The 102,270-nt window shown below is 33.8% G+C and overlaps 11 protein-coding genes across 18 annotated transcripts; 9 read left to right on the top strand and 2 right to left on the bottom strand.

The window, feature by feature from the left end:
- The first annotated feature begins 1,231 nt into the window (after positions 1 to 1,231).
- LOC129810381 (adrenodoxin-like protein 2, mitochondrial) lies at positions 1,232 to 4,960 on the top strand. The gene is made up of 2 exons (XM_055860816.1): positions 1,232 to 1,581; positions 1,741 to 4,960. Exons 1-2 carry the CDS (start codon positions 1,439 to 1,441, stop codon positions 2,075 to 2,077), a joined length of 480 nt encoding a protein of 159 aa, XP_055716791.1. The 5' UTR covers positions 1,232 to 1,438; the 3' UTR covers positions 2,078 to 4,960.
- A 9,287-nt stretch (positions 4,961 to 14,247) lies between these two features.
- On the bottom strand, positions 14,248 to 21,215 carry LOC129810379 (DNA-binding protein K10-like). The gene is made up of 2 exons (XM_055860814.1): positions 19,890 to 21,215; positions 14,248 to 15,817 (listed from the first exon to the last, which is right to left on the bottom strand). The coding sequence occupies exon 1, from the start codon at positions 21,091 to 21,093 to the stop codon at positions 19,975 to 19,977; it is 1,119 nt and encodes a 372-aa protein (XP_055716789.1). The 5' UTR covers positions 21,094 to 21,215; the 3' UTR covers positions 14,248 to 15,817; positions 19,890 to 19,974.
- Positions 21,216 to 21,258: 43 nt separating this feature from the next.
- LOC129810380 (uncharacterized) lies at positions 21,259 to 22,413 on the top strand. The gene is made up of 2 exons (XM_055860815.1): positions 21,259 to 21,473; positions 21,543 to 22,413. The coding sequence occupies exons 1-2, from the start codon at positions 21,339 to 21,341 to the stop codon at positions 22,392 to 22,394; spliced, it is 987 nt and encodes a 328-aa protein (XP_055716790.1). The 5' UTR covers positions 21,259 to 21,338; the 3' UTR covers positions 22,395 to 22,413.
- A 2,128-nt stretch (positions 22,414 to 24,541) lies between these two features.
- On the top strand, positions 24,542 to 26,679 carry LOC129810378 (transcriptional adapter 2A). Of its 2 annotated transcripts, XM_055860813.1 has the most exons (4): positions 24,578 to 24,718; positions 24,795 to 25,473; positions 25,539 to 26,199; positions 26,266 to 26,327. In XM_055860813.1, the coding sequence occupies exons 1-3, from the start codon at positions 24,652 to 24,654 to the stop codon at positions 26,179 to 26,181; spliced, it is 1,389 nt and encodes a 462-aa protein (XP_055716788.1). In that variant the 5' UTR covers positions 24,578 to 24,651; the 3' UTR covers positions 26,182 to 26,199; positions 26,266 to 26,327. The 2 variants fall into 2 exon arrangements, with proteins under 2 accessions (XP_055716787.1, XP_055716788.1); XM_055860812.1 differs by having other exon boundaries at positions 24,542 to 24,718; positions 25,539 to 26,679.
- On the top strand, positions 26,307 to 26,621 carry LOC129806903 (DNA-directed RNA polymerase II subunit Rpb4). The gene has a single exon (XM_055855795.1). It carries the CDS (start codon positions 26,307 to 26,309, stop codon positions 26,619 to 26,621), a length of 315 nt encoding a protein of 104 aa, XP_055711770.1.
- Positions 26,680 to 30,490: 3,811 nt separating the features above from the next.
- Positions 30,491 to 50,872, top strand: LOC129810377 (monocarboxylate transporter 12). Of its 5 annotated transcripts, none has more exons than XM_055860806.1 (9): positions 30,491 to 30,764; positions 30,824 to 31,003; positions 37,096 to 37,197; positions 41,818 to 42,087; positions 44,976 to 45,053; positions 45,230 to 45,278; positions 45,336 to 45,515; positions 45,681 to 46,017; positions 49,271 to 50,872. In XM_055860806.1, the coding sequence occupies exons 2-9, from the start codon at positions 30,967 to 30,969 to the stop codon at positions 50,330 to 50,332; spliced, it is 2,115 nt and encodes a 704-aa protein (XP_055716781.1). In that variant the 5' UTR covers positions 30,491 to 30,764; positions 30,824 to 30,966; the 3' UTR covers positions 50,333 to 50,872. The 5 variants fall into 5 exon arrangements, with proteins under 5 accessions (XP_055716781.1, XP_055716782.1, XP_055716783.1 ...); XM_055860807.1 differs by having other exon boundaries at positions 30,807 to 31,003; XM_055860808.1 differs by lacking the exon at positions 37,096 to 37,197.
- Positions 50,873 to 54,107: 3,235 nt separating this feature from the next.
- Positions 54,108 to 55,509, top strand: LOC129810376 (dynein light chain Tctex-type). The gene is made up of 3 exons (XM_055860805.1): positions 54,108 to 54,288; positions 54,416 to 54,581; positions 54,930 to 55,509. Exons 1-3 carry the CDS (start codon positions 54,268 to 54,270, stop codon positions 55,076 to 55,078), a joined length of 336 nt encoding a protein of 111 aa, XP_055716780.1. The 5' UTR covers positions 54,108 to 54,267; the 3' UTR covers positions 55,079 to 55,509.
- A 3,397-nt stretch (positions 55,510 to 58,906) lies between these two features.
- Positions 58,907 to 72,864, bottom strand: LOC129810375 (gamma-tubulin complex component 5). The gene is made up of 3 exons (XM_055860804.1): positions 72,564 to 72,864; positions 71,432 to 72,502; positions 58,907 to 60,627 (listed from the first exon to the last, which is right to left on the bottom strand). Exons 1-3 carry the CDS (start codon positions 72,633 to 72,635, stop codon positions 59,008 to 59,010), a joined length of 2,763 nt encoding a protein of 920 aa, XP_055716779.1. The 5' UTR covers positions 72,636 to 72,864; the 3' UTR covers positions 58,907 to 59,007.
- A 786-nt stretch (positions 72,865 to 73,650) lies between these two features.
- On the top strand, positions 73,651 to 82,866 carry LOC129810374 (heart- and neural crest derivatives-expressed protein 2). 2 transcript variants are annotated; one of them, XM_055860803.1, is made up of 5 exons: positions 73,651 to 73,735; positions 77,974 to 78,165; positions 78,591 to 78,787; positions 81,286 to 81,438; positions 82,609 to 82,866. In XM_055860803.1, exons 1-5 carry the CDS (start codon positions 73,702 to 73,704, stop codon positions 82,720 to 82,722), a joined length of 690 nt encoding a protein of 229 aa, XP_055716778.1. In that variant the 5' UTR covers positions 73,651 to 73,701; the 3' UTR covers positions 82,723 to 82,866. The 2 variants fall into 2 exon arrangements, with proteins under 2 accessions (XP_055716778.1, XP_055716777.1); XM_055860802.1 differs by lacking the exon at positions 73,651 to 73,735 and adding an exon at positions 73,752 to 74,095.
- Positions 82,867 to 87,752: 4,886 nt separating this feature from the next.
- LOC129810373 (hydroxysteroid dehydrogenase-like protein 2) lies at positions 87,753 to 89,891 on the top strand. Of its 2 annotated transcripts, none has more exons than XM_055860800.1 (4): positions 87,753 to 87,970; positions 88,394 to 88,557; positions 88,622 to 88,835; positions 88,908 to 89,891. In XM_055860800.1, exons 1-4 carry the CDS (start codon positions 87,957 to 87,959, stop codon positions 89,770 to 89,772), a joined length of 1,257 nt encoding a protein of 418 aa, XP_055716775.1. In that variant the 5' UTR covers positions 87,753 to 87,956; the 3' UTR covers positions 89,773 to 89,891. The 2 variants fall into 2 exon arrangements, with proteins under 2 accessions (XP_055716775.1, XP_055716774.1); XM_055860799.1 differs by having other exon boundaries at positions 87,770 to 88,312.
- A 4,978-nt stretch (positions 89,892 to 94,869) lies between these two features.
- Positions 94,870 to 99,009, top strand: LOC129810372 (selenoprotein P-like). The gene is made up of 3 exons (XM_055860798.1): positions 94,870 to 95,518; positions 95,588 to 95,894; positions 98,155 to 99,009. Coding segments are annotated over exons 1-3 (1,017 nt in total). The 5' UTR covers positions 94,870 to 95,516; the 3' UTR covers positions 98,863 to 99,009.
- The last annotated feature ends 3,261 nt before the right edge of the window (positions 99,010 to 102,270 follow it).

Raw genomic sequence — 102,270 nt, 5'->3', positions numbered from 1 at the left:
GTCAACAAACTTTTCTTCAAATATAACTGCTGCCCGAATTGAAAACTATCCCGATCTTAAAAGAGCCGAATTAGCGAGAGTCTACTGTACTAACAATCTTTCCTCGCTGTTTTTCAGTGATATTATTAAATATTCATTGAATATTGTGTTGATTCACGTTAATGGTGATTTGTACATTTGACCTGAAGTGAGATTAATTTGCCTTGTGAATTAGATTTTTCGTTTGAAAAATGGACATTCACCAGTGAGGTGATACTCCTTATTTTGGATAGGTGTTTTTCTCTCGAAATTTCGTGCAGTTTTAGCTTTTGTGATGACTAGGTAGTATAAATTCCTGGAGAAAGAAAAGAGCATCATCTCTAAAAAAGAGATGTAGCGAGAAATGCCTTGAAAAGCTCCCGGAAGAGCCAGGTAAAGAGCGAATCCGCACGGACTTGGAATACCGAAGTCAATTCACTTTAATGAATGATATGGAAAGTTTCCGGGCTTCGTGTGACATTCTACGGTTCCCTTACATGAACAGGAAAAGGACTTAGTAAGATTGGTTCTTGAAATGGAGAACAATGAACATCCTTTTGAGGCGAATTAGCTGTCCAAATATACAACCAAGATTGTCCAAAATAAGAGTCAAATTCACCTCTACATACCAATTCATTTTTAAACGTATTAAAACTAATTTTAGTAAGAAAAAAGACGATAAATAGCTTGCCAAGTTTCTAAACCACCCTTTTGAAAAGAGAGTAACAAAAAAATCAATTAGTATTGAAAATATTGCACTTCAAACTTGGAACATTGATGCTTATAAGCAGACTGTCCAAAATTATGAGACTTTACCCTATACGGGTTCATGATGAGCACGGCTGTAAGGAGAAAAAACTTCCAGTAGACTCTCTCTCAATCGGGCATATGGGGCAAAATGTCATCCAAATTATCGAGATTTGGGCATCAAATTCAAAATCATTGTAAATTCCACACAAAGCGCTCAAATATAAGAATCACGATAAAATAAGACGAACTCCAGCGAATTTGAACAAATTTGCTTTAAAATCAAACGCGAAAATTGTCAACAAAATTTTGCACCCGATTGAAAAAGAGCTGATTAAGCGAGAGTCTACTGTAGAAGTATTATCAGTGGTTTTTTAAATCTCTTAAAATAAGAGTCAGCCTAAAATTTGGTCCGCTTGGTAAAGGTTTTCCATCTGCGAGTTCACCTTGACTTCGTGTGCCTATAGTTGGCGCCACTGGCTGTCACTGTCGTCTGCTCCACGAAGAGAGAGTTGGGGGAGAGTTTCCAGAGTCATCAGGCGCGATATTTGCACGGGATTGCCATCAAAATTCAGTATATCTTATCAAGTAGTGCTAGACAGTTCACTCCACCCTAGCATAATCATTCCGTGCAGTGATCCCTTACCTTTAGTGAATTTTCTGTGGCCTCAAAATGAGCCTTCGCCTTCCGCAGACACTCTCAACCATCTCCAGGTACTTCCGGAAAGCACCTGTGCGGTGTTCTACATTCCCAAGGCGGCTTGATGCCACATCAAAGAGCCTGTCGACAGGATTGCCGAAGTTGGACAAGGAAGAGTGAGTACCAAGCCCTTTTTTTGTCTTTCTTTTGACGAATCCATGATTCAGTGTTTACGTAACGTCTCTCTAGAGTTCATAAACTCTCTCCCTGAGTTTATTTGATGGTTTAATGTTTGTTTCTTCTTACTTTATTTTCCACGCTCTGAATTCATCAAGAGTTGATGTGACGTTCGTCAAGGCAAATGGGGAACGAATAAAGGCAAAGGCTAAAGTTGGTGATACTCTCCTGGACACTGTGGTGAACAACAGCATTGATTTGGAGGGTTTTGGGGCGTGCGAAGGCACTCTCACTTGTTCCACGTGCCACCTTATCTTCAAACAGAAGGACTTCGATCAACTACCCGAAAAACCGAGTGACGAAGAACTCGATATGCTGGATTTAGCATATGACCTGACGGACACCTCTCGTCTGGGATGCCAAATCACTCTTACAAAGTCCATGAATGGTCTCGAGGTACAAGTTCCAGCCACAATTAACGATGCCAGGAGCTAGTCCAGCTCCCAATGCCGCTCACTAATTACCTGGGGGAGATGAAAAGAACAAAATTTACTAAGGCTTACCTCTCGGCAAGCACCAAATTGTGCATGAATGCACTTCCTGTCTGCAAAGGATAACCACAGCCAAAATCCCCAAGAAAAAATGGGCCAGGATTATCAAGGGAGAAAGATAACTATTTAATAGAAAAACCTTCAGTTTTTTTTTGTTTGTTAATCAATTTTATTTGAGTTATTCTTTATGTGGAAATAGAAAATTTTTTATTACAAAAAATATTGTATTTTTCACCGTTGCAAAGGATTCTGCTTTGTTGGAAGTTCTCCTGAAAAATATCTTACCTGGTGATTACCAGTGAATACTTTCCTAAAAGTCATTGCATTTGTTGTCTAATTCTGTTATCAATTTTGAGAGGGTCGCTGATAAACTCAGAAATTTTTCATCTCTTTGTTTTCTGCACATTGTTTCCGTGTTACTTGAGTTAAGCATTTATTTTGATATTTAATGAAAAATTCTATGCTATAAAATATTTTAGACCAACGCGTTCTCTGATTGGCTGGAGCTTGAAAGCTTTCAAAGCTCCAGCCAATCAGGAAACGCAAAAAGCACTGAAATATTTAGTGGAATTAAATATTTGATCTCGTGATGAATAATGCTTTGTTTCCATTATTCCTTAAGATTAAATTATAAATAAATAAAAAAATGCAGTTTAGAAACCAGACATCAAAGTGAGTGACTTGTAAAATTAGCTGATTGATCAAGAGGATTTCGTGTTATCAGAACTTGACCTTCCGATTTCATTATCACCTTCTGCAAATCATTCAAATGAGACAACAAAAAAATTTTTAAATTGTCTTAGGATGTTGTGTAAACAGTCGTATAATTTTACTATGAAATGCAGAGGAATTTATCACATATTCAACATAAATTGTGAGCTACAAAGTACGCACTATCTACATCTACCATCCAGTTATTTCTTTAATTCAAACTTGAGCTAATTTTGAAGAATTGAAACGTATAAAATGAACTATAAGTACAAATTATCTCACAACCTGAAATTTACACTATTATTTTTTCCTAAACACTGCAATGAGAAAGCTCATCGCAGCAAAAAGAGTTTAAGTACCGTGTGACGTAAGAAACTATACCTACAAAAAATGTTCAAGTGAATACATACAAACAATAAATTACGCAATATATTTCTCTCTCATTGTGATGAATGAAATTTCTGGTCAATTGGAAAATTGCCATAAAGACAGTAACAAAAAAAAACCTCCAAAAACAATCGCGAAGCACGTGTAACAAAAGTCTCCAAAAATTCGACCAATATTACTCGATATTATACTGGATAAAAGACCTCAATTTTAAAGAATATTAAGGTGATTTCGGAGAAAGTTTTGCAAATCGTGACATGAAGATTTGATATTCTCAACAAGCTAACATGATGGTATATTTCTTTAGAGTATATTTGTTATTTAAGAAAAACACATCATATCAATTATTATTCAATTTACACAACAACTAGCTTGTTCTTTTTTTATTAACATACATTGAGTAAAAGTAAAAATATAAGAGGATGCGGCAAATTCATAAATCAATTTCGGATTGTTTTTTTTTTTTCAAATTGTTGTATTGCAAGGGAAAATAAAAGTATAACTTCTGAGGTATAGTTGGGTGCAGGCCTAATAAAAAAAAAATCACTTATATCATTTATCACTCAATAGAGCCTATAAAGAGAGCAATATAATAGTCCATTGACTTTTTGGTAGGGGACGGTGGAGCAATTTCGTGTATAAATTACTGATCCGTTAACCCTTTAACGACGAGACAGTTTTCGCCGTTTTCGCGGACCGAAAATCAGCAATAAAAATGAAACCAATGAACAAAATCAGTAAAAGGTCTTACATCTAGCCTTAGAAAATCCAACAGAGCCTGATTCGGTGTATTTTACAATACCAATGAATGATAATTTTCACTTTAATGAAAAATATTATGTTTGAGTAGGGTAAAATGAGGTAATTTGGGACCATTTACAATTTGGGACATTTAAGATTTTCTCACTGTTTTAGAGATTTAAAAGGAATAGAAGCTGTTCCTTTTCTTCTTAATCGTCTTTTTCTTCTATTTCGCGGTCTTTGTTTTCTCTTTGTTCATCTGAAACAATGAGAAAATCTCAAATGTCCCAAATTGTAAATGGTTCCAAATTACCTCATTTTACCCTATTGTAGTTTCTTTTCCCAAAACGGTTTTGCATTAAAAAAAAATTGTAAGTATAAAAAATAATTAAAATTAATTTTCATTATGACTATTTAAAAATCGTCATTTTTAAGCATAAACATTTACTATTTAGCAAATAGCTAGAGACTTGCAAAAAATATCGTAGATTCATTCAACCTTCTACTTTGCAATTGCGTACAAACATAAGAAAAAAATAACTCTAGGTAGTTAGGAAAAATTATTTTCTTTATGGGACACCGGTGTTCCAATCGTCCTTAAACGGTTAAAACAGTTTTGTAAAAAATAATAAACGAATCGAAATCTTAATAGGACATATTTGAAGTTTAAACTTTTATGTTTTTTTATGAGTAAGGGATAAGTGGGTTGTCTTTGAATTGGGACACCTTTGAAATAGGTTTTTTTCTCCTTATAAATCCGAGCCATTTTATAGTGTAATTTACTTTCACAATTAGTTTATAGACCTAAATTATGGCAAGGTTAGGTCCAGTCTAAGTTCCTGTTTCATTTCAAAATAGGAGAAAAAAACCCTATTTCAAAGATGCCCTAATCCAGGCCTGTGTTAAAATAAAAGCCGAGGTGAATTTGGTGGTGCCAGTTGGGATTCTTCGAAATGCCGCGAAAATTCACGTAGAGAAAATGAGAGGTTTTTTAATGTAAAAATTATTAAATTCCTTACGAGTTAAGTCATTTTCACAAGAAAATCCTTTTAATAATTTATTTTAATACAGTTATTTGGTTTAATTGTGAATAATTGTCGATATTACAACAAAAACATTGGGATGAAATTTTGAGCTGGAAGACTCATATTCTTTTGAGCTGTCCCAAAATTCAGGATATATTTGAGAAAAACCCTTTTGTACAACATTACTTTGGTTAATAAGGAATGCAAAAGTACATATTACAAGAAGGGACACGGCCTGCTAATAAGGATAAAATAAAGAAGAAAATATTTTCTCGTATTTTAGAGATTTTTTGCAACCGCAGCGCCGCCAGACGTTCGTCAAGTGAGTTATTTGTGTCTCTGTCTCTCTCTCACAGTTGAATTACACGCGATTTAAGAACTTTCTATTTGAAGTGATATTTGCATTTAATTTCTTTGTATTTCTGCAAGATTCAAGTAAAAGGGTATTTAGTGAACAGCTATCCGTCTTCCGACCAAGAAGACAATTTATTTTTATGATAGTTTTTCTTTCTATTTTGTCTTTTTGGCGCAAAAATATTCATCATGGCACCGTGAAAGAGCGGGATTAGTGTTACCAGTATGGCTATCTGTAATTTCCATTAAAATTATCAACACAAAATTTCCGATACTACACGACATTTGATAAGCACAGGTCTGCCCTAATCTCTACGTAGTAGATTTAATTATTTTTGATCTAATTTTAAAAATTTTGCATAACCTCTAAATCAGGGATGTGCAATAACCGTTTGAAACCGAATAAACGTCAAAATAAGTTTGTTCAAGTAGCGTTTTGATTATTGACTTACAAATTTCATTGGACGTTTGTTCGGTTTGAAACGGTTCTTCCACACCTCTGCTCTAAATTGTTTTTTTTTTTTTTGATTCTACGTTGGGCATACGGAATTTAAAACTAACCCTATATCAAATGTATGAGAGCTAATGTAAGATTTTAGAGTTAATAAGAATGGTAAAAAATTAATACAGTGCCCGCTTCGTAATCCGGATGATTGGGAGACAATATGACAGATGTCCGCTTCGTAATCCGGATGAATTTTTTGAATTTGTTCAACGTCTCGAAAATATAATACAAGGTTTTTTTTCTAGAATAAAAGTTTTAAAGAAGTTTAAAAAGACATAATTAGATAATTCTATGCTATTATACTTCATTTATTAAACAAAAACATCACAGGATGATTCATTTTCATTGCTGAATACCCGTGCATACATAACCTCAAAATGATTTTAAATGTAACCGTCGATAACTCGTCAGGATTACGGCAATCCGGATTAGAAAGCGGGCACTGTAAATTTCTTTTGGTCTGCGATGTAATCCAAAATTATAAAAGTACTAAAGTATGGATTTTCCACTTAAAATTATTATGAAAAATTATAATTTAGAATTATATTTCAGATTTGTAACCGCTTTCAAACTCAACACAGAAATCTTGTTTTCTTTAATCTTATCCTTTTTATATATTAGTTTTTTCAGAAAAAAATACATTCTAAATGAGTATTTAGCGAGTTAAATGCTCATTAGGTAATTTTAGAATTTACCCAAAGTTATACGGCCTTCAGACATAAGCTTTAACCCTCTAACAGTGTTCTCTTTAATATGCGGAGAAAAGTTCTAAAACAATGTTTTTCTAGGATAATTATGATCTAATAAAGTCGAAAAAACCATCCATTCTTCATTATCTCTTTTAGTTTAGGCGCTGAGAAAATATAAAAATTTTTTGAATCTCTTTTTGCTTCTAAAACTCACATTTTTACTTTTTTCAAATTGTTTAAATAAAATATACAAAGTAGAATGACATATCTTTCAGTAAAAAATAAATATATTTTAGTCAGATAACTTTAAATCGGTATTTTTATGGAAATTGGAAATGAGTTTTTTTGCACAAATATTTTTTGTTGCTTTTTCTCTGACCTGTCACACAAAAATGGGGATGGCAGGGAAAACCCAGTGAATCTACGAGGAACCCATATAGATAGATAGGTAGATAAATAGATAGATAAATTTTATTCCCACTCTGTAACCTGATTGCGTCTGCCGCCGCCTTAACATTACCGGCCTCCCCAGGTAAACGGCAGAAACCCTGGTTCAATATTTTTCAGGGAACCTAAGAAACTCGGAAAACTTACACAATCATTAAGGTGTCAACGTAAGGTTAACACATAAGCCATACATTTTTTTATGTACGCCGGGGAAGCTAGGTATTTATTTTGCAGGTAACCCGGTAATTCATTTTTATTAAGAAATCGAGGAAACCCATACATTCTTTTAAACGTATCCCGAATCGTCAGGATCCTTATAGAGAATTTATATTTTTTCCAGAAATCCAAAGAACCATTAAAAGCCAACATTTTTCAGGCAATCTGAAAATCCATATACTATTTCGGGGAACTAGGAACTTGAGCTTCGTTTTAAAACTATTTTATAAAATCAATTCCGGAATTTAAACTCTAGGTCTAAGACTACGAAGTTAATGACTTTAATGAACATATGACCTTATGACACTTAAGGGCTTGAGATCTAAAGATTAGTCATATAGCTTAACTTTTCTAATTTGTTTTCTGGGTTTATCACTGGTTTTAGAACTTTTTAGCATCAAAGTTATGCATTTTGGAAAACTCAGACTTTTTCGCTACCCCTTTGCTACAACAGTTTTATTTAATTTAAATAATTATCGCCACTTTCCATTATTATTGGTAACTACTCTTTCATGGACTGATCCATTCTTGCCATAAATCAATTTGTTACTACTGTAATTTGTAATTAGTAAATTTATTATCCCCTTTTGTGTATGGCTTTTATCTTGTGCAGCATTTTTTCTCCTCCTCATGCAGGAAAAGACAAATTAATAATTGCTAATTTATCGGGAACTTTCTCTGCGAAACAATAAATTTGAAAAAATTTCAAAAGAGAAAAATCTTGTTGACAAAATAATTATATATAATTGTGTATAACTAAATCTGTTTGGCAACATCTCATTAGTTCGTCTTCATAGTCTTTTTCCATAATACTTTTAATCTGACTGAACATTTTAGTCCTTTGTCTATGAAAATTCTTTAAAGCAATCTTTGCAAACGATAATAATTTTATTATTTCCTGGCTAAGTAAAATTACATAAATCGGAAACGACAAACATTCAACAAAAAGAAGACTCTTTCCTAAATTTTATTATTTTATTTGCTAAAAAACGAAGTTTCTATCAATTTTTAAAATAATACAAAACTCACAGGATTATTTTTAAGAAAATTTCAATCTTAAGGTCTTAGTGTTCTCATACTTTAAAAATTCTACACAATGGATTTTTTTCTGAGCACTTTCAAATCAACCAACAAAATCGTTTGTAGGAAGAAGTAATTCATTTGAATTATACTTATATCAAAATTTTAAATGTGGAATTTCGTGATTTTTGTTTATTTCACAACACAAAAATCTCAAAATTTTTGTAGTCTTGACCTTTGAAAATTATGGGTTATTGCACTCAAAATGAATAACGAATTTATTAAGAGAAGTAATTTCAATTGCTTTATTCATAATCGATTGTGTAATAGGCTGAATTAATAGAAAGACTCAAAGCAAAAATAGGATTTGCGTTTAATTACTCTTTTTGTAAAAAGCTCTTTCTTTCACTGAACAAGAAGTATTATTCTCAAACTGAAATTTGATGTAAAAAAAAACATCTCAAGTAACTGCAAATATAGTTGCATCACAAACTCATCTTATGGAATACTTTTTTACGTTATTATTCGTTTCATTTATTGTATAATAATCACAAGTATGAAAAGCCTTCTGAAATAACCAATTTTCATTTCAAATTATTGAAATTTCATTGTCAAGGGCGCAAGTAAAAAAGTTCATGAGAAAATACAGCTTCACTAAATTTAAGTGCCATTACCTTAGCCCTTGATACATAAACCCTTTAATGACGAGACACATTTTACGGACTGAAAATCAACAATAAAAAATAAACTGAGAAACATAATCAATGATAAGTCTTACATCTAACCTTGGAAAGTCCAGCAGAGTCAGATTCGGTGTATTTTGTACTTCTATGAACGATAAGGACAAAAATAGCCCAAAAATTTAAGTAATTTTTCTGACAATATCAATGAATAATAATTATCGTTCTAACGAAAAATATTACGTATGAGTATTGTAGTTCTTATTGCCAAAAGGGTTTTGCTTAAAAAAAATTAGAAGTTTAAAAAATAAATAAAATCAATTATGAATTTGAGAATTTAAAAATTCGCCATTTTTGAGCTAAATATTTACTACATAGCAAATAGCTAGAGACTTGCAAAAAATATTCTAGATTCCTTCAACCTTTTACTTTACAATTATGTATACAGACATAAGAAAAAAAAATAACTTTAGGTAGTCAGGAAAAATTATTTTCTTTATGGGACACCGGTGTTCCAATCGTCCTTAAAGGGTTAAAGGTTCATTACGGCGTTATCACACTTGTACATTAAAATTTTAATGTGATTCACATTAATTGTCGCTTGTGAGCGTCCAAATATGTTATTTGTGTCTTTCGAGTCACTTAATATTTGGGGTTTTTCTATTTATTGATAAAGAAGTGGTCTTGGCTTGCAAAAATAAGTTCAAATTTACCTGAAGCATAAATATTTTTCACATTAAAAAATTAAAGAGAAAATCGCATTAATTTTTCGCATTAATGCTATAAATCAATTTATATCAAATTTTGCGGGTCAAGTCTACCTTTTTATCAACAAATAGATCAAATTTTGAATTTAAAATGATTCAAACACACAAATTACACATTTGGACTCTCACCAGCGACAATTAATGTGAATCATATTAAAATTTTAATGTGCAAGTGTGATAACGCAGTTAGGGAAAGATCCTTCGATCAAACAAATTTACTTAAATAGACTTACCGAATTTCAGCAAAAAAATGAACAACATTTGATCCTATACATACCCACCTATAACAGTGTTCTAATTATAAAATCGCAAAACTATTTCAGATGACTTTAAATGAAATTGAAATATTATTATTAAATAGTTGCTTGAACAAAATTTAGGAGAACGTTATTGGTATTTGTCTTTTAGAAAGGCATAACACTATTTTTTATGGTTCCGGCACACCTTTCCGACACTTCGCATATGTCTCTCATTTTTTCTTACTCTTCTTCTTCTTTTAAACATCACTCCAAATTCTATTTAGCTCAATCAAATTTGGAGTGGGAGTGCCGGAGCCATTATGGCTCTGGCACACCTTTTAGCTCGGTATAATTTCATAAAATCAAAATTTGCGTCTCGTTTTCTCTCAAAAGATTTGCATAAGTCTATCTCACTCTTTCGATCTGAAATTCGACTGAACTAAATTTAATTTGGTCTGATGTTCAAAAGAAGAAGAAGAATACGACAGAGTAGGATACACATATGCAAAGCTTTAAGTAAGAAAAGGATGTGAATTTCGACTTCATGAAATTTTCCTGATCTAAAAGGTGTGCCGGAGCCATTAAGAACAGATTTTTATTTTAGTTTAGATTTATTTGTTTCGATTTGTTTATTTAATAATCTCAATATACCTGAAAAAGAGGACAAAAAATCCCCGGAACGTTGTATAGAACTTATGACGCTGGCACACCTTTTCAAATGAATGAAATTCAATCGTTAGACATTTTGCCTCTTACTTTTTGAAACTGAAATCAGATATAGCTGTCTCTTTCTGCCAAATGAAAATTAAAATTGAAAATGATATTAAAATTTCACTTTTCATTTGACAGAAAGAGTCAAACATCTTATTTTTAGTTTGAAAGAGTAAGATGTGAAATTTCAATCGATTGAATTTTACTCAATTGAAAAGGTGTGCCAGTGTCATTACTCTTTCAAACTAAAATCAGATATAGTTGTCTCTTTCTGGCAAATGAAATTTAAAATTGAAATTGAAAATGATATTGGAATTTCAATTTCCATTTACAGAAAGAGACAGCTATATCTGATTTCAGTTTAAAAGAGTAAGAGAGGTAAAATTTCGATCGATTGAATTTTACTAAATGGAAAAGGTATACCAGCGCCATTAGAAAGGAATTTTAAAATTTAATGATATTGAAAATAAAAAAATATATATATCTGAATTCATACAATAATCAGACATTTCTAGACATTTCTTGATAATTACGACTTCGGCCTAGAGACGGCTAAACGTAATTATAATCAAAATAATGATTTGACTAAATTCCCAACAATTTTCCACTAACTAATCCGATAGACGAATTAATCAGAAACTAATGGAAATGTAATCTGATCGATATTTTGATTATAATTAACGTTAAGTTGTCTCTCAGCTTAAGTCGTAAGTGTGTCTAGGGCAAAACTCTAGCTAACTTAGGTGAAAAATAAATTATCTTATTCAAAATTAATTATGATGAACCAGTTTTATTCTATTAATTTAAAATTTATGATGCAAAATATGCATTTACCAACAAAAAAATAGAATATAGAATTTTAAAAAAAATCTATATGTTCTCCAATTTTCCTTAAACGCCTTTATGCCTAAAGTAAGCAAAAACGGAACTTGGTAGCTTTGTGAGAATGTATACTTTAAGAATCTCACTTACCATAAGTTGGTCTAGAAAAGTCACAAGCTTCAATTTTATTTTAAATAATCGAAATAACTCCAAGAATTATTATATTTATAATTTGTTTTGTTGAGGTTTTATTGTTCCACTGCGGGAGATAAAAACCAATTGATATCTACTGTAGACATTTTATGCCCCCTTTTATCTTTGACGATAACGTAATATGAAATTTTTCTGTGACAAAGTACGTTCAATAAAATAAACTCTAAATCTAAACCAAAATCATTATTTGAATGCACATAATAAAAGTTTTCTGACAATCTAAGATATTCTTTTTGTAATTTATAATACTTTTTTTTAATATTAATGTTAATAATACAGCTCAAGAATTCATTGAGATATTGATATATAATTTTTTACTTATACTATGATGAAGTTGTTTGTCCAAAGACAGGTGGAGTCAAGTACAAAGAAGCTCAAAGGTTTGTGAATTGAATATCTTTAATGGCGGAAAGTGTCTAAAGATCTAAATAGAACTCGGTCCTGGGACTATTAATACTCAATTTGGCCTCCGGGGGTGACTTTACTCTTTGCTATTTCTAAACTTTGCTTTAATTCTTGCACTTAAGAATGCTCTTCATAAATTTAATATAGTACATCAGATCGGTGATTGCATTCTTTGTTGAAGCAAGATGAAAAACAATTTTTGAGGAATAATTTTGTTATAATTGTCTTATTACAACATTTGGGCTTATCGTCATATCAGAAGAGGATTCAACAAACCTTGCGCAAAATGTGATATCATTGCTATTCCCCTGCGTATTACCTTTCCAAAGCCAAATCTTGCTTAGTAGTCTCAATCAGATAAATTTCATGTTTTATTTAACATTTCATTTTGGTAATAAATTTATAAAGGAATAAATTCATAAAATGATTTTCAAAACTTTGTCTTATGAAATTTTGAAAAATAGTGATCTAATTTTAAATATTAATTGGACCTCGATAGAGTCAACCCCGGATTCAGTCAATCTCCAATAGAGTCAACAGCTATTTTTTTTTACTTTACAGACTCCGATAGAGTCAACTTTTCCATTATTATTGAACTAATAATATTGTATGAGTTTTTCGAAATTAAAATCAGTGTTTTGGTGTATCAATGTAACGTTTTAAACACAAGAAAAACAATATTATGATAAAATTCTTATATTAACCGTGTAAATCAATTTTCGACAAAATAATTTTCTTTTCGTTATTTTAAAGGTTTTGACTGATTGAAAATTCTCTTGTCTTTTCTCTCTTGGAAATAATTAGTTGACTCTATCGAGGTCCCACTGTATTTTGTTTTACTTATCTCAAGATTTGCCCAAGCTTTCCAAGAATTTCGAGAACTTTCAACAACTTCGGATATGTCTTGGAGGTAGTCCAGTTCGACATTTCGTTCTAACACACCTTACAACGGAAAAATCGCCATTTTGAATTATTCAAGGTTAAAGTTTAACCACCCTGGAAGGTTTAATTTTCAACGGATTTGGTTAAATTCATATTTTTTAAGAGATCTTATAATTCTGAACTCTGTATCGGTCGTATTGGTCAAAACGGTCAGAATGAGTGATGGATCGGTAAAGTAACGATAATAGCTCTATTTTAAAAATACTGTAAGAGATATGGAGTTCCGCTCTTCGATGACCCCTCCTAAATGATGTTATCTCAAGGTGTAGCACTTTCTTTTTTTGTTTTTCCCTCCCATTTATCCCTCTCAAAACTATTTTTTTTAATTAACCCTGAAAATTTCGTTCATTTTTTAATATCTTTTGTAGCTATTTCCAAATGAACATTTTCTTGTAACACAGAGGAGACCAGAACGATCCTCAGTTGAACCGCATCCGATAAATAAATTTCGAAACACATTTTACTGCAATATCACTTACAATTGCAAGAAAAAAGTAATCTAAAGCAAAGTGTACTAAATGGAGTGCAATGTGATAATAGGTACCCGACGCACATTAAAAAAATAATAAAATTGACGTCTAAAGTTGCATAAATAACTAAACATAAATCAATGTATTTTCTAAACTTGCAATTAGTAATCCTTGCCACATTTTTCAATTGTAACAAAAAAATACCTGAATATGTTTTTTTTTAGAAATTAACTGATCCAACAAAGATATTTTATAATAATTACCTGGTACAGGTTCACTGCAAAATAAACAATGATGAAAAACTTGGAGTTTTTCAACGACCCTCGACGATAAAAATAAGAAAAGAAATAATCTTAAAATGAAGCAATCTTGCCGATGAAATGCGCTAAAAAAGAAATTCACTTGATGTCACAGAGACAGAAATTTTCTTTCTCTTTCAATATTAATGTTGATAGTTCTTCGGGAGACTTTTTTATCTCAACCAACTGGGGCTTTATTGGGACTTCAGAGGGAATATATTAAATTGTAGTTGAACAAATAAAATCTTAGGAAAGAAGAATGCCAATTTAGATTAAGATTTCTCTCTCTCTCTCTCTCTCCAAAAAAAAGAGTACTTTTGATTGAACACGAGAGCAAAGTATCTCGGTTGCAAAAGTACCAGAACATATGGGGAAGGTATTAGCAAATTGAAATAAATAATTTTAAAAAAAATATCAAAATACTTTTATATCTAATAAAAGTAATTATGATTAATAAAATGAAAAAGCCAGGAAGTGACTTTAAATTTAATTTTATTTGTCATCTCTGTTGAGTGGAAGGGCCTTTGTAATCGGCACTCATCCATTTCTGTTGCATCTTCTTAATCAAGGGGCTAAGTTAGTGACAATATATTTGAGATTAATTTACTTCTTTTTAATCAATCATTCCTGTCTGATTGTTCTCTATTTTTTTTCTTTAAGTTAATCATATTGTTATTTTATATTTAAAATTTCTCTTTGTTTTCTCAACGTTGATTTCTCCATTACGTTAATTTTATTTTTCACAAGAACAAGTTACTTTTTTTCTCTCTTAACTAATAATGTATGCATTTGTCTTTATATAAGATAATTCTTAATTGTTTTTTTTTTAAATTTAATTTTAAATCAATTTTTGGATTTCAAGTAATGTTTTGTAAATTTAAGAAAAAAACTCGAAATCCTTTTTATTCTACAATTAATTTGTTTATTTAATTATAAATATTCATGCCATCTACGAATGCAATATACTTAAAAAGGAACAAAAAATCAGATTATTTTATTCCATTTTTCAATTTATTTTGAAAATATTCATTTTGAAAAAAAAAAGTTTTCAATATGTCGAAAAAAATTAAGACATAATTTTTTCTTTGCGAGTCAGACACAAAATCTTTAATACCTTTTTTTCAATTCTACTCTATTTTTTCACTATTTTTTTGTTTTTCCAAAATTCACATAAATCTTAATATACAATTTTTTTTTAATATATTCCATTGAATAATGTAAGTTACCTTAAGGGTTAATAATTATATAGTTTTATGTTTTGTTTAGTAAATCTTTACTATATTATTTTTCATTCTATATTTATTTGTTAGAATAAAATAATTTTCATAAAAGCGAATAATTTTAAAGTCCAGAAAAAAATGTATTTGAGGAAATCTCAAATGTTTATCAATTGGAAAAAAAGTACACATCAAGATGTTACTTTATTCAAAAATCAAAGAAACTGGATTGAAAGAAAAAAATAAACATTACACAAATCATTTATTTATATCATTCCATAAATATTTCGAGATTTCTCTCCACACAAATTTTTATTTTATTTTGTTCAGCAAAAAAATTGACTGCAATCATTCAGCAAATAGTTATATTAAGTATTTTTTTAAAAAGGATATTTTTTTATCAACTACGATTTGTAACAATAAGAGACAAGAAAAAATTAATTATTATTTCTAATTGCAGATTAATTGTAATTTTTTTGGATATAAAAATCCAATTTAATAAAAAAAAAATAATAAACGAAAATTAAAATGAATAATCCTGTTTTTTCAGGGTGTCTTAATAATTCTCAGCTTCTTGTTGAATCAAATGAAGCTTTTTTTGATTCTTGTAGAAGGGGCTATCAAATTGTAGAAAAGTGTGTGACTTTTTTGGCAAAAAAAATCCAACACACAAGAGAGATGCAAAGAAAAACTTATTGAGTTTTTCTCTCATGATTTCTGTGTGATTTTCTTTTTTTTTCATTCTACTGGCCATTTGGCTTTGATACAGCATCTGTGCCATTGGCATTGTCCGACTCGACCAATGTTTTCTCAACAATTTTCTCCTGCAAAAACAACAAATATTTTTGTCCAAGTTGTTGAAAATTATTCCAACTGCTTTTTTATTTATTTAAAAATTAGATTAAATTCTAGAGAAAAATCAACTCAAATTGTTCATTTTGGTAAAGATTTTTTCTATTGATAAAATATACTCAAGAGAAAAAGTATATCTGGATTTTTCTTCCACTTTTCTCTTCTGAGATTTTGAATAAATAAAAGAAAGAGAAGATTCATTGCTTCAATTAAGAGCAAATGCAGGAATTATACAAGAGATGGAAAGTAGTTCTATTTCATTTTGAAAGAAAACAGAGAATAACAAAATAAACTTTATTATAATAAATTTTTTTTGATATTTGACTCTTCCCCGTGAATTTCATGTGACAAAGAATAAAAAAAGGAGATAATAGTGATATTAGCGCGATAAATAAGATGATTTTGGGTGGATATTTATCAAAAAAGGGAGTTTGAAAAAGAAAATTTTCTATCAGAGAAATCTCCACAGGATTTACATCCCATGGAAAAGTCCCTCCCGAAAGAGTGTAATCGATTCTCTCTTATTATTATAATATATATATACATTCTCGTGACAAAATTAAATCGCATAAATTGCGAATTTTGCCATGAGACAAACGTATTCAACTTTTAGGATTTTAAAATAAAATATGCAATGCTCTTTTGATTAAATCATGAAATCTCGATGAAACATTGTATACTTCGGAAAATCTTCTAAAATAAGAGGATTTCACATTAAGTTCTCCACACATTATAAGAAACTTCTGTCAAAAATTAGTTTAAAATTTTTGACGAAATGTGGTTTTTTGAAGAAAATTTGTTTAGTGTGTATACATAATTTCTTCAAAAATCTTGTTCAAGAGCTACACTTAAGGCGTCTACACATTGGAAGCAATTTTCGTCAAAAATTGCGTTTTTGACAGAAATTTGACGTTTTCCCCTACAACGCTGCAGGGAATTTCCTTCAAAAAAGCAATTTTTGACAAAAATTGCTCCCAATGTGTAGAGGCCATTAAAAAAAAAATGATAGAATTTTTTGAAAGAAATCAACACAATTCGAGATTACTTTTCATGAAATTTGCTATCTGACTGATGAAAGAAGTAGAAAAAAATCTAGGCGTACCTCGAAAAATTCAACAAAAAAAAGTATTTCTCTAGAAATGTTGTTCCTAGTGGATAATAATGCAGTTTTGAAGAGACTTTTCCTTGAATTTTCTCTTGAAATTACCGAAAGTGGTCCCATCTTTGTATTTTTGAAGAGTTCTGCAGTACACAGAATAACACCGTACTCCTTAGATTAAAACACGGATGGAAATTGACATATTCTCTGGCAATTCAATTAATTTGATCATTATCAATCATCCAGAATCACTAAGGAGATCCCAGTGCAAACGAAAACCATCCTGAACTACCAGAAGCCATCAATTGAATCCATCATCTTTCATATATCTCTTCACTTTCTCAACCGCTACTGTTCTATAGGAGTGCTCCCTCTCGAAAACAAAAGAACTGAATGGCCAGAGGCCTTTTATTCCTTCGTAGGATTCCAGTTTGGGCAGCAGTGGGGAATTATGGAGAATTTAATATACACCGGTAATCAAAAAACAAAAAAAGATTTCGAAACAATCTCTATGGCATCTAGCAGAAAATTACTGAAAGATATTTGAGGATTAGAAATTGATGAAGCTCGTATAAAACATTAAAATTTGCCTCCCTAGTAGATAAAAACGAAGCAAAGGAGGACAGGAAAGGGCCATTGCCCCCCTACATGATATTCAATTAAAAAAAAAAGCATAAAACCGAGTTCAAAAATACTAAGATTTTCCGCAAAACATTTACATTAAAAAAAGAACGCACTTTTCTGACTTTTGAAATATTTTTTCTTGAATTTTATGAGTTTTCTAAAAAGCCCGAACTATTTTAGTTTGGATTAAAGACGGATTTCTGGAGAATTTTTACAAAGAAAATGGTGCACAAAATCTCATATTAAAAACATTAAACTGACCCCTTGTGAGGACATTGAAGAATTTGATCAACTTCTTTTTTAAAAACCTATAATAATTATCTTTTAAGAGTTTAAAGGATTTTTTAAGCTTTTCAGATGTGTCCCAAAATCGGCTTATAACATTGAACTTTTTTGTCAAATTTTTGAATGAAACGGCAGAAAAGTTTTTGATACTTCTGGACCATTTTCTTTAAGGGGAAAAGTTTCCTCGCTGTCTTTAACAAGCTTTTACAGCTTACTAAATCTACTAGGATACTCAAAGTAGTACTGATTTTTTTGTTCAAGTGAAAAGCCTGATTTCGTCTAAAAAATTCTATTTTGATATAATATTTTCCGAGTTTTCAGATTTAAAGTCAATTTTCTATAAGAAAAGCAATTCAAATCCATGAAAACATTTTTGTGTATTTGTCTAAATCCATTAAAATCGGTACAGAAATGAAGCAATGAACAAAATATCCTGAAAGAACAGAACTTCAGGTAAATTTTTCCCAAAAAAGTTCTAGTTAAAGATTTTACTGAAGAAACTTAAAATTCATAAATATTATACCAAAAATTGGATTTTTTGACTTTCTCCGAAAAATTCTTATTCTTTGTTCTTTGCGTTTTTCTTTTACTAAAATCCTGGCAATACCCTTCATAGTAGAGACTATTCTAAATTCACAAATTTCACTTCGGATCTTTAAGATGGCTTTATTACATTTCGACAGCTCCATTCATTACTATTAGAAGTTGACTTAGAATTATATTACTCCGATATGTTCGGGTAATTTGATATTCCATTTCTTCGAAAAAAAAATACACGGGCAACATAGGAAATCGCCAACTTCCAATAGCTGTCTTAAAAAGTTGTGATTCTCAGTTAGAATAGTATAGAATGAAACTGTCGAATTGATAAATTAAATTATAAAGTAAATGAAAAACGGGAAAACGATATTTTTCTTTTCTTATTCCTAAAAAATATTTTTGTTTTTTTGAATCAATTGGAATTCAAAAAATTTGAGAATTTTTATGAAATTGTTTCATGGTCAGATCTTCTTGGATTTTCCATAAAATTTCTGCTTTGTTCGGGACTGGGACAATCAGTAAAATATTCAGCAGAATCATTTTATAACATCAGGGATTGATTTCGACGGTTCCATTCCATACTATTCTATCTCAGAATGAGAACATTTCAGGAGAGCCATTTGAAGTTGGCGATTTCCTATGCTGGCCGTGTAATTTTTTTTCGAAAAACTTGAATATCTAGTTACCCGGACGTCGGATGACCACCAAATTTTCAAGTTGTAGATCTCGGTCCCAGGAACAACATATCTCTCGGAGTTATAGAATTCTAAGTCGACTTAGAAATTTAGAATAGTATGGAATGGAGCCGTCGATTTGTAGAGCTATCAATAGTGGATACCTTCCAGTAAATTTAAGAGAAAATTCGAGCACAAGGTCCTATAAAACTGCTTTGGATTTCATTAGGAACATCTTTACTTTAGAAAATACATTTCCTTCGCATTTTTAGAAAAATTTCCACGAAAATTTACTAAATATTACTGTAAGGAAATTCATCAAACATTTTTCTTATTATATTCAGCAATCAGAGGAGACATTTTCTTGAAAAACAATCCAAGAGAAAGATACTTCCTTCAAAAATTCCCTCAAAACATGAAAATTTTTCTTTCAAAAATATTTGAAATAATTTTTAATGAAATTTGCTTTAATGTGGATAATGGCCTTTACACATTAGTAGAAATTTTTTTAAAAATGCCTTTTTAAAGAAAAATTCCCCTATCCTTGTAGGCAGAAACGTCAGATTTTTTTTAATGGCCATTTTTGACGAAAATTGCCTTTAAAAAAAATTTACGTTTCAAAAAGGCAAAATTTTCTTTAAAGTCATTTTTTAAAGAAATTTCTACTAGTGTGTAGAAGCCATAAAAGTCCTCTAGAGAATCTTCTAAAATAAGAGAATTTCACATTACTAAAAACAAGAAACATGAAACATTGCATGGGAACATCCCAAAAGTTGAATGCACCTGTAAAACATTTTTTTTATTGGCAAATATTGTACTTACGCATCTCATCTTAAGTGTTCAGCGCCTCAAAATCACCCGAAAATCTGCTTAGGCTGAGAGTAAATTATGCTGAGGGTAGGAGGATTTACTGTGCTGCACTCACCTGCTTGCCTTTGTTCGTATATTCGGCCTTGGCAGCATCATAGAGGGCCACGAACTTATCTCGTTCACTCTTGAATTTGGCAAAGAGCTCATCATTGCGATTTCCCTTCAGCTGATTCTGCAGATCCAGCTTCTTCTGGTGCTGATCCTTGATTTCCTGCGTCACCCACGGTTTATCCAGCGAATATTGATTCTGTGGCTGGTTATTGGGCTTCTTTCCTGTCACCCCGGGCTTCATTTTTCCCTTGGCTTTGGTGGGTTTTCTCTGTGTCTTCTGATTGTTATTCTGTTGCTGTCTCCTCATGCGATTTCCAGCCACATTTCCAGCATTTGGCCGATTGCCACCACCACCGCCCATCAGTGGCCTCGGGGGCCCCATGGCGCCGGGCATTGGACGTGGCATTCCGGGCATTGGTGGCCATGGATTACCCATTGGTGGTGGCATTGGTGGTCCTGGACGTGGTCCAAAGCCCATAAAACGCCCATTCATTGGTGGCGGATGGAAGGGCGGCATTGACGGTCCCATGGGATGCGGATGCATCCGTGGCGGCATTGGGCCGCCTCTGAATGGTGGCCCCGGTGGCCCAGGTCGCTGATTCATATTTGGCGGCGTCTGTGGCATACGCGGCTGTTGATTGCCCCAACCGCCTCCTCCGCCACCACCGCCCCCTCCCATATTACCTCCAGCTCCTCCACCGCCCCCCATTCCGCCGCCACCGCCTTGCTGCGGACGCTGCGGCGGCATGTGCTGACGCCGGCGGTTCTGCTGATTTTGCACCATCTGCCGATTGCCCGGCTTCCTCTGCTGCATATTCCCAGCCCCACCGCCCATTTTATTCTGCACCTTAGCCGGTGGCCCACCTTGATTATTACCTCCACCAACTCCCATTGGGGGCCGAATAGCTGGCTCATTGAAATCCATATAGCCGGGGTTGTCCATCATTTGGCTGGCTTGGTTGTAGTTGTTGTTAAACATGGCGCCCATGGCTCCCATATTCGGTCGCATAACGCGCTTCTGTGTGCCCTGTTTAAACTTCTGCATATTGTTGCGTTGCTTCTGAGGCATTCGACGGCGTTGATTCTGAGCCTTTGCAGCTGCCATATCCCACCTGTATCACCTTTTAACGCGAGAAAAACTGCCTTGAAAAAATCACACCACGCGAACTAGCCGAGAAAAAGTGACACAATGAAGAAAAAAAACCTTCGGAAGCGGCGACTTTTCGGATTCCGAGAGCTTCCCCCCTGGGCTACTCCGAAATCCGAAACTGCTATCATGACGACACATAACCTCAATTGCCAAAATGTCTATGTGTTTTGTGTTTTGGCGCCGGGATTTCTCACGAAATTATGGAATATGAGTGTCACTGTGGGAAAAATTACCTATTTGTAGATCCTCTGTGTCAGGGAAGTGTAATTGAGAAGCTGGAAGAAATTATTGGGGGAATAGTTCAAGAGGAACATGACAAAACTGATGAATCTTTGGTTGGTACAAACCGTACAAACAGTACAGTGCTGTAAATGAGAATTCAAACATTTAAATTCCCTTTCCAGGCAATCATAAGCACAGTGATCAGCTCAGTTTCCTCAATTGCGAATTATCTGCCGGATCTTGGAGAGAACTACGTGACATCACTTACCATGGAAATCCCCATTGATGCAGAATCAATTCCCTATTTTATGGACCATCCAATTCTGAGGGAAGCACAGAATTCCCCATCTTCAATCGAGGATGATACCTGCAAAAAGTGCCAGATAATTGACCACAGAGTATCTATAATCCTGAGTTTTGGATTCTTCCTGTTGGGCCTGAAACGCTACACGGAAACAGACCTCATAAGAAAAATCATCTACCTTTTGTGTCCCTTCAGGAGAAAACATCCAGAAATTGTGAATTTCTTCGATCAACTCTGGAAACTCTCGCTGAAAAACAAATTGTGTTCATCACTTGTCGATCACATCGTGATATTTCACTGCCATCCCATAGATGAGACCATTGAGAACCTTCTCAAAGGACTGGAATCTAATGAAATTCTCCTAAACTTGCTGATTTACAACCAAGAGTACCTGGATCTTGCAAAAAGTGCCAGGAAATCGACAAAAGTCTTCAATAGGGTGACTGAGAATATTGTCAAGAAATTCCTGCTGACTCGGAAAATACTTTTGAGGGATTTTTTGACCTATTTCGTGGAGGATTTGAGGAATACCGTTCTTCCCACCTTCTATCTCAGACTGTTCAGTGATGTTTTGTACCCATTTGCCGCCTTTGCCGTGGCTGATTTTCTGGATAAACCCCTTCTTGACCACTATCTCGAGGAGCTTAGAACCCAGAATTACAAGAAGTACATTGAACTTGGATTGTCACACAAAATCTTCCACTATTTAACTGACCATTTAATAAATTAAATTAAATAAAAACAAAAAAACTTTGATGATACAGGGGAGACTGGGGCACATTAAACATTTTCGATAGATTCGATAGATGCGAATTTGAGGTGATTTTCCAAGCACAGAGTGATTTTTTGGAAAATCTTTCTTAGCTTCTTGGTAATTCATCGAGGGTAATGCAGATGCTAGAAAACAATTGAGTTTTCCATAAAAATAAAATTTGTGTCACTGTGTATTTTTCTCTTTTCACAAAATACCTGGGGTAGAAGTAAACACTTCTGGGGAGGATGTAAACACCCTTTTTTCCACCCTTCAAATTAACTTTGCACCACTTTCAATTATTTTAATTACTTAAGAGATATATAAAGACTGTATATTTTTCAAAAAACCACTACATTTCTTACAAAGAATAATTAAAATAGCAAAAAACTAAAAGAATGCAAATCAAAGACATTTTTCAATGGATTTTCCCCATATTTTGACACGATGTGACTTCTTATTGAACACAGCGCAACCAATATTTTCGTAGTCAATGAATTAAAACAGAGGCGTGCAAGAACCGTTGAAACCGAATAAACGTCAAATGAATTATGTACGTCAATGGTCAAAACGCTTACTATAACAAATTTATTTTGACGTTAATTCGGTTTCAACGGTTTTTGCACACATCTGAATTAGAAATTAGACAATTCGCATGAAGGTCAATTTCCCACTCTTTTACCTACGCATTTTGTGAAATTGAAAAGAAAATGTTAGCGTATTTTTTCTACTAACGTAAATACTCTATTTCTTATAGTTTCTCATTTTATCTAGAAATAGGAAAGAAATTAAGAGTATTTACCGCGTTTTCCTCCTAGAAAGTTTGCGCGGGACAACGAAAAATTTCCCACCACGAAATGAAGAAGAAGAATACAAAATATTTTGCTATTCATTCTACACTCGCGACATCTACAATAACGGGGAAATTGCCTGTTTACATCTACCCCAAATGCTGTTTTCTGACAAATTTTTATTTCTTTTAAAATAATGAGAATCTTAATTTCTCTAGCAAATGCATTAATATAATCCTAAAGGATGTAGGAAAGAATTGATATTGCTACATTTCGATTATTTTACACAGTTTTTAATTTCCAGGTGGAGATCCAAATGACCAAAATAATCGAAATATCAACATTTTCGAGAGAAATGATTTTTATTTTTAAGGTAATTACGAATTTATTGACCAATTCATCTGTGGACATACATCCCCATGGTATCTACACAGTAAAAAAATTTACAACCACTATCGTTGGTAATTTTTGCACGAGCGCTATGGTGTGAAGTTTGTGTATTGGAAATGTTGTGTATTGGCAAAGTTGTGTATTGTCAATTTTATAAAATGGCTTCCTGTCTATAATTTTGATTGTAGAGCAATTTTGTTTGGTTTATGTGTATTATCTGTGAAAAGTCTCTGTATTAAACAAAGAAAAAAGCAACAAAAAAAGAAAAATACGAAGAGAGGGGTCTGAGACTTAAACCCATAATCTTTGTGTTGATGGTCTCGCGTTTTCCGGCTGCGCCACGAACTTGCTTACTTCCCTTAAGCAAATGGCCAAGGGTTGCATCGTCAATTTTTCTAATTTACATGATGCTTCCTCTGTTTTCTGTTATTACATAATTATTCCTAACTTTTTACGACTGAGGCATATTTTAAGAATCCGATGAATGATTCTAGAAGACAATTAGACAGTTATAAATGCGAAAAATTACTAAAATCTTAGAAAAATTGCAATAGTGAACAATGAAATTTTGACAGTTCTCACACAAATTTTCCCATACACAAATTTCATTACACAAACTTAAATTTACTACCATTATGTTAGTATCGTACTACAAATATGATAGTAATTTTACAATTTACAACCAAAATGCTTGTGACATTACACAACTTTTCCCATACACAACCTTATTTCTCACACAATTTTTTACTGTGTATGAATGCTTATGGGTTTTATCCTCTGGAGTCTTAAAATTAATGGAAAAAATCACAGTGTTTACAACTGCCCCTGTTTACTACTGCCCCAGTTCCCCCTACACATAAAACATGAAACACTAATGAAACATTTCCCCTTCCGTTGAAATTCGAATACTTCTCCATTAAAATTCGGAAATTCTAGCAGTTCGCCATATTTTTATTTACACCCGGAAAGTCTTAAGGGAAAACGCGTCGTTTTCAGCATAATTTTGCATTCTCTTTTTAAATTAAATTAATTTAAGTGCAAATCAAGTGTTAAACATGACAATGGCACATCCTTCTGTCGATTTAGTGGAAGAAGATGCAGCAGATCTTCAATTTCCCAAAGGTAAGCAGATTATTCAAGATTTTGAGGTTAGAAAAGGGACGATTTGTTTTCTTTTTGGATACTCCGCAATTTTCAGCAATTATTTCAGCAGATTCTTCTAAATTTTCCAATAAACCATCACTAGAACTATCAAGTTACTCAAACAGACCTAAATTGCTATGCAGTTCCTGCTCAGGGAATCTCTGTGAGCCTTTTGTTAAATGTCTCGAGTGTCCGGATATTTTATGTGCTCCTTGTTTTGCTTCCGGGGCTGAAACCCGGCAGCATAGAAACTTCCACTCATATACAATCTATCAGGATAATTTTCCCATCTTTCCCGGATCTACGTGGACTGGGAAGGAAGAGAAACTCCTGGTGAATTTGGTGGGAAAGTATGGATTTGGTAATTGGAATGATATTGCGAAGTTTATGGAAAAATCAAGCCGGGAATGTAAAAATCACTACCATAAGTTCTACCTTCAAGGATTTGTGGGTAGAATGAGTGGGGTGGATGAGGAGCCATATTTCCGGGAATGTCGCCCTTATTGGGCGAAAACTGAAAACGCCAGGCTATTTAGATTCCTTCCGGAGTCTCTGCATGGTAAGGCTCTGGCCGGATATCGTGCAGCACGGGGAGATTTTGACATCCCCTACGACCGCACAGCTGAAAGTATCCTCAATGGGGTGGACACAGATCCTTGGCCAAATGAAGAAGACACAATTGCAGCAGAAACCCTCAATTGTAGCATCTTCCGGGCTTTTAATCATCGTCTAAGGTTGGGATATTATTTTTCCGCGGTAATCAGGGCACAATTCAACGAGATTCTTTGGCCTTTCACAGGGAACGCCACAGAAGGTATCGAGTTATTCGAGAACATGGTCTCCTGGATCACCAATCCTCAGCAACTCGGCTGCGAGGCATAGAAGAAATCCTCTCAGTGGGAAATCCATCCATACCCAAAGCCAACAATTCCTTGAGATTTGGTGCTTTTATGCAGCTTCTTTCCGCTGAGGAGTTTGATCTTCTCGTGATACGCCTGAAGCATTCCCAGGATCTCCGGTGCTACCTTCAGAAACTTCATGAATTGCGCCGTCTGGGAGTGACATCAATTCACGGCGGAAAACTCTACCACAAACTCCTGGCAGCAAGAAATCTCCGGATAAAACAGGAAGCAAATGAGAGAGAATCTCTAGAAGGGCCGGAAAATATTTTTCCGCAAGGCAGGAAAAGTAATCCCATTGATATTGTGGGACTTTCCGGCTACGATAAACTTTCAGACGATGAAAAGCATATCTGCAGCACTTTGAGACTCGAACCCAATGCCTTCTTTGCTCACAGAGATACTCTTGTAGGAGCAAATGCCAAGCATGGTCATTTGCCTCTGGGTGAGGCAAGAAAACTCCTCAAGATCGATGTCAACAAGACGAGAAAGCTCTATGATTTCCTCATAACTCAGGGACTCATCAATAAACCAGAAAACTAAATTACCAATAAAAAAAATGTAGAAAAGACAATTCCTTCCCACAGCATCCCTCTGAAAGTCCTCTTCATCTGCTTTCTTCCACAGAATTCGAGAATGCCGAAACCCTACTGATTAGTGAAGTTCACATGCTCCTGGATCACCGAAAGAAACTCAATGAATCTGCAGATGAAGAACAGGAATTCTCAGAGGTTTTCCTCAAAACCTACAGCTATACAGACATTTTCCGGAAGTTCAAGAACAAGGAGACCATTGCAGCTGTTCGGAGTTTGCTAATGCAGAAGAAATTACACAAATTTGAACTAGCAGCCCTGGGGAATCTCTGTCCAGAGGCACCTGAAGAAGCCAAGGCACTAATCCCATCCCTAGAAGGACGCTTTGAAGATGAAGAATTACGACAGATTCTCGATGATATTGGCACAAAGAGAAGTTTGCAGTATTAAAGACATTTTCCCAGCTCAAACTCGCTTGGCTGCCTCGCGAGGGAGAGCAATAATGTAATCAATTGGTCTTTTAATGTCCCTGATTTTTTTTTCAAATCCCTTATTTAAATGGTCTTCAGGGTAAAAAATTACAGGGATTTCCGCTTTAAAAGAAATGCTCAGGACCGGAAAAATGCCGCCCGGGTATTCATTTCAGTGACACAGAAAAATTGCATAACCACAGGAGGGGTCTTTTTGGTATAAGTTACGAAAACGCCGTGATGTAGGCAAAAGATTGTCAGCGCCAATTTTTCTGCCTATTTCAACGCCAACATGGTTCATAAGAAATCGTCAGTTAAATCAGCATTTGTCGTAACTTCCTTTTGACAACTTTTCAGGAGACGAAATATTCAGTTCAGCATTATTTTTCTTAAAAAAGAGCGCCGAATGCGATACTTTCCAGTCAAAATAATGAAAGTGGCACTAATAAATTGTAAGTTAACTCGAGAAGATAAAATAAGATTTTGCCAGGGGTCAGTTCTCCATTTCGGATATTCCGATGCATCCAGGCCACCAATTGGGTCCCTTATGCTTCCCCACTCCTATTCTATCTTATCCCCCGATACGGGTAGCCGCTCTATATCGCAGCTCTGTGTGGACAATCAGTGCCGTTACTATATCACAGCATCCCTTCTCGGTGTGTGTTTGGGATCAGTGACAGCGAATATTTGTATCGATTGAAGTACCACTTTCACATCGAAACTCGTTTTCGTACCAGCCTCTATTGTTTTTAGGCGGTTCACTTTTTTGCCAATATGCACCATTGACATTACTATTCATTCATTCACTGGACGAATTCGAAGCCGATGTGGCATGAGAAATCTTTTTTCTGCTGCCGCTCAGCTCCGAACCCACGACCTCGCAGTCACAGAGCCACTGCTCTATCCACTGACCCACTCGAGGCGCCAAGAGAAAATCTTTATAAAATTATTTAAAAGCTGAAATATTGAGAAATATGTTAGAAGAAACACAATAATATTTTATCGTAACTTCCATCATTTATAAAGCTGTAACTTCCAATGTATGGAGATTCTGGAAGTTACGACAATTTTCTAAAATGCATTATATCAATTTGAATTATTCTAGTGATAATAAGCGCCATTATTTGACTAAATTAGTCAATAATACTGTTATCCCTGTCCCTAAAAGCTTTTATTTCATAAGTTTTATTGAATAAATTTTGTGCGCCACGTCGGTTGTTTTGTTTTGAATTAATGACAGATGGGTAGGGATTTTTTCTCACTTTTTTCTCGCTAATATTGAATAAAAATGATTTCATGTTACACTATTCGCACTGTCTTTCGATATTTGGAAGAGTTTATAAACGTTTTATTGAGAAATTTTGCAATTTTGCTGCAAATTACAAGCCACGCAAACGAGCAAAAGAAGTTACGACAAATGCTGATTATTGAAAATTTTGTATGGAAATTTGTCGTAACTTCCCCAAAAATGGAAGTTACGACAAATTCTGATAAATTTTTGTTAATTAAGGGCACTTACGATAATTTTTGTTTAAAATAATTTTTATTGGGCTTATAAAAATTTCTTTTTGACAAGTGCGTTTAATAAATAAAATTACGCTGATTCCAAATATGTATATATCTCAAAATCGCAAAAATAAAGTTACGATAAATGCTGATTTAACTGACGAAATTCATTTCAAATTTTCCGCGTGAAAATCTTGCATTACATTTAGGGCTACTTCAAAAATTATTTTATAAATGGGCTCCCAATAGTAGACAATTAACCCTCTAACGGTGTTTTCTTTAATATCCAAAAAAAGTAAATAAATAATTTTATCTAGGGTAATTAATGGTCCACTGAACTCAAAAATACCATCCATTCTTCATTATCTCTTTCCGTTTGAGCGCCAGGTGAGAAAAGGTAAAAACCGCCTCCAGGCGGTCATATCCGTTTAAGGCATAAAAAGACTGAAATATTTTAATTGAAAAATAGTGAACAAATAGTAAAATAAATAAATTTAAACCGTTTCTTATGGATGAATGTTGTATGATTATCTAAGAAATGATAATTTTTAGGAAAAAAACCTTTATAATTTTTATAATTAGACGTTAATGAAGCTCAAGGTGTTTCAATAAGACTGATTTTTACCAAATAGGTCACAGATCAGCTATGAAAACAATCACCTTCTTTTATAATTTGAAGGTCCTTTGAAATACATTGGTCGTCTTCTGGTTTTATTTCACGATCTGGGGCATTAAAGGACGAATTAGGGAACTCATCATCACTGTTGAAGTCTGCTTCTTTATCAATTTCGCTTAATTCGCAGAAATCGACCATTTTACTCATTCTGGACAGTCTTCGTGTAATCTCAATTGTTTTTCATGATTAATATATAGCAAAATAATAATATATTTTACTAGAACAACCAAAACAATTAAATAAAAAATCGGTAATTTTTGAAAATTTTACCCTTGAACGGATAAGCCCGCCCACAGGCGGTCTCCCTTTTTTTCTTCTAAAACTTACTTCTAGTTTTTTCAGACTTATCAATTGAAATATACAAACTAGAAGAACATATCTTTCAGGAAATAAGATTCTTACTACAGTTGAATTACTTTAAAACAATCTCTTTTGCACTTGAAAACGCAAAATGTCGCAAGCGACATTTTGTTGTTTTTTCTCTGACCTGTCACACAAAACTGAAGATTATTTGCAAGAGTTCTGGCGAAAATACAAAATTTCGAAACGCGTTTTCTCCACTTCTCATTTTTACAATTTCTTCAAATTTGTAGGAAAAATTGAAAAAAAAAAAAAAAAAACTCATGAGCCGATCGCAATTAATAACAGATTATTCTCTTCAGCATTCAATTCTCTTTTAGTTGAACTAAAAGAATAATTGTTGAAAACCTATTTTTCAATTTTTGACAACATGTTAAAATCAAAATCTTATAAATTCATATGCAATGAAAAATTCATTAGCTGGCTAATTTTGCCCTTACCTTAATTCTTTTTATTTGATCTAAAAGACAATACTCAACTATTTTGGCAATTAAGATAAAGTTCCCTTGCTCGAGCGATTCCTCGTTTCGACCGATAAATTTATTTATTTAATTTATTTATATTTGCTGTAATATTTTGCGTATGATCTAACATTAATAGCTCAATTATTCCATGAATAATACGAACCAGTGATAAATTCGTAGAAATTGACGAAATTGACCATCAAACATTTAAAAATTGATCCACCGGTCGAATCGAGGAACCCAGTCAAGTGAGGGTACTTTACCTAAATAGAAATTTTCTTAACCATAGCTTATGAATGGGGCGTGTTCGAAGCAACGTATAGGCGGGGTTTACTACAGTAGACTCTCGCTAATTCGGCTCTTTTAAGATCGGACTACTTTTTAATTCGGACAGCGGTTACATTTGAAAAAAGTTTGTTGTAATTTTTCAAGCTTGATTATGATTATCAAATGAATCAAATATGCTCAAATTTGGCATGGTTTGTCTTATTTCTGATGTGATTTTGCATTATTGAGGGATTTTCATGCAATTTACGTTATATATGAGTGTGTAAACTCAATGCACATGAAAAAAATCGTTGCATTTCAAAAAGTTTGTCGCCCGAATTTCTGTCTAATTCGGCTGACATTTCGGTCCCATTTGCCCGAATTTGGGAGGGTCTACTGTATTTCTTTTAGAAAAATAAAATAAATAAAATTAATTGACTATAATTAGAGGTGTACAAAAAAAAACCATCCATACGATTCCGAATAAAATGGATAGGGAGAGAAACTCCAAATTTTTATTTAGTTAAAAATTATTTAAAAAATCGAGCATACGGCAAGTAGCATCAGCCTCTGTCGCAGATGGCGCTGCAAAGCCTGACATTTGTTTTCCTCGCGTCTCCGCGAAAGAAAAACCCATGGCGAGTTTCACTCTCAGTTTTAGCATTCATTTTATTTCATTGGCAAGCAGCTGTCGGACGCTTTTTCTACTCAAAATTCTTGTGATTATGTGCTGATAAAATCCCCAAGAGTATTAAAATGTGGCCAAGTGTGTGCTGAGAATGTGAGAAAAGTAGATTTTCTTGTACAATATTTCCCTTTAATCGAAGACAGTGTAAACAAAAAAATTTCCGTGAGTTTTCATCGCAGTTTTCTAGCCATTATCTCTCCCTAGAATGCAATTTTTTCCAGAAAATTTAATCAGATTGAGTGGAATGTGGTGCAATCAGCGTACAAAACCGAGAGTTTAGAGGAGAGTGCAAATAGTGCTATATATTTTAGTTCATTATTTGGAAAATTCTTAAGAAACCCATCCGGAAGTCTTGGGCAGAAAGATGAGGGAGATCCAGACAAACGGCAAGATGGAGCATGGTATGTAAAAGAAACATTTTGCCACGTCTTCTAACCAAAGAATAATTTTAATCTTAATTTGTTAAATTTGTCTGAAAACACAAATTATCTCTGCAATATTGTACCTTGACCTAGAAATTCAGTAATTTCTGCCCTCTTTGCTTTCAAGGTGAGTCTGGGTATATTATTTTTGTCTCTCTAACCCAGAGAGACTCCACAAGACAAAGAAACAAGCTCAAACTACTTTGTTTTTGTTCCACCCCCAAAAACTGGATATCATTTCAAATTAACATGATGATCAAATGCATGAGCAAAAAACAGCCTGAACAAAAAGATTGATCAGAAAATCCCGCAGTAAAACTCGAGAAACAAAGAACTGGTCAAGGAATGATAAGAATTCCGTAAAAACAAGGTATTTGCGAACTACCTTGGTCTTGAAACATTTTCCACTGGACTGATTTTCTCTATAACTTCCAGCAAAATACCATACAGAGATCAATATATTTTTTTATTTAATTAAAATCTCCATTTTTGTGCTAATTGGGTCTCCTTGCAAATTATCACAGAATTGCAAAGTGATGAGAGAAAGAGAAAAAAAGAACAAGAGAAAGAGTTGGAAAAAGCGCGTCTCAGTGTCTCAAATCAGCTGATTTCTGTGACGAGGTCAATGAAATTCACTTCAATTCCGCATTTGTTCTACCTTCGTGGACTCGTGCACTCGCGAAAGCATTAATGACCATTTGTTGATGATTCATCGCTGAATCTCTCTCTTAAAAAACACATTAAATGCCTATTCTGTTAGCATCTGTTGTAAACGCCTCTAAATTCTTAAAGCTACCAGTTGCAAATCTGGGTTTCTAACACGGGATAATTGATCTTGTAAGCAAACAAAATACTTTCACGAATTATAGGGAGAGGCTATCAGGCTTCGCACATACTGTGACTTCGAATGCTTCAAATTTTTTCCAAATTCCTTTAATAAATCAGTCCTAATTTTTTAAGGAAATCTATACCTTAAGACTATATCCATTAAAATAATTATTTCCGATTTATTAAAGGAATTATAGAAAAAATATGAAGTGTGCAAAGCCTCAAAGCCTTCCCATATTTCCCAAGAAAATATTTTCACCACTATTAGTATAGCTGATGTAATTGTTGTTTGTCCAAATTTCAACGGGAAACTTTCAAACAATTCCAGTTCAATCTGCGCCTTGTTTACTCAAAAACCTATTTGTCGTATTTGATATCAAAGAAGAGCAATGCAATGAGCAATATGAGTCAAATTTCAAATTGATGACTAAACAAAGGAAATTCAAAAGCAGCATAGTGATAGCTGCGATAGCTGTATTCATAAAATAATGAACTGAAATGTCCATGATATAAAAGTTGCATAATCCACTTTTTTTTTTTAATTTTGTGATATTTTTTGAGTGTTCTTAAAAACTGAAAGCATCATAATTGTTTGATCTAGTAAGGCTAACAGATAAGACAATTGCTGATTCAAGCGACGATACAGCGGTAAATGATCAATGATAACTACTGATAAGCTCTGGATAGATGGAATACGCAAAATACAACCTCGGAATGCTTTCTATGCTTAAATAATATTAGGGGAGACTGGGGCAAAAAGTCACAAAACGGATATTTTTTTTACAAGCTACTGGAGTGCTTCAAAAATTTCTAATTAGCGCAGTTTTATAGGAAATTTATCACTCTACAACTTTGTGAAAGTAATATTCCTCTATTTTGTAAGGATATACGTTTATTGAGCCGATTTCTAAAAGGTAATTTTGTGACCATTCTTAAAAATGCTGGGGCAAATAGTACCAGACATTGGGTATTATCTGATTCGCTTCATTACGGGCTTCCGTAAATTTGAAAAAATACCTAGAGGACATATTTTCATAGAAAATTTATTCATCTACAGTAGAGTTCCTCAAATTTGAACAATATTTTCAAAAACGTAACGGAATTCATGTGAAATGCACTTTCCCTAAATTAAGATAAATAACTTTAGAGAATATATCAATGGAATTTGTCGTGAAATATATGGAATTTGATGCGGAAGTTAAGATAATACGATAATAATGAGGAAACACCAGAAAAAATATTTCTAAGTGAGACTTCACGCAAAACTTTCTTCACATAACCTCAAATTTTACCTTTTGAACTCAACTGTCGTTCAAATTTGAGGAACTCGACTGTACAACACCTTTGTAAAACACCGTTTTCTCTGCGAGAAAAGTGGGAAAACTAGGAAAGCGCTTTTCAAGCTATTTTAGAAAAAAAAAACACGAAAGACTGCAAATCGTTTGACCAATGCAAACAACAAGCGGCGAGACATGATAATGACGTTGCTTTTCGCCGTGAGACATCAGAAATTGCTTTACTTTTTGCTCTATACCTTTTGTTACTTTTTACCCCAAGTGACCATTTTTAATAAAAGGATTTCTGGAGAAAAGAACTTTTATGAAATTCTAAAATAGATAGCAGATTCGTTTGCAAAAAATCCAAATTATTTAGAAAATATTCACCAATGCACCAATTTTGGAAAATAAGTAGGTAATAATTGTTATCTTCTGCAAGGAAAATATTTCAAAAATAGGGCTAAAAATTTCGATATATTTTATTTTCTAAATTCCTTGTTCGAATTCTAAGAAACTTACGACATTGAAGAAGGTCTATGGCGGCTATCTATAGAAAAAAATGAGCCGCTATCTTTTTTACTTTGGAATATATTGAATTTTGAATTTTTCGATTTGTGACTTTTTGCCCCAGTCTCCCCTACCCATTGAAGTTATAAAATTAATAACAAACTCGTAACTTTGAATGTAGTTTTATATTGTTTGTTTATTAATTTTTTTTAACAATCTTGCTCACGAGGAAAAGTTCTTGCTCATATTGAGCTTTTCATAATTATGTACTTTAATTCTGGTTCAACCGATTTAAACCGATATATAAAGCATGTATAAAAGGTTGTACAAAATCAATTCTTCATCATTAAATTAAATCAATTATTAAGATATTTAATTAAAAACTAAACTAATAATTAAAACTATAAAAATATTAACTAAAAAAGGTTAAAATTTTTATTGTGAAGAATAATAGGTAAATTGTTCTATTTAATTGAAAATAAAAAAAACGAAAACGGAAGAAAATGAAATTTCTCCTTAACTATAAATGAGACACCCCCATAAGTCTTTTTTAAAAGTGGGTTAATTTACAAAGCAAAAAAATAACCAGATTTGCTCAAAAAGATAACAGGAGAAAAAGAAATTTTCGTGGTGTTTCCTCTAAACCAGATATTATTCATTCTTCATTAATATTGTGGATACATTAGCCACTGGTCTACCTGCTTTAGTTTTGTATCCTTTGTATGTGTCATTATTGTTTCAAACGCAATTCTGCGTACTATTTGGAACAAATTTAAAGAAAATGCAAATAGCACAGTTTCTGATCCAACGTATCAGAATCTGATCCAATGTATCTATCTTATTTGTCCTGCAGGTAATTTATTTTAGAAAACAAGTTTAATAGGAGTGCCGATTAACGGACAGGTGGAACCGATTCTAGATAGTTGAAGATTCAAAGACCTACTAATAAGCTTAACTCTTTAAGGACGAGAAGGTCCAAACATTGGGGGTCAGAAAAAATAATTTTTTTCTGACTTTTTAGAACAAAACACAACTTTAGAAGGCCATACGAAAAATTTCATTTTTGGGTCACCAGTGACCCAATCATCCTTAAAGGGTTAAACTTGTCCAAATCTTTTGAGAAAAAAATTCTTTAATACCTTTTTTAAGTTTTTTCTTGACGAGTCGTGTTAGGGTTATTAGGAATGACTAGGAGGATGTACAATTAAAATTAATTGCAATTATTGGGGTAATTCGTGGCATTTTGATCCGTCTTATTATGGATTTTCTTAAATGAAATAAATGTCAACTAAACACAATTCAATTATAAATATAATTCTCTGCATTTTTGTCGTTCACATTTTTTTTAATTTTAGCAAGAAATATGCTTTCCAAGTCAATTTTCAAAAGTAATTTCTTGGCACGAATAGCCTGTCTTTTGGTTTAAAAAATGCGGAAAAGGCAAAGTGAAAATGAAATAGGCTGAATAAATATTTTAATAAAGATTTCACTTTAATTTTTAATTGATTTATGCCTTTTTTGCTTATAACTTTTAATTATTTTTAAATACAAACGTTACATTCTGCGATAGATGAAAATTCTGGGAAAAGTATTGAATTTTATTACACTTAAATTTTACGACTAAGCTGAAATTGTAATGTGAAACTCCTTTAAGTTTTCTTTAATTTTATTGCTAGTCGCGATTATTTTTTAAATTTTTGTAATTGAAGTGTAAAAAATATAAATATTAAGAGATTTTGTGAAATGCCACTTTCTTAAATCTAAACACGGAATAGCATTAAAGTTATAAAGTAAAAAAACATCTTGAACCAAATTCATATATCCTGAATTAGAGAAAATTAACAATTTGGCATAACAATAGAAAATTTTTGGGTAACTGTACCAAACCTTAATTTTTTTGTTACTTCTTTTTAAGGAGTGTTGCTTGAAACCCTGTAGATAGTTTCTTGTCTTTTTTAAATCATTCTTAATACATTTTAAAATGAATAAAAATATAGACATAGCTTTGGGTAATATTTCGGCCATTTTGATTCTCGGTAAGTCCTTGCCCTTCCAGAACTCTTCTAAGGCCTTTTTACATGGCGTAGTGTGTAGAAGCGATATTTTATTGGATTAGGATTAGAAAATGTAAAAAGAAAAATTCATGGAAATTAGAGGAACAAAAGAAGTGGCTGAAATTGCAAGCTGACCGAAATTTGGCACAGTTTCCCTACCCAAAATACTGAACTATTAAAAAACATGTAAAATTCCAGAATCTGAGACAACTTTCAACGAATAAACTCACAACTACAGCAAGTAATAAACTTATAAAATGCTACAACATAAAAAAAACAGTGCGATGATACTATTGAAGTCGTACTAATTCTATAGTACAGAAAGATTAAATAGTACGAGCAAATAAAACAATAGTATCAAAGCAATAAAAAAGGATGAAGAGCCATAAAGAAGATTGTTGCATGTTATAATTTAACTATTTAAGAAACAAAGTAATTTTACTGATTTTCTTATAAAAAAAATTCTTTAAATAAAAAACACTTGATAAGAGCGTTTTTAATGCTCTAATTTCATAGATACCTTTTATTAAAAAAAAAACATTCAATAGGCGAGTAAAATTAATTGTAATTGGACATGAAATTTGCGAAAAATTGCCATTAGATTTCAATCACTTGTGTTTTGGTTTATGAACCCCAACTAAAATCGACCAAAAGAAATATAAATTGTTTTTTATGGCTTCTGCACACCTTTTAGATCAGGAAAATTTCATGAAGTCGAAATTCGCATCCCTTTCTTTCTCACATGTTTTGCATATAATTATCTCATTCTATTGTACTCTTCTTCTTCTTTTAAACATCACTCCAAATTCAATTTAGCTCAACCGAATTTGCTGTGCGAAAGAATGAGATAGTCATATGGAAAACGTGTGAGAAAGAAAAGGATTCGAATTTCGACTTCATGAAATTTTCATGATCTAAAATGTGTGCCGGAGTCATTAGCGTGAAGAAAATTTAGTTCAAGTTGATCACTTTAACATTTGTCGAGTATATGAGGAATTGCGGCGCATTTGAACACTATCTGCAGCCTCTTCAATTAATCATAATAAGACACATTAAGAATTAAACGCGAAAACTTTTACGTTAGCTCGTGTGCGGAAGTTTGCTAATCGTAAAATTCACTTTTATCTCTGTTTCTTTTATCAACTGTGAAATCGGAAAAATACACGATCCTCGAGTGTTTTCTCATGTTTGCTATATTAACTAGAATTAAATAAATATTTTTTCCCTCATTTAAGCTGAGAAGCTTTTTTGTTTGCTAACTTCTTAAGTCCTACTTTAACATTGTATAGTATTTAATAAAATTCAACAAGTGCGTTCCCCCAAAAAAAAAAGAGTCACAAATTTGTGTGTCATTTTAGTCAATATTTTTCCTATTTATTTTTGTGTATGTCGTTCTTTTTCGTAGGCGGAGACCAAATTAATTCTCCTGCTGATTGCGTTGAAAATGAGCCCGAACTTCCCTCGAGGAACAGTGTCAGTGCCCTTAAGAAGAAGATGCCAAAAATTGGTGAGTAATTTCCCAACAGAATTAATTTATGCCAATTAGGGAATTAATTTTATGCCTGGAAGAGAGAGGTTTTTTGCTGGTGTATAAAATTCAAGAACGAAATAATTGTCTGTGAACTATGGAGGGAACATAAAGAAGCGCTAAAATTGCGGTTCTTGTATATTGTCGCCTTTCAATTGACCGTCAAGTTGAGACTAATAAAAAAAAGCAACAATGTTTGTGATACATTTTCATCATTTTCCATCAACAAATAGTTGCAATAAAATCACCAGAAATTGGATGGAAGGAAAGAGTGAGAAGAAAAATAGAATGACTGACGCACTTTTGCGGGTGACTCGCGCAAGTCTCAATTTGTTAAGTAATCAATATTTGAAGAGAAGAGGAAAAGTCCGAGTAGTCAGTTTGCAACGCGCATCTTGAGACACTTGGTCATAATCCACCAAGGCACTAAAGTTTAAAGTGGAAGTGAAAAATCAATCGTGAAAATTGTGGCTTAAAGGTGGCTTCTTCTGCTATTCTAAATTATTCATTTTTGCGTCGAAATTCCCATAATCTTGTCTTTCATCCAGAATTTTCAGGGATCACTTGAAAATCTTACTCGACAGATGATTAATCTCCTGTTTCTCTCACGATCACGAGTCTCTTGGCTAGTCATAAATCTTGCGCACATCTGTAGCTTCTCTCTGTGTGACAATTTTCACTGAAATTTACTCAATGATTTGCTATTTTTCTAATGATTTTTTTTTATATATTTGAGAGCAATAAGTTAATTTTCCACTTTAATAGTGACAAAATCATAACCATGAAAAGTAAAATAGCCTATAATATAATTTAATCGGTATTCAGCTCATTTAAGTAGCATTTTTATTCCTCTATTTTTATTTACTTTTTTATTAATCCTAAAATCAGGGATTTGAATTAATTTGCCAAAAGTTGTGAAGTGGAAAATATTTTAAAAACATCAAATTTTTTAATAAAATTTAGAATAGATAAATTAATGTAACAAAATTAAGCAAAATCGAACGAAAACAAATAATATAAAAAATCATTCGGTCATAATGCCCAAAGCACAATAACTCTTGTTTAGTAAACATGTTTTTGACATTTCAATGAGAGTGAGGAGATCTCAATCTAGTCATCTCGCTCACTCTCATATGCGATTTTGAAAACATGTTTGCAAACAAAAATTACTGTGCGCTTATTATATGCAAAATAAAAATAAATAAAAAGGAAGTTATTGATGACTTTTCGCATTGGTTTATACTTATCATTCAATATTACGTAAATTAACCATTATCTCTGTTTTATTGCATTTTAAAACGCCCGCTATTTTCTTTGTACCCTTTTCTATAATTCTGTGGATATTTAAGCGGGAGTGCTCTTTTGATTCCGATAAGGAATGTAATAAATTATTCATTAATAATGGTATTTTCTGGACATTTTGAATTAGGAAAAATAACTTAACTTTTTTTAAAATATCGACAGTTATCCAAAAATCACTCTTATCTAATTTATTAAAAGGCGATTTCAATTTGTATATGCTAGAAAATCTTAAATTTTATTTAAAAAAAGAAAGATGGAAAAGAGATAGAGCTCACCTAGAATTATCTTTTCGCATGGTTTTTGGATATATTCCGGTTTTACTACCAATTTTATAAGGGAACTATACAAAATTTTGGCCAGCTTGCAGTATCGGCCACTTCTTTTTTCTCAAAATTCCATAAATTTTTAGTTTTGTTTTCATTTTCTAAAGGTTGTACAAAGCAGAAAAAAAACAAAAAAAAAAGTGTCACCCCTACGAACTACGTGATGTCTTTGGGTCTTAAAAGAGTTCCGGAAGGCCAAGGAACTTACGAGAATCAGAGTGTCCGAAATATTACTCAAAGCAATGTCTATATTTAAGAAATATCAAAGACGATAAACTATTTAACTATTTTCTAAGGAGTAACAAAAAATTTCGATTTATATTAAAATATTACATTTTCAACTTAAAATTTTAGTGCTTATTTGCAACTATGCCGAAATGTGGTATAGTTTTCCTGAATTATCAGAAAACCATTCCGAAAGTGAAAGTTGGTTTAAAAAGTGCGTACAGATGAGTACTTTTGAAAAGCTTTACCTATTACGTTTAGGCATTGTCTTTTTACATCCAATGACAATGGTTTGGGTTTAGGCAACCTTAATATTATATATTCATCTGTGCAATAATTTTAGAGTGCTTTAATATTTGACATAGAAAAATCGATAGAAGGAATGAATTGAGGACATTAGCATTTTATGTTCAGCTTAATAATCTTAAAATAAATCATATCCAAATATTAACGAAAACGTTAGATTCGTTTTATTAGAAATAAATTTAAAAAAAAAAGTTTTAAATGAGGGCCAGGAGGGGGTGTGGGTAAGAAAACATCAAGATTATATCGATTTATGGTGTGGGGGTCAGTGAATTACTTTGTACAAACAAATGTACTATTTTCAATTACTTTGTACAAACAAATAAGAATCTAGAGCAACTTTTAATTTCTCTGATAATTTTATAAAGGGAATTTTAAAAACTTATGTTATACTGTCACATCCATTAGATGTGTTTTTGGTGGGTCCCGGTCAAAATCCCGGAAACTAAAATCCCGAATGGGACAAAATTCCGAAAGCCAAAATCCCGAATTCTTAAAAGTGTCATAGCTACTCCCACGATTGTACCCGTACTTGCTGGAGGCAAAGGGAAATTTTCTGTCTTGGAAAATTATTCTAAACATTTTCCCCCATATAATTTCATCCCTTTAAGGATTTTGAACATTCGGGATTTTGGCTTTCGGGATTTTGGCCTTTTCGGAATTTTGGCGTTCGGGATTTTGGCTTTCGGGATTTTGGCTGCCACCGATTTTTGGCATATACAACGTATACAACCTGTGAAGGAGTTTTCCACTGTTTTTACTCTGGAAGTTGGGCACCAACGCATAGACCGCGGTGGCCGCAACTTTACAAATCTCCCATTGCAACTGAACTGTATTGCATTCACAAAGCGTTGTGATGTACAAAATTATCTATCTAACATTTCACCCATATATCACTTTTCGGTCAGTCCATCTAAATCTTTGATATTTTGGTTTAAATACAAAATTTCTATAATTTCACGAATTTGATTGAATATAACTGAATTACGTCCGTCAACTTCAGCTCTAAATCGAATTTGCATGCATTCCGAGTTTTTTTTTATTTTGTTTATGATCCAACAAACCCAACGTTCGCAACAGAGCTAACAGATTTAAAGTGCTCGGACGGCAAATTTGCAGCATGAATAAAGATTTTATCGTGTTTTGATTAATGGTTTTAATCGAAAATTTTATGAAAAATTCAGGAAATTTTTGAAAGAGATTTCTCAGGCTTAATAATTTGCTTTAATAAAAAAAAACAATTGTCGTGATTAAAAAAGAGATTATTTAAATTATTTCATATTTTGAGACAATATAAAGTACTTTTTTGTTTTCTTTTCTTAATTATTTTTCTAATGAAGTATATATTTTTTTTATTTCAAGTTCAAAAAATATCTTCTAGTACTTACAAGAGGTATCTCAACATTTAAACGTTTTTTCGTCTTAAAAAAAAAACTTGAATTTAAAAAAAATACTATATATATTAATGACTTATAAGTTATTATTTTTATAATTTATATGAAGATGTAGGTTTATTTTAGTACAATATTAACAAAGCTGTTATTGAGATTTTATGAATATTTTCACGATTTTCAAATACGACAGTTACTTGGTGCTGACCATGAAGAGAAAATTGCATTCAATCACGAGTAATGTTCCTGTTTAAAACTTCTTGCATAAAGTAAAATTTTAGAATTTTTTGCAACATTAAAAACTTCAAGAACAAACTTAAAAAAAATAGAAAAATTTGCTACCAAATTAACTCTTAATCGATGTGATGACACAATTATCTGTGGAAATATTTGCTATCTTCTCTGCCATATAACACATCTTTGGCCTAGAGAACGTAACGAATATCTATATTACGCCACCCAATTCGAGCAATTCGACAATCAATTGAATTGCGTGTCGAGATAAAAATTGACTCTGCAATTTAGTCCAATTTTCATGACATTGTACGAGAAATTTGGAGGAAATGGTTAAAAAGAATCAGGTGATTTTTTCTGAAAGGTTGTCTTTAGAAAAAAAAATCTCTTACTCTTTCCATTAAAAAAAAAATAAGAAAAAGAGACGCGCGTGTTTGCATCAAAGTCATGAGTTTGCATTTTTGATCATTTTAACTCTATGCGAGACTCGTGCGAATTTTGTGTAGGAGAAGAAAATTAATTTGAAAATAGATGTTTTATTTAGATGAATATTTGGAATAATTGGCAGTGAGAAATTATAATATATTTCGTTTTTCAATAAAAAAATCTTTAAGAACTTTTTATAGAAAATATTTTGTATACCCAGTTGGTAATTTATCAAAAGTTTAATAAAAAAATGCAAATAAAACCACGTTTTTGCAGAGTTAAATTATTTTTGTAAATTTGACAGCTCATCAAAAGTTGATTGAACATTTCAAGATCACACTAAGCTGAATTTTATGGCTTTACTGAAACAAGAATGATCTATTTTTTGCCAACAGTTACAATTTTGCCTGAGGAGGACGAAGAGAAGCATGAGAGGGAGAAAATGACAGAGTCCGCGATGGAAAATGCTGAATATGAATTGGTTCCACCGGATGGTGGATGGGGATGGCTAGTTTTGGCCGGATCAATGCTAGTGAATATCCTTATTCCCGGCACAATAAAAAGCTTTGGAGTTCTCTTTGTGGAATTTCTCGAAACATTCAATGCATCCCCAGCAACAGCCGCGTGGATTCCTGCTCTCTGCTATTTCCTCTACAGTTCCCTGGGTAAGTTTACTAATTTATGAATAATCTTGCAAGAATTTCTACCGTATTTGTTTATAGTGATCGGTCGTTCTGAAATTTCTCTCATTTATCATACGTGTTTATTGTTGGAACTCAAATTTATTAATTTTTGATACTTTCTCATAAATTATAAAATCTTAGAAAATATCATAAAATTATGAGTAATCAAATAACTATTTTAGAATATAGTGGATTAAATTTATTCAAAATTACTAAAAAAAAAAGTCTAGACCGCCGAACAAATTCTCACTTTGACCTGTAAGAATTTTGGAAAATAATGCGCCACTAATTAAATAAATTTGATCGTAATTTTTGTATTCATCCAGAAAACTAGGATAATTATATTTACCATCGTCCATACAAAATTTTAATGATCGCATAGTAAAAAGTCACCCAACAAACGCGATATTAGATCGGACAGATAAAAATTGTAGATACTCGTCTTTAGAATTTACTATTCTGTGGATAGTAAATATAGTGAATATAATAGTTTCAGGGCTTAGGGCCCTTCCTAGATCATGATATCTCTATATTTAAAGCCCCATGCTTTACAAAATGATCGAATTCGTGACTTGGATGCTGCATGAAAAGTACTTTGCATTGTTTACCGATTTAAAAAGATTAGTAAATAAAAATTAAAAAAAAACTATAAGAATTACTTCGCGATTTCATGACCAGTTTATGACCGATTTAAACCGATTTATAAATAATTCAAAAGATTTCCCGAAATATCTTACCTAGAAGTTATACAATTGATTTTCAGATAAAAATTAGTTATCATTTCATAAGCGGTTCATAACCGATATGAACCGATTCAGAATTGTCTGAAATTCCAACACCTTTTTAACGATTTCAAAACGGCATGGTGAACAGGACAGACAGACAAAACGCGTGACGTCAAAAAAACTCTACACTTCAGATTTCCAAAATTCTACAAAAATATAATTCCATAGGGAGTAAGATATCGAAATGTATTTATAACTCAAAATCGAAAGATTACACAAAACTTCTTTCTCTGTGCAGTTCGAGCAGTAAAATAAGTAAAATGAATGTGAATAGCCATTGGAATGTGCAGTATTTTGGCAACAATGTTATCCTCCTTTATTCATTTTCTATGCCCCTAATTAGGTCAAAAATAAGTTTTTTTTTAAATTTTTATTGGTCATTTTTACCAAAATACTGAACACAGATATTTATTAAAACTAAAATTATTAGGGTAAGTGTGCCAAATTTCGGCCAGCTTTATATTTCGGCCACTTTGAGGGTAATTTCGGCCAAGCAATTAAATTATTACAATATGGATTAAATTTTCGAATGGTCAATGAATTCATTTTGCTTGTATTAACTCAAAAATCATTAAATTTCAGATACCTATAATTTGAATTTAAATAATTGTATTGTAGAAAATCAAGTGTGAAAATAGTCTTACAAGAAATGTGACAGATCGCTTGTGTTTCTAGCAGTCTTGTGATTTGTGGTGAAGTACAGAGGGTTTTCCTTCGATGTTTTTCATGCAAAATGATTAGTTTTCATAAAAGATTCTTTGTGTTTAAGTTGATGGTGAATCATTCTTTAAATTTCGGGTAAAATTTCCCAGCTGGATCTTGTATTTCGCGTATAAAAGTATATACTTTGTGAGCATCTCTCGGGTGAGGTAATGTTGCCTATTCTGGCAACATCTTTTGCTTTCCTAAATTCCTTATTCATTTTATTTTATTTATTTTTTCAATTTATGAGTTCTACAATGCCCATAGAAAAAAAGCATCGCCTCTATGAAAAAGATAATGTGGAATAGGCCTTGGAAGGGTTCAGGAAGGGCAAATTGCTACGGGAATCTGCGCGTAAATTTGGGATGCCAAGGTAAACTCTTCAGGTCTTCTGGGATAAATTACACGGAAGATCTCGCGGCTTGTGGGTCATATAGACGTGTTAAAGTAAATATTTTTAAACTCGTTCCGTATGACGTTTTGAAATTTTCTATCCGTTACTTCACAAAAGTTGATCACAAACGAGGTGGCCGGTATTACACGCAAAGTGGCCGAAATACTACCCAAAGCAATGTCTAATTTTTATTAATTTTTTAATATTTTAGGAACTGATTTACAGAAAACAAAGACGATAAACGAGTTTTCAAGATTCCACACAACCCTCCCGAAAAGGAAGTAACAAGAAATTTCAATATGTATTAAAAATATTGCATTTCAAACTTAGGACTTCGGTGCTTATTTGCAACTATGCCAAAATTTGGCACACTTACCCTACCTTTATATTTCTGCGATGGAAAAATAGCAATAATCGAGAAGGACATGATATTAGAAATAGATAAGTTTAAATTCAATAATTATTTATAAAATCTAATTTCATAAAAAATATCGATTGCAAAGAACAGATTTTATCAGTGTAACTAATAAGATAAAAAATTATTATATTATATATGATTTTTGTTTGCATAAATATTTCCACGTTTCTAGAAATGACTAAGGTTTAAAGGGATCTGTACCTTATTTCCTTAGCAATATTAAAGTTTTATTCAATTTTTACAAAAATCCGCCAATCTTCCCCTTCTTCTAATCTCGGAGATAGGAGTAATCATTACCGACTCAAGGCTTTTTAATCTTTTATGCTATTTACTTTGCGAAAACGTGACCCATTCGGTTTTTTTGCCAATTATCACTTCCATTAACTGACATTTTTTTCTGTTAAAACGGAAATTATCAGTTGGTCAATTTGACGATTATTAGCACCAATTGCTTTTCTATCAGATAAGCGCCTTTGTTGTGGAATTTTGCGTAGAAATTCTTTCAGTAAAATCACTCAAAATCATTGAATCTACTACTTGGTAAATCAAATATTTTCTTCTTTTTTTACAGGACCCGTTTCAAGCATTTTATCTGTGAAATACTCATTCCGTACTGTAACACTAATGGGCGGAACATTTGCAGCAGTAGGTAAAGAGACAAAATAAGACATAATATAAATTGTTCTCTCAAACGTGAAGAAATTGGTGCAACAATGTGCACAAAAGTATCACAATGAGATATATATATATATATATAAATGAATTTTTAGAAAGCAAGCACGTGTGGAGAGAAATATGAAGATAAAATGGTTCAATTTGTTGTAGGAATGATACTCACATTCTGGGCTTCATCTGTCACATATTTATACATTAGGTACGACCGCAGTCAGGCAAGAGATTTTAGTCAAAAATGAATCATTTTCAATTATAGTTATGGGATATTGGTGGGAACGGGTGCCGGATTGGCTTTCCCACCAACTGTCTACATTGTCACATCGTACTTTGTTCGATTGCGAGGACTCGCCAATGGGCTATGTATCTCTGGGAGTGCTCTCGGATCAATCATCTTGCCACCTGTGCTTAGATACTTACTGGAAACTTATGGATACAGGTTTTCATGATATTTGAAGTGGCAAACAGAGATGGTTTTTTTTTGACCGAAAGTTTACAAACTATGACTTAAACCTGTGGTCCAAAAAAATCATCTTTGCGCCTCTCTTTGCATTTATACGTTTACAAAGGCAATATCCCTTCCCTAATGATCCTCCCTTTCCAGGGGAGCGTGCCTTATTATGGGCGGAGTGACCCTAAATGTGTGGGTCGCAGCGATTTTCTATCAGCCCGTGGAACAGCACATGAAACGTGTCCCCAAAGCACTACCAGCTCGAGAAGACACGCAAAATCTCGATGAGGATGTGGGAATTGTGCTAGATCTCACGGCAACGACATCACCAGACTCAACGGACGGACGTGCCAAGTTTGCCATTGAGGATTCAGGGACAAAGTCACCAGAATGCCAAACTCCAACACTTCCGCACGAGAATGGATTTGTCCGAAGTGCCAGTGCGGTTGTTGTGAGGAATTTCTCAAAAGGAAGCGGAATGGATGGAATGGTAAGTCAATTCGGCAGAAATTTAAGTAATTTTAATTTTTCAATAGGAATTTCTTAGGTTTTTTAAATCCGTAAAAGGGCACTGAATGGGGCAAATCAAGGGTCAAATGATAGAGCAGTTACTCTATGCAAGTGTCTCGGGTTCAAATTCTCTTTAGGTCACCAGGATTTTTTCTGATGTTAAAGGTGTTTGCATTGAGTCCAGAGCGTTTCATTGCATTTGATTACACAAGGCATGGGACTGACCACCCCATTCCTGTGTAAGAAAAAATAATAATGGATGTCCCTGTCCGAAGACCCCCTTTGCGGGAAGGTCTGAGATCCTCTAAGGAATGTCGTGCCACTATTTATTACTAAAAAATCAGAAAATAATTTAGATCGTTTTCAAACTTTTGATGCGTATACTCGAAAGTTATAGAGAATTGTTCAGCAAATTTTTAAATTTTGCGTACGGCTAGGGTAGGACCAGGGGAGCAAATTATCGTTGTTAAGGCCTCGACTTCTAACAACGCACTAAAATTTTATCAAAATCGATAATGAAGATTTTTAACTATTGGACATTGAAAGAAAAAGTTATCGTTGCCTATGTAGGAGGATCTTTTGGCAATATCTACTCCCCGGCTGGAAAAATATAAGTCGAAGATTTTAAAATTTAAAATTATTATAAAAATTATATTAACCTCCTTATAAGTGCGGAATGCCCAAATTCACGATATAGAGCACTCAAGGAGTTTTTTTTTTATGTTTGCATGCATTTCAGTTAATCAAGAGATTTTAAGGCTCGTTTCTGAAGTATTCAGAAAACTCAAAAATTAAAATAGATTAATTTAATATTTTAGAATGCATTTGTCCTCTTTAAAAGCAAATCGTCTGAGAAATATGCCCTGCAATAAATTTAACCTTAATTAATTCGATTTCGAATATATTTCGGACATAAAGGATTAAGGTCTTAGGTCTTTCAAAACATATTCGAAAAAAAACGATGGAGACATTTTCAAAAAAATTTAGAGGATTTAAAGGATTTAAAGTTTTTTATTGTTTTTTTTTTGTGACTTTGCTAATCAATCGCCCAATATGAAATTTTCAGGGGTTATTATATATATCTTGAGAAATACTATTTAAGAGGAATGAGGAATGTTCTATTTAAGTGAAAGAATTATTAAAAGATCGAGAAAAAAACACAGAAATATTCACAATTTTGGGTGCACTTTTTCAAATATAAAAAAATATACTGTATTTTCATCGTAGATTCTTGATATGATCACAAGAGTTATAGAAAATGAAATTACGCATCATTTTAGCTTTATGTGACTACCACCGGATAATTAGAACCGGAGATATAAATTTTTGAATTTTAGAAAACAGCAAAAAACTAAAAATGCATATTTAAAAAATCTAGACGTGACCCGGACAAACGGATTTCAGATTTGAGATTTCATTTCATTTATTTCAAATACTGCTTTTGAGCTAGAGCTCTTGAAAGCAAAAATTTAGACAGAGATATAGATGTACAAAGACTTCAATGTTTGTGTGATAGCGGCCACCGCCGTCCTTAAAAGATCCTTAAAAGACCCTCAAACATGTTGGCACTCTCGTCGAAGACAACGCACAAAAGTTATTGTGCGTTGGGCATAATTCGTTGAAAAATATGTCGTAGAAATTTTCTTATAAATACTTTACGTTGAATAAGTGTTGTTTACACATAAATAGGTACGTCAGTGAAGTTCTGTCGATGTTTTTTTTAAATAAAAAAAGTGGCTAAGCGTCCCAGCTTTGCGGAGTATTCGAACCGTTCGAACACACGAGATAAGACTCTCTGCGAATTATCTTTTAAAATGGATTTATTTTTTTCGGTTATAGATATGTATGGATGACATATTTGAATGGACTAATCTCCAAAATATGTCCGAAAATTAAAAAAAATCGCTGGAATCGTTTTTGACAAAACCCCAAAAAAAACATAGTTTGAAAGAGGATGGAGAGTTTAAAAGAAAAAATGAGATAGGACCCCTCTAGACAATATAGACTTCTGAGGGTGTCATCGAAGATCGGAAGTCGGTATCTCTTACCGTTTAGCCTCCAGAATGAAAAAAAATATATACGAACAATAAATAAAAATGATCAAACAAAATAAGTATTATGGGGTACTTTACGGATTTATTGCCAAATGAGACCACTGCGGTCGTATTCGAAATTTTAAGATTTTTCCAAAAAATCCAAATTTAGGCTAATGGGTTGAGAAATATCCCCTCCAGAGTGGATTAACTTTGACCTTCAAAAATTCGATTTTGAAAATTTTTTCGATCATAGGTGTCTATCAACAAAATGTACACATGTGCTACCCGTTTTCAAGAAAAACCAAAAAATCATGCTTTTTGGAGGGATTGGAGGGGGGAGAGGAAAATAGAAGAAAAAGCATGTCTAACAAAATGTTTTTAGGCTTATCACCGAAAACCGAATCTTGATATTTCATACTGTATGTTCCTGTACGGTAACATTATTATTATTATTATTTATTAATGCAGCGGCAAATTGCCATATGCCATATAGAAATCAGGTACATTAGAAGACTACAATTCAATAACAATTCTAGCTTATACCTGTGTAGGAAAAAAATAAATTAGATGTCTAAATAGATATAACAATTTGTACGTGATAATTATATAAAAAAAAGAGAAAATAAAGAGAAAAAGAACAAAATTTTAATTTAATGAAACACTGCACTGCAAAAAGGCTAACGTTGCTTACCAATGAGATTTTAAATTAAATCTTTAAATTTGTAGCTCTTACGAAAAGAGCTACTTTAGCGAGATTGACTATATTGTTTCCGAGCAACTGTTTCAAATCCATGTCGGTGATACCTATGCTATTTCTGAGTTGGGAGTATTCGGTGTACGGTAAAGTTTACAAAAAAACTCATTATAAAACTGATCTCTCTTTCAGTTTGAGGAGTTTGACCTAACAATTCTGGGATTTTTTACAAAACCAACTTTTAGGAAATGCCTCGAAAAGTACATTTTCCTTCGAAGTGGAGGATATTTATCCTCGAAAAGATCGTAGGGTGGTCATGGTGAACTACCTATAAGAATGTGATGATAGGGCTGATAGAAATCTCAAGGATCTTCTGGGAGTTCGTGATAAAATAATATTACCCATTTTGAGACATTTTCCCCAGGTTTCCTATCTAGAAATTTCGCTTAAAACTAAGGGATACTAATAGGTATTTCCGGCATTTCTTATCTCCTAAATTATAGGCTGACAGAAGCCGAAAAGTTAGCGTTCCGGTTCGCGATAGCATTCGCAATCAGACGTATGCCAACAATCTCACAGATTTGAGCTCTACACCGTCCCTTTGTGCTGTTCCTGAGAGCAGGATGTCCGGCACAAGGCTCAGTCAGCGTTTTATGAACAATCGTGTGACGTCTAGTGGTCGTTTGGCCAAGAGATCACCATCCACGAGTTCTTTTCAGTATATCAGTACTCCCTATCATGGTAGTACTCTGTCCTTCCATCCCACGGAATTTGCCTCTCATCTGTCAATCAAGTCCATCACCAATTCCCTGAATCCCGTGTCATCGTGCTCGAGGATCAAGAAGGACGTGAGTGGGCAGGATGAGCAGGACAAAGAGGACGAAGATGAGGAAGTGAAGAAGAAAGAAAAGAAGAAATTCTTCGATTTGAGCCTTCTCAGTGATCCAACATATCTTGTAATTCTCATTTCTAATTCCACTAATGCAATTGGATATACGAATTTCATCATTTTGTTGCCCGCCTATGCCATAAGTATGGGATTTGACAAGGGTCTAGCTGCATATTTGCTATCAATTGTCTCACTGTTGGATCTTGTGGGACGAATTGGGGGATCTGCCCTTTCGGACACAGAATTAATTCCCAAGACGTGGTATTTTATTGGTGGACTTGCCATCTCAGGGATATCTCTGGCCATTCTCCCACTTGCTACAACCTACTCCTTTATCAGCATCTGCTGTGCATGCTTTGGGCTAGCTTCTGGGGTTTATGTGGGCATCACAGCTGTGATTATGGCAGATATGCTGGGTCAAGAACGTCTAACATCAACCTACGGTATCAGCTTATTCGTCAATGGAATCCTACAGCTCATTGGACCACCCATTTGTGGACTTTGGATTGAGCATGTAAACGCTTATGAATCCCTCTTTACAACCTTGGGATTCATTCTGCTCAGTGGAGCTGCTCTCTGGGGCCTAATGCCCATGATTAGACGCAATAAGGCACGTGCCGAAAGGAAAGCTGAAGAAGCGAGATGTGCTGAGACAAAAAAGAGTCTCTTGGCTTAAAAGTATTCCCGGAAACAATCCCACGAGAAAGAAAAAGTAATTCCGGTTAAACGTTACTTAAGATGTACGCAGAAATGAGTTAGAAAAATTTAACAAAATTTCTATAAAGAGAATTTACCAAAAAAAAATGTTGATAAGAAAAAAATTTGTAAATTTTTCAAGAAAAAATAATTGTAGAAATATGTAGGACATTTTGGTTTTTTTTAATTTAACAAAATACTAATCTCTGTAGGAAAGGAAATCTGTATTATTTAGTTTAGTTTCAATTTATAATTAATGTTCACTTAATTTCCCTCTCATGCACTTGCAAAATATTTTAGCCACCGATTAAGTGAAAAAAGAATAAGTATCCAATATCAGAAAATATTGACGAAAATAATGATGAAAAAAAGTTTTTCCTCTGTGTCTGGAAAACAAAAAAGATATTTTTCTATTATTCCATTTTAATCAACTTACTGAGAACATGTAATTTTATTTTATTTTTTGTGGTATATTTATGTAAATGAGAGTCAATTGAATGATTTTAGAAAATGAAGAAAATGTGTTTTAATTTATTTGAAGTGATACTTTTGGAAATATTTTAATTAAGGTAAAGTGCTCTCGAGTTGACCGGTTCCTCGACTCGACCGGTGGTCAATATTTGAATGTTTTAATGGTGAATTTCTATAAAATTGTCACTGATTCGTATTTATTTATGGAATAATTGACCTTTTAGTGTTAGATCATACGCCAAATATTAGTTCAAATATAAATAAATTGAATAAATAACTCTACCGGTCGATTTGAGGGCACTTTACCTTATTCTTTGGCAGGATTAACAATTTCGATTTGTAAAAAATACGTTTCGATTTATTAAAATAGTTTAAAGCAATTTGAAACGTCTGGCGAAATAGGTAAGTCCATCTTGATTAGTTATTTTTTTATCATTTTGGTCAGCAAATCGGCCACATTGATTTGTTTTGCTTAGTACAGGTTATTTCAAGCCTAACCTTTAAAAAATTCAATAATTTTTTTTGTGTGACAGTATCTTGTAATCTACTCCCTGGAGAAATTTTTGATAAATAAATTAGTCATGTCACAAAACACTGATAGTGTATTTTTTCCTTTAAATTATAAATAAAATTTCTAACCTCCAAAATATCGCATAATTTTCATGATATGGACATTGAAATTATTTCTGAAGAGGATTTGTTTAATATTGATAAATCGATTACCGATTTAATATACAATATATTGGGTTTTGAAATATTTTATGAAATAATCTCCTTTTTTAGGTTAGGTTACGCATAACCTCATATTCTTAGATGAATTTGTTTCTAAAATTAAAGAATTAAGATCGATAAACTTGAAAAAAGGCAAATTTTATATCTAGCTATGTATTCTTTTTATTTAATTTAAAGTTAGTTTGCCATTTTTGGTTATATTGAATATAACCTTAAAAAAAACTATTTAAAAGTGAAGTGGAAGAATCTTTAAAAATTCTCCAAAGAGAAACAATTATTTTCAGAAACTTATCCATCAAATTGCTAGTCAAGATTTTTAGTCAAGATCTCAAAAACCAAAATCCCAGCCACCAAAATCCCGAAAAACTAAATCCCAAATTCTTAATTCTTCCCGAATTTTTCTTCATATATTGGCGGAAAAAATAGTTAGAGGCAAAGAAAAATTTTCTGTGTCTTGAGAAATTATTCTACACATTATCCTCCATATAATTTCATCCCTTTCAGGATTTTGGCTTTCGGGATCTTGGCTGCTTCCGGTTTTTGGCATTACAATACAATCATTATTCCGAAATATTTAAGTTTAGGCCCAATATACCCAAAATTTCGGTATTGCCTTTGGCACACCTTTTAGATCAGGCAAATTTCATAAAGTCAAAATTCACATCCCTTTATTTCTTAAAAGCTTTTCATATGTCTACCCTACTCTTTTACACTTTTCTTCTTCTTTTGAACATCACACCAAATTAAATTTAGTTCACACGAATTTTAAGACCGAAAGAGTGAGGCAGATTTATGCAAATCTCTTAAAAAAGAAAGAGAAATGAATTTTGATTTCATGAAATTATACCGCGCTAAAAGGTGTGCCAGAGCCATAATAACCTAGTTTCCCAAAGAGTCAGGCCTTTTATTACAGAGTTACAAGAAGGTTTTATAATTTTTAATTGAATATTTAACAATTTAACTATAATTTATATCCTTTATGGCTCCGGCACACCTTTTAGATCGGTACAATTTAATGAAATCAAAATTCGCGTCCCTTTCTTTCTCAACAGATTTGCATAAGTCTATCCCACTCTTTAGGTCTCAAAATTGGACTGACCTACATTTCATTTGGTGTGATGTTAAAAAAAGGGGAAGAGTATGAAAGTGTAAGATAGACATATGCGAAATTTTTAAAGAAGAAAGGGATGTGAATTTCGACTTGTTTTTTCCTGATTTTTTTTTTGATCTATATGAAATTTTCCTGGTCTAAAAGGTGTGCAGAAGCCATTATGACCCCGGCACACCTTTTAGATCAGGAAAATTTCATTAAAACGAAATTCGAATCCCTTGCTTTCTCACATGCTTTGCATACTCACTTTTTCACACTCTTCTTCTTCCTTTGAATATCAAACAAATTTAAATTTAGTACAATCTAATTTTGAGCGCGAAAGAATGAGATAGACATATGCCAAACGTTTGAGAAAGAATAGGTTATGAATTTTGATTTCTTGAAATTTTCTTGATATAAAAGGTGTGCAAGAGCCGTTAAAAATTTATTACATTTCTCTAATTACTAATATCAAATTTGATTTTTTATGGCTCCGGCACACCTTTTAGATCAGGAAAATTTCATGAAATCGAAATTCGAATTCCTTTCTTTCTCACATGCTTTGCATAAGTCTATCTCATTCTCTCGCACTCTTCTTCTTCTTTTAAACATCACGCTAAATTCAATTTAGCTCAATCGAATTTGGTATGCGAAAGAATAAGATAGTCATATGCAAAATATGTGAAAAAGAAAGGTATGCGAATTTCGACTTCATGAAATTTTCCTGATCTAAAAGGTGTGCTGGAGCCATTATGACTCTGGCTCAACTTTTAGATCGAGAAAATTTCATTAAATCGAAATTCACAATTTCTCTTTCGAACTTTTTGTATATTTCCATCACTCTTTCTGCCTTTTCTCCTTCTTTTGGACATCACAGCAAATTCAATTTAGTTCAGTGAAATTTTGATTATGAAAAAATGAGATAAAATGAAAAAACCGGAAAACGTTTCAGAAAGAAGAATATGTGAATGTTGATTAAGGGAAAATACTCTCCCTTCAAACGTTCATGCCTTCGAATAATGAGAATTTTCTTTAAGTTTTTCTAAGAGACTTAAACATATTAGCTCGCTTATTATCAATTATTCATAATTATGTGACAATCATGTGAACTTTCCCTTACATAGAATTTTCCTGACCTGTCGGAGGCTTTGCGTGCTGACCAATTCCAAATTAAATTCATGTTTCATGTTTAATCATTGTTTCACCAAGTTATTGAAATATGTTTCATGTTTCACTGTTTCTTCATTATTAGAGTTTCATTTTGAGCTTTCTATCACATTTATATTTTCTTGGATTATTTAAAAGCAAATAATATATAAAAAAAACGCATATTTGATAAATTAATTTCATACTGGATGCTACACATTTACTTGTGCGAATAATCGAATGAAACAAACGGAAAATTGCCATGAATTCAAAGAACCAAATCGAAATTCGAAATGTTTCACCATAATCGCACTTTACTGCAAACTTCACTACGTTATAGGTTAATGTCAAGAACAGTTGGTGTGTTGTGTTTGCAGAAGTGCTGAAAATTGTGATTTTCCAGCCAATTTTCCATCAATTAGGACCAAATTTCCCTGTAGTTGTCAGGAGAAAGATCTAAGAAAGTGCCCTATATAATGGATGATTCACGGGATGAGGTAAAATAGTGGAAAAAACCTTTCCAAATCTTGAGACGTTTTTTTTCTCTTTATTGGAGAGACAAACATTGACGTCATCGGAAGCTAAATAAAAAATGCGATTATGAGAATCTCATTGAAATTCCAGAATCAATTTGTGGTGGACGATGTGAGTAAAATCATCAAAGAGGCCATCGAGAGCACAATCGGAGGGAATGCCTACCAGCATGACAAAGTCAATAATTGGACGGGATCTGTGGTGGAGACATGTTTGGGTGTTTTGACCAAATTGCAGAAGCCTTACAAATATATCGGTAACTAGGTTTTTTTTGCTTTAATATTTCTTCATAACTCTCCCACGAGCTCATAATTTGCCCCTCATAAACTTCTAGGTAATGATTAACGAGGCGACCAATGCTGTGATTTACAGCATGTTAAAGAAATGTTTATATCAGTCAAGTGGAAGAGAAAGTGCAAAGATGCGATTTCTCAATTATTATATCTTCTCTTCCGGAAGTTATGAGAATTCTCAATGAAAATCTTCCCCCCCCCCCTCACGGAAAATTTTAGAGCTCTTGTGTTTTATTTTCTCTCTAATTCATCTGTCCACTGAACATGAATCATTCAATTAAAAAATTTCACCAATCTTAAAATAATTGCAGTTACATGTATGATAATGCAGAAGAACGGCGCTGGACTTCACACAGCCAGCTCATGCTTCTGGAACAATGAGACTGACGGATCGTGCACTGTGCGCTGGGAAAATAAAACAATGTACTGCATCGTCTCAGTTTTTGGACTAGCAATTTAAGTCAAAAAACAATCAACCCTGGCCCCCATCCCAATTCCCTTCAAATACAGGATGCTTAAATATTTTGCTAAATCATCCCTAAAAAAAACAAGAACTCCATAAATGAAGAGTAACTAGAGAGAGCTTATTGGATCATTGGTGAGTGGAGATATAATTAGCACAAAAGTCAATAGGAACTTTAATATTGAGGAGATTCTACTTAATCATTATAGAAAATAATTGAAGTAACATCTCAATCTTAACTTATTTTTATTTTTTTTTGTAATTAAATCTAAGTGAAAATTCAGTAATTATTTTTCTAAACAAAATTTCAAGTTTTTATTTTCCTCTCGTTTTGTGCGAGTTGATTCTAGGTAAATTGTAACATTTGTTGAATGAAAAAATTATACTAAAGAATAATGCATTGAATAAACCATGTGATAAAAGAGAAATATGATTTGTCATTTCTTTTGGCCACTCCATAAAATTGTTATTTTTATTATAAAAAGGGATTTAAAGAGTAAATATCAATTTGGGCATTTTTCTGTGAAGCTTTTGGAAATTTTGTTTGGGCATAAATTCAATAGATTTTCAAAATTGAGATTTACAAGATGATAAATATATTGTACGAGTATCAATCAAATGAAAGTCATAATGATATTTTGCTCATAGTTGATGAGATTCTTACAGGAATCTATAAATAGGAAAGACTAATTGCAGTTAAAGTTGGAGGACTGTAAGGATTTAATGAGTAAATTCTTTTATTAGGCTACGATGGAATACTTTCAGACATGACTTATTTTTAAAGCGAAAATAATTAATAAAATAAAAATACAAATACAGACTTAGCTAAAAAAAGGGGTGGCAAAGCGTCCCAGGCTTTGCGAAATGCTCGAACTCCTCGTGACTTAGATGCTATCTCGCAAAAGTACTTTCGCATTATTTACCGTTTACCGGTCTCCAACCGATTTGAACCGATTCATAAATCTCTCAAAAGATCCCCCAAATTATTTTTAAAAGTAATAGGGTTGATTTTCAGATAAAAATTTTTTATCGGTTATGAACCGGTTCATTACCGATTCAAAACCGATTGGAACCGGTTCAGTTTTCTAGGAAATTCCAAGACCTTTCCAACGACCCCAAACATGACCCCATTTGCTTGATAAATACGCTGTCTAGTGTAACTTTTGACCTTGAAAAACCGTTATTAGAAATGATTCATCGATATTTTCGTATATGGACGAAATGTTCGCCTAGGTAATATCTAAAACATATTCTAAAATGAAAAAATCGCACGACGCGTTTTCGAGCAATCCCAAAAAAAACATAGTTTTGGAGGGGAAGGGGAGGGGTGGGGGAAAAATGAGGGGCATGTTAACGATCGTTGGGTCGACTTATGGGGAGGTTCCCCGAAGGTCCCAAGTCTCTATCTCTAACCGTTTGTCCTCTAGAGATGATGACAGCCGGACGGACAGACGGACAAACAGCGTGACGACATTTCTCAGAAATCGTCTGAAACGTGAAGATTTGTTGACAAAAGTGGTCTCCGGGGGGTGGAAGGTAAAAATTGGGGGGGGGGGGGGGGTGAAAAAATCGAGGGATTATATATACTGCTCTCTCCGTGGAGTTCCAGCAGTAAAAGCAGCGTTTTCAGCATATTTTTGTTGATTCAATCAGCAAAAATATGCTGACCGGTTAGCAGTTATCGAACAAAAGGTGCTAACCAAGTATATGGAAAAGATATTGCCTCTCAAGCATTGTTTTAAGGTTAGCATAATTCAGCTGAAAATACATATCATTTTAGCTGAAATGAAATCCCTTCGGGTGTAAAACGATTCACGTAGGGAAAAGGCCCGTAATTTTGGACAGGGTCAATATAAGCATCAATGTTTCAAGCATTCCAAGTCTGAAGTGCGATATTTTCAATACGAATTGCGTTTTTTTACTCTCTTTTTATGAGGGTTTTTTAGAAACTTAGCAAGCTGTTTATCGTCTTTGTTTTTATTAAAATTTGTCTTAATACCTTTAAAAAATGACTTGAATGTAGAGGTGACGTTGGCTCAAATTTTGGACACCTTGGTTGTAAATTTGGACACTGCTTGTAATTTTGGAGATCTAATCCGCCTGAATAGGATGTCCATTATTATTTTTGAAATACTCGAAATGGATTTCAGTTTATGACTATAAAAGAAATTGATTCTATTTTTTTGTCCCAGCAGAACATCACTATTATAGTAAGATGGGGTAACTGGATCGTTTCCCGAAGAGTGCTACTTAAACGATTGTTTTTGGACTGATGAAATTCTTTTTTACTTCTTCAAAATCCATAGAATTATTCACTGTTTCATTCAAAAACATAATATAAAAAAAATATCTAAAATATTAAAGAAAATTTATAAAATAATGATATTACTCAAATAAGTCAGCATGCGCTAACTGGGTCGTCTTTTCGCTAATTCAGAGGGCAAATTATTGAAAAACTTTATTAAACATACTTGAAAAAAAGTTAACAAAAGTTAAAAAACTCAAGTTTACACAAGTGATTCTATTTTATTGGCCGCCACTGTATCTTCGGTATCTTCTCTCGATATCTCTTACCCTTTGAATTTTATATGGCTCAAAAGACTAAAAAATGCGAAAAACAGTAATCGAAAGTGCCCATGCTTTGCACAGTTCCAAGCTTCATAATGACTAAATTTTTCCTTTTTTTCCCGAATAAATGTGATTCCGCAATATATTTTAAAATCAGGGCACTGTCCCCTAGTTTTTAAAATATGGCTGCGATGAGTCAAATTTATTGAAAAACGGGAACAATTTAGTTAGATCCATCACCGATTGTGACCGATGGAGTCGGGTTCAGAATTAAAAGACCTTTAAAAAAAACCAAATTTTGGCGATATCCTTTGAAAAAAAAGGTCCTCCAGGTAGTCGACTCTTGACCTTGAATAATCTAAGATGGCGAATTAACCGATGTAAGGTGTCTAAGGACGAAATGTTCAGCTAGAATAACTGCAAAACATATCCGAAAATCATTGAAATCGCTAGGGCCAATTTTGAGATAAGTCAAAAAACATATTTTGTGAGGGGATGAAAGGGGTGGGGTGATTTGGGTAAGAGTAGTTCGAGGTTCGAGAGCTTAGTTCGCTAGAGAATGTTGACTTGTGGAGGGGTCATTGAAAACCGGAAGTCAATATCTCTTACCGTTTAGCTGCCAGAGCTGCCAGGATGGTGAGAATTTAAAAAAAATGGATTGTGGAAGTTGCTCCCTCTTGAAGTTCGAGCAGTGAAAATTATTATTTCAGTTATCTAAAATCTCGCAAGTAATTTTTAATTGAATGTTCCTTAAAAAAGATAACGAAATGTTTAAATTCTTCTCTGTAATTCCACACTGAACTTCCACTTTTTTCTGAGCAGTGTAATTTTACTTTGTATTAGTTTACGGCTTTTAGTTGCATCGAAAAAACGAGTACAAAATATAAAATTTTTGGTGTTCTAATTACAATCTCAATAAAAGTCGCTTAATGAGATGATTAAAAAAGAATAAGCGATGTATAATGAAATATTTAGATAAAATGTATTGATTAATAAAAATGATTAAAGCAAGAATTCTTACAAGAAATAAATTAAAACTTTAATATGACTTGCGCAAGTAAACATTTTCCGCTCTATTGGAGTGAAACTTAATAATTATAACTTGAATAAAAATTTCGTATTAAGAGTTTAATTGTGTTAGAGATCTCTTCCACTTTATAAAAAATTGTACAAATATTTGCGACAGTCATCATATTTTTTGCTACACAGAAAAATACCCAAAAAAACTTGGTAAAAAAATTAAAGAAAAATTGTAAATGCAATATGTAAGATTTTTTTTTTTGAGAAAAATGTTTCGAAATTTAAGGAAATGCTACAAAAAATTTAATGAAAAAAATCACCTGATCGATGCCATGAGCTCAATAGGGCAGTCTCCGATCGAAAGCTGACACGAGTCCACTGAGGTAGGTTTTCCCATTGATGGCAACTTCCTGATTGAGCGTTTCAGACAGGAACCGATGACATTCCATGTAGGTCTTTTCAATTTGATCAATCTGCGAGTCCATTTGGAAAGAATCCTCATCATCTGTGTCAAAATCCTTGTCAATAGCTATCCATTCACTGCGAACAACTTGCACGAGATGGAAAAGCTGATTGATGCCCGTGAGGATTTTTTCACCATCTCGCTGGAGGAAGCAATGCTCAAGGAGTGTATCCAAGTAGACATTGTGCGCACTGATTATATCCTGTAGACTCTGCGCTGCCTCAATTCCCTGCTCAACTTCATGACCAAGACGCTCAAGGGCCTCACTCATGAGATGACAGTGGATATTGTTGAGGGCGTAGAGAATCCAGAAGCGTATAATGGCCAGACGTCGACCATTGCGCAGCTTTTCCGTGAGCGGAGCATACGGCGATGCCCCTGAGAAACTCTTGGTGAACTTGAGACCTTCAAGGGTCCACAGACTCCATTTGATACTCAGCAGAAAAACAAAGAGACGATTGTAGTTCCTCATGGAACTCTCATCGAACACTCTGGCAATATTTGGAGTCACTTTGTACATCAAACTAATTTGCCTGATAACCTGGAGAACATTGCCCGTCTTGCAGTTGTGCAATGAGGCCACTTCCAGGCGAAAGAGACTGTGACTATCAGGATACTTTGTGGACAGGACATTCTGAAGATTTATCGTGAGTGAAAGTGGATGAATACCATCCTGTCGTGTCTCAATCTCCTCAAAAAAGCGCGAATAAAAGGTATACATCGTTGAACTGTCCTCCAAAAGAAAAACTCTCCGGATGAGACGAAAATGCTTCAATAAATTCAATTCTTTCGAATAAATTTCCACCATTACCCTGTCCGATGCCTGAATCTCCGTATTTAGCGTCTCACTGAGAATTTTAGTGGTTATCCTCTCCAGAGGTAACATTCCTTTGCTCCTTTCCATCAAATTCCTCAGCACCATATTCACCGTCGAGTGGCTCTGACTGGATTTACTCATAGACTTCTCAAAGAGCTGCAGCAAAATCTTTCCACCATTCTCCAAGGTTTGCTTCTGGAACTCACCAAATTCCCTACCAACAGATGAAGACCGAGAATTTTCTGTACTTTCAGGCGATAGAAAATCCTCCAATGCATTCATAAATTTGCCCAAAAAGTCTTGGCACAGAGAATTTGTCGTCTTCATCCGATAACTTCCAGCACGATTGAGAGCATGAATGGCATCGAGTCTCTCCTCAATTTTCTCACAGGAATTCTTGAGGAGAGCCAAAATTGGACATTTGTCCAGCAATTCATTCATCTCACGTTCCTGCGGGGTGGTCTTAAATCCACCAAGTTGGAAGGAACGGAATATAACACCACTGTCAACATTTCTATCCTTTACAATAAACTCCTTTTGCTCATCACTGATCTTCCCAAAGGACCACCAAGAATGGATTATCTGAAGATAGAATTGATTGACACAGACGAACAAGGAAGCAGCCACATTAACTTCCACTCGATTGAGACCACTCTGGACGATATGGAAGAGTTTTGCCTGAAAGGGATGATGGACATATTTTGTCTCTGAAAAATTATGGCTCCGGCACACCTTTTAGATCCTAGGAAAATTTCATAAAGTCGAAATTTGGATCCCCTTCTATCTCACATGTTTTGCATGTCTATCTCATTCTCTCGCACTCTTCTTCGTATCTTAAATATCACTCCAAATTCAATTTAGTTCAATAGAATTTGGTATGCGAAAGAATGAGATATTCATATGCAAAGCATGTGAGAAAGAAGGGGATCCGAATTTCGATTTCATGAAATTTTCCTGATCGAAAAGGTGTGCCGGAGCCTCCAATTGATATGTGAATAAAAATTGGTTTGAACCAATCCACTTTTGTCTGGGACTTAAAGACCTTTCTAAAAAATCCAATTTTGATGAAATGAATTCTGAAAGCAACCTTTCAGAGCTGTTTTATTTATTGTCATTGAAAGAGGCAGAAACAAATGATAATGGCGCTGGCACACCTTTTCAATTGAGTAAAATTAAATCATTTAAAATTTCACCTCTCACTCTTTCAAACAAAAATGAGATATGTTTATCTCTTTTTCACAAATAAAATTTGAAATTGAAATTGAAATAGCAATTTTCATTTAACAGAAAGTGATAAACATATCTTATTTTAGTTTAAAATAGTAAGAAGTGAAATTTCAATCGATTGAATTTTATTCAATTGAAAAGGTATGCCAGAGCCATAAATTATGAAATTTGGTCAGCCTCCATCAGATCTTTCAATCAGGAAAATTTTCTTGAAATCAAAAATCTCAGAGAAGAAAATGACCGAGGTTTTGGTTTAAATAAAATTTCTTGGCTTAAATTTGTTGTAATGGTTAAAAGAAAAAAAGTGCGAAAGTGTGAGATAGGTAGGCATATGCCCAAATATTTGAGAAAGATAGGGATGTGAATTTTGATTTCAGGAAATTTTCATGAAATCAAAATTCACATCCCTTTCTTTCTCACGTACTTTGCATATGTCTATCTCATTCTGTCGCACTTGAAATTCAATTGGGCTTATTTTAATTTGTTGTGATATTTAAAAGAAGAAGAAGTGAAAGAAAGGGAGTCGAATTTGGTCTCATGAAATTTTCCTGATCTAAAAGGTGCCGGAGTCATAAAATAATTAAATTCGGCCAGTATTGCCTCCGGCACAGCTTTTAGATCAGGAAAATCTCATAAACTCAAAATTCACATCTCTTTCTTTCTCAAAGCTTCTGTAATGTCTATTCTTCTCTTTCACACACTCTTCTTGTTCTTTTGAACATCACACTAAATTGAATTTAGTTCAGTTCAAATTTGAGTCCGAAAGAGTGGGTAAGACTTATGTAGATCTTTTGAAAAAGAAAGGGACGCGAATTTTGATTTCATAAAATTTTACCAAACTAAAAGGTGTGCCGAAAGCATAAAAAATTAAATTTGGTCAGTATAAAATTTAAATTAATTACTAATAGTTCTGGTATAAGCCATAATCATATAGTAACAGATCAGGAATCTTACGGCTTCGGCACACCTTTTACATCCGGAAAACTTGGTGAAGTCGAAATTCAAATTTCTTTCTGTCTCACACGCTTTGCATATGACTATCTCATTCCTTCGCACTCTCCTTCTACTTTTAGTTATCACAACAAATTTAATTGAAACAGACATATGAAAAACGCGTGAAAAAGAAGGGGGTTGTGAATTTTGATTTCACAAAATTTTCCTTCTTTCTAAAATGTTCTTAATGTATCTCTCTTTCGCACTAAAAATTCAATTGAGTAATATTAAATTTGTATTGAATAAAAAGACAGTCGGGGTAGGATAGATATATGCAAAACAGATGGGCAAGAAAGATATGTGAATTTTGATTTAATAAAATTTCTTTATTTGGGAGATTTGGCTGAGGCATAAAAAAATTTGTCAGTTATGGCTCCAGTTAACTTCTAGATAAAAGGACATTTTATGAAATCAAAATTCACATCCCTTTCATTCTCAAATATTTTGAGCATAACTAATCAGACTTTTTCGCATTTTGCTTCTTTTGAACATCATAAAAATTCAATTTAGATCAATCAAATTGTAAGTACAAAAGAATGGGAAAAACATTAACAGTAAAGGTTTGAGGAAGTCAAGGATATGAATTTTGATTACAAGACATTTGATTGCAAATGAGTAGAACGTTTGAGAAAGAAAAAGTTGTGAATTTTGATTTCATGAAATTTTTGTGATCTAATAGGTAAAATCCTAAAAAGTCGCATTACTCAATTCTTGCAAAAATGGAATTAATTTGTACAATTATGCTTCCAGCATACCTTTTAGATCTGGGAAATTGGTTTTTATATGCCGTAATTAAATTAAATTTAATTGTATTTTGAGTGCGAAAGAATTAAATTTGAAAAAAAACATTTGAGAAGGAAAGTGATGTGAATTTTGATTTCATAAATTTTTCTTAATCAAAAAGGTGTACCGGAGGCTTAAAAATTGAAACATGTCCGTAATGCTTCTAAAAAACCATTTAGATAGGGAAAAATTTATAAAATTAAAATTTGCATATATCTTTCCCAAACGCATTGCATATGTCTATAACTTATTAGTTCTCTTGGTTCTCTTTTTCTTCTTCTTCTTCTTGTGAGCATCAGAATAATATTCAATTTAGATTTGAGTTTGAAACGTTTAAAAGATTGGCATGAAAGACATTTAGATATCAAGAATTTTGTCTGATATAAGGGGTGCTCTGGACACAAAAACAATCATTTGGTTATTCCGGTTGTTGCCAACTGACAATGTTTAAATTCAAACGTTCTATTATTGTAAAGCCCTTCTGGCCAAACTTTAGTTTACTATATGGCGTGCTCTGTTAAAAACGTGCTTCATTTGCTCCTATTTGATTTTGATCTAAGAAGTGATTTAAAGGTAGCTTAGAGACTTTATTAAAGTAGATTTGAAGCTCATAGAAAGTTTATTTTGTTAGATTTCAGATTTGAAGAAAAAAAGGACCTTAGGAAGTAGAAGTGGACAAGAAGATTTCTTGAAAAGTAAGGTTATATAATTTGCTCACGACCACGCCATTGATTTATAATTATTTTCTTTTAGATCCCAATACTATTGTTCTACGTTCGTTCTATCGTTCTATTGTTGTAACGTTCCGAGAAATAAATGATGACTGATTTGGAACAAAGTGGTCCTTCGCATCGGGATGATTCCCAACCTATGGAGATGCAGAATGGTGTCCGGAAGAGTTCACGTGCCAATAAAGGCATTCCTCCGGCACGTCTTGGGTTTGAAAGCACGGCTCAGACTTTGGAAGAGACGCTAATACAAACTCAGATTGAGCGTACTCAGATGCAGATTACCCTGTTGGAACTCAAGGAAAAACAAACCAAGTTGTTGCTTGAGAAGTCCCAAGGCTCTTCAGGTTCTCAGCAGCAGTTTGGGGGGCAAGATGGTGCCTCACATAATCATCCCAATAATGCTCAAAAAGAGGTTATGGACAAGTTTGACCAAGAGCCCAACGAGATTCCAGATGCTGAATCAATAGCAACAGAGTACACGAGGTTTGTGGAGCAAGTCGGGGGCGTGAAGATTGTGAAGAAAACCCAAAAGATCCGTCGAGATAATCGTCAGGATAGTGACTCCGGCAGCTCGTCCGGAAAGAGCACATGCAGCCGACTATCGGTGCATGACGTCATTAGAGAGCAAGTAAGCACGATGGATAAGTTTCTTTCTCGTCAAACGCTTGGAAATGATCTATACCACTTTGACGGAAAGTTCGAGGAGTGGCCCATGTTTATTGCCTGGTACAAGAACACCACAAAAACATGTCACTTCTCAGATGAAGAGAACTTGCAGCGCCTGCGAAAATGCCTGAAGGGAGCAGCCAGAGAGTGTGTTCAAATTCTCCTGTTCTCTCCCGAAAATGTCGAGAAGATTATCAACACTCTGGAAAGACGCTTTGGTCGTCCTGACTTCTTGGTGAAGTCTTTGATCGCCAAGGCAAAGGAGATTCCTGCTGTGAAAGAAGAGAAACCGGAGACGATAATCAACATGGCTAATTCAGTGATGAATCTTGTGGCCTCACTCAAAATGTTCCAGAGATGGAATTATATTGATAATCCCCAACTCCTGGAGGAATTCCTGATGAAGTTGCCACTCTCTATGCGTGTGCAGTGGTCTGAGTACAGCTTGTCAAAGGTTCACTGCACCTTGGAAACTTTCTCAGATTGGATGGAGATTCGCGCATTAGCAGCTGGCGAGAGAGTGCATTTTCCTGGTTACAGGGGGAGCGATGACAGGGGAAATGAGAGAGACAAGAAGGCCGACAAGAAGCCCGAGAAAAAAGCTAGGTTAGTGGCAGCCACAAAAGAGACTGACACCGAAGAGGCGCCAAAAACTGAGCACACTGAGCCAAAATGCACTTTCTGTGGCGAGGGCCGCCATTTTATAGCAGATTGTGCAAACTTCAAGGCGCTCTCTACTGATGACAGATGGGGTGCGGTTTCAGAGAGGAGGTTATGTTTTATTTGTCTCAAATCAAAACATATGGCCCCAAATTGCCACAAAAAGACGAGATGTACGATGAACAATTGTGGGAGTAGGCATCACAACCTTCTCCACAAGGACAGGTCCCCAGAAAATCCTACAGTTCCACAGAAACCAGATGAAAGTCCCGCGAACAGTGACGTTCGAAATGAGAATATGACGGGTACTGTAGCTCATGCTACGACTTCCAGTGGACGAATTCTGATGAAGATTCTGCCCGTGATCGTGTCTGGCCCTGCAGGGATGGTAAAAACATCTGCTTTTCTTGATGAAGGATCCACGATCACTATGATCCGAGTGAGTCTGGCTGATAAATTGGGACTTGAGGGACCTGTGAAGCCTCTTAGCTGGAGAGGCACTACACCAGATATAAAAACTGACGATGATTCTCGCATGGTTGATCTGAAGATCAAGGGAAGCTTCCCACGAGCCAAGGAGTACACCATGCACCATGTGAGAACAGTGAAAGACCTGACATTTCCTCGCCAATCTGTAGATGTCCAGAAATTGAGTGTTGATTGGAAATACCTCGCCGATGTTGATATTGAGTCCCAATGTGAAGCTGATCCTGAGATATTGATTGGGCTCGATAATACCCCTTTGATAGTTTCACGCGAGGTAATCCATGGACCTTGGAGAGCACCCTACCTTGTACGGACTTGGCTTGGATGGGTTATTCTGGGCACAGTGTCAGCTCAAGACAACAGAGAAATCGAGATGAATTGTGCCATGGTAGAAACGATTGATGAGTTGCACAATTTGGTGAGAGATTCCTTTTCCACGGAATCTTTTGGAACTATCCCACACCAAGAGCCCGTGCATTCTCGAGATGACAAAAAGGCGCTTCAGATTATGGAAAATACTACCCACCAGACACCCGATGGGCGCTATGAAGTTGGGTTGCTCTGGAAAGGTGGAATTTGTCCCAAAGTTCCGGAATCACGAGAAGCAGCTCTGAAAAGGCTCCGTTCTACAGAACGACGACTTGATCGCGATCCCGAGTTAGCTGCCTCGTATTGTGAGAAGATGATGGATCACATCCGGAAGGGATATCTAGTGAAATTGAGTGATAGTGATCGTGAAGTGCCGCCGGAGAAGACGTGGTATTTGCCACACTTTGCTGTGACTCATCCCGCCAAGAAGAAAATTCGCGTAGTGTTCGATTGTGCCGCGGTATCAAGGGGAGTGTCGATGAACTCTTTGCTGTACAAGGGGCCAGACCTCTTGCAATCTCTCCCAGCAGTCCTGGCGAATTTTCGCAGAGGAAAATTTGGTTTTACCGGCGACATAAGAGAAATGTTTCATAGAGTGAAAGTGCGAGAAGAGGATCAAAATTATCAAAGAGTGCTTTGGCGTGGGATGAATCGTACAGATCCTCCGGAAGAATATAAACTATCAGTGATGACTTTCGGTGCTACGTGTTCGCCTACTTTGGCTGGGCATGTCAAAGATAAAAACGCCCAAAGGTTCGCCAACACGTATCCCGATACAGTGAAAGAAATTGAAAAGTACATGTACTGTGATGATTACATCAGTTGTGCAAATTCAATTGATGAAGCTAGTGCAAGAATAAGTGAAGTAATTGAGATACACAAGGATGCGGGATTTGATGTTGTAAACTGGTCCGCAAGTGATTCCAGAATTTTGTGTAATCTCAATGAAAGTGAAAAAGTCAAGAACTTTAGTGATTCGAGTGACCTTGATCGAGTTCTAGGATTGTGGTGGGATTCAGAGCAAGATGTTTTCACATTTCGTCTGAATTTCCACAAAGTGTCTGCTGAAGTGTTGAGTGGACAGAAGATTCCCACCAAAAGGGAGGTTCTCCGCCTTGTGATGTCCATTTTTGATCCTCTTGGATTTGTGGGCATGCTCACCGTCAAGGGGAAAATAATACTCCAAATGATCTGGCGCCAAGAAATTGGATGGGATGATGAAATCAAGGATGAGGCGTTGGAATATTGGCAAAAGTTCCTGAAAGAATTGAGGCTCATCAGTTCTGTGAGTATTCCACGAACTTATTCCGATAACTTGTGCTGTGCTGTTTCTGTCCAACTCCACGTGTTTGGGGATGCAAGTTCCTCTGCATTCGCTGCTGTTGCGTATCTTCGGATCGAAGATGCAGGGGGAGTGGTGATCTCTTTTGTGAGCTCACGCACACGAGTTGCTCCTTTAAAAGCTGTCACGATCCCACGGCTTGAGCTCCAGGCAGCCGTTTTGAATAGCAGACTGAGCCACACACTGATTTCTGCTCTAGATGTTAAGATTGACCGAATTGTTCACTGGACAGACTCCATGACGGTATTGTGTTGGCTCCGAAACGGATCCAGGAGATTCAAACAGTTCGTTTCTCATCGGGTGGGTGAGATTGAGCAGCTGACTGACATTAGTTCTTGGAAATGGGTCTCTACCAAGGACAATGTAGCCGATCTTGCGACAAGGATGACACCCGGAGATTACACTCCAGAATCCAAATGGTTCCGTGGCCCAGAGTTTTTGAGATTCTCTGAGGAGAATTGGCCACGTGAGAAAGAGACTTCCGATCCCATCGACATGACTGAGAGTGTGGTTGAGCTCGTGAATGTCAATTACGAGCATGATGTCGATCCCCTGGTTCCAGATGCGAGACGATTTTCTTCCTGGACACGCCTCTTGCGTGCCACAGCTCGTGTGAGGAAAATCTTCAAGATTTGGTATGAGTTCACCTCGAAAGCTCGATCAAAGGGTGACCTAACCAAATCCGAACTGACCGTGACAGATCTGAAAGAAGCTGAGAAATGTCTTTGGCGGGAAATGCAAGCGAAGTACTTGCCAGAAATTTCTCGTTTGCAGAAGGGTCAAGCAATCGATAAAACGAGTTACCTCTACAAGCTTTCTCCTTTTGTGGATAACGAGGGAATTCTGAGGATGAGGAGCCGACTGGAAAACTGTCCCGAAGCTATCGAGAAGTTCCCAGTCATTCTTGACCCAAAGCACCCCGCTACCAAGCTGATGATTTTAGATGCCCATGAGAGGAATATGCACTACGGACGAGAGCAAATTGTTAACAATTTGCGAGAAAGATTCTGGATTCCGGGTATCCGTATGGCAGTCAAGGCATCTTGGAAAGATTGTCAACGATGCAACAATTCGATGGTTCAACCTGCTCCACCAGAGATGGCTCCCCTGCCTCTTGCTCGTGTTGAAGGAAACTTGTTTCCATTTACACGCACTGGGGTCGATTTCTTTGGCCCAATCATGGTAACCAAAGGAAGAAGGCAGGAGAAACGTTGGGGTGTACTGTTTACGTGTATGGCCACACGAGCTGTTCATTTGGAAATTGCGCATAGCTTGAACACAGATAGCGCAATTATGGCCATACGCAGATTCATTGCCCGAAGGGGTCCTGTACGAGAATTGTTTTCGGACAATGGTACCAATTTTCATGGGGCTGATAATGAAATGAGGGACGCAGTACTGAAGATGGACCATCAGAAGATCAGTGACACGTTGGCTCCGAAATTCATTGAGTGGAATTTCAACCCACCTGCTGCTCCTCATATGGGAGGAAGCTGGGAAAGGCTTGTGAGATCCGTAAAGACTGCAATGAAAGCTACACTCGCCTTTCACGCACCGAACGATGAAGTTTTGCTAACGATATTTGCCGAAGTTGAGTTTATTATCAATAACAGACCGTTGACACATGTATCACTCGACCCCAGTGACCTGACTGCCCTGACACCGAACCACTTCCTGATTGGAAGAACTTCTGAGCAAAGACCTGGAGAATTTGATGATGATGATCTCGATCTGCGCAAAGCCTGGCGAAAGTCACAACGCCTTGCAGACTGTTTTTGGCGTCGATGGATCAAAGAGTACCTGCCAGAGCTTGCGCGACGCTCAAAGTGGTTCGATCAAGTGCCTCCGCTACAGAAGAATTCTGTTGTGCTCATAGCGGATGGAAATCTTCCCCGCAACGATTGGCCTTTGGGAATCGTCGAAGAAGTTTTCCCAGGACCCGATGGGAAGATACGAATGGCAACTGTGAAGACAGCCAAGGGAATTTATAAGCGACCAGTTGGCAAGATATGCGTTTTGGACGTCGGAGCGACCGCACCGAGGGGGAGGATGTTGCCAACTGACAATGTTTAAATTCAAACGTTCTATTATTGTAAAGCCCTTCTGGCCAAACTTTAGTTTACTATATGGCGTGCTCTGTTAAAAACGTGCTTCATTTGCTCCTATTTGATTTTGATCTAAGAAGTGATTTAAAGGTAGCTTACAAGGGAAGTACTCGAGTCATCAAATTCAGAAAAATCTGAGGCTTTGCTCAACTACGCATAAAGGCATCAAATTAAACGTGGTATATTCAAAAAGTGCGAAATCGGGTTAATTTTTTTTAAAAAATTAACCATATAATTTGCTCACGACCACGCCATTGATTTATAATTATTTTCTTTTAGATCCCAATACTATTGTTCTACGTTCGTTCTATCGTTCTATTGTTGTAACGTTCCGAGAAATAAATGATGACTGATTTGGAACACCGGTTACTCATAGAACAATTTCAGTGATTATGGCTCCGGCACACCTTTTAGATCAGGAAAATTTCATGAAGTCGAAATTCGAAACCCTTTCTTTCTCATATGTTTTACATATGACTATCTCATTCTTTCGCATACTAAATTCGATTGAACTAAATTGAATTTGGAGTGATGTTTAAGAGAATGAGATAGACATGCAAAACATGTGATAAAGAAAGGATGCGAATTTCGACTTCATGAAATTTTCCTGATCTGAAAGGTATACCGGAGCCATTAAAAAAATAATATAAAATTAAATTGAATATTTATACCTTCGCCACACTTTTTAGCACGGTATAATTTCATGAAATCAAAATTCACATTTTTTTGTTCTCAAATGTTTAGTACAGTAGACTCTCTCTCAAATGGACATTTGGGGCGAAATGTCATCCGGTTTATCGATAGATTTGGGCGTCAAAGCCTTTGTAAATTCCACAAAAAGCGCTCAATTATAAAGAATCATGATAAAATAGGAAGAACTGCAGCGAATTTGAGCAAATTAGCTTTATATTTAAACGTGAAAATTGTCAACAAAATATTTCGCCCGATTGAAAAAGAGCCGATTGAGCGAGTCTACTGTAAAGTAGACTCTCACTCAATCGGGCGACAAATTTTGTTGACAATTTTCACGTTTAATTATGAAGCTAATTCGCTCAAATTCGCTCTAGTTGTTCCTATTTTATCGTGATTCTTTATAATTGAGCGCTTTTTGTGGAATTTACAAAGGCTTTGACGCCTAAATCTATCGATAAACCGGATGACATTTCGCCCCAAATGCCCAATTGAGAGAGAGTCTACTGTATGTCCATCCCACTCTTCTTCTTTATTTAAGCGTCACAACAAATTTAATTTTTTTTTAGCCCAATTTTTAAACCGAAAGAGTGAGATAGACTTATGCAAATATTTTGAGAAAGAGATGCGAATTTTGATTCCATGAAATTATACTGAGCCAAAAAGTGTTCCGAGGGATCTAATGACCCCTTTTATTTTTATTGAACTATTTCTAATTTTTACACTGACCAAATTTCGGTTTTACTGCTGACCGAAATTAACTTTTCTATAGATCATTCCTAATTTCTACTGACCAAAATATATTTTTACTTATCTATTTTTTCTATTACGTACAAAAAAATTAAATTTTCTTATAAAATTCCAAAAAAAATTAATCTTTATGACTCCGGCACACCCTTTAGATCAGGAAAATTTCATAAAGTCCAAATTCGAATCCCTGTCTTTCTCTCATGTTTTGCATGTATCTATCTATACATTCTTTTGCACTCTTCTCCTTTTTTTAAACGTTACAACAAATTTAGCTCAATCTAATTTCAGGATCTGAATTTTGTTTCATGATTTTTTTTCTGAGTTGGAGCCATAAAAAAATGATTTGTTCAATTATAAATGTTATTTACAATTTTTTTTACAGTAGACTCTCTCTCAATTGGGCATTTGGGGCAAAATATCATCCGGTTTATCGATAGATTTGGGCGTCAAAGTCATTGTAAATTCCACATAAAGTGCTCAATTATAAAGAATCACGATAAAATAGGAATAACTACAGTGAATTTGATCGAATTAGCTTCATAATTAAACATGAAAATTGTCAACAAAATTTTTCGCCCGATTATATGAGAGTCTACTGTATCTTGAAAAAGAAGGAATGGTTAAATTTTGGGTGTGATGGAACCTTTAAGAATTCAACAAGTGATTGATAAATGTCTTACCTGAAGAAAAGCGCTGCAGATGTGACGGGGAAAGTATTTCCACTCGACAACAACCCTCTCGTGAATCTTTATCAGATGCTTCAACACCTTAAAATGTGGATCCAGAGCGTGACTGAAGTCCAAGAGAGTGGCTGGTTCATTCATTGTTTCAGGCGTGATTTTCTTCTCCATCTCCAGAAGGTACTCCTCCAGGGGACGCAGAATGTCCTTTAGGGCTTCCGCGTAAATAAAATAGACCTGCGGCGGGGAATCTTCAGCGTTCAGGACACGGCGGCAGAAAGTCCTCAGACGCAAGACAGTGGTCATGGGTTGTGTGAAATCAGCCATAAACTTCCTGAAAACGATTATATTGGACAGATCGACGTCGTCACGAAGTTTGACCGTGTTATCTTCGATGCGATAGAAATTGCAGTTGTCCGGATGGAAAAACATCCAGATGACTTCGCGAATGGGACAGTGACGCAGGGAAAAGGGTACACGGTCCGAGAGAGATGCTGAGAGCGATGAAGATGATTCAGATTCCTCAGAATCCGTTGCATCTTCTGCAGAAGTTGATCGATGATTGGAAGGATCATCTCCTGGTAAGTATCTGAGAAACATTTTGAGATCTGCTCCATCGGTTTCTGTAGCTTTAGGCTCTTCGTCCTCAGATTCACTCCACTCACTCAAATCGGAATCTTCAATATTTCTCCACTCGACTTTCTTCGATGGTTTCGATTGTTCGGGCATTTCCGTTGGAAGGGTTTCTAAAGCATCAAATGGATTTAATTCTTCGCTCCTTCTTAAGCTCTTGGCCCCTTCAATTGGGTTTTTAGACAGAGCCAATAGGAGCTCGAGAATCTTCCAATTCCGATGAGAATCACTGAACTCTTCCCCATTTTCTTGAATAACCAACTGCTTAAAATCTCTCTGAAGTTTTTCTGCATATTGTTCGAGATTCTCTACTTCTAATCTCTCAGCAATTCCCTGAATTCTCCTTCTGACTTCGCTTCTGCAAACGTATGAGACATCGAATCTCTGGACTCTAGCCCGTGCAAAATCCCTGCACAACTTGAAATTTTTGTCTTTTTCCTGGAAAAATCAACATTGATAGATACTCAAGGAAATTTTCACATCCTTTCATACCACCTACATTGAATCCTGTGAGTGATTTAATCAATTTTGGCAAATTTTCATTGAAAACATTCATCTGTTCCTCCTGCATTCTGATTTTAAGGTTATGTTCAACAAGTTACAGGGAAAATCATCACAAGGAGCAAAGTAAATGCAATTTAAGTACACTTGGTGGAATATATAACACTTCCTGTGTCCTTTTAACAACAATTATACACAATTTATGATATTTTTGGCTTTTTATGAGAAAATTTTAACAGGGAATAAAACAAAAACATAAAAGCCGCGATTTTTTTGACACTGAGCAACTGAGCTACTACGACGACTGCGAAAAGCAAAACTGCTAGAATATTTTGGCGCCACTTTTCCCAACCACTTCCGTTAAGGATTTTAGAAATTAGAGATAATTTATGCATTTTCCTTGAATCTTTCTAATGTTTTGATGCAAAAATACACATTTTAGTAGCTCTGGCGTCAAATTTCATCACCAATCGTCTCACACTCACTTGACCAGTCTCCTGCTGAGCGACATCGTCTCAGAGACGACAATGAATCCCTATAACCCACGTGAAAGGCATCTTAAAAAGGATCATCATGATCCTGTGGGGAAAAATCTGCCAAAAAAATGCCTCAAAATGCAGTGGAAAAAGTCAAAATATGTTCCTGAGGACTGTAATTTACTTCAAAAAAACATATTTTCTCTCAAGTGGTTACATTTGTCCTTTTAGCCTTGTATTATCATTCTTCGAATATGATCCGTTTTTTTTGTCTTCTCATTTTACACAATTTGTTCATATTTGTAGATATAATTTCTAAAAATTGAATTTTACACCTTGTTTTCTACTAAATTGTCATCCGAAAAGAAAATAAAAATTAAAGAAAAATCTAAAAGAGGTTCTTACTCCGCCCATTTATTTCTTTTTGCTCATCTTCCAATCTTTGTGCCATGCGCAAATGAAACACCACAAAATGATTCATTAAATGATAGGGAGGAGCTTAGAGATCTGGAAAATTGCAAATGTATGGGAAAATCCCATGTAGGAAAATGTCTGCCAAATATCTTTCCTTATTAGCAAAAAGTGCAAAGAGATGTAATCCCCATCAGCATTTCTCAAAGGGAGCAAAAGAGATGCAAGAAATTCAACCACTTGAGAAAGATGTTACCACAGTTGTTCAGGAGAACCCTTCTCAGTAAGACATTTTCTATATAGTTCAGCCCACACATCTCCCGGAGAAGAGACATAGAGATAAGTTCTGGGGGCGAATAGATTCAATTAGTCAGTCATTTGTGGTCGGAGGATTAACACGTAAAAAATTCTGTGATTTATCATCTCAAAATTTGTGGAATTTTGTGAGTTTTTTTTTTCTTGGGAAAAAGAATATCTCAAAATAATTTTTAAAAGTGAAGAATGAGCAATTTTGATTCAGCAACTGAAGTTTGCCAAAGACTCTGCGGAAGTGGAAATTCTCTAGTGGATCCCTTTTATGAAAATAATGGTGGAAATTTTTATACTGCAATGTATCCAGCAGATTCACAACAAAATGACATGAGTGAGTTTAAAAAAAAAAAGTTTTAAAAGATGTGCAAAATAGCCAAATAGACTCTGTCCAGTAATGTAAAAATTCTCGCAATTATTTATATATAAATAAAAAATTATCACATTAAATTCATTGAATATTTTGGTTTTTGAGGAATGTAAAGGATTGATAAAAGACATAATTTCTTGGTGTAATTAAAGAGAATATTGAAGCTATTTTTTTTTAAACTGTTACCCTTGGTCTTAAAAATGTTGACATTTTGAAGATATTTTAATAGTTAAAAATTAAATACACAAAGTTATATAATTCTAGGATTTAGAACTTTTATAGACGTTAAAGAGCAGTTTAAGATCTAGTAGAGTAGAGGCTAAACGATTAGAGATAACGACTTTTGGTCTTTGATGATCCAATACATCTTGTGCCTAAATCAGACTTTGATAGAGGTACATGATCAACATGATCTTAATTGTGTTTCCTCTTTTTCTCTTTAACTCTTTCGGATTCTTTGGAACCCTATAGGTATACCCAAAAGGCCCAAGATATATGGATTACTCTATAAAAAAAAACTTTAGAATCAAGAGAAATCCGAATTTTATGAATGATTAGAAACTAAAGATTACAAGTATGACCAAACCTAGGAAATTAATGACAGAATCGCGATGAATTCTTTCGTCTAATTCTGAGATATCTTTAAGACAAAAATCGTTAAAACAGGTCGCTTAACAGGTCCGGAAAGAGTTAAAAACATTAATTCTGTATTTCGGATTATTTTAAAAATTATCCTTAACCATTCCTTTTTGTACGAGTTCGTAATCTAGACACAAAAATAATTAATTGATTGATGCCCAGATTAAAAAATTACAAAGTAGGATCATACAACATTTTTTCTTTATTAAAGGTTTACAAAGTTTAAAGGCAAGCCCCTGAATTATTTCAGATTAGGTTTGAAATTTATCTTGAACCAATAATAATTTTTTTATCGAATTAACATTTTACTACTATTCTGTTCCATTTTAACTATGAGAGAATAATAGCTCAATTATGGAATATTTTAAAAAGAAAATTAATTTGAAAATAATGAAAGACAATTTCCAATGCTCAATTTGAGTACAGCGTAAATTTTCCTGTCATACTAATTTTTACTGAGTAAAGATCTAAACTTACCAAAATATACAAAATATAAAATTAATGACAGACACAGTAACTGCATTTTTTGTGAAGGCCAGATTTTATTTTAGATTAATGTTCTCATTTTCCAGAATAATATAAGTTCCTTACGTAGAAGAAAGGACCCATGATTTATACGATCGCCAGCTTTGTAATGACTAAATTTTTCATATCTTTTTGGGTAAATGTGACTCGGAAATATATTTAAAAACTGGATATTTTCATAGCAAAAATTTAGTTATTACGAAGCTTGGGATCGTACGAAGGGTACGAAGCATGGGCACTTTCCCCTGTTGTATTTAGAATTTCGAGCATTACAGGATGAGTTTTAAATCAGTCAATGTAAAGAGATTTTGGACATATTCCTGAACGTTTTTATTTGTTTTATACCAATATGAAAAATATAATTACAATTCACATTTCCGCGATTTGAGTGGCATTTTAAGGGGTTTTCGATTTCTCGATTATACTACAGAATTAGATAGAGAATTTTGTGCACTTTCAGAATTCAATGTTATTTCAAAAGTCCGTACTGAAAATTTCCCGTAATATCAAATTTTCAAATTCTTGTTTGATGTATGAGTGACGTTTTCAAGACTTTCCTAAATATAATAAGAAAAAGAATGACATTTTTGCATAACGCTGCACACAACTCAGACAATGATTAATTAAAATTATATTTAAGCACAAAAATCTATTTCATTTAACATATTTTTTTTAAAAACGTTTCTTAAATTAATCGACTTAATGTTGTGAAAGTTCTGAGTTATATCTCCATAAATTTTCAGTGTTATGATCTCTATACACTCACTCTAGAGAAATTTGCTTCAATATGGACATAAATTTCTCTAGTGTGTAGAGGCCATTAGAGGCGTTTTCTAAGAATAAAAGTGGCATATTGCTCTAAAATATTTAAGTTTTTTTCCTCAAAACTCTATCCAAATTCCTTTTATAGTGTTTTATAATATTGTATAAACAAAAGTATTAAAGTTTGAACGCGAAAACAACGTGGGGAAAATCAGAAAAAATATTAAGTAAATGACATTTCTATATCTCAAATGTGTGACTCAAATTAAGTGTAATAGAGACATTTTTGACACAAAAAAGAAAAAAGAAAAATTTGAAAACTGAAAATGTGTTAAATGTTAGTGATTCAAGCGTGCTCCAACAGGTTCCAACATCATACATTACTTTTAAAAACTTCCAATTGAAATATTATAAAGATTACGGTGAAAAGTGTGAAAAATATGATTAATTATCGTTTGCAAGCTTCAATTTCAAAACATCCAAACGCTAAAAGTGCCACTCAAATCGTGGAAGTGCGAATAAAGATAAAGTATAGTGAGGCGTTATAAGGACAATGAGAATGTTCCTTGACTGTGATGAAGTTTACGTTCAGCAAAATTAGATGATGATTTTACTGCTATTGCAATACTAAGTAGGGGAAAGGGCGCCACCTTCGGACGACTTAAGTTTCGAACAAATCAATTTTTTTTCCATGTTCCTAAAGGATTTTATTCGAAGTTTTTTTCAGGAAATTTGAGACACTGGACTACCTATTAAATTATAATATTACAATGGATCAAAATAATTAAAAACGTGTTGGAAAAAGGGTTATTCGTAGTCGTTCGAACGTACCGGGCTTTCCCCTACTGATAAAATTAATTTATTTTTTTGCTGGCTAAATGAGTTTTTACAAAGCTCAATAGTTATATACAGTGCCTTATAAAATTACTACAACACGGTAAATTTATGTCTATAAGAAAAATAATTACGAGCTTATGCCCAGCGCACAATAATTTTTGTTTGTAAATATGTCTTCAAAATTCCCTATGAGAGTGAGCGAGATGACTAGATCTAGATCTCAGTCACTCTCATTGAAATGTCAAAAACATGTTTACTAAACAAAAGTTATTGTGGTGTTGGGCATATAGATAGGGTTTTTAATAGTGGATCTATTAAGTTAAAAATGTTTGTAGGTCTTAACTTTCTAAGAAATAAAATTAAAATCCTATTCATTTTACATGTTTAACTGGATCTATGTTTAACCAAATTTCTTTTATACACATAAAATCTCAAAATATCTAATCTGGTTGTTTAAAATTGCACCAAAATATAAAAATAATCTCCAGTAATTATTAAGATATCAGCCTAACTTAACAAAAAACCTAGAAAATTTAACTGTGCCACAGGAGGTTGCAATAAATGAGCCATTTGACAAATAAACAAGAAAGCCCGTCGAGCACCCGCCTTTCTAGAGAAAAGAAAGATGAGGATCATGAAGATGTTGTAAACAGTGTAAATATAGTCAAGAAATAGTATGATCCTCTCCAAAAGGGTGAAAAAAAAATCGAGCAAAAGAATTAATGTGTTATTTTTTTTACTCCATAAAATCCGGATGTAAATTCTTGTAAATTGTAACATCATCTCATCAAATTGATTGTTTACGTGCTCCCCCATTCCACACTCTTGTGTGTTTACTGTTTTTGGAGTTTCTCATGTGTCTTCTTTTTTTCCAGGACACGTGTTAGTTTGCCTCTCTATTTTCCCTAATTTCTCTCCTAGTTCGAACCTTTTTTTTTCGCCCAATTTCATCGCGATGACAAAGTCGTGTAAATAAATTGGAAGAAAATTTCCTCAAGAGACGTATAAAGCAGACAAACATTTTGGAAACAAGAAAGGCATAAATGTGGAAAAAATTAATGATTGCATATTTTTTGCAGATGGAAGCCATTTGATTGGCGAAGAAAATAGCTACTGGGGCTCCCCATGTAGCTCCAATTCACCCCTAAGTCGACGGGATTGCTCTCCAAGCAGTGGAAGTAGCCTCCGCCAGAGAAACAACATGTCTCCGACCTACCATCACTATCCGCCCCACGTTTACTATCACCATGCTCCACAATATGAGAAATTGGGTAATTATCACATCCCTTGACTAGAATTTTTCCTTTCCTCCAATTTCTCTCAATCCCACTAACGAGATGATACTAATTGCAAAATGTCAAATATTTGGAAGAAAAGACCTCCCTTTTGATGATTTATTTCATCAGCATAAATGCTGAAGAAGAGTCATCGGAAGTAATATTTGTTGTAAAACACGCCCTCATCATCTGGGTCATTTATCATAATTTCTCTTGTTTTCTTTTACAAGAAATACTTGAATATTGATCTGCATTTTTTACAAGATCCTTAAAAAAGTGATTTGCAGAGATTTTCCGAGAATATTGGAAAAGATCATTTTAAGAGAGAGAATTCTAAAAAAAAAACGTACTATGAATTAACTGAGCATAACTTTCGATTTGATTGTGAATCGAAAATCCGACGTTTTTTGTATACAAAGGTCCCATGTGTGAAGAGGGTGGCTACTTTAATACAACGACCACAGAAGTAATCACATCCACACCTTTTGTTCGAGTAGTCAAGCGTCGAAATACGGCCAACAAGAAGGAGCGCCGCCGAACGCAGAGCATCAATTCAGCCTTTTCCTACTTGCGAGAACGTATTCCAAATGTACCATCAGACACTAAATTGTCCAAGGTAATTTTAAAGATTTTTTTTATTGTTGAAAGTTAATAACAAATTGATAGACTAATAAAAATGTTTGCATGCTCAACATGTCGGTTATACTTAAAAAATCAAAGAGTAACGATGCGACCATATAGTCATCAATCAGTTAGTAAAAGTTTATGAACAACGATTCTTGTAAACAATTTAGTAAAATATTGCCAAACTTTTTGAGTTGGTTGATCTTTTAAGATGGTCTTGTACATCTTCCTTTGTGCTATAGTTGGTATACGTCCGTTCAAAGTTTTCAAAATTTTCAATGGGTCTTAAAAAATTTATTATCAATAATTATGCAAATAAGATCAAATAAACGATCAAGGCACTTTATGTCTTCGTGAGAGAGAGATTACTTGATATTAGGGATTAGAGTTATCAGTAACAAAAGCTTTAGGACGGAAAATGTCGCCGGATATAACTCAACACACATTTTAATTTTAGATTTTTTTTGATAATACAAGGGAGTCGAGTCTGGGATAGTAAGAGAAAGGTACCACGGATCGTCAGGTGAAAAAGATGCTTAATAAAAATAGTTGAAAATTAAGTCCCATAATATTATTTTGTATTTTAGTAATAGTGACCCATTTAACTATTTCTGAACATTTCAATTTTTACTATTTACAAAAATTAATAAGAATAATGCTCAACATACAATAACTTTTGTTTTGTAAACAGGTTTTGACATTTCGTGAGAATGTGTGAGATCTAGATTTAGTCATCTCGTTCACTCTCATAGGAAATTCTGAAAACATATTTACAAACAAAGTTATTGTGCGCTGAGCACAATATGATTACTTACAAATATGGACTCTTTCTCTGTGACTGGCATGCACTTAATATTATGTGCCACGGATAATTAATGTACTAACGCAATGCATCCTTGTAATAGTTAATTGATAAAATGTAGCAAGGAATTTATAAAAAAAAAATCTGTTTTTTTGAGAAACAATACGGGGAAGAACTTGACGATTAGAAAAACACTGGCGATTGCTGGTACTTTCACTAAAAACTAAACACATTACGTAGTCCTCGAAACTGCTCCTTTTCACTGCTTTTAAAATTTTATATTCTTGTCAATTGATTTTTTGCTAAACACAAAATATTCTGTCTATAGGGTGGAATCACCACTTATGGACGTCATACCCTTATGGACATCTTTCAAAAATCTTAAGTTCTTACCTAAAACAGATTTTGAAAACTCATAAAATTATCAGTTAAATGATGTGATTCATAATTTTGTGATTTTCCAAAATCTGATTTAGTTTAGAATTTAAGATTCTAGCAAACTTTCCATACGTGTATAACGTCCGTAAGTGATGATTCCACAGTATAACCTTCGATTTTGTTTGGGTTGTTGGCATAATTCTTAGATATATTTTATTGAACAGAAAATATTTAATTTTATAAATGGTCAAATCTTTTTGCTTAGAAAAATCAGTATCAGTACCTAACCTATATATGCATATGGTTAGTAAAAACATCAAATTAGTCAGTCAAAAATATAAAAAGTCAATAAGAAAATCTGTTTGGGTCAGTAAAAATAAAATAAAAATGTGGTAGTAAATCTTCTTAGACTAAATCGATCATATCAAGATGTCTTATAGAGTGTCTTTACTACGCTTTTACCTAGTCTATTCACTGTTTTTATGCACTGAAATTTATGCCGGATTTTCGTAGATAATCAATACTTATTACATTAAATTTTTACTGATCATTTTTTAGCAAAACGCTGCACTGCTTAATCTTCTGAAGTGTGGATGTAGAAAGTCCAGTCAGAAAACTTAACAAATTGATTAGTATAATAATTTTCAAAAAAATGTGTAATGATTTTTATCCATTTCTGTTGCATTAGAAGCTTTTCTATTATTTTAATTTAAAAAAAAACTTGTCTTACTTATAAATTATTTCCGTGTTAATTTAAAATAGAAATGTAAAATGAGAAGTAAAATCTTTTTTAGTCTGCATCAATCAAATAATCATTTAATAAATGAGAAATAAAGAATGTTTCATTTGACCTTCAACAACCTTGATACTTTTTTATAAATCAAATGCATTTTTGTGAAATTTCTTCTGACCAAAATAAAGTGAGAAGGGGTAATTTGGAAAACCATGTCTAATTTTGAACTTTCAGAATTTCCTAACAATTTTAGATGGCAAAAAATACAACGAGTTAAAACGTCTTGTACTTCTTCCTGGTTTTCTTTTTGACCCGTCTGAAACAGAGATAAAATCTCAAAATTCCAAAATAAACATGATTCCGAATTATTTCATCTTACCCTACTAATCATTTAAGTTTTGTCATTTAAACTAAATACTGAATATCCTGTATCTTGAATCCTTTACAAAGACTTCAGAAATCCTTGTCTTTTTCTAATTTACGCTAGTTTTTCACTACCAATTTAGACACATGAATTATTTTTTTAACTGGTATCATGCCATGCCTTAGGACTAAAAATATATATATTTTTTTGCAGATCAAAACATTGAGACTTGCTACATCTTACATAACGTACTTGACTCAAGTGTTGGAGGGAAATCAAGATCCGGCGGGAGGGTTTCGTGCTGAATTGACATCATCGCGGAAAATTAATGCTGAAAGGAGAGCCAATATGAAAAACGAAACACAGGTGATATCTAAATTCTTATAATTTTGAAATACTTTCAAAATGAGCCCTAAGTAAGGGCAATTAGAAAGATACTGCCCCTCTTAATTCATTTCAGCTTCTCTCTTTTTGTGATTCCCTGATAAGAAGGAAAATGTGTAATAAATTTTGTAATGGCAAGAGAGGCATCTGTTTTTGGCCAAAGTTAAAAGTTCATTAGATAAAATTGAAATATTGACCCGAATATCGAGAGAGATTCATATAACTAAACTATATACAATAAATATCAGAAAGTGTTTGAATAAATTGATTCGGTTTAACCTATCCGAGATGCTAACAGAATTTAATAATCTAATTTTTGCATTTACATTACAGGATAAATGCCCAAAATTGCATCAACAAAATTATTAATATTGATGTCTTTTCACTTCTCAGAAAGAACAAAGCCACAAAATCACACTGTTTAGACAATTTTTCTCTTCTCATCTGCCAGTTAATTCAATTAGATTGCACTTCTATTATGTAATTGACTCTTGATGCAAACACCCTCCTTAAATAACAAGGACTCACCCCTTGAGTTTGATGACAACACAATTGCAGAGGGTTTAGCAATTTAGGGTAAATTTTGCGCGGAATTGCTTGCGGTTGGTGGTAAAATGACTATTCCATGCATTCCATGCTTAAGTGATAATTATTGTGATTCTGAAACGTGTCCCTCAAAATTTATCTTTCTGTTAAATATATATATAGCTTTGAGGTTGCATCAAGTTCATGAGGAAGTGCACTATCAAAGATTTTTAGTCATTTTAGTCCCACTGTTTCAATTGCATTAACGGTATAAAAGTACAGCTCAAGAGAAAATGATTCCACTTAAAATTATTTTCATTTATGCTATCAAAATAAAAATTCTTGGTCGAAAGGGCGATATACAAGAGTTTATGCGGAACTTTGAAGATCAAATCGAAGGCTTAAGTGGTTTTCAAGTGACAGGGAGATTTTTTTTATGATATAGTAAGATGCATAGAGGGAAGGAGTTTCCCAGAGAGACATTCCCTGAACCCAAAGAGAGAAGATTTTTCCTCTGTGAGGTCTGAAAAGGGGAAAGACGGGGGAAGATGATGTAAAAGACATAGAAACTAATTGATCTGATTCTCAAGTGATCTTCAATTCATCTTTTGTAATTTCTTCATACAGATCATCTTGACAAATTCCGATATTTCCGCTGTGGATCCCAAGAAGACAAAAGGACGAACCGGATGGCCCCAAGATGTTTGGAATCAAGCCGTATGGAAGGAGGAGAAGCAGTGAGAAAATCAATGGATTTACCTACCAAACATTCTTTTTCCAAAGATCAACCATCGAGCATTTTTTTTTAAATAAATTCTTCAATGAAAATTATATAAAATGAGCATTAAATTAAAAAAAAAGAAGCACAAATTGAGAAGTAGATGTTTTCTTTTTTTTACGTTGGAGATTATAAAGAAGAATTTGATTGGGAAGTCAATTCAAGAGCGCAAAGAAGCTGCATTGAGACTATTAAAGATCTCTTGATTGTGAGTGAATTTATTTTTGGAGCATTCTCTGTACCTTTGGCTCAATGAACAATTTTCCAGATGGCCCCCTGTTTGTTTGTCTGTGTGTGAATGTGTGAGGAAAATGTGAGTAAACTTGAGTGAGGGACAAGTGAAAATACCCCACAATTTTCCCACTTTACTCCTCTTTCACTTGGGCGCAGACACAAAAGAAAAATTTCTTTTTTGCATCGTAAATTCGCAAATTTACTGCAGAGACATTCTAAACATCCAGAGGAATATTGTATAAAATTAAATTTTCTCAATAAATATTAGTCAAATTGTAAATAAGACGGAGAGGCAGAATTAAAAAAGAACTCAAATTTTTAGCCTTCAATATACCAATATTTATGAGGTGAGAAAATGCTGCAATTGTTTCAATTTTATTTCACAGGAAATTATAAAGAATCAATTTCCGGAATATCTTTCATCAAATTGCCATTTATTTTTGTTAAATAAATATTTTCATTAGAATCGGAATAATGGCCTTTAAATGTCTTTGAATATGGTTCAGTTTAATGCATTATTATTTTTGTAAGAAACTGATTTCTAGGAACTTTTTGAAAATATCTTTTCTCTACATATAAACTTTTGTTTTTTTTTAATATATTTTACAATTGAAGAATATAAATATTAAAGAAAAAAAAATTCTTCAATAGTTTATCTTGGCAATAATTTTTTTATTCTTTTTGCTAAAGTTTTAGTCTAGGCATGTCCTTTGCCTTTTTATAAACTAAACGGGAGAATTGACATTGAACGATTTTGGTGAAAGGTACCTACCTATTAAGATATGCTACAAATTTAAAGGAAAAAATATGAAGTTTTCGAAGCCAGAGTCTGTGCGAAGCCTGAAAGCCTTCCTCTAAATATTTTATCGTTTTATCTGCATTATCCTGTTAAACTTTAAAGAATAACAAGGTAGATCTCATACAAATTATAAGCTGAAGAAAAGTAAGTTGAAGAATCTTTATAATAACTATAATTTATATTTATCATTATTTTTTATTTATTAAAAATACATTTTGTATTTGTTTATAAAAATTGATTTAAAAGAAATAGAAACTTTTAATTTATGAAAAAGCAAGTCTCTCGTTTTTAACATTCAAAATATATGTAATAAATTATTTTTAATTTATTTAAGAGGTTACGTGAGTCAAAAAGATTGCAAAACACCATATTTTTCCAAAATTTTATCAACATAATAAATAACTATTATAATTTAAGTTCTCAAGCATAAAAGTACAATATTTAAACTATATTATATGAAATTTTCATTTTAAAGTTTTAATAATTCAGCCGTTGAGTGCTTTTCGGAAACCTATTTAAAAAAAAAAACAGACATTATACTTTTCCGTGGATGGTTTTTCAGTGTAGGGGAAAGCGCGCTACCTTCGGACGACTCAAGCTTCGGACCATTCAACTTTTTCTCTATGTTCCTTATGGATTTCACCCAATAGAACTTTTCTTAAAAATTTAAGGCATTGGGCTAGCTGTTAAAATATAATATTATAATGAGCCAAATTCATTTATAACACATTGAAAAAAAAAATGATTTGTGCGAAGCATAATTCCCCTACCTATTTATCCGACGTCAAAAAACTAAATATTTCGTATTAGCTGATGAGTTAAACTCATACGTGAACGGTACATTTTTTTTAAATAAAATTTGAATATTTAGCGTATTTTACACCACGTTTTGTCTTGCAAAAGTAGTTGTGAGCAATATAAAAAAATCTACCGTCAAGTACTTATATAAGTTTAACTTAGGAAATAATTGGTTTTTTGACGTCAGATGACTATAGTGGAAAGTGGTCTGCCTTTGAATGCGGCAGCCTTTGAATATTGTAATTTTTTCATTTTTCTTTAAAGCATATTAACTATTAGATAGCTATTCATAATCCTCACAAGTCATCAAAAAATGCAGACCCTAGCTCTTATTTTCTAGGTGCTAGGGCAAAAAAACGAAACTGAGCTCTAAACTGTAATTTTGATGTTGCACAATTCACGTGTTTTTTTCATAATCAAAATAATTTTTCGAACAAATCTTCTATTGTGAGTCATAGAAGGTTATTCTTGGATGGTATTTCTCCAAATACATTTTGATTTAGATGAAACAAATTTTGTAGGTGATAAAAGTTTGCAAATATTGCTCTGCGGCAGCCTTTGAATCTTAATGTTGTGTGCCTTTGAATCCTCTCTTTCCATACATTGAAACATCTGACAGCTTCCTGTCCGGGAGCAGAATAGAACTCCTACTTTGGTCTGACGAATGTCATACAAATACTTATAACATGCTATCTTGCTCCGGTCAGGATGTTTCAAACTGACAATTGCCAACTTCAATGGTGTTTTATTACAAATTTGCAAGTGAAAAACAGTGCTTCAGAAAAATGTAAAAGATGTTGTTGTATAATGACTTTGGACTACAGTGGTGGTTTTATTGAGTGCATTAGGGTTCATGCTAATCAATTATGGACCGTTTAATGTTACAGCCCTAATACTCTCAGTAAAAAATTAAGATTTAAAGGCTGCCCAACCACATTCAAAGGCAGACCATGCAGGCTGCCTTTGAATATATCCACATCATATTTTCAAGTTCCTCACCAGGATAAACTGAGGACTTGCGAGTCCTGAATGGGGTAAGCATAAAATCATAATGAACAAGAGAATTTTTTGGTGTAGTGTAAAATAAAACTCATGTTGTAAGTTTACTCTGACAAAAATCTCAAATTTTGAACATCATTTTTCGTTCAAAGGCAGACCACTTTCCCCTACTCTGAGAAATCTTGTCCACGGAAAAGTATTTTTTTTTTCAAAAACCGTTTTCAAAAATAAGGTCTCAAAAGCTGAATTTTTAAAATTTTGAAATGAAAATTTCAGAAAATATATTTGAAATGTGGTTGAAAAAATTGTTGAAATTTTATAAGCTTTTGGGGTTTGAAATAAATATTTTTATTATTTTGTCGAAAAAATATTAAAGAAAATATGACTTACGTAACCCTATAATTCATTAAGACCATAAGACAATTATTTTCGTTTTATGAAAACCACCGGAAGCACCGAAAGAAAAAATTTTTCCGAGCCGTAGAACTCTTTTCAGGCTTAGACTAATCCTCGAGAATATTTAGTTTACTTTGGTTCATAAAACTTGATAGTAAAATCGGTAAAACAATAGCCTTAATCGGTCCTGATCACTGAGAATATAAGATCAGAACCGACAATTTTATGGGCTAAATGTTTTCGATGATCAGTATATGCGAGTCTGGTCTATGCCATCTCCTTTAGCTCTTAAAGGACAAGACTGATCAAAAACCAACAATGAAAACGAATTCGATGAATAAAATCAATGAAAAGTAAACCTTTAGTAAGGTTTAAAAATAAACCTTGGAAAGTCCAGCAGAGGCGGATACGATATTCCCTACCTGTGTAGACGATTGAAACCTACAAAAAAAAACAATTGACCGGGGGCTAGAAATCTACCCCACAAAATTTAAGAAATTTCTATGAAATGAATTAGAATTTTAGTTCTTCTAAAAATATTATATATTCTACTGCCAAGAGGTTTTTTCTTAAAAATACAGGAAATATGAAGCAATTATAAAACTGTTTCATCGCGATTATGAAAATTCCTCACTTTTGAGTTTTAATATTTGCTATATGTTAAATAGCTGGAAATTTACAAAAAAATCCTAGATTTCCACAACCTTTTACTTTGTGATTCACAAACTTTAAAAATAGTAACTTTAGTTAGATTTTCAATTTTCAGAAAAAACTCATTTGCTTTATGGTAGATCAGTGTTCTAATCGTTCTTAAAGGATTTAGATATTCAGCAAGTTAATTTTCTTTAACCTTTCTTTCAAATGCTTAAGTCCTTCAGGTCCTCAAAAAAAAAAATACAAAAAAGGAATTTTTCTAAACCCAAAAATTTAGTAGTAGGGTAAAGTGGTACAAGTTGGACAATAATGGTACAATTTGGACAGGGCTTTTTTTCTTGATATATTATATTTAGTACTTCATTTTTATTTGTATATTTTTATTGCTTTAGTTTTATAATTTGGTTCCTTGTGCTTAAAAACAAATTTTGTACTGTATTTATCAGGAAAAAAACCATGTCCAACTTGTACCAGCAAATTGTCCAATTTGTAATACTATGTCCAACTTATATCACTTTACCCTAATCAGCCTCCAAAAATATTGCATGGGAGAATCACAAAGATCTAATTCTCTTCCTAAAGAGTTGAGAAATAAAAATATTTAATGTAGTTTCAAAAATCTAATAAAAAAAATAAAAATTAAAAGTATATTTGAAAATTTTATTGGATTGAACAGGTTTTTAATTTGCAAAAATATGTTTCTCCGGAAGAAATACTCTTAAAAAGCTTTGCAAGGTTTAGCTAGATGCTTGTAAATATTATCTTAGATTTGAATGTCTTTCTGCGTTATAATTATCCAAAAGAATCAATTTGTTTAATATTACTAAATAGCTTAGAAATTGTTTTCTTTTTGGGTTTACAAAATCCCAGACAAGATTTAAAGAGATTCCCACCGTTTTAGTCACATTCAATTCAATATTTTAATTTTTATTTTTTAGAAATTTTTATAAGCTATAGGAAGTCAAAAATTGACTATTTTTTCTTAAAAAAGGAAAATTTAATAATTTAATAAAAAATCATTTGACCAAGAAAAATAAACTTTTAATAATAAGAGATATTTCCAGTGAGCAATTCAAAAAGTTCTAGTAGTTTTTGGAGGGAAACTTTTTAATAACAGAAAGAAGAATAAGAAGTCACAAAAGTGAGGTTAGTTGTGCACTCCGTTATTTTTGTTGATTTGGGGAGTATTGTAGAGAAAATTCACAAAAATTCCTGTAATTTATCCCATTTTTCCCCAATTTCTAAAGTGTGTTTCTGTAAAGTACTGTGTCCAGCATCTCACCAAGTAATCAAAGTGTCTAATTAATTGCTGAAAAAATGATAAATACAGGGTAAATAGCACTAAATGAGGTCACATTACTGTAAATTTTGCTATTTGGATTGCAAATAATACGGATTTCTTCAAAGAAATATCCTGAATTTTTTAGGATACAAGCTAATGAGGATAGTTCCTCAACAGCCATCCACAGAAATATAAATAAAAGATTAAGTCAAGTGAATTCTATCGGACTTTGGACTTGAAACGCCGATTGCTCTTTACGAAGCTCTTTTTTAATCTAATCAAGTCTCGCGCGAATGACAAGGGAAATAATACGTGGAGTGACCAATTTGCAAAAGTTTTTTTCTTTAATTTTTGTTCTGTAATTCCCAATGGAGCCTGTTAAAAATACAAAGTAGATGATATTTAAGAGCAATATTGTGTTACCTGTGAGAGGATCCTAAGGAAATTATTTGTATCCTTGTTTGCATTGCAGAAAACTTGCTGGACGAACTCTGTTCATCACTGGAGCTTCTCGTGGGATTGGCAAAGCCATCGCCCTGAAGGCTGCCCGAGATGGTGCAAATATTGTTATTGCAGCAAAGACGGCAAATCCACATCCTAAGCTTCCTGGAACAATTTACACAGCAGCTCAAGAAGGTAACAAAATGCTCATGATTGTCCAGTGATTTGTTTTCTAATCTTTGGAGATTACCTTCTGCAGTTGAAGCTGCTGGAGGTAAGGCTCTGCCCTGTGTCGTTGATGTTAGGGATGAAAATCAAGTCCGGGAAGCTGTTAAGTCAGCCGCAGCGAAGTTTGGCGGGATTGACATTGTCGTGAATAATGCCAGTGCAATTTCCCTGACGCCCACAGAACAGACTGAAATGAAGCGTTATGATTTGATGCACAATATCAATACCAGGGGAACTTTTCTTGTGTAAGAGGCTTCTGTGGCTCGCGAAAGGTATCAAGTCAATATAAATTGCTCTTCCTTTTTCTGCATTCACAGCTCGAAGGAGTGTCTGCCGTACTTGAAAAAGAGCAATCATGCTCATATCCTCAATATTTCGCCACCCTTGAACATGGCTCCGCATTGGTTTGGGCCCCACGTAGCCTATACCATGGCCAAATATGGGATGTCCATGTGCGTCCTTGGCATGTCCCATGAACTAAAATCCCTGGGAATTGGTGTCAATGCCCTCTGGCCACGTACAGCAATTTCCACAGCAGCAATGGAAATGCTAACAAGTGGCGGAGACTCCAAATTCTACCGAAAACCCGAAATAATGGCTGATGCTGCTTACCTCGTTCTCTGTCGCGAACCACGCACTTCAACAGGAAACTTCTTCGTTGACGATGAAGTCCTCAAGAGTGCTGGTATCACTGATCTTAAACCCTATGCATGTGACCCCAATCATGCCGATGACTTACTCCCGGACTTTTTTCTTGACTGGGATCCATCTCAATTCGAGAAATTCGCCGATAAAATGAACTTGACCAGATATACGGAAGGAGGAGAGGCCAAGCCGACTGAAAAAGGAAATATCGCCGGACTCTTCGGAAAAATTGAGAGTCTGCTGAGTGAGGAACTTGTAAAGAGAGTTGGTGCCAGCTACATGTTCAATGTGAAGGGACAGGAGGCAGGAACATGGTTCCTGGATCTCACAAGTGGCTCAGGAAAGTGCGGCAAGGGTGAACCACAAGTTCCGGCTGATTGTACACTCACAATGGATTCCAAGCACTTCTTCGACATGTTCACGGGAAAACTCAAGCCGGCAAATGCCTTCATGTCCGGCAAACTCAAAATTTCGGGCGATCTCTCGAAAGCCATGAAACTGGAAAAGCTAATGGGAAGTCTCAAAGCAAAGCTCTGAAGATACTCTAAAAAGCCAGAAATTTGAGGCATGACTGTGGATTGAAGTGGCAGATATATTTTTTAATAAAAGGGGGTGTTATGTGGAATTTTATATAAAAAAAATGAAGTGTTTTACTTAATTTTCTTTAAGATGCAATTTTAGTCCATAATGCCGCTATTCCAAAAATTAAAAGATCTTACCTAATCTTTCTCCTGAAAACTTATTTTTTTAGCACTTTACTGTTCTCGAGTGCTTCTGCATTATCGACTTTCCGTCAATTATGCAAGTTTGCCTACCCTTGGGAGTCAATTTATAATTTTTTTTAAATACGCCTGAATGTATACTTTGTTGCGACGCGGGAAATTTAAAAACATTTTGTTACTTTTTCAAAATAAAACTTTAATTTCTTAAGTTTTATTAAAATTGAAGGTAAATTTCTTAAATATCCTAACGATTTATTGAAGAACTCTGGTCAAAAAGTACTGTTTGTTAATGCATTTCTATTAATTAGTTGAATCTTTTTGTTTGAACTACTTTTACTCCGCGCGAAATTCGTTCTACGGCCGATTTATTCAAAAGAAAGCCCCTGCGGGTATGCAAATTTTCTCGATGCATCATATCATTTCGCGAATTTTTTTCGGTCCCGAAAATGTGCATAATGCCGGGATCTAGTGTAGTCCTCGTCGTATTCTAAATCACCAAACAGTCGTGACAAGAGCCAACACAAAATTAATCTTACTGTTCTCATTTATTCTGCATGATCAACTTTTCTCTGTGTTGGCTCTTATTCCAATTCTGGTGGTTATGGAACATGGCAAGGACTCGGTTTCCACGGTTTCCCCTAAGAAAAGTCGATTATGTAGGAGTACTTGAGAACAGTCTTGTACTAAAAAAATATGAAGGCAGGACACGAGTGTCCCTTCCGGAAGCGTCAGTGGAGGATAATTTTCAACTCAGAGAAAAAATCTTCTCAGTTTCCCACTTATGTTCTCATACTCAGTTTCCCATTTATGGGAAACTGAGATTTTTTCTCTGAGTTGAAAATAGGTGTGATTAGAATGAATCACACCTAATTATCCTTCACTGACGCTTCCGGTAGGGACACTCGTGTCATGCCTTCATATTATCTTCACGTCAGTTTAACTATTTCTTTAAAAAAAAAAGAGATGGCAATGCGTCCCAGCTTTCTGGAATGCTCGAACTCACAAGATAGAGCTCACCGAGAATTAGTTTTTTTGCATAATCTTTTGGTATCACCGATCTACTAGAGATCAAATTGATTCATAAATCACAAAAGCATTTGAAAAACAAAAAATCGGTACTTAACCGATTCATTAGCGATGAAGACCGATACAGTCGGGTTCCGAATTTCAATACCTTTCCAAAAAATCCAAATTTAACCAAATCGGTTGAAAAATGTGCTCTCCAAAGTAGTTGACCTTTGACCTTCAATAATTCAAAATGGCGAATTTTCCGGTCATAGGTATGTTTGGGCGAAATGTTCGCCTGGGCTAGCTCTAAAACATATCCGAAAATCACCGAAAAAGCTTGGGCCAATTTTGAAAAAAAAACCAAAAAACATGGTTTTTGAAGGGGTTAGAGGGGGGGGGGGGGTGAGGAGAGGGAAAAAAACATCGAGAGATTTTGTTTTTTATTGGGGGTCATCGAAGACTAGAAGTCGATATCTCTTACGGTTTAAGTTCCAGAACAGTGACAAGTTGAAAAAAAGACGATTATATAACTGTTCTCTCTTTGAGTTTCAGCAGTAAAATGTTCAGGAGAAAAATGTCTCCTTTTCATTTTTCATTGAAATAACACCATGATACGAAAAATCCAAAGGTCACAAACTTATTTATTTCACATCTTTTTTAACATCAAAAATAAATTTTTTCCTCAAAAGTTATCCGAACACTAGACACAGACACTGTGTCTGGAAGACAGATTTTTTCTCATAGTCTGTTAATTAATTCACTGCTTTTTGTTATAAAATAAAGTTTACTTAGTAAATTATCCTCCTCGTTCAAATAAAAAAAGGTTTTGCTTTCATAATTTCACTACGACTCATTTTCAAATTAACGTGAAAGCAGATTTTGAGAAAAAAACGCGTTTTTTATGCACAGAGCGTATATTGCTATTTAGATATTTGCGGGGGTGTTGAAACTAATATTGTGATAAATCTTTTAAATATTTTATTACTTTTAAATTCTCACGTGATGTAATAAGATAATTTCAATACAACTCTGTGGATTAAATTTTATCACAGCACCATCAACACCATCAATCAAGTTAAATTTTCATAGCCTAGAGTGTTAACCCTCTAATATGGGCTTCAGATTTAAGGTTTAACAATATGATATAATCTTTCGACGGTGAGAAACCCTTGTCAATTGACCGAAAAATGCTTTGCAAAACCCGAGAAACTCTTGCGTCGAGAAACCGGAAAACCTTGTCAGTCAAACTGGGAATAAGTTATGGTGCTATTCCAATGAAAAATAAACGTGTTTTATTTAGCACTTTACTGTTCTCAAGTGTTCCTATTAATCGTCTTTTCTTTGTGTTAGTTTCTGTCACGACTGTTTGATGGTTTTTAAAACACGGCGAGAACAAGGGAAGACAGTCGAGACAAGTACCAACACAAAGGCCAGTCGATAATGCAGGAGCACTTGAGAACAGTAAAGTGTTAAAAAAAAATTATTTTTATTGGAATAGCACTTTTACCCCCTGAATCTTTCTAATTTCTTTATTTGCAATTTTTGTGAACATTTTGACTTAAGATTATTAAGTGCAAATGAAAAACGAAACTATACTAAAATTGCTGGACATTAATTTACGATATTGAGACATTCGGGAACTGAGATTAACTTCCAGTATGAAGTACCCGTTTAACTCTGCTGCTTTTCGAAAAATACTTGAGAACTTTCATTCCTTTATATGGCATTAAGCCTTATGGCGTCTACACACTAGAAGACTATAGGAATTTATGTCCATTATTGAAGCAAATTCCTTACGCTTGTGTAGGAAAATCTCTTCGTTTTTAACCCGTAAAATGATGCGATAAAGATTAGCCCGAACCAGTTCAAACTACCAGAATTTATAATCAAGAAAATTAGAGGTTCTTTGCAAAAATTCCAATCTATTCGGGTTTTTACCAAAAGAAATCTATGATTAAGCCACGAAAATGTTGCTGTTTATTACAAGAATTACAAGCAAATTTGTTTAAATCGAGGAAAATCTTCAAAATATTAATAGAGTGAAGTGAGAAATAGCTTCACTTTTTATTAGACTCGATACCCCAAGGCTGGTAGTTTGGTCAAAATATTGTTTATCTAATAGAATGCAACTAATATGACATTTTTCTTTTATTAATCTACCTTTTCCTATAAGGACAAATATTCTATTTAAATATCAAATAGGGTGCCATTTATTCTCTTGTCCCTATTTTTTTCTTGAAAATCTAAAAAAATTTGAGTAATTTACTGAAAACCTAAATTTTAAAGATTGAACAATAAATTGTATATTAAATAAATTGGAACTTTTATTTATTTATTCGTCCTCACAGAATGATTTTTTCAATTTCTTCATATCTATAAATCCCACCCAAAAGCGTGATATTTCAGCAAAATTAATTAATTTGAAATTAAAACAGGAAGTCATTAATTTTTCGGTTTTTCCTTTCGAACCATTTCGAACTGTCACTATGGACTAAATTGAGCTTAACGGTGAAAGATATTAACTTTAGGTCTTCGACGATCCATTTTTCGACATTTCCTAAACACATTTTGTCCTTCTCCTGCCTTCTCCTTTTCTTAATCGAAAACGAAGAAAATCTTTTCAATTACGGACGAGTTTAGGAATACTTTTAAAAACGAATGGATCATACATGAACATGACCCATGTGCAAGGGGTAACTTATATTAAGAAACATTTATCAATTGCCCGAGAAACGCTTCGCGAAACCCGAGGCACTCACTTTGCATCGCAAAACTCGAGAAACTAGAAACCCTTGTCAGAAAAAATGGGAATGAGTTTACCCCTTGCCCATTTGTTTTTTTTTCTTGGTAAAATATTTTTAGTAAAAGTCTTAGATCTTTACAAAAATAAAAAAATTACTTTAAATTATTGTAATTAACATAAGATGATTAGGGAAAATCAAAGATTACAGAGACATAAATTATGTCATAAAAGATTATGTCATTAAAAAGAAAAAAAATTATGCTAAGGGTAAGAAAGCGAAAACTTTAATTTCCTAGACCTAGACTAAACTCCTGAAACTCCTATTGAGTATTTTGTATTTAAAGTCCTTTGCATGAATTTCATTTGCCAAATTTTACAGGCTAAATATTCTCGAGGAGCCTGAATCAATTTTGGTCTTTAGTCGCTAAGAATTCCTTAGGAACGTCCAGCGTTCCTCCTAATGATCTACTTCCTAACCGCGATCCAATATAAACTAATATAATGTCCACTAGTAGTCCTTCTGCTATATCGACTATACCCCTGCAGGGGTAAAATTTTATCTAAGACTAGGAATGGTCTTAAGGGGAATCGGTACTGCTTCAGGAGACATCTAGGATGTCAATTAAAATATTACACTGAAAATTTTAACAGATGAGAAAGAGCTTATGGCTAGTTAGGATTAGAAAAAATTGCAAAACCGTAAAACAATTTCCTGAATAGGAATGGTGGGCCGAAGAGTAGGAATGGAGTGTATTTTGCCTTCTTTTGATGTTGTTTATACAATAAATAGTTAAAAAAAAAAAAACTGTGAATGTATTTCTTTTATAGAAAATAATTTTTATTCAAATCGATCAAACGTAAAATATAATAAATGAATCTAGATATCTAGACACTATAGATATAGATTAATGCCAATTCTTCCGGTTTGGTGTATTATTAATACAGTTGCGATATTTTCATAACTTTGTCTCAATAAAAAACACTAACAAGATTTTAGAGTTCATTCACTCTATATTCTGCACGTGTTTGAAACAGTTTAAGTAATATTAATAATATAGTTTATAAAATTCAGCACAAGTGAAACTTATAGCTGAGACTGGGTCAAGATTTAGAACAATCAGAACAATTCTCAGTTTGCGTTTCCCAATCGAAAAGGAAAAGACTGATGATGGAGTGCGCACGAGAGAATTGGGAATTTATAAGAATGGGGGGAAAATTGAAAACAATCACTGCAATTATTTTGAGTCTGTGTTATTTTTTTCTTTATTTATTTATTTTTTTTGCTTCATACAACGTGAGAAAGAGACCACGAGAGAGAAATTTTTGTGGGAATGAGAAAAGAGAGATTTTTCTTTGGGATCCCCCCACAAAAAGCCCCCCTATAAGAGATTGAATTGAGTGAAACGCGCGCCAAGTCTCAAGGTGAAAGGTCGCATCATATTATCACGAGCTTGGGCTGGCGATAAAGCAAAAGAGAATTGTGTGTAGTGTATTAGCGTTAAATGAATCAATGAGTCTCAATCGTCAGTGTCTTTTTGTGCGCCGTGGCCAAAACACTCCAGTTGTGACTTCGTAACTTCCCAGTGATGATTGGAAAATTAGTGATTTTGTCCCTGTGCTCAGTGATAGCAAGTGCAGGACCGGTAGTGAAGGATTTAAGATGGATTCGGGATACACAGCAACTCCTCGATGAGGATTTCAATTTGTGCCAGAAATTTGATATAGGCAACTCCACAGTTAATCTCGAGGGTCAGATTAGTGTTCTCTTCAAGTGCATCTCCTGACAATTTTGTCTTCGACAGATTTCTATGTCAGTACATCAGCCTAATTTTTTTTCTTCTTAGAAATTTTTAACTTAGAGAAGTCTTTTGTTAACTAGGTTGAATGAACTTAGAAATCGGTTCGAAGACGCTGGATTCAAATCAATTCATTTTGTGGGAATTAGTGGAGGCAATATCTCATCTGTTGACTTCTACGTCGTTAATAACAGCATCAAAGATATACCAATCATTCACCAATCTCAACACGAAAGTCTCGAAAGTATGGGCAAAAATCAAGTTTACGTCATTGATCACTGTTCGCGTCTCGTTTACATCATCGTTCCACCCTGGAGCTTCATTCAATACCCCTACGTCAAAGCCTCAATCCTCTCAACAATCTACGATGCACCTTGTGGCTCCTGCAACGTGAGTATCGCAAAATTTGGCGCGAATTCATTGATCTTTTTTTTGCTTATCCGTGAGACTGTGTGCGTTGAATACCCAAAAATTCATTGATATTCTCTACATGCCGACTAATGGAGCTATCACATTAAAAAATGTTTACAACATTTCAAGATTAGGGTAGGGTAAAGTGGTACAAGTTGGACAGTGGTACAAGTTGGACAGTAGTACAAGTTGGACAGTGGTACAAGTTGGACAATGCAATGGTACAATTTGGACAGGGCTTTTTGTCTTCATAAATTTAGTACTTAATTTTTATTTGTATATTTTTAATGCTTTAGTTTTATAATTTGGTTCCTTGTGCTTAAAAACAAATTTTGTACTGTATTTATCAAGAAAAAAGCCATGTCCAACTTGTATCGGCGAATGGTTCAACTTGTAACATTAATTCCAAATTATATCACTTTACCCTACTATACCCTAATTCTGAATCTGCTCTAAATGAGAATTTCTTATTAAAACTTTATCAATATGAATGGATTTTCGATTTATCTAGAGCACAAAGGGTTCGGTACTAAGATTGTGACAGATTTTGAGAATATAAAATATAAAAATGCAGTGATGTGTTTTTTAAGGAAAAGTTAATGTTATTCTACGGAAAATTCGCATTTGGGGCAGATTCTGAATTAGGCTATTCTACCCTAATTCTCTCTCTTTCATTGCTATTAAATTACATCACGCTTACACCTTGCATCTCATAAGAATTGTTCTAAAAAAAATCCAATAACATGTTATGGTGCGTTTCTAGTAAAAATAAACATATTTAGCACTCTACTGTTCTCAAGTGTTTCTTACATAAACGATTTTTCATTGTTTTGGTTCCTTTTACGACACTATTTATTGGTTTTAGAACATGGCGAAGACTCGGGAAAACAGTCAAGACAGGGACCAAGGCAAAAAAATCGATAATGCAGAATTTGAGAGCGGTCAAGTTCTAAAAAAATATCCAAAAGATTTTCCTTTTTCGTTCTTCGTTAGAATAGGACCATTAAACACTCTAAAACAGATTAATCGGGTCTCAAATGTTTTAATTTTTTTGCAGTTTAGTACTTTCATGTTCTAAAAAAGAGATCATGTTTCATTGTTATTTTGAATTTATTTATTTTTTTTACTCTTGTGAAAATTATAAAAAAATACCAGATGTCGAATTAAACAATTAGCACATGTCTGTACTAAATAAGCCCTTGATTGAGACTTTAAATTTTTGTTTGATAGTGGAAAAAGCTAAGAAAAAATGGATAAATTAGCATTTTAAACGGGCATAAACATTTTCTAAGCATAAAAATATTTTAAAATTTTCTTTTTAATTCTCTCTAATTTTGCTTTTACTAACACTGCCAAAATAGGCTAAAACAAACTCATGAGCTAAAATATCTGTAACTTCTCTTTATCAATGTAATAGCTCCATAATGCAGGAAATTTCTATGCAAATTTTTCACATAAAACATGTTAATGCTTTTAGTAAGTTGCCATAAACTTAAAAAATTAAATTATTTGAGATCTGCGAGGCAATTAATTAGGCAAATCAAATGAATTCATTTTTAATTGATATTTAATAATTATTCAAATGGCGTTTATCACGATATATTGCGTAATTTATAAAATATGCACAGTAACACCTTCCATTTCTAATGTAAATTTTTTTATTTCCAATTTGCGATTTTTAACTAAGATATGAATAGAATTTGTAAATTACACATCTCTTGTTATATCTTTCAAATTCAAATTGTTCTAGGAATTTTACTAGATGGTAATCACGTTCTTTTTTTATTATTCACAAGTCCCCCAGATTTCTCGGTATTTTCTCTTGCCAATGATCTTCTTTGCAAATTCAACGGAATTATTTTACGTGTGGATTTTATCACAATAATTTGTCTATAGGTAATGAAATTTTCCTTGATTGAATAAGAAATTCTCATTGAAATATGCCCAATTATGACTTTTCCCTTCGCCAGAGCAGTTAAACTTCTCAGATAACTCTACGTTTTAGAGAAATTATCACTTCAATCTCCATAATATGAATAATTCATAAGATTGACCAATTAAATTGTAGCTGATAAGGTTTCTTTTAGCTCTTTTCCCAGCTAATCTCCTAGCGTGAGCACAAAATTGTCTTAATTAGTCATACAATCACAAATGATTATCGCCTTTAATTAAATTTGTTGTTCATTTTCTTGCACGTTTCCCATTCGATATGCTTATTAAATTTAATTTTTACTTCCAGATATCCTACAGAGAAAACCCCATCCCAATAAATTCACCCGCCCAAACTTCTACAAATCCGGAAGATGTTGAATCAGGCACTAAAACGAATCTTATTGAAGACTACAATCAGGAAAACTCAACATCATTTCAGGAATCATCTGGCGAAGAATCTCTAGAGACAACTTCAGAATTTTCCACACAAAGGCAAGAAGACCCTGAGACTGAGAGAGAGAATGATGAGGGATTCATCATTCCCATTAAAGTCATTCTTCCTGTGGAACATATTCATCATTTTGGAAATCAATCAACATTCACAAAGTACAATTATATCGTCCTTCGAACGGACAACACAACATACCATGGACATTTAAATTCTGACCGTGGAGAGAAGCTTACAATTGACCAAAATGCTGTCAATGGTGGAGGATACTACCCAACAGAGTACCAAGAAATAACCACAACTCCTCCCCAGGATAACTTTGAGGAGGAAAATCTGAAGGAATTTGAGGAAGAGAAATTGATCTTTGTCAATGACAAACGCGATCAATATCAGAAAGTCAAAACCTACAAGATTCCAAGTGATAATGGGCAGGTTACATTTGATGAAGTTTCACCAGTGATCGGGGAGTTTGAGGAATTTGTGTCTGAAGTCAATTCTACACAGGATCTCAAACAAATGGATGATCACTACGAGAAACTTTTACAGTGGCTCGATTACACTTTGTAACTTTTTTTAAGAAAACTGTTTCAATAGAAAAGGCATCAGTTGAATAAAATATAAAATTGATATTTAATAAGACACAAGTTAATACATTATGAGTTAAAAATAGATTTGCAACCAAACATTGGCTTTAATACAAGACTTACAATTGAATATGCATATTTTTAATCGTTTAATTGCTTTTTTTGTGTGGATTAGTACAGCCCTGTGCTAAAATATTTAAATACGTTTTTCAATTTTTTTGAATGAAAAAAGGGTTGATTAGCCTTGTTAAGGTATCTACATATTGGGAGCAATTTTCGTCAAAAATAGCTCTTTTAAAGAAATCGTCTGCACTGCTGTAGGGGAAACGTCAAAATTCTGTCAAAAATGCAATTTTTAACAAAAATTCCTCCCAATGTGTAGAGGCCAAGAAATATTTCCAAATGGTATTTTTTGAATTAAACTTATGAATATGAATGGATTTTTGATTATCTGGATCCTAAAGAATCAAATAGTAAGATTATAACATTGATAATCATAAAAATAAAAATTTAGTACTGAGTTTATTAGGGAAAAAATCTGTATTCCCATTTGGAACACGTTCTGAATTAGGCTATTTTGCCTTAATTAGCTCAATAAACACAAATTATACTCAAGTATAATACAAAATAATGTGGCTTATTATATTTCGTATCAATCTTTTTTTTTTAAATCTTTATCAGTTTGAATGGTTAGAAAATTTGCCAAATAGTGGATTTTTAGCAGAAATGGAGAATCTCAGATAAATACTTAGCTCAATTTCGTTATTTTTTCGTCACGTCATGTTTTTTTTTTAAATCACATTCCAAAAAATTTATTTTAAAACACGTTTGAAGTCAGGTCTTTACATTTAGCACAGACATGTACTAATACTAAACTAATAATAACATGGGCGGATATTGGCTTTATTGGGAATAGACCTTCTCGCAAATAAGAAATTTAAAAATGCTATTTTGTATTTGTTATACTATTTGTTTAGTATTTAGAAGAGGGTAAAAGAGTTTTGGTAAGTGAAAAAATCAAATTGGTAAGTAAATTAGCAAATTTGTTCCCAGATTCTTAACAATCTCACCAATAATCCCATCCAATCGACCCCAAATTTTGCCAGACTGTCTTTCATCACTTCCTGATCATGAATATAATGAGTGGCTAAAAAGCTTTCCCGTCCGTTCGTCCGTCCGGCCGCTCTTTCGAGCTTAATAACTCCCAAATTAAGAGAGATATCGACTTGCGGTTTTCGGCAAAAGTTACATATCGGGTGAAAATTACGGCTTCCTGCCATCATTTTGAAGACTCCCATTTTTTTCTCAATAGTTCGGTCCCTATGACATCGATCGGGCTCAAAACATTAGTATTATATAGCAAGGCCTTAGAGCTTTCGATTAAAAATTTGGATTGTGGAAACTGCTCTTTCTGAAAGTTCGAGAAGTTAAAAAAAAACTTGAGTTCTACCGGATTATAGCTCCTGTTTTATTTATCTAAATTTGATCGATTAGGGCGTTTTAGAAAAATCTCATGAAATATCACATCTTCTTCTAACATCAGAAGTTTGTAAAACGACCGCAAGGGGCGCTATTATTAAAAAGATTTACATTTTTTTTTAAATTAATTAGCTCGCGTTAATAATCTCACCTACAATAACTTGATCTAGGCTTATCTGTCCATTTTCTATAGAAAAATTTGAATTATAATTCTTTCGGGTCCTACAGGAACCAGTGAAAAAAATATCGGTTTTGGGACTTTTTGCCCCAGTCTCCTCTCTTCAATGGTTTTGTTAGAAAATAAAATTAAGCAAAATTATTGATTATATGTGGCTAACAATTGAAAAAAAATGTCCAGGAAAGTTTCTCGTATAGTTTATAATCTCAAGGACTTTCTAACGGCCTATCCATTTACCAGCTTCGTGGACCATTCTTGCTCCCAGAATTATATGACCAAAGTATTGCAAAAGTGTCATCTTCGATTTAAGTACTTTAGAATAGCCACCATAGCCACGATTTGAGCTGAGTGTGGCGAATGTACCAGATCTTGAGACCTCACATGTTTAATTACTTTAAAGTTTAAATAGAAGCTGAGATAAACCAACCTAAACTTTATGCTTGCGTAAGGGACATTGATTTTGCAATTTTATCAACCGGATGATTTTGATAAATAAATTAATTAATTTAATATTGTAATGAATGATCATACCTTTTTGTCCCATACTGTATAACTTTATGGTGCTTTTCCAATGAAAATGAACATTTTTTTTAGCACTTTACTATTGTCCTTTTGCACTAACTGACTTTTCTCTGTATTGGTTTCTGTCTCGACTATTTTCCCTAGTCTTCGGTGTATTCCGAAACTATCAAACAGTCGTGACAGGAACCAACTCAAAGAAAATCGATTATGTAGTGCAGACGCACTTTAGAACAGTAAAGTACTAAAAAACATGATCAGTTCTCATTAGAACAGAACCATTGCGTTTGCAACAAATAATGAAAACTTGTGGCATTTGGAGTTTAGTGTACCTTCTTCTCAAGCTGGTTAGAATTTTGGGTATTTTACATTCAATTTATTATGAACCTTAGGGCCCAAATACTCAGGCTGATCCTCAAGAATATTTGACTTAGCCTGTAAAATTTGGTAGTAAAGATTTATGATGCTACAGTAGACTCTCGCTAATTCGGCTCTTTCGGGCTACTTTTTAATTCGGGCAGCAGTTAAATTTGAAAAAAGTCTGTTGACATTTCTCAAGTTTGATTATGATTATCAAATTAAGCAAATATGCTCAAATTTGCAATGGTTTGTCATAGTTCTGATGTGTTTTTGCATTACTAGGGGGTTTTCATGAAATTTACTATAAGTATGAGTATCTAAAATCAATATGTGTATGCCGATGAATAATAAATCGTTGCATTTCAAAAAATTTGTCGCCCGAATTTCTCTCTAATTCGGGTGACATTTCTGTCCCAAAATCCCGAATTTGAGAGAGTCTACTGTATTCAAATGAAAAATGAGCATGTTTTTTTTTTAGCATTTTACTGTTCTCAAGTGCTTCTGCCTTATCGACTTTTCCTTGTCTCGGTTCCTGTCTCAACTATTTGGCCTTTTCACACGTCCTCATTGTGTTCTAAAATAATCAAACAGTCGTGACAGAAATCAACACAAAGAAAAGTCGATAATGCAGAAGCATTTTAGAATTGCAAAGAGCTAAAAAAAACATGTTCATGTTGCATGAGAATAGTACCATTATCCCATATTAGCTTGAGACTATGTGGGCCATTTGGGCCCTTACAAGAGTCAATCGGGCTGAAATGGGTATGGTGCTTATTCTAATGAAAACTGAAAAGAAGAAATCTTTCTCTTGAATATTCTTTACTTTAGTACATGACTGTTCTCATGTGATTCTGT

Source organism: Phlebotomus papatasi, chromosome 1, assembly GCF_024763615.1.
Source record: "Phlebotomus papatasi isolate M1 chromosome 1, Ppap_2.1, whole genome shotgun sequence".
Classification (NCBI taxonomy): Eukaryota; Metazoa; Arthropoda; class Insecta; order Diptera; family Psychodidae; genus Phlebotomus; species Phlebotomus papatasi.
This window is presented reverse-complemented; position numbering and strand designations above follow the sequence as displayed.

Excerpts from the sequence above, each read along its gene's own strand:
- LOC129810374 (XM_055860802.1), top strand. The coding sequence starts at position 73,954 with ATGAGCAATTTTGATTCAGCAACTGAAGTTTGCCAAAGACTCTGCGGA. Across the intron at positions 78,788-81,285 it reads CAGACACTAAATTGTCCAAG|ATCAAAACATTGAGACTTGC; the intron begins GTAATTTTAAAG and ends ATTTTTTTGCAG. Across the intron at positions 81,439-82,608 it reads ATATGAAAAACGAAACACAG|ATCATCTTGACAAATTCCGA; the intron begins GTGATATCTAAA and ends TTCTTCATACAG.
- LOC129810378 (XM_055860812.1), top strand. The coding sequence starts at position 24,652 with ATGACAATGGCACATCCTTCTGTCGATTTAGTGGAAGAAGATGCAGCA. Across the intron at positions 24,719-24,794 it reads AGATCTTCAATTTCCCAAAG|CAATTATTTCAGCAGATTCT; the intron begins GTAAGCAGATTA and ends CGCAATTTTCAG. Across the intron at positions 25,474-25,538 it reads GCTTTTAATCATCGTCTAAG|GGAACGCCACAGAAGGTATC; the intron begins GTTGGGATATTA and ends GGCCTTTCACAG.
- LOC129810373 (XM_055860799.1), top strand. The coding sequence starts at position 88,290 with ATGGAGCCTGTTAAAAATACAAA. Across the intron at positions 88,313-88,393 it reads GAGCCTGTTAAAAATACAAA|AAAACTTGCTGGACGAACTC; the intron begins GTAGATGATATT and ends TTTGCATTGCAG. Across the intron at positions 88,836-88,907 it reads ACCAGGGGAACTTTTCTTGT|CTCGAAGGAGTGTCTGCCGT; the intron begins GTAAGAGGCTTC and ends CTGCATTCACAG.
- LOC129810380 (XM_055860815.1), top strand. The coding sequence starts at position 21,339 with ATGGAATATGAGTGTCACTGTGGGAAAAATTACCTATTTGTAGATCCT. Across the intron at positions 21,474-21,542 it reads ACAAAACTGATGAATCTTTG|GCAATCATAAGCACAGTGAT; the intron begins GTTGGTACAAAC and ends TTCCCTTTCCAG.
- LOC129810375 (XM_055860804.1), bottom strand. The coding sequence starts at position 72,635 with ATGCAGGAGGAACAGATGAATGTTTTCAATGAAAATTTGCCAAAATTG. Across the intron at positions 72,503-72,563 it reads AATCACTCACAGGATTCAAT|GAAAAAGACAAAAATTTCAA; the intron begins GTAGGTGGTATG and ends TGATTTTTCCAG. Across the intron at positions 60,628-71,431 it reads TCTGCAGCGCTTTTCTTCAG|GCAAAACTCTTCCATATCGT; the intron begins GTAAGACATTTA and ends CATCCCTTTCAG.
- LOC129810381 (XM_055860816.1), top strand. The coding sequence starts at position 1,439 with ATGAGCCTTCGCCTTCCGCAGACACTCTCAACCATCTCCAGGTACTTC. Across the intron at positions 1,582-1,740 it reads CCGAAGTTGGACAAGGAAGA|AGTTGATGTGACGTTCGTCA; the intron begins GTGAGTACCAAG and ends GAATTCATCAAG.
- LOC129810377 (XM_055860806.1), top strand. The coding sequence starts at position 30,967 with ATGAGGGAGATCCAGACAAACGGCAAGATGGAGCATG. Across the intron at positions 37,198-41,817 it reads GAAGAAGATGCCAAAAATTG|TTACAATTTTGCCTGAGGAG; the intron begins GTGAGTAATTTC and ends TTTTGCCAACAG. Across the intron at positions 46,018-49,270 it reads GAAGCGGAATGGATGGAATG|GCTGACAGAAGCCGAAAAGT; the intron begins GTAAGTCAATTC and ends CCTAAATTATAG.
- LOC129810376 (XM_055860805.1), top strand. The coding sequence starts at position 54,268 with ATGGATGATTCACGGGATGAG. Across the intron at positions 54,289-54,415 it reads TGGATGATTCACGGGATGAG|AATCAATTTGTGGTGGACGA; the intron begins GTAAAATAGTGG and ends TTGAAATTCCAG. Across the intron at positions 54,582-54,929 it reads GAAGCCTTACAAATATATCG|TTACATGTATGATAATGCAG; the intron begins GTAACTAGGTTT and ends AAATAATTGCAG.
- LOC129810372 (XM_055860798.1), top strand. Across the intron at positions 95,895-98,154 it reads CACCTTGTGGCTCCTGCAAC|ATATCCTACAGAGAAAACCC; the intron begins GTGAGTATCGCA and ends TTTTACTTCCAG.
- LOC129806903 (XM_055855795.1), top strand. The coding sequence starts at position 26,307 with ATGCTCCTGGATCACCGAAAGAAACTCAATGAATCTGCAGATGAAGAA.
- LOC129810379 (XM_055860814.1), bottom strand. The coding sequence starts at position 21,093 with ATGGCAGCTGCAAAGGCTCAGAATCAACGCCGTCGAATGCCTCAGAAG.